The following is a 117,287-nucleotide window of genomic DNA, read 5'->3' as shown; positions in this document are numbered from 1 at the left end:
CCCTGGTTAGGCACCTCCTGAAGTGAGTGTACAAAGTTGGGAATTACAGTTTTAAAACATCTTGGTCGTTTTAAAGTCTCACGTCTTTGTATTTTTACATTGGTGAAATCTGGACGTGTCCATACTCCATCTCTCTCTCTGTCTTTCTCTCACTTGTCTAGCATGGAGCCTGGTGTCAGACACAATAACATATACTGGAGACAACTTAACCTTTGACCCTTTGCACTCTTTGAAATCAGTAGACAATCACAGTAGAGCTGACAGGGCAGGAGTTACTCTCAACTCCCCCACGTCATTCTGAGACCAAACACTGAAGAAAAAAACAACAGCGGGGACAAAACATGAAAGACAGGAGACTGTTTCTCACAGTAACAAATGGCATGGAATTCAGTCAGATGAACCTCACGGATCTCACAAACACGCAAGAAATTTATAAGCACTTCAGCAATACGTTGAATAGGTTTTGCTGATGTCCTTAACAGCTACTGTACATCCGTTTAACAAAGTGATCTCAGCTCATAGTGAGTGTCAAAAATAAATAAATAAATAAATGCAAGGGATGATTGCTATGCTGGAGGCTAAAATATGAAATATAAAAAGTCTATTTTTGCTGTCTTAACATACAATATGTGACCCTGGAAATTCGGATTTATACATCATCTGAAAGCCGAATAAATAAGATGTCCATTGATTAATGTTTTTTTAGGATAAGAAAATGTTTAAAAATCAGAGGGTGCAAAAAAATGTCCCGATGAAGTCCTAAACAGCACATATTACCATTGATAAATACATTTTTTTTATATTTACTCTGGCATTAAAATTGATAATTTTATAATATAATATAATGCAGTATTATTGGCAGCTGTTTTCCAGTAACTTACTGTAAATTTAAATTAATGTTATTTACTGGCAAATGATTAATTGAATTTAATCAAATTTTTAAGGTAACAATCAATTTATTTAAGCTACATTTAAACAAAAAAGATCAGTAAAGTAAAATATTAAACTTTTGTTTAAATGTAGCTTAAATAAATTGATTGCGACCACTTACCTTAAAAAATTGATTAAATTCAATGAATCATTTTTTTCAGTGAAGTTAAATAAGTCTTTATCTTTAAGAATAAAACTAAAAAAACAGCATCATGCAAAGCGTTTCTGGGAACCAAAATCAGAAAAAACAGAAAAAGGTTGATGCGGATTTCTGGTTTCCAGAATGCTTTGCATGAGGCTGTTATTTTATATTTTTATTCTGTAAAGATAAAGACTTGTTAATGTTTTATGTTCATTTAACTTTGAACAAACTGATAAATAACATAAATTTAAATCTCCAGTAAGTTAATGGCAACCAGCTATAGCAAAATTTTGTAACATATAATCAATACAATATAATTGTGGATAGTCCGTCTGTCTTTATGGCCTATACTTTTAAACGGTTTGTACATTTTCCAATAAAGCTTTGTCATGTGTCATGTCATCACTTGTTTTTTAGTTCAAATATCACTTACTGCGTGAATTTCTATTCTGCATTGAATTTTAATTCACTTTCCTACTGTACAATCAAATTCGCATTGCTATTTTGAATCCCGTTTGCCAGCTTAGTTTCACGTCATTCAAAAATTAGGAATTCCTCTGAAAATGTTTAAAGGGGACATATAATGAAAATCTGACTTTTTTCATGTTTAAGTGCTATAATTGAGTCCCACGTGCTTCTATTAGCCTACAAAATGTGTGAAAGATCAACCCAGTAACTTAGTTTTGGTAAACCATTCTCTGCAAGCACGTGAAAAATTAGGTCATTGAAATTTGGCTCCCCTTATGATGTCATAAGGGGATCTTATTATAATAATACCGCCCCTTAATCTGCACACGGCAATGCCATTTAGAGCAGAGAGAGAAATAATCGACAGCACAATTGAGTTTTAATTCAACAAACCACCATTATGGCAATCAGTGTTTGCATTTTATCAGCTCATTTGCATTTTAAAGGACACACCCAAAACGGCACATTTTTGCTCACACCTACAAAGTGGCAATTTTAACATGTTATAATAAATTATCTGTGGTGTATTTTGAGCAAAAACTTCACATATGTACTCTGGGGACACCAAAGATTTATTTTACATCTTAAAAAAAGTCTGTGAAATGTCCCCTTTAAGGCACTCTCAATTCAGTTGGTGGTGAGTAGCACTTTGGTGTTCGCGTGCTGCAGGACCACAAAACAACAGATAAAGTATCTCATGGCAGAGAGATAACAAATGCATTCCTTTCCAAAAGTGTCTCACTTGCTCTCATTGTTCTCTCTCTCTCTCTCTCTCTCTCTTTATGGTCAGGCCACATCTCATACATACGCAGGACCTTGAATGAACAGTGGACAAACTTCAGAAAATGTCTGTGAGGTTTTCTGAGATGTAGTTTAAGAAGCAATGTGTAATGATTTCTGTTTGGTAGTTGGGTCTAAGAGGGAAGCTTTATCGCTTGGACTGAAGTAAGGTTGTTTTTTTTCTTACTGAAGAAAGAAATTTGGACAGAAACTTGAGTTTTTTCTTTTTAAAATCTATGAGTGGCATTTTGGAGCAAACACAAATTTTAAACAGCAAGAATTGATCCCATAGTGCTCTGCAGGCTCCTAATCTACACTTTACATCAGCATCTACAGGTCAATGTGAAGATATCAACCAGGTTTATAGGGTGTATGAACTCATTTTCATCACGCTGAGATCAAGTTGGATTATTTTAACCTACTCTACATAAAACTGCTTGATGTTCACCTACTGACATCTGGAATCTGACCTGGCTGTTGTTTCACCAGGATGCCTGCTTCAATGAACCAAACATTTCTCCTTGCACTGCTGTCCAGGTGCCGCCAAGTCATTCTGAAAGAAATTGAACAGAACCAAGGATCTCAAATCAATTCGACAAACACATCTTCAACCTCCACCACCTCTCTCCCTAGAACAACTAGGCAAACCTACGACAATGCCTACTTCTACATTTTGTTTGTGAAGTTCTTCTATTCTTTCCTGGCTCTTACTCTCTTTAAAGGTTTTATTCAAAATGATAAAACCAAGAAGGATCCGTATGAAGAGTTTATGGTTGGCGAGAACTCCTCTGACTGCAAGTACAACAACGCTTCAATCACATAGAAAATTGACTTTGATGATGAAAACAGCATCTAAGCAAGGGGGACCAGAAAATATCAATACCCCACAAAATTCATATTTGACACATGTAAAGTTACTGTCACGAAACCTATTACAAGCACAATTTAAAATAGTTTGTACTGTAGTGAACTTTTAAATCAAAGTTCCAAAGATGTTCTTTGTAGTGATGCTATTAGAGAACCACTTTTTGTTATCCAAAGATGACAAAATATGTCAGAGGTTCTCAAAACAACCATTTCTTTCCTATTATTGCTGAACCTTTTTCAGCTACAAAGAACCTGCAACAGAAAGGTTGCTCAGATGTTAAAGGTTCTTTATGAAGCCATACAGCTTGACAATAGTCTTTTATTAAACTTTTACTCTTTAAGTATACTTTTCTACCTATTGTGTTATTGTTGGCATGATCAGCAGTGTCTGTCTCGGTGACCCCTGCGCGCACAGTTACCAGCAATTGCAAGGTGAATTTACAAATTAACAAACTCAACCCTGTAATTACATTTGTTTGGACAAAATCAGAATTAGGAAGTAAGTGTATACGATGTGTGTTCACTTTTTTTTGATGTGGAGAGGTTAGATTTAATCAAGCAGAAGACAGAATTCAGGGATGCGGAGCAGGGGACGACCGCGCACGCGATTTGATCCTCGGCGCAAAATGCGCACTGCGAGCGCGCGTCTGATTTCAACCTCGCGGTGACCCCGTGTGATCTTACATCAGGACGCATGCAACCTTAGACTTTATCGGTACTGTGAATTAACGTCAATTGCATCGAAGCAAGAATGGCGGGGGATGCCTTTAATGAGAACATACGCTTTTCATTTCGACGACATTCTGCCGGCCAGCTCATGAAAGCCAGATTTGGGGAGCTCGCTAGCGCAAGGGCTCTAATCTGCAGCGAACGAGTCGCTTTTGCACCCACCTCCCCTCCCTGCCGGTTGCAGTTTAGGGTTTCAGAGGCAAATCAGAGCTCGTCGGTTGAGGGTGGCAGCAAGAAGCGAAGTCAGTTGGAGATGTTGAGAGGAGCGGAGCGCTAAGTATCACCCGAACGACAGAACAGCGCTCCATCGCATTAATGCGCGCCTGTCAGATTTGCGCGCAATGACAGCTGGGATTGAATCTCTGCTTACATCAGGACTGAATTACTTGGAAAATAAACTCGAACTAAGTATGGTTTACAAGAAAATTAAGGGTAAATGAAGTATTTATCTTGTCATTAAATGTATGAGTTATACACTAAGTGGAAGTGCGCACAGAAGCAAAAACTGGACTCAACATTTCTCAAACTCAAAATATTTCAACTTTTCATAATTCATTAGTATAGGTAAGATTTAAAACAGTAAGACGAAATCACTATAAGGCAGCAACATTGATTTACAGTATAGAAGCAATGAATAGTGCGAAGATAATCACATTCAATGTGATAGGATGTCACGGGCTGGAAATTTGACTAGAACCCCAAAACAGTTTCTCTGAGGGCAGCTGCATATCCCGGGTCAAGAGAGGAGCATCCTGACTGGAGGAAGGGTTCGACCCGTCTTAATTTAATCTATCCGCCCGATTCTCTTTGAAGACGCGTTGAAGCCCGCGGGTACAGCTGACCACAGCTTTCCTTTGACCTCCATCACACTTTCTCGCATTCAGAGAAGTGGATAAAAAAGTTAAGCAAACAAGACATGTTTTTAGTCGAAAATGTTCAAATGCCTTAATGGCACTGACTAAAGGGTTGTTTTACATACTGTGGCCATTTTTATTTGACTTCTACAAAACTGAAAGAAATGGATAATTTATCAGAAATGTGTATGTGTAAAATTGCATACACTGTAAAATAAATTCCGTAGAAATTACAATGTTATTGCAGCTTGGTTGCCGGTAAAGTAGCGTAGATTTAAATTTATGTTATTTACTGGCAAGAGTTTGTTCAAAGTTAAATAAATTTTAAATATTAACAAGTCTTTATCTTTACAGAATAAACTATACAATAACAGCCTCATGCAAAGCATTCTGGGAACCAGAAATCATCATCAACCTTTTTCTGTTTTTTTTTTGCTTCAGATTTTGTTTCGCAGAATGTTTTGCTTGATGGTGTTTTTTTAGTTTTACTCTGTTAAGACAAAGACTTGTAAATGTTTAATCTTAATTTAACTTTGAACAAAATGTTTCCAGTAAACAACATAAATTTAAATCTACGGTAAGTTATCGGCAACTCAGCTGCAATTTCTACGGATTTTTTAAGAGTGTTATTTTAACGAATTATTTCTAGATTAATTTTAAATGAAAAATGTATATGCATTAATAATAATTATAAATAGCCTGACAACAAAATATATATCTTTTTTTGGAAACAATAAATGGGAGAAATTATTGGCCGGTGGTTTATGAATTTAACCAAATTTGTTTTGTTTTGTTTTTAAATTAATACGTCTGCTTGTTACATAAGAACAACATAAGAACAAGAGAAAAGCTACAGTGTTAATAAATGTACATGTTCACATTGTTCTTGTGTCGTTTATACAGTTTTATATTTGTATTCATACTAATATTTTCCAGATTGCAAGAGAGCAGGCAGAAACCATTGAATCGATGTTTTAAAGGGTTGATTTGTCAGTGTTAATTGCATTCAATCAATATCAGGTTTGCTCCCTTCATTAATATTGAAAAAATATTGACAAATCACCATTATAGTGATCAGTGTTTGCTTTAAGCCCTTGACTCATGACTTTCACTTTCTTTTCTTTTAGTGCTTGTAATGTGTAAGTAAATACATGTGCATTAGAAAAGAAAGATGTCTTTCAGAGTTAAGTTGAAATTGGTTGCTTTTTAGGATAGAAATTAAGATGATATAAAATTAAGCTTTACATGATGTTGTTGATTCTCTTATGACTATTAGTATTTTTGGTTTTTGGTTAGTGAATACACTGAGACAAGTTAATCATAGAAATACTGACAAACGTAGACATCATCACTCATCTTACAAACCTCAACAATGATGATAATCATTAAACTCATTTAGATAAAACGATCAATTCAAGTGCATGCTCATGGATTAGTTTAGTACTATGGTGATACCCAGCATGCATTGTGGCATGAAGCTTTCTTTTGTTGATGTTCACCATAAATGAGTTTCATAGATTGATTCCGTATTTGAACCTTTTTAATGTAGTTTTAAAATAACAGACGTGACACTGCTTCCATTTTGCAAAGTAATATTCCATTTAGCACTGTAATATTATTATATGTAGGTAAACCTACAATAAACAAATCATCTGATTGCAATAATAGATGTATTTCAAAGCACTGCTTTGTCAGAAACAAGAATCAAGAAACCTTTTAAAGCAAACACTGATCACCACAATGCTGGTTTGTTGAAATTTCAGTATTTTATTACAATTAATAATGCAAATATTGATAATCTGTTTTTTATTTTATTTTCTGCATTACACAAAAGGACAAACAGGTTCATTTTATTGCCTTTTTAGAAATAAGTAATATAAAATCAGTAATATATTAAAGTCATGTTTATCTGTATGTGACAGAATATTGAAAAATGTACGAATGAAAGAAAGTAGCAAACACACACATTCTGTTTGTGCATTAAATATGTCACTAAGCTAAAACTATAAAAGAATGTAGGCTTTGGTTTCTTTAACATTTTTAAACGCATTAATCCAAATAGTGCTACAACTTGTCCAAATGAAATGGTCATTAAAACGAAATCATCTCTTTCCAATGTATTTGTGAATATACACTTTGTTTTAATTACTGCATATTCGTGTAACAAGTTATTTATTTAAGTTATGTTATTTATTCATTACAGAGTTCATCCTCTAGTGCCACCTAGTGAAAAAAAAAAAACATGTGCACATTTGTGAGATACCAAGCAGACACGTGCAAGAGGAACAAACGCAGTCATGTGTCGTGGATTTTTTCAGGAGAATCAGAGACGGTTGAGATGTAAAATTCTCTTCAAAGTATTTTATTAAAGAATTGTGTCAGACAGCTTGAAACACAATACTGGTCAAAGGGTGTATACACCTGCATTGACTACGCCATTGACCAACAAAAACCTGGTCTAAAGTCAATTGCGCAATGTGTTTTATGTTATTTAAAGAGCGTATTAGTAATATGCGCCTATAAACGGGAGGACAACGCGGGTTTGCTTATCACAAAGTACATGAATGCGCAGCAGCACAAAAATGCTTTTAAATATGAAAGATTAAAGGATTGAATGTAAAAGATTATTATTGAGTCTCTTGGACATAAATGAGGACTAATTATGAGACGTTAGACGGCGCAAAGAGCTGCTTCACCTGCTGCCTGGTAAGTAAATAAATGCTTTGCTTTAAGCAAATGCATCTGTTTTTAAATGTTTTTTTAATGCTACCTCGCGGATTTATTGTATATGATGACTCTGTACCTGCGGATATGGTGAGATGAGAAAATTTTTTAAGTAATGCTTAAAAAAAATCTTTGCTAATAAAACGCTGTCCGAAGTACTGAAACGTGCGGAGAGCCGTTTGTAAATTCTTTAGCTCCTGTTTGTTACAAATAAAGTATTTTTACAGTACAAACCTTTTCTTACATACTTGTAAATTAATTTTTGATGATATTGGATAGCCATACATTTAAAGAAATTAAAAGCCTGCTTTTTCACTTCCATGACTAAATGAAAACGGGTTTTAAAGGTTTTAATAAAAAAATAACAATTTCAATACAAGTGAAAAACAACACAATTATTTAACATTAATTTTAAACTGGGGATCTTCTTCCTCCGCTTAGTTTTTCAGTTAAGGTCGTCATTTAAATAGGGATTAGAACTTGCTTTTAAAGGGGATGAGAGCTGTGACTCTCATTGGTTTACTGGACGTTACGCCCAAAATACTCCCATTACAATAGGACCAACCCTTTTCGACCATGCGCTCGGCGCACAAATCATTTTTCCCGTCGTGAAATTAGCAGAAGTGGATTCGGACACGCCCATTTAGACGTTGCGCTGTGCGCTTTAGACAGTGCGCTTAGATCGTTAAAATAAGACCCAATGACTATGACAATGACCCCGTTCTGAGTTTCTCAGTGATTTAAATAGTGCCCCAGTTCTAGTAGCCCTCCCATTCGAACAATCTGTTTGTACTGGGCCTGTATCTTTGCGACCTATAAGTTGCTACACAAAAAGACAGCCATTGCTGGTAAAACACAATGGGCCCTATTTTAACGATCTGAAACGCAAGTCCGAAGCGCAAAGCGCAAGTGACTTTGTGGGCGGATCTTGGGCGCTGTTGCTATTTTCCCGGCGGGAGAAATAAGTCTTGCGCCGGGCGCAAATCAATAAGGGGTTGGTCTGAAGTAGGTTCATTATTCATAGGTGTGGTTTGGGCGTAACGTCAAATAAACCAATCAGAACGCTATCCAACATTCCCTTTAAACGCAAGGGCGCAAGTTCAATGGCGGGTTGCTATTATTATGACGGATTTGACAGGCGCACGCCAGGAGCGGTTCACAGCCGAGGAGACCCACGTTCTTGTAAGAGCAGTCAAAGACAGAGAAGTTGTTTTGTATGGGGATGGGAGAAACCCGCCCAAATCAGCGTCGGTTAAACAGGCGTGAGAGGAATAGCCGCAATTGTCTCATCAGCTGCGCAAAGCACTACAATAATGTCAGGAGACGGGGGATCCCAAGCTTGCCAGCATAAATCGGGCACGCCGGGCACACATGAGGACGTCGCTGCGTCCACCCTCACCGCTGAAAGGGTTTGGGGGCTTTGAAATCGGACACAAGAAACGCAAGCAAGGTTCAACCCCAAAGTACACTTACAAATCAAGTTCACATACATGAAGGTTTCTTATGAAAACATTTTAATTATTATTTAGATAAAATAAACATAATACAGCTACACAACAAACTTATGAAAATATTTTAATCGTTATTTGCATGATAATTGTTTAACGCTGCCACACAAAACAAATAAAAACTATCACCACAATGCTCACCACAATGTTTTCCCTTATCTCATGTATTAATATTTTTTATTGTAACAATTTATGATTTAATGATTTCCCTTATCTAATATTTTTTATTGTAACAATTTATGATTTGCAAAAATAACTGTTGCATCTGTGTAGATTAGATAAGCAATGCGCGTTGTGTACGCTATACATTATGGTCAAGCATGCGCCCTTAAAATAGCATGAACCACGCGCAACGCGCCACTGACTTTAGACTAGTTTTTTTTTGGTTAGTAGCGCAATTGTTTTTTGAAACTGCAAAATAGCATAAGAGATGGTTTGCGCCGGAGCACGCCTCCTTTTTTGCGCTGAACCGCCCAGGGAGCGCAAGTTCATTCCCTAATTTGCCGACGTGCGTCTGTGGAGGGAAAAACCCGCTGTGCGCCAGTGCAAAATACGAAATGATACATGCGTCACTGACAAAGTCAATTGCGCTGGGTGCAAGATAGGGCCCAATGCCTTTGTTTTCTAATGCGTCATAAAGCTATCTTGCTATTTTTACCAAGGTCACACGTCCCCCATCCCGGCCTAGCTGTGGAAAAACACTGTCATTTGCCAACCCAATATCACGCAAACACGTGACCACTCCACGCACGGACCAACGCGAAAATGCCACGTTTTGCCGGGTTTGAACGTGAGCATGTCACGTTTTCTGTTTGTGTCACTTTCACGTTTTGGTTACTCAACTTTTATGTCCAAATCCCTTACCATTGTCGCTTCGGTTTAGGTTTAGATTTACATAAAATGACATCCTTACCTAAACAAACTCTAACCCCAACGTCAGGCGACAATTGGTTAAAGTTTAGAAAATATAAAATAATAAGTCTTGTATCTTTTTTTTTATAAACCAATACTTAAAGTGACAAATACTTAAAGTGACATATAACACAAGCACCAAATGTAACCCTAAACCGAAGCGAAAATGGTTTGAAAATAGGACAAAAAAGTTGAGTAACCAAAACGTGAAAGTGACACAAACAGAAAACATGACATGCTTACGTTCAAACCCAGCAAAACGTGACATTTTCATGTTGGTCCATACGTGAAATAGTCACGTATTTGCGTGATATAGGGTTGCATGTGTGGCAAGGTGATATACAAAAATGGAATTACAAATGAAACTAATTTCCGACTACGCCACCCGGAATACACCGGGAAATTAAACCATAAGGCACGAAGGTTCGTTGTCAAAGATGGGGAGAGAAGGACAACACAAATATAGAAAAATATATAAATTCTTTATTTTATAGAGTAAAAAAAATAATCGTCCCTCAAGAGTCACAATTTAAGCTTCACAACACATACGGAAAAAAAAGACAATAAAATTAAAGTGAGAGTTGCTGGCAGGGATTGTGTAGTTTACACCCCACACTCAATACCGCAAAGTTAGTGAAGCACTGCAAAACAGCAAACCGCAATTTGTGAATTTCAATCCCCAGCCAACCCATCCCACTTCAAACAAAATACAATCAAACCAATTAAACTTATACAAAAAGACAGACATTAATAACTAAAACATAAAACAAAAACAAAAAGCATAATCAAGGCAATTTAATAAACCGACAAACAACCATAAGCGGCAGCTGAAGGTAGTTGGGTCACGTGTACTCCCAGCGACCAGAGAGAAAGGCTGCACTTTAAAAGCAGTGGATAAAACAGTCAATTCAGACCTTCATGATCACAGTCCCGTAGTCAAATGACGTGGTCAAGGCCGTCAGCACCCGGTCAATGCCGTCAGCACCCCACCTCAGTCCTATAGCAGCCTAAAGGAGGGCAATATCATTGTCGCGGATTCGTGACTTCCAACTACCAAATTGAGCAAATGAGACGCAGGCAAGGCAGCAGTGCAGTCATCTCAGATTAACACTCGTCCCATTTAATGTGGTTACGGACACCGTGAAGGCGTAGGCTACATGTCACCAATTCATTCCCGAAGGTTACGAACATCACATACTCGGTGATGAGACACCCGATGGAACGAGCATTATCCATTCATTCATTCATTCATTCATTCATTCATTCATTCATTCATTCATTCATAAAACCCGCGTCCGCCAAGAGGGCGGTACCACTGGATGACGCATCTCGCTCCCCAACCTCTCAGGGCTTTTATACCCTCTGAATCAACATCCAATTGGTCTGGTTTTACCACACGTTAACCAATGACTAGACGTCATCCTGCTACACATGTGCAAGCATCAGAGAGACAACTTAATTCATTTATACGTCAACCATAAAACACATTAAAAGTATACTTTATATAAAACATTTATACTAAACTTAAGATAAAACACTCAAAATTTCTGTACCATACATGAATGAGTGTGTTGCTGCTTTACTGGCTGCGAATGTCACTTAGCTAACTCCTCAATAAAGCATTGAGAACAAACTACAGCAATTTAGGACCAATTGGGAATGGTATTTTTTCTGCACACCTGTCCCACGTACAAAAATGCGTTGCAAATTTTGAAAGTTTATGAACTATTATTGAAATGTATTATTAATGTTTGTTAATGTTATGTAACGGGAGATTTATTATGAATGCAGTACATTACAGAAAACACATTCAACCGGCAAAAACTAATTATTAGTACTGAAGATGATTGTGTCCGTGGCTGGATCTGGGGGGGGGTAATCTTTTACATTGATCATGAATTCCAAGCCACTGGCAGATGGATGTCATAAAATGTGACTTTTCACACTGTTCTCTGCAAAACCTGTAAACACTGATTGCGGAGCATTTTTGTACGCTCATTAAAAGGTGTGCAAAAAATTATAATTCATATGATCATTAAAAATCTTAATGATTACATCTGCATTCCCTACTAAAGATGCGATTTCCGTGTCTTTCCTCCCCCCACCGGTAACGTTTGCAAATGCATGTGAGAAAAGGTAGCTTCTTAGCTGAAAATTGGAAATTATAGCTTTTTAATATTTTCTTTATTTCATTTTTTACTATTTAGTTTTAAGAAGTAAGACTGCGAAACTATATAGAAAAAATATACATTTGTACTTTTTAAAGCAGCCTTTAATCTTTTTGATTTTATGAATGGAAACGATAAATGAAAATATGATTTGTTTATTTCATTTTCCTTTTTTTGATTTGAAAGCAGATATGGGATGGAAGGAAGATAAGCTGATTTAATTAACATTGGCGGTAATTGATATTTTGTCAAGATGTAGCTCAGTTTGTTGTTGGGACAGCGGTGGTGGTTGGTGACTCTGTTGTTGTCATGTGTGGTGGTGTTGTTATTGGGATGGTGGTGGTCGGTGGCTTTGTAGTGGTTGTCTGTTGTGTTTTAATGTTGTAGTAGGTACAACAGTGGTGGTGGTTAGTGAATCTGTTGTTGTTATCAGCTGTGGTGTTGTTGGGACAGCAGTGGTGGTAGGTGACACTATTGAGGTGACACATGACTGTGGCCATGGTGGGTGACTGTGTCGTTGGGGCAGCTGTGGCCATGGTGGGTGACTGTGTTGTTGGGGCAACTGTGGCCATGGTGGGTGACTGTGTCGTTGGGTGAGCTGTGGCCATGATTGGTGACTGTGTTTTTGTGGCAACTATGGTGGTGGTCGGTGACACTGTTGTTGTTGTTGTAGACTTTGCTCTCATTGTCATTGGGGCAGCTGTGGTCGTGGTCCTTGACACTGTTGTTGTTGTAGGCTGTGCAGTGGTTGTAGTTGAGGCAACTGTGGTGGTGGTGGCTGACTGTGTCATTGTTGTAGGGACAGTTGGGTTGTGGTGCATGGCTGTGTTGTTGTCATTGGGTGACTCTGTCATTGAGGTTGCTGTGGCCATAGTGGGTTACTCTGTCATTGGGGCAGCTGTGGCAGTGTCTCTCGTTGGGGCAGCTGTGGCCATGGTGGGTGACTGTGTCATTGTTGTAGGGGCAGCTATGGTGGTGGTGGGTCACTGTGTAGTTGTTGTAGGGGCAGTTGTGGCAGTGGTGTGTGACTGTGTGGTTGTCGTTCGGGAGCTGTGGTGGTGGTGGGTGACCATGTCATTGGGGAAGCTGTGGCCATGGTGGGTGACTGTGTCATTGTTGTTGGGGCAGCTGTGGCTGTGGTCAGTGACTTTGTCATTGGGACAGCTATGGCCATGGTTGGTGACACTGTTGTGCCCTTCTGAAAAATCCAGCTAAGACCAGCATAAGCTGGTGAGCTGGTTTTAGCTGGTCCCCAGCTTGGTTTTAGTTGGTTTTGCTGGTGTAGCAAGCTGGTCTAGCTTTGTTTTGGTCACATTTTAAGCTGGTCTAGCTGGACTTAGCTGGTCATGCTGGAATACCGGCTGGCCCACCAGCATGACCAGCTTTGACAGGCTGGGAGGACCAGCGTAAACCACCTTAAACCAGCTTAAACCAGCTAAAACCAGCTACCAGCTTATGCTGGTTTAAGCTGGATTTTTCAGAAGGGTGGTCTTTGGTGCAGCTGTGGCCATGGCCAGTGACAATTTCATTGTGGCAGCTGTGGCTGTGGTCGGTGACACTGTCATTGGGGCAGCTGTGGTGGTGGTGGGTGACTGTCTCGTTGGGGCAACTGTGGTGGTGGTCGATGACGCTGTTCTTGTTGTTGTTGTTGTAGGCTGTGCTGTCGTTGTCATTGGGGAAGCTGTGGTCGTGGTTGGTGACATTGATGTTGTCGTAGACTGTGTCATTGTTGTAGGGGCAGCTGTGGCGTTTGTGGGTGACTGTGTTGTTGTTGTTGGGCAGCTGTGGCGGTGGTGGGTGACTCTGTTGTTGAGGCAGCTGTGACCATAGTGGGTGACTCTGCCATTAGGGGAAGCTGTGGCCATGGTGGGTGACTCTGTAATTTTGTTGGGGCAGCTATGGCTGTGGTGACTGACTCTCGTTGGGTGAGCTGTGGCCATGGTGGGTGACTGTGTCATTGTCGTTGGGTGAGCTGTGGCCATGGTGGGTGACTGTATTGATGTCGTTGGGGCAGCTGTGGCTGTGGTGGGTGACTATGTCATTGGGGCAGCTGTGGACGTGGTGGGGGAATGTCCCTTGTCGTTGGGGCAGCTGTGGCCGTGGTGGGGGATTCTGTAATTGGGGCAGCTGTGGCTTGATAGTTGGGTGACTCTATCGTTGTTGTAGGCTGTGCTGTTGTTGTTGTTACGGCAACTGGGGTTTTGATGGCTGACTGTGTCATTGTCGTTGGCAGTGGCGGATTTAGCAAATTGGGGGCCCTAGGCGAAGGTATGTTTTACTCCAAAATGAAGATGGAAAGCAGAGCTCACACAAAGTGCAGCACTACACAAACCAATAGAGAATAAGTCAATGGGACAAAAACAGCCACGAACAGTAAATGAGGGAGAAATAATTTAAATCTGATGCTGCCAAAAAACTAGCAATGCATCAAAGCCAATGTTGTTACTAATCTTTCACATACCTAAGACTGTGATAAAAGGTTTTAAAAAATCCAGTCTAAAATCACTTTATATTAAAACTATGTTTTCTTTGATGTTTTCTTCACAAACATAACAAAAGGGTTGTGAATTTTACCACAGTGTATTGTTGAGTTTTTGAAAAATGTTCAAAGCATTTTCCCAAAATATATTCCCATAAGATTTTTCACCAAAAATCATTCCATTTGCTGAAAGTTGTGGCCAAATTAAGACTCAACAGCAACCCATAGTGGACGAAAACATCCCCAACATAATATCAGCAGGGCTCCAGACTAACATTTGAGAGAGGTTGCACTGGCGCCACCAAGTTGTACAGTTGGTGGCGCTGGGCCTCAATTTGGTGTCACTGGGTGGTGTAAAAACTAAAAAATAAACACTAAACCTAAGTCCAAACATGTTTAATTAGTGATGCCGGTAACGCGTTACTTAGTAACGCGTTACTCTAATTTTACCACTTTTTTTAGTAACGAGTAATCTAACGCGTTAATATTTCCAAACCAGTAATCAGATTAAAGTTACTTATCCAAGTCACTGTGCGTTACTATTTTTGAAATTTTCCTTAGTAAAATATATATTTTCTTGTATATTTCTTCTTGCGTCTTGGGAAGTGAAGTCAGGTGTGCGACAAGTCACGTTTTCAGCACGAGGACAATTCAGGTCACGTGTAAGCGACACAAACGTAAACAACGTACAATGGAGAGAGAAGAGAGATGCAGCTACAAAAACACTACGTCAAATAAAAATAAAAAACCATTTGGATTCGCGGCACGGCGCAGACAGTCAAACTAAGAGCAAGTCCCACCCGGTGGTACGAAGCAGTGAGCAGGAGTTCATCCACTACCCAAACAACAAAAGCTGGACTTCTGTGCAAAACCAGTAAGTGTGGGAGAGTTGAAGAACGAAAGTAACAAAGCGATTTTCTCCGAGCCCTGATAACATCTAAATCTCACTATGACAGCATATTAGCACATAACCTCTGAAAGAGTTGACAAATATCGCGTTATTTACTCACCGATTTCCACGTGTAGATCCAGAACTGTGTTTTCAACCATGATAAGTACATTCCAAAAGCGGTCTTTTTTTCTTACAACGCGTTGTGTTTCTCGTTTCATGTGTTACAATACTGATAAATCTACAAGGTATTTAGTATATAACATCCTGAAGACTTCTCAGTTTTTCAAAATAAAAGTAAGTCGAGTTTATAGAGTAAGTAGATCCTGTCGGGTCAAAAGTAACACTTGTTAGTTTTGTCCCGCTGCTAATACTGTGTATAATATGGTAAAAAATTTATATTATTCTAATTTGATTTAATTTTATTTTCATAGTGTTCAAACTATTGAATTTTTTTTTTAGTCTCAGCAATTTAAGTTTGTACTGTTGGTTGCTTTTGAAACATTTGATAAAACTGAAATTTAAAACAAAAATGTAATTTAATTATTTTTTACAAAGATAAATGACAAAATAAGTTTGCAGTTACATATTAAAGAGGTCATAGTCATATATATTTAATAAAAACAACTGTAAAACAAAAATCTATCATGTTTTGTTGTGTTACTTTTGACCCACCTGTGTGTTACTTTCATCCCTGCTGTCAAGGTCAAAAGTAACAATTCACTACTATTGTTTAAAGTGAAATTATACAAAAGTCGTTTTACATTTGTTCAAAATTCCAGCTGGTTTTAATAGACCACACTTGTGAGTTATTGACCACAACAAAAATATATCTCTGTCTAAAACATTAACTTTTAAAATTAAGTTTTTCTGAAAATGGCCCCTGCTCACCCATATTTATGTTAAGTGAAGTCAAGAAAGACTCATATATATATATATTTTATTTTTTTAAAACACAACAGTTTAACTTAAAATGTCAGGAGATACATTGTTGACGTTACTGTTAAAAATGCACTTCCAATAAAGTGAGTGTTTGCAAAACCGGTTGTCATTTTTAATGTTGAGGCAGTGGGGGTGTTGGCAGCTACTGGAATGTAACTAACAAAGTAACTTGTAATCTAACTTAGTTACTTTTAAAATCAAGTAATCTGTAAAGTAACTTAGTTACTTTTTAAAGGAGTAATCAGTAATCAGTAATCAGATTACTTTTTCAAAGTAACTGTGGCATCACTGTGTTTAATACATTAACAAATTAATTACAAATACAAATAATTGTATTCTTTATATACATTATTTTTTTACTTTACCATACTTATTATTTTTAACATATATTTGCCTTAATGTAAACCATTAAACTTACAATCAACTTTTTATTACTTTGTTGTAAAAGCTTTAGGCTACTTTAACACAGACTTGAGTAAAGAAATCACATTCTTGTGCTGTAATCACTAACAAATGCTTTCATGCACTCTGAAGATATCATTTGGCCAGGACTTGTAATCGTATTACGTTTATTCTGACTTCTAGCGTAAATACGCAGTGTACAGGACTATTTTTAGGCTTTCATTGATAAAACTAAATCTCCGCCTCTTTTATTAGTGTCATTTTGCGAGCGTGTGGAGGTTGTGGGGAGATTATTTCATCAACTGCGCTGAAATATCAAAGAAAGCTTTTACATGCACATAAAAAAACACTGTGAAGCATCGTTATATACAGCACAAGCACCAGACTCATAATAGTTCGCCTCATTTTAAGCCCGTCATTTCTCCTGAAAATGAAAGCAGAAGCTCTCGCCCCCCGCTGTCTCCATAGACCACCCCTCAAAACAATCAGGGCAGAAGCGGTCAAAAGTGGACAAAAGACACGGATATATTAGAGAGGTGCTATGCACCTGAGCTGTGATAGAAAGGCGGGGGAGCGCCGAGCGGGCAACAACAGGAAGAGTGACTGAATGTGCCGCAGACGCAATCACCTGCGCATTATATTAATATAATTGTATTTAAATTTCACAGTCCAGCCAAGCGACATTTAATAAAAAATAGTCGCAAAATGTGACTATTTACTCGCAGTCTGGAGCCCTGTAGGGTTACATTAGTTTTTTTCTGTAGTAACATTATTTACTTCACCACAAAATATTTTTTATCAATGTAGGGCTATTACTAGCCGATTGACTTACCAAAGCCCCATTTTCGCGTTTATATTCATCTTTACGTCTCTGTTCGTGTACTTTCCCAGTCCCCGTGTCACTTTGTGTTTATCTTTCGCGCCGCAGCGCGCACCGTTATGGACTAGTCCATTTCATTGTGAAAGAAGGGGGTGTAAGTGTTTAGTGACAGAACATGAACTGGACATTTTAACTACTATTTCAAAGTTTCAACGTATTTCTTATGAATATTAATACAATTTACAATGCTTTTGAAGTGCTCGTGATGATAAGGGTTTTATTTTTTTTATGTAGGCTATTTATTAGGCTGGTTGGGGCCCCCCTAATTTGACCGCTGTCCGCTGGTGGGGGCCCCAGGCGGCCGCCTACCTATGCCTCTATGGTAAGACCGCCTCTGGTCGTTGGGGCAGCTGTTGTTGTGGTAGTGACACTGTTATTGTCGTAGCCTGTACAGTTGTTGTCATTGGGGAAACTGTGGTGGTGATGGGTGACTGTGTTGCTGTAGTTGGGGCAGCTATGGTGGTGGTTGGTGACTCTATCGTTGTCGTAGGCTGTGCTGTTGTTGTCGTTGGGGCAACTGTTGTTTTGGTGAATGACTGTGTCATTGTAGCAACTGTGGTGGTGGTAGGTGACACTGTTGTTGTCGTTGGCTGTGCTGTTGTTGGGGAAGCTTTGGTGGTTGGTGACATTGTCGTTTTCATAGGCTGTGCTGTTGTCATTGGGGCAGCTGTGGCTGTGGTGGGTGACTATGTCATTGGGGCAGCTGTGGATGTGGTGGGTGACTCTATTGTTGTCGTAGGCTGTGCTGTTGTTGTTGTTACGGCAACTGTGGTTTTGATGGCTGACTGTGTGATTGTCATTGGGGCAGCTGTTGTGGTGGTAGGTGACGCTGTCATTGTCGTAGCCTGTACAGTTGTTGTCATTGGGGACACTGTGGTGGTGATGGGTGACTGTGTTGCGGTAGTTGGGGCAGCTATGGTAGTGGTTGTTGACTCTACCATTGTCATAGGCTGTGCTGTTGTTGTCGTTGGTGCAACTGTTGTTTTGGTGAATAAATGTGTCATTGTTGTTGGGGCAACTGTGGTGGTGGTAGGTGACACTGTTGTTGTCGTTGGCTGTGCCGTTGTTGGGGCAGCTTTGGTGGTGGTGGTTGGTGACATTGTTGTAGGCTGTGCTGTTGTCGTTGGGTGAGCTGTGGCCGTGGTGCATGACTGTGTTGTTGTCGTTGGGGCAGCCGTGGCTGTGGTGGGTGACTATGTCATTGGGGCAGCTGTGGACGTGGTGGGTGACTGTCACGTTGTCATTGGGGCAGCTGTGGCCGTGGTGGGTGACTCTATCGTTGTCGTAGGCTGTGCTGTTGTTGTTGTTACGGCAACTGTGGTTTTGATGGCTGACTGTGTGATTGTCATTGGGGCAGCTGTTGTGGTGGTAGGTGACGCTGTCATTGTCGTAGCCTGTACAGTTGTTGTCATTGGGGAAACTGTGGTGGTGATGGGTGACTGTGTTGCTGTAGTTGGGGCAGCTATGGTAGTGGTTGTTGACTCTACCATTGTCATAGGCTGTGCTGTTGTTGTCGTTGGGGCAACTGTTGTTTTGGTGAATGAATGTGTCATTGTTGTTGGGGCAACTGTGGTGGTGGTAGGTGACACTGTTGGTGTCTTTGGCTGTGCCGTTGTTGGGGCAGCTTTGGTGGTGGTGGTTGGGGACATTGTTGTAGGCTGTGCTGTTGTCGTTGGGTGAGATGTGGCCGTGGTGCGTGACTGTGTTGTTGTCGTTGGTGCAGCCGTGGCTGTGGTGGGTGACTATGTCATTGGGGCAGCTGTGGACGTGGTGGGTGACTGTTGCGTTGTCACTGGGGCAGCTGTGGCCATGGTGGGGGACTGTCTTATTGGGGCAGCTGTGGCCATGGTGGATGACCCTGACATTGTCTTTTGGGCAGCTGTGGTCGTTAACTCTGTCGTTGGGTTAGCTGTGCTTGTGGTCGTTGACTCTGTCGTTGGGGCAGCTGTGGTTGTAGTCAGTGACTCTGTCATTGGGGCAACTGTGGTGGTGGTGGGTGACTGTGTCCTTGGGGCAGCTGTGGAGGTGTTGTTCGGTGACACTGTCATTGTCATAGGCTGTGAGGTTTTTGTTGTTGGGGCAGCTGTGGTGGTGCTTGACATTGTTGTTGGAGCAGTTGTGGTAGTGGTTAGTGACATTGTTGTTGTCATTGGGACAGCTGTGGTGGTGGTTGGTGACACATTCGTTGTCGTTGGGGCAACTGTGGTGGTGGTGGGTGACACTGTCATTGTTGTCGGGGCAACTGTTGTGGTGGTTGGTGACAATGTCCTTGTGGTTGGGGCAGCTGTGGTGGTGGTTACTGACACTGCCATTGTTGAAGGTGCAACTGTGGTTGTGGTTTGTGACACTGTTGTTGTTGTTGTTGTTGTTGGGGCCTCTGTGGTTGTGGTTTGTGACACTGTTGTTGTTGTTGGGGCAGCTGTTGTGGTGGTGGGTGACATTGTTGTTGTCGTTGAGGCAGCTGTGGTGGTAGTTGGGGCAGCTGTGGTGGAGATTGGGGCAGCTGTGTTGGTGGTTTGTGACACTGTTGTTGTTGTTGTTGTTGTTGTTGGGGCCACTGTGGTGATGGTGGGTGACACTGTCGTTGTCGTCAGGGAAACTGTGGTGGTGGTGGGTGATACTGTCATTGTCGTTGGTGGAACTGTGGTGGATAACATTGTCGTCGTCGTTGGTGCAGCTGTGGTCGTGGTGGGTGACACTGTCGTTGTCGATGAAGCAGCTGTGGTGCTGGTGGGTGACATTGTTGTTGTCATTGAGGCAGCTGTGGTGGTAGTTGGGGCAGCTGTGGTGGTGGTTGGGGCAACTGTGGTGGTGGTTGGTGACACTGTCGCTGCAACTGTGGTTGTGGTTTGTGACACTGTTGTTGTTGATAGGGCAGCTGTGGTGGTGGTTGGTGACACTGTTGTTGTAGTTGGGGCAACTGTGGTGGTAGTTGGGGCAGCTGTGTTGGTGGTTTGTGACACTGTTGTTGTTGATAGGGCAGCTGTGGTGGTGGTGGGTGACACTGTTGTTGTCGTTGGGGCAACTGTGGTGTAGGTGGGTGACACTGTTGTTGTCGTTGGGGCAACTGTGGTGGTGGTGGGTGACAATGTCGTTGGGGCAGCTGTGGTGGGTGACACTGTTGTTGTCGTCGGGGCATCGGTGGTGGTGGGTGACAATACAGTTGTCGTTGAGACAGCTGTGGTGGTAGTTGGGGCAGCTGTGGTGGTGGTTACTGACACTGCCATTGTTGATGGTGCTACTGTGGTTGTGGTTTGTGACACTGTTGTTGTTGGGGCAACTGTGGTGGTGTAGGGTGACACAGCTGTTGTCGTTGGGGCAACTGTGGTGGTGGTGGGTGACACTGTTTCTGTTGTTGGTGACGCTGTTGTTGTCGTTGGGGCAGCTGTGGTGGTAGTCGGTGACACTGTTGTTGTTGGGGCAGCTGTGGTGGTGGTTTGTGACACTGTTGTTGTTGTTATTGTTGTTGGGGCAACTGTGGTGGTGGTGGGTGACACTGTTGTTGTCGATGGGGCAACTTTGGTGGTGGTTGGTGCCATTGTGGTTGTCGTGGGGGCACTTGGGGTTGTCTTGGGTGACACTGTTGTTGGGGCAACTGTGGTGGTGGTGGTGGGTGACATTGTCGTTTTGGCAGCTGTGGTGGTGGTGGGTGACACTGTCATTGTCGTTGGGGCAACTGTGGTGGTGGTTGGTGACATTGTTGTTGTCGTTGGGTCATTTGTGGTTCTGGTGGGTGACATTGTCATTGTCGGACTTGTGGTGGTGGGTGACACTGTCATTGTCGTGGGGGCAACTATAGTGGATAACATTGTCATTGTGGTTGGGAAAGCTGTGGTGGTGGTGGGTGACAATGTCGTTGTTGTTGGGGCAGCTGTGGTGGGTGACATTGTTGTTGTTGTTGAGGCAGCTGTGGTGGTGGTTTGGGCAGCTGTGGTGGTGGTTGGTGACATTGTCGTTGGTGCAACTGTGGTTGTGGTGGCTGACACTGTCGTTTGGGTAACTGTGGTGGTGGTGGATGACGTTGTTGGGGCAGCTGTATTGGTGGTGGGTGACATTGTCGTTGGGGCAGCTGTGGTGGTGGTGGGTGACAATGTCGTTGTTGTTGGGGCAACTGTGGTGGTGGTGGGTGACAATGTCGTTGTCGTTGGGGCAGATGTGGTGGTGGTGGTGGTTGACATTGTTGTTGTCGTTGAGGCAGCTGTGGTGGTGGTGGGTGACAATGTCGTTGTCGATGGGGCAGCTGTGGTGGTGGGTGACATTGTTGTTGTCATTGAGGCAGCTGTGGTGGTAGTTAAAGTAGCTGTGGTGGTGGTGGGTGACATTGTCGTTGGTGCAACTGCGGTGGTGGTTGGTGACACTGTCGTTGTAGGTTGTTTAACTGTGGTGGTGGTGGAAGACATTGTCGTTGGGACAGCTGTGGTGGTGGGTGACATCGTCGTTGTCGTTGGGGCAGCTGTGGTGGTGGATAATACTGTTGTTGTCGTTGGGGCAATTGTGGTGGTGGTGGGTGACAATGTCGTCGTCATTGGGGCAGCTGTGGTGGTGGTGAATGACACAGTTGTTGTCGTTGGGGCAAGTGTGGTGGTGGTGGGTGACAACGTCATTGTCGTTGGGGCAGCTGTGGTGGTGGTGGGTGACATTGTTGTTGTCGTTGATGCTGCTGTGGTGGTAGTTGGGGCAGCTGTGGTGGTGATTGGGGCAGCTGTGGTGATGATTGGGGCAGCTGTGGTGGTGGTGGGTGACATCGTCGTTGGGGCAGCTGTGGTGGTGGTGGATAATACTGTTGTTGTCGTTGGGGCAATTGTGGTGGTGGTGGGTGACAATGTCGTCGTCATTGGGGCAGCTGTGGTGGTGGTGGTGGGTGACATTGTCATTGTTATTGGGGCAGTTGTGGTGGTGGTGAATGACACAGTTGTTGTCGTTGGGGCAACTGTGGTGGTGGTGGGTGACACTTTTATTGTCGTTGGGGCAGCTGTGGTGGTGGTGGGTGACATTGTTGTTGTCATTGAGGAAGCTGTGGTGGTAGTTGGGGCAGCTGTGGTGGTGGTTGGGGCAACTTTGGTGGTGATTGGGGCAGCTGTAGTGGTGGTTGGGGCAGCTGTGGTTGTCGTTGGGGCAGCTGTGGTGGTGATTGGTGACACAGCCGCTGTTGGTGCAACTGTGGTTGTGGTTGGTGACACTGTCGTTGTCGTTTGGGTAACTGTGGTGGTGGTGGACGACATTGTCGTTGGTGCAACTGTGGTTGTGGTTGGTGACACTGTCGGTGTCGTTGGGGCAACTGTGGTCGTGGTTGGTGACATTGTCGTTGTCGTTGGGGCAGCTGTGGTTGTGGTGGATGACACTGTCATTGTCATTGGGGCAGCTGTGGTGGTGGTTGGAGCAGCTGTGATGGTGGTGGGTGACATTGTCGTTGGTGCAACTGCAGTGGTGGTTGGTGACACTGTCATTGTCGTTTGTTTAACTGTGGTGGTGGTGGATGACATTGTCGTTGGGACAGCTGTGGTGGTAGTTGGAGCAGCTGTGATGGTGGTGGGTGACATTGTCGTTGGTGCAACTGCAGTGGTGGTTGGTGACACTGTCGTTGTCGTTTGTTTAACTGTGGTGGTGGTGGATGACATTGTCGTTGGGACAGCTGTGGTGGTCGGTGACATTGTCGTTGGGGCAGCTGTGGTGGTGGTGGATGACACTGTTGTTGTTGTTGGGGCAACTGTGGTGGTGGTGGGTGACAATGTCGTTGTCATTGGGGCAGCTGTGGTGGTGGTTGGTGACAATGTTGTTGTCATTGGGAAAACTGTGGTTGTGGTTTGTGACACTGTTGTCGTTGAGGCAGCTGTGGTGGTGATTGGGGCAGCTGTGGTGGTGGTGGGTGACATTGTCGTTGGTGCAATGGCGGTGGTGGTTGGTGACACTGTCGTTGTCGTTTGTTTAACTGTGGTGGTGGTGGATGACATTGTCGTTGGTGCAACTGTGGTGGTGGGTGACATTGTCGTTGGGGCAGCTGTGGTGGTGGTGGGTGACATTGTTGTTGTCTTTGAGGCAGCTGTGGTGGTGGGTGACATTGTCGTTGGTGCAATGGCGGTGGTGGTTGGTGACACTGTCGTTGTCGTTTGTTTAACTGTGGTGGTGGTGGGTGACATTGTCGTTGGTGCAACTGTGGTTGTGGGTGACATTGTCGTTGGTGCAACTGTGGTGGTGGGTGACATTGTCGTTGGAGCAGCGGTGGTGGTGATGGGTGACATTGTCGTTGGTGCAAATGCGGTGGTGGTTTGTGACACTGTCTTGGTCGTTTGTTTAACTGTGGTGGTGGTGGATGACATTGTCGTTGGGGCAGCTGTGGTGGTGGATGACACTGTTGTTGTTGTTGGGGCAACTGTGGTGGTGGTGGGTGACAATGTCGTTGTCATTGGGGCAGCTGTGGTGGTGGTGGGGGACATTGTTGTTGTCGTTGAGGCAGCTGTGATGGTGGTTGGTGACACTGTCGTTGTCGTTTGTTTAACTGTGGTGGTGGTGGATGACATTGTCGTTGGGGCAGCTGTGGTGGTGGTGGGTGACATTGTCGTTGTGGCAGCTGTGGTGGTGGTGGGTGACACTGTCATTGTCGTTGGGGCAGATGTGGTGGTGGTGGGTGACATTGTTGTTGTCGTTGAGGCAGCTGTGGTGGATGACATTGTTGTTGTCGTTGATGCAGCTGTGGTGGTAGTTGTGGCAGCTGTGGTGGTGATTGGGGCAGCTGTGGTGGTGATTGGGGCAGCTGTGGTGGTTGTTGGGGCAACTGTGGTGGTGGTTGGTGAGACTGCCGCTGTTGGTGCAACTGTGATTGTGGTTGGTGACACTGTCGTTTGGGAAACTGTGGTGGTGGTGGATGACATTGTCGTTTGGGCAGCTGTTGTGGTGGTGAGTGACTCTGTTGTTGTCGTTGGGGCAGCTGTGGTGGTGGTGGATGACATTGTTGTTGTCGTTGGGGCAACTGTGGTGGTAGTTGGAGCAGCTGTGGTGGTGGTTGGTGACATTGTCGTTGTCGTTTGTTTAACTGTGGTGGTGGTTGATGACATTGTCGTTGGGGCAGATGTGGTGGTGGGTGACATTGTCGTTGTCGTTGGGGCAGCTGTGGTGGTGGTGGATGACACTGTTGTTGTTGTTGGGGCAACTGTGGTGGTGGTGGGTGACAATGTCGTTGTCGTTAAGGCAGCTGTGGTGGTGGTGGGTGACTTTGTCGTTGTCGTTGGGGCAGCTGTGGTGGTGGTAAATAACACTGTTGTTGTCTTTGGGGAAACTGTGGTGGTGGTGGGTGACAATGTCGTTGTCGTTGGGGCAGCTGCAGTGGTGGGTGACATTGTTGTTGTCGTTGAGGCAGCTGTGGTGGTAGTTGGAGCAGCTGTGGTGGTGGATGGTGACATTGTCGTTGTCGTTTGTATAACTGTGGTGGTGGTGGATGACATTGTCGTTGGAGCAACTGAGGTGGTGGTGGGTGACATTGTTGTTGTCGTTGAGGCAGCTGTGGTGGTAGTTGGAGCAACTGAGGTGGTGGTGGGTGACATTGTTGTTGTCGTTGGGGCAACTGTGGTGGTGGTGGATGACAATGTTGTTGTCTTTGGGGCAGCTGTGGTGGTGGTGGGTGACATTGTTGCCGTCGTTGAGGCCACTGTGTTGGTAGTTGGAGCAGCTGTGGTGGTGGTGGGTGAAATTGTCGTTGGTGCAACCTCGGTGGTGGTTGGTGACACTGTCGTTGTCGTTTGTTTTACTGTGGTGGTGGTGGATGACATTGTCGTTGGGGCAGCTGTGGTGGTGGTGGGTGACTTTGTCGTTGTCATTGGGGCAGCTGTGGTGGTGGTAAATGACAGTGTTGTTGTCGTTGTGGCAACTGTGGTGGTGGTGGGTGACAATGTCGTTGTCGTTGGGGCAGCTGTGGTGGTGGTGGTGGGTGACATTGTTGTCGTTGAGGCAGCTATGGTGGTAGTTGGAGAAGCTGTGGTGGTGGTGGGTGACATTGTCGTTGGGGCAGCTGTGGTGGTGGTGGCTGACATTGTGGTTGTCTTTGAGGCAGCTGTGGTGGTGGTGGGTGACATTGTCGTTGGTGCAATGGCGGTGGTGGTTGGTGACACTGTAGTTGTCGTTTGTTTAACTGTGGTGGTGGTGGGTGACATTGTCGTTGGTGCAACTGTGGTGGTGGGTGACATTGTCGTTGGTGCAACTGTGGTGGTGGGTGACATTGTCGTTGGAGCAGCGGTGGTGGTGGTGGGTGACAATGTCGTTGGTGCAAATGCGGTGGTGGTTTGTGACACTGTCTTGGTCGTTTGTTTAACTGTGGTGGTGGTGGATGACATTGTCGTTGGGACAGCTGTGGTGGTCGGTGACACTGTTGTTGGGGCAGCTGTGGTGGTGGTGGGATGCACTGTTGTTTTCGTTGGGGCAACTGTTGTGGTGGTGGTGGATGACATTGTCGTTGGGGCAGCTGTGGTGGTGGTGGGTGACATTGTCGTTGGGGCAGCTGTGGTGGTGGTGGGTGACACTGTTGTTGTCGTTTGGGCAACTGTGGTGGTGGTGGGTGACAATGTCGTTGTCGTTGGGGCAACTGTGGTGGTGGTAGGTGACAATGTCGTTGTCGTTGGGGCAGATGTGGTGGTGGTGGGTGACATTGTTGTTGTCGTTGAGGCAGCTGTGGTGGGTGACATTGTTGTTGTAGTTGATGCAGCTGTGGTGGTAGTTGGGGCAGCTGTGGGGGGGATTGGGGGAGCTGTGGTGGTAGTTGGGGCAGCTGTGGTGGTGATTGGGGCAGCTGTGGTGGTGGTTGGTGACACTGCCGCTGTTGGTGAAACTGTGATTGTGGTTGGTGACACTGTCGTTGGGGCAGCTGTGGTGGTGGTGGGTGACTTTGTCGTTTGGGCAGCTGTTGTGGTAGTGAGTGACTTTGTTGTTGTCGTTGGGGCAGCTGTGGTGGTGGTGGATGACATTGTTGTTGTCGTTTGTTTAACTGTGGTGGTGGTTGATGACATTGTCGTTGGGGCAGCTGTGGTGGTGGGTGACATTGTCGTTGTCGTTGGGGCAGCTGTGGTGGTGGTGGATGACACTGTTGTTGTAGTTGGGGCAACTGTGGTGGTGGTGGGTGACAATGTCGTTGTCGTTAAGGCAGCTGCGGTGGTGGTGGGTGACTTTGTCGTTGTCGTTGGGGCAGCTGTGGTGGTGGTAAATAACACTGTTGCTGTCTTTGGGGAAACTGTGGTGGTGGTGGGTGACAATGTCGTTGTCGTTGGGGCAGCTGCAGTGGTGGGTGACATTGTTGTTGTCGTTGAGGCAGCTGTGGTTGTAGATGGAGCAGCTGTGGTGGTGGATGGTGACATTGTCGTTGTCGTTTGTATAACTGTGGTGGTGGTGGATGACATTGTCGTTGGTGCAGCTGTGGTGGTGGTGGGTGACATTGTTGTTGTCGTTAAGGCAGCTGTGGTGGTAGTTGGAGCAGCTGTGGTGGTGGTGGGTGACACTGTCATTGTCGTTGGTGGAACTGTGGTGGATAACATTGTCGTCGTCGTTGGTGCAGCTGTGGTCGTGGTGGGTGACACTGTCGTTGTCGTTGGGGCAGCTGTGGTGGTGGTGGGTGACATTGTTGTTGTCGTTGAGGCCGCTGTGTTGGTAGTTGGAGCAGCTGTGGTGGTGGTGGGTGAAATTGTCGTTGGTGCAACTTCGGTGGTGGTTGGTGACAATGTCGTTGTCGTTTGTTTACCTGTGGTGGTGGTGGGTGACTTTGTCGTTGGGGCAGCTGTGGTGGTGGTGGTGGGTGACTTTGTCGTTGTCATTGGGGCAGCTGTGGTGGTGGTAAATGACACTGTTGCTGTCGTTGGGGCAACTGTGGTGGTGGTGGGTGACAATGTCGTTGTCGTTGGGGCAGCGGTGGTGGTGGTGGTGGGTGACATTGCTGTCGTTGAGGCAGCTATGGTGGTAGTTGGAGAAGCTGTGGTGGTGGTGGGTGATATTGTTGTTGGGGCAGCTGTGGTGGTGGGTGCCATTGTCGTTGTCGTTGGGGCAGCTGTGGTGGTGGAGGATGACACTGTTGTTGTCGTTGGGGCAACTGTGGTGGTGGTTGGTGACACTGTCGTTGTCGTTTGTTTAACTGCGGTGGTGGATGACATTGTCATTGGGGAAGCTGTGGTGGTGGTGGGTGACTTTGTCGTTGTCATTGTTGCAGCTGTGGTGGTGGTAAATGACAGTGTTGTTGTCGTTGGGGCAACTGTGGTTGTGGATGGTGACACTGTCATTGTCGTTGGGACAATTGTCGTTGTGGCGGGTGACATTGTTGTTGAGGCAGCTGTGGTGGTAGTTGGGGCAGCTGTGGTGATGGTGGGTGACATTGTTGTTGTCGCAGCTGGGGTGGTGGGTGACATTGTCATTGGGGCAGCTGTGGTGGTGGTGGATGACACTGTTGTTGTCTTTGGGGCAACTGTGGTGGTGGTTGGTGACACTGTCGTTGTCGTTTGTTTAACTATGGTGGTGGTGGATGACATTGTCGTTGGGGCAGCTGTGGTGGTGGGTGTCGTTGTCGTTGGGGCAGCTGTTGTGGTGGTGGGTGACAATGTCGTTGTCGTTGGGGCAGCTGTTGTGGTGGTGGGTGACATTGTTGTCGTTGAGGCAGCTGTGGTGGTAGTTGGAGCAGCTGTGGTGGTGGTGGGTGACATTGTCGTTGGGGCAGCTGTGGTGGTGGGTGACATTGTCGTTCGGGCAGCTGTGGTGGTGGTGGATGACACTGTTGTTGTCGTTGGGGCAACTGTGGTGGTGGTGGATGACATTGTCGTTGGGGCAGCTGTGGTGATGGGTGACATTGTCATTGTCGTTGGGGCAGCTGTGGTGCTGGTGGATGACACTGTTGTTGTCGTTGGGGCAGCTGTGGTAGTGGTGGGTGACTTTGTCGTTGTCATTGGGGCAGCTGTGGTGGTGGTAAATGACAGTGTTGTTGTCGTTGGGGCAACTGTGGTGGTGGTGGGTGACAATGTCGTTGTCGTTGGGGCAGCTGTTGTGGTGGTGGGTGACATTGTTGTCGTTGAGGCAGCTGTGGTGGTAGTTGGAGCAGCTGTGGTGGTGGTGGGTGATACTGTCGTTGGGGCAGCTGTGGTGGTGGGTGACATTGTCGTTGTCATTGGGGCAGCTGTGGTGGTGGTGGATGACACTGTTGTTGTTGTTGGGGCAACTGTGGTGGTGGTTGGTGATACTGTCGTTGTTGTTTGTTTAACTGTGGTGGTAGTGGATGACATTGTCGTTGGGGCAGCTGTGGTGGTGGGTGACATTGTCGTTGTCGTTGGTGCAGCTGTGGTGGTGGTGGATGACACTGTTGTTGTCGTTGGAGCAGGTGTGGTGGTGGTGGTGGGTGACATTGTTGTCGTTGAGGCAGCTGTGTTGGTAGTTGGAGCAGCTGTGGTGGTGGTGGATGACACTGTTGTTGTCGTTGGGGCAACTGTGGTGGTGGTTGGTGACACTCTCGTTGTCGTTGGGGCAGCTGTGGTGGTGGTGGGTGACATTGTTGTTGTCGTTGAGGCTGCTGTGGTTGTAGTTGGAGCAGCTGTGGTGGTGGTGGGTGAAATTGTCGTTGGTGCAACCTCGGTGGTGGTGGATGACACTGTTGTTGTCGTTGGGGCAACTGTGGTGGTGGTTGGTGACACTCTCGTTGTCGTTGGGGCAGCTGTGGTGGTGGTGGGTGACATTGTTGTTGTCGTTGAGGCCGCTGTGGTTGTAGTTGGAGCAGCTGTGGTGGTGGTGGGTGAAATTGTCGTTGGTGCAACCTCGGTGGTGGTTGGTGACACTGTCGTTGTCGTTTGTTTTACTGTGGTGGTGGTGGATGACATTGTCGTTGGAGCAGCTGTGGTGGTGGTGGGTGACTTTGTCGTTGTCATTGGGGCAGCTGTGGTGGTGGTAAATGACAGTGTTGTTGGGGCAACTGTGGTGGTGGTGGATGACAATGTCGTTGTCTTTGGGGCAGCTGTGGTGGTGGGTGACATTGTTGTCGTTGAGGCAGCTATGGTGGTAGTTGGAGAAGCTGTGGTGGTGGTGGGTGACATTGTTGTTGGGGCAGCTGTGGTGGTGGGTGACATTGTCGTTGGGGCAGCTGTGGTGGTGGTGGATGACACTGTTGTTGTCGTTGGGGCAACTGTGGTGGTGGTTGGTGACACTGTCGTTGTCGTTGGTTTAAATGCGGCGGTGGATGACCTTGTCGTTGGGGCAGCTGTGGTGGTGGTGGGTGACTTTGTCGTTGTCATTGGGGCAGCTGTGGTGGTGGTAAATGACACTGTTGCTGTCGTTGGGGCAACTGTGGTGGTGGTGGGTGACAATGTTGTTGGGGCAGCTGTGGTGGTGGTGGGTGACAATGTTGTTGTTGTTGGGGCAGCTGTGGTGGTGGTGGGTGACATTGTTTTCGTTGAGGCACCTGTGGTGGTAGTTGGAGCAGCTGTGGTGGTGGTGGGTGACATTGTCGTTGGGGCAGCTGTGGTGGTGGGTGACATTGTCGTTGGGGCAGCTGCGGTGGTGTTGGATGACACTGTTGTTGTCGTTGGGGCAACTGTGGTGGTGGTTGGTGACACTGTTGTTGTCATTTGTTTAACTGTGGTGGTGGTGGATGACATTGTCGTTGGGGCAGGTGTGGGGGTGGGTGAAATTGTCGTTGGGGCAACTATGGTGGTGGTGGGTGACAATGTCGTTGTCGTTGGGGCAGCTGTGGTGGTGGTGGGTGACATTGCTGTCGTTGAGACAGCTGTGGTGGTAGTTGGAGCAGCTGTGGTGGTGGTGGGTGACATTGTCGTTGGGGCAGCTGTGGTGGTGGGTGACATTGTCATTGTCGTTGGGGCAGCTGTGGTGGTGGTGGATGACACTGTTGTTGTCGTTGGGGCAACTGTGGTGGTGGTTGATGACACTGTCGTTGGCGTTTGTTTAACTGTGGTGGTGGTGGATGACATTGTCGTTGGGGCAGCTGTGGTGGTGGGTGACATTGTCGTTGTAGTTGGGGCCGCTGTGGTGGTGGTGGATGACACTGTTGTTGTCGTTGGGGCAGCTGTGGTGGTGGTGGGTGACTTTGTTGTTGTCATTGGGGCAGCTGTGGTGGTGGTAAATGACAGTGTTGTTGTCGTTGGGGCAACTGTGGTGGTGGGTGACATTGTTGTTGGGGCAGCTGTGGTGGTGGGTGACATTGTCGTTGTCGTTGGGGCAGCTGTGGTGGTGGTGGATGACACTGTTTTTGTTGTTGGGGCAACTGTGGTGGTGGTTGGTGATTCTGTCGTTTTTGTTTGTTTAACTGTGGTGGTAGTGGATGACATTGTCGTTGGTGCAGCTGTGGTGGTGGGTGACATTGTCGTTGTCGTTGGTGCAGCTGTGGTGGTGGTGGATGACATTGCTGTCGTTGAGACAGCTGTGGTGGTAGTTGGAGCAGCTGTGGTGGTGGTGGGTGACATTGTCGTTGGGGCAGCTGTGGTGGTGGGTGACATTGTCGTTGTCGTTGGGGCAGCTGTGGTGGTGGTGGATGACACTGTTGTTGTCGTTGGGGCAACTGTGGTGGTGGTTGATGACACTGTCGTTGTCGTTTGTTTAACTGTGGTGGTGGTGGATGACATTGTTGTTGGGGCAGCTGTGGTGGTGGGTGACATTGTCGTTGTCGTTGGGGCAGCTGTGGTGCTGGTGGATGACACTGTTGTTGTCGTTGGGGCAGCTGTGGTGGTGGTGGGTGACTTTGTCGTTGTCATTGGGGCAGCTGTGGTGGTGGTAAATGACAGTGTTGTTGTCGTTGGGGCAACTGTGGTGGTGGTGGGTGACATTGTCGTTGGGGCAGCTGTGGTGGTGGGTGACATTGTCGTTGGGGCAGCTGTGGTGGTGGGTGAAATTGTCGTTGGGGCAACTATGGTGGTGGTGGGTGACAATGTCGTTGGGGCAGCTGTGGTGGTGGTGGGTGACATTGCTGTCGTTGAGACAGCTGTGGTGGTAGTTGGAGCAGCTGTTGTGGTGGTGGGTGACATTGTCGTTGGGGCAGCTGTGGTGGTGGGTGACATTATCATTGTCGTTGGGGCAGCTGTGGTGGTGGTGGATGACACTGTTGTTGTCGTTGGGGCAACTGTGGTGGTGGTTGATGACACTGTCGTTGTCGTTTGTTTAACTGTGGTGGTGGTGGATGACATTGTTCTTGGGGCAGCTGGGGTGGTGGGTGACATTGTCGTTGTCGTTGGGGCAGCTGTGGTGCTGGTGGATGACACTGTTGTTGTCGTTGGGCCAGCTGTGGTGGTGGTGGGTGACTTTGTCGTTGTCATTGGGGCAGCTGTGGTGGTGGTAAATGACAGTGTTGTTGTCGTTGGGGCAACTGTGGTGGTGGTGGGTGACATTGTCGTTGGGGCAGCTGTGGTGGTGGGTGACATTGTCGTTGGGGCAGCTGTGGTGGTGGTGGATGACACTGTTTTTGTTGTTGGGGCAACTGTGGTGGTGGTTGGTGATGCTGTCGTTTTGGGTTGTTTTAGGTTGGTGGTTGTGGATGTCTTTGTGGTTGGTGCAGCTGTGGTGGTGGGTGACATTGTCGTTGTTGCAGCTGTGGTGGTTGTGGATGACACTGTTGTTGTCGTTGGAGCAGCTGTGGTGGTGGGTGACATTGTTGTCGTTGAGGCAGCTGTGGTGGTAGTTGGAGCAGCTGTGGTGGTGGTGGGTGACATTGTTGTTGGGGCAGCTGTGGTGGTGGTGGATGACACTGTTGTTGTGGTTGGGACAGCTGTGGTGGTGGTGGGTGACTTTGTTGTTGTCATTGGGGCAGCTGTGGTGGTGGTAAATGACAGTGTTGTTGTCGTTGGGGCAACTGTGGTGGTGGGTGACATAGTTGTTGTCGTTGGGGCAGATGTGGTGGTGGTGGATGACACTGTTGTTGTCGTTGGGGCAGCTGTGGTGGTTGTGGTGGTGGGTGACATTGTTGTCGTTGAGGCAGCTGTGGTGGTAGTTGGAGCAGCTGTGGTGGTGGTGGGTGACATTGTTGTTGGCACAACTGTGGTGGTGGTGGATGACATTGTTGTTGTCACTGGGGCAGCTGTGGTGGTGGTGGGTGAAACTGTCGTTGTCATTTGTTTAACTGTGGTGGTGGATGACATTGTCGTTGGGGCAGCTGTGGTGGTGGTGGGTGACTTTGTCGTTGTCATTGGGGCAGCTGTGCTGGTGGTAAATGACAGTGTTGTTGTCGTTGGGGCAACTGTGGTGGTGGTGGGTGACAATGTCGTTGTCGTTGGGGCAGCTGTGGTGGTGGTGGGTGACATTGTTTTCGTTGAGGCAGCTGTGGTGGTAGTTGGAGCAGCTGTTGTGGTGGTGGGTGACTTTGTCGTTGGGGCAGCTGTGGTGGTGGGTGACATTGTCGTTGTCGTTGGGGCAGCTGTGGTGGTGGTGGATGACACTGTTGTTGTCGTTGGGGCAACTGTGGTGGTGGTTGGTGACACTGTCGTTGTCGTTTGTTTAACTGTGGTTGTTGAGTTTGTCATTGTCGTTGGGGCATCTGTGGTGGTGGGTGACATTGTCGTTGTCGTTGGTGCAGCTGTGGTGGTGGTGGATGACACTGTTGTTGTCGTTGGGGCAACTGTGGTGGTGGTGGGTGACAATGTGGTTGTCGTTAGGGCAGCTGCGGTGGTGGTGGGTGACTTTGTCGTTGGGGCAGCTGTGGTGGTGGTAAATAACACTGTTGTTGTCTTTGGGGCAACCGTGGTGGTGGTGGGTGACAATGTTGTTGTCGTTGAGGCAGCTGTGGTGGTAGTTGGGGCAGCTGTGGTGGTGGTGGGTGACATTGTCGTTGGGGCAGCTGTGGTGGTGGGTGACATTGTCGTTGTCGTTAGGGCAGCTGTGGTGGTGGTGGATGACACTGTTGTTGTCGTTGGGGCAACTGTGGTGGTGGTTGGTGATACTGTCGTGGTCGTTTGTTTAACTGTGGTGGTAGTGGATTACATTGTCGTTGAGGCAGCTGGGGTGGTGGGTGACATTGTGGTTGGTGGAGCTGTGGTGTTGGTGGATGACACTGGTGTTGTCGTTGGGGCAGCTGTGGCGGTGGTGGGTGACAGTGTCATTGTGGCAGCTGTGGTGGTGTTGGATGACACTGTTGTTGTCGTTGGGGCAACTGTGGTGGTGGTTGGTGACACTGTCGTTGTCATTTGTTTAACTGTGGTGGTGGTTGGTGACACTGTCGTTGTCGTTTGTTTAACAGTGGTGGTCGTTGGGGCAACTTTTATGGTGGTGGGTGACAAAGTTTTTGTCGTTTGGGCAGCTGTGGTTGTGGTGGTGGGTGACATTGTTTTTGTTTATGCAGCTGTTGTGGTATTTGGAGCAGCTGTTGTGGTGGTGGTTGACATTGTCGTTGTGGCAGCTGTGGTGGTGGGTGACATTGTCGTTGGGGCAGCTGTGGTGGTGGTGGAAGACACTGTTGTTGTCGTTGGGGCAGCTGTGGTGGTGGTAAATGACAGTGTTGTTGTCGTTGGGGCAACTGTGGTGGTGGTGGGTGAAAATGTCGTTGTCGTTGGGGCAGCTGTGGTGGTGGTGGATGACACTGTTGTTGTCATTGGGGCAGCTGTTATGGTGGTGGGTGACACTGTCGTTGTCATTGGGGCAACTGTGGTGGTGGTTGCTGACACTGTCGTTGTCGTTGGGGCAGCTATGGTGGTGGTGGGTGACATTGTCATTGTTGTTGGGGCAGCCGTGGTGGATGACACTGTTGTTGTCGTTGGGGGAACTGTGGTGGTGGTGGGTGACAATATCGTTGTCGTTGGGGCAGCCGTGGTTGTGGTGGGTGACATTGTTGTTGTCGTTGAGGCCGCTGTGGTGGTAGTTGGAGCAGCTGTGGTGGTGGTGGGTGAAATTGTCGTTGGTGCAACCTCGGTGGTGGTTGGTGACACTGTCGTTGTCGTTTGTTTAACTGTGGTGGTGGTGGGTGACATTGTCGTTGGGGCAGCTGTGGTGGTGGTGGATGACACTTTCATTGTCGTTGGTGCAGCTGTGGTGGTGGTGGATGACACTGTTGTTGTTGTTGGGGCAGCTGTGGTGGTGGTGGGTGACAGTGTTGTCGTTGAGGCAGCTGTGGTGGTAGTTGGAGCAGCTGTGGTGGTGGTGGGTGACAGTGTGGTTGGGGGAGCGGGGGTGGTGGTGGATGACACTGTTGTTGTCGTTGGGGCAACTGTGGTGGTGGTTGGTGACACTGTCGTTGTCGTTTGTTTAACTGTGGTGGTGGATGACATTGTCCCTGGTGCAGCTGTGGTGGTGGTGGATGACACTGTTGTTGTTGTTGGGGCAGCTGTGGTGGTGGTAAATGACAGTGTTGTTGTCATTGGGGCAACTGTGGTGGTGGTGGGTGACAATGTCGTTGTCGTTGGGGCAGCTGTGGTGGTGGTGGGTGACACTGTTGTCGTTGAGGCAGCTGTGGTGGTAGTTGGAGCAGCTGTGGTGGTGGTGGGTGACACTGTCGTTGGGGCAGCTGTGGTGGTGGGTGACATTGTTGTTGGGGCAGCTGTGGTGGTGGTGGATGACACTGTTGTTGTAGTTCGGGCAACTGTGGTGGTGGTTGGTGACACAGTTGTTGTCATTTGTTTAACTGTGGTGGTGGTGGATGACATTGTCGTTGGGGCAGCTGTGGTGGTGGGTGACATTCTCGTTGTCGTTGGGGCAGCTGTGGTGGTGGTGGATGACACTGTTGTTGTCGTTGAGGCAGCTGTGGTGGTGGTGGGTGACAATGTGGTGTCTTTAGGGCAGCTGCGGTGGTGGTGGGTGACTTTGTCGTTGGGGCAGCTGTGGTGGTGGTAAATAACACTGTTGTTGTTATTGGGGAAACTGTGGTGGTGGTGGGTGACAATGTCGTTGTCGTTGGGGCAGCTGTGGTGGTGGGTGACATTGTTGTTGTCGTTGAGGCAGCTGTGGTGGTAGTTGGAGCAGCTGTGGTGGGGGTTGGTGACATTGTCGTTGTCATTTGTTTAACTGTGGTGGTGGTGGATGACATTGTCGTTGGTGTAGCTGTGGTGGTGGTGGGTGACATTGTCGTTGGGGCAGCTGTGGTGGTGGTGGATGACACTGTTGTTGTCGTTGGGGCAACTGTGGTGGATGACATTTTCGTTGTCGTTTGTTTAACTGTGGTGGTGGTGGATGGCATTGTCGTTGGGGGAGCGGTGGTGGTGGTGGGTGACATTGTCGTTGTCGTTGGGGCATCTGTGGTGGATGACACTGTTGTTGTCGTTGGGGCAACTGTGGTGGTGGTGGGTGACAATGTCGTTGTCGCAGCTGTGGTGGTGGTGGGTGACATTGTTGTTGTCATTGAGGCCGCTGTGGTGGTAGTTGGAGCATCTGTGGTTGTGGTGGGTGAAATTGTCGTTGGTGCAACCTCGGTGGTGGTTGGTGACACTGTCGTTGTCGTTTGTTTAACTGTGGTGGTGGCGGGTGACATTGTCGTTGGGGCAGCTGTGGTGGTGGTGGATGACACTTTCGTTGTCGTTGGTGCAGCTGTGGTGGTGGTGGGTGACATTGTTGATGTCGTTGGGGCAACTGTTTTGGTGGTGGATGACAATATTGTTGTCTTTGGGGCAGCTGTGGTGGTAGTTGGGGCAACTGTGGTGGTGGTCGGTGAAATTGTCATTGTCGTTGTTGCAGCTGTGGTGGTGGTGGGTTGCACTGTCATTGTCGTTGGTGCAAGTGTGGTTGTGGTGGGTGACACTGTCATTGTCGTTTGTTTAAGTGTGCTGGTGGATGACATTGTCGTTGGGGCAACTGTGGTGGTGGTGGGTGACTTTGTCGTTGTCATTGGGGCAGCTGTGGTGGTGGTAAATGACAGTGTTGTTGTCGTTGGGGCAACTGTGGTGGTGGTGTGTGACAATGTCGTTGTCGTTGGGGCAGCTGTGGTGGGGTTGGGTGACATTGTTGTCGTTGAGGCAGCTGTGGTGGTAGTTGGAGCAGCTGTGGTGGTGGTGGGTGACATTGTCGTTGGGGCAGCTGTGGTGGTGGGTGACATTGTCGTTGGGGCAGCTGTGGTGGTGGTGGATGACACTGTTGTTGTCGTTGGGGCAACTGTGGTGGTGGTTGGTGACACTGTCGTTGTCATTTGTTTAACTGTGGTGGTGGTGGAGGACATTGTCGTTGGGGCAGCTGTGGTGGTGGGTGACATTGTCGTTGGGGCAGCTGTGGTGGTGGTGGATGACAATGTTGTTGTCGTTGAGGCAACTGTGGTGGTGGTGGGTGACAATGTCGTTGTCGTTAGGGCAGCTGCGGTGGTGGTGGGTGACTTTGTCGTTGTCGTTGGGGCAGCTGTTGTGGTGGTAAATAACACTGTTGTTGTCTTTGGGGAAACTGTGGTGGTGGTGGGTGACAATGTCGTTGTCGTTGGGGCAGCTGTGGTGGTGGGTGACATTGTTGTTGTCGTTGAGGCAGCTGTGGTGGTAGTTGGAGCAGCTGTGGTGGTGGTTGGTGACATTGTCGTTGTCGTTTGTTTAACTGTGGTGGTGGTGGATGACATTGTCGTTTGTGCAGCTGTGGTTGTGGTGGGTGACATTGTCGTTGGGGCAGCTGTGGTGGTGGTGGATGACAGTGTTGTTGTCGTTGGGGTAACTGTGGTGGTGGTGGTGGGTGACACTGTCATTGTCGTTGGTGCAGCTGTGGTGGTGGTGGGTGACACTGTCGATGTCGTTGGGGCAATTGTGGTTGTGGTGGGTGACATTGTTGTTGAGGCAGCTTTGGTGGTAGTTGGGGTAGCTGTGGTGGTGGTTGGTAACACTGTCGTTTGTTTAACTGTGGTGGTGGTAGATGGCATTGTCGTTGGGGGAGCGGTGGTGGTGGGTGACATTGTCGTTGTCGTTGGGGCATCTGTGGTGGATGACACTGTTGTTGTCGTTGGGGCAACTGTGGTGGTGGTGGGTGACAATGTCGTTGTCTTTGGGGCAGCTGTGGTGGTGGTGGGTGACATTGTTGTTGTCATTGAGGCCGCTGTGGTGGTAGTTGGAGCAGCTGTGGTGGTGGTGGGTGAAATTGTCGTTGGTGCAACCTCGGTGGTGGTTGGTGACACTGTCGTTGTCGTTTGTTTAACTGTGGTGGTGGGTGACATTGTCGTTGGGGCAACTGTGGTGGTGGTGGGTGACAATGTCGTTGTCGCAGCTGTGGTGGTGGTGGGTGACATTGTTGTTGTCATTGAGGCAGCTGTGGTTTTGGCGGGTGACATTGTTGTTGTCGTTGATGCAGCTGTGGTGGTGGTGGATGACATTGTCGTTGGGGCAGCTGTGGTTGTGGTGGGTAACATTGTCGTTGGGCCAGCTGTGGTGGTGGTGGATGACACTGTTGTTGGGGCAATTGTGATAGTGGTTGGTGACACTGTCGTTGTCTTCGGGGCAACTGTGTTGGTAATGGGTAATGTGGTCATTGTCATTTGGGCAATTGTCGTGGGGGTGAGTGACATTGTCGTTGGGGCAGCTTTGGTGGTGGTTGGTGACACTGTCGTTGTCGTTGGGGCAGCTTTTGTGGGTGACACTGTCGCTGTGGCAGCGGTGGTGTTGATGGGTGACACTGTCGTGGTCGTTGGAGCACCTGTGGTGGTGGTTGGTGACACTGTCATTGTCGTTGGTGCAACTGTGGTTGTGGTTGGTGACACTGTCATTGTCGTTGGGGCATCTGTGGTGGTGGCTGGTGACACTGTCGTTGTTGTTGGGGCAACTGTGGTGGTGGTTGGTGACACTGTTGTCATCTGTAGTGGCAGTGTTATTGATGTTGCAATTGTGGTGGTCAACAGTGGTTTTGTGGTTGTCTGTGGTTGTGTTGTTGTTGCAATAGTGTTGGTAGTGGTGGTCAGTGGCTCTAATGTTGTCATTTGTGGTTGTGTTGTTGTTGGGATAGCAGTGTTGGTCATCATCTGTCCTTGTGTTGTTGTTGTTGAGGCGCTGGTGGTTGGTGGCTTTGTTGATGATGTGATTTTCATTAGTTGTACAATGCAGGTATCACAATGCAGATTTTTTATGAATGACTCCAGGGAAAGAATAGACTACATGAGAGATACCATACATATTAGTCAATATTCTCTAATCTGAGTGTTTGTACTGTAGCTCTTTAGACTGTTTGAGAGTTTATGACTTACATTCTGTATAGCATTTATTGTTTCTTCATTAGTGGTTCTGCTCTGGACTCGTATGCGTATACCCACGATCACTCTCTTATATATAAGGGAACCACAATGAAACATGGATGAAACATTAATTGGAATTTTTAAAAATTTCAGTTAAGCTTTGAATTTCTATTTCTTGAACTTTAACATAACAACTTCATGAATGTATATAAAATCTCTTAAAATTGTATCAATATTTGAAGAGTTCAAATCTCCACTAAAAAAATCTCCAGTCTTTTTTCATTGTACTTTCTGAAAAAATGTGAAAGGTTAAAAAATTTGGTCAATATCCTAATATATTTGGTAAACCTCCTTTTACGCCTCTTCATTTGTTATTTGTAATTTGTAATTTTTATTATTATTTTCAATGAAATCAGATCTACATAGCATGTATCTCATAGGGGATATCTCTCATCCCCTTTAAAAGCCCCCTTTAAATACAGTTGAAAGAAAAAGTATGTGAACCCTTTGGGCGTACTTGGATTTCTTCATAAATTGGTCATGAAATGGGTTCTGATCTTCATCTAAGTCACAACAATAGAGAAACACAGTCTGCTTAAACTAATACCACACAAGCATTATACGTTTTCATGTTTTTATTGAACACAACATGTAAACATTCATAGTGCAGGATGGAAAAAGTATGTGAAACCCTAGTCTAATGACTTCTCCAAGAGCTAATTGGAGCTAGGAGTCAGCCAACCTGGAGTCCAATCAATGTGATGAGATTGGATGTGTTGATTAAAGCTGCCCTGTCCAATAAAAAACACACACCAGTTTTGAGTTTGCTGTTCTGAAGAAGCATTGTCTGATGTGAACCATGCCTCACACAAAAGAGCTCTCAGAAGACCTACGATCAAGAATTGTTGACTTACATAAAGCTGGAAAGGGGTACAAAAGTATATCTAAAAGCCTTGATGTCCATGTGTCCACGGTAAGACAGATTGTCTACAAATGGAGAAAGTTCAGCACTTTTGCTACACTCCCTAGACGTGGTCGTCCTGTAAAGATGACTGCAAGAGCACGGCACAGAATGCTCAATGAGGTGAAGAAGAATCCTAGAGTGTCAGCTAAAGACTTACAGAAATCTCTGGCACATGCTAACATTTTTGTTGACCAATCTACAATAAGGAAAACATTAAACAAGAATGGACTGCATGGAAGGACACCACGGAGGAAGCCACTGCTGTCCAAAAAAAACCCCCATTGCAGCACGTTTGAAGTTTGCAAAAGAGCACCTGGATGTTCCACAGCACTAATGGCAAAACATTCTGTGGACAGATGAAACCAAAATTGAGTTGTTTGAAAAGACCACACAAAGCTATGTGTGGAGAACAAAAGGCACAGCACACCAACATCAAAACCTCATCCCATCTGTGAAATATGGTGGAGGGGGCATCATAGTTTGGGGCTGCCTCAGGCCCTGTACGGATTACTGTCATCGATGAAAAAATGAATTCCAAAATTATCAAGACATTTTGCAGGAAAACTTAAGACCACCTGTCCACCAACTGAAGCTTAACAGAGGATGGACGATGCCACAGGACGACGACCCAAAGCATAGAAGTAAATCAACAACAGAATGGCTTCAACAGAAGAAAATACGCCTTCTGGAGTTGCCCAGTCAGAGTCCTGACCTCAACCCGATTGATATGCTGTGGTATGACCTCAGAGAGCGATTCACATCAGACATCCCAAGAATATTGCTGAACTGAAACACTTTTGTAAAGAGGAATGGTCCAAAATTTCTCCTGACCATTGTGCAGGTCTGATGTGCAACTATAGGAAACGTTTGGTTGAGGTTATTGCTGCCAAAGGAGGGTCAACCAGTTATTAAACCCAAAGGTTCACATACTTTTTCCACCCTGCACTATGAATGTTTACATGTTGCGTTCAATAAAAACATGAAAACGTATAATGTTTGTGCCGTAGTAGTTTAAGCAGACTGTGTTTCTCTATTGTTGTGACTTCAGAACATCAGAACACATTTTAAGACCAATTATTGAAGAAATCCAAGTAAGCCCAAAGGGTTCACATACTTTTTCTTTCAACTATAAATATAATATAAATATAGATATATCATAGGCGGACTGGGATAATCATTCGATAACGCACACATTTTCTGTCTTTTTGGTCTCTTGAATGTGTAAACCAACCATGACGTAAAACAAGGTTAACCTGAGGCTTTGACTCTCTGCTCTGTTTGTCAGATCTGAGTGTGAAGATCTCTCACTAAGTTTTATAAATCATTATCGAGATCAAATTATTTTACTGAAGGTTACCAGAACAGCCAAATATTGTAACAGTGTAACAGTATTAAAAGTGACAGACTTTGTTAACATGATAAGAATACACAGGTATATTTATGGATATGCTGTTTTTAGATATACTGTCCAAGATAAAAGCTAATTTTGTTTAAACAAAAGGGAACAAACATAAAAATCAAACTAAAAAAAGGTAGTAGCTTTAATATGATTTCTAAAATCGTATTGATAAAAATGTAGCCCTAAATGTTATTTTATAACTTGTGATAAAAGTTCTGCCTTCTCGTGAATTCTTTAATTCTAATTTAATCCACAATTTACACACATTCATACTTTATCTTATACTGTATGCTATAAACAGTTATTGTTTCTATTTGCTTGACTGACAGTCACTGCAGCAAGTGTTACAATGTTAAATAATCTAAATGTCATTTAAATGTCAATGTCGAAACTGCAAAATGTAGCTTAAGTTAAGTAGTTTTCATCTCTGGATTTGCTAACTGTCTGTATTTTTTATATAAGCATGCGTTTTCTGTAATGCGGCTTTGAAACAATATGCATTCATGTGTTAAGCACTAACTTAGTGAAAAGAGACTCCTGACTTCTTTCATTTAATTGGTTGGTTTTATTCTGCTTAGCTCTGTAATGTAACTGGCTGAAATTCAAGTTTGTCTTAAGAAAAACTCGATTTCTTTCATTTGATTGGTTAAAAATCTTGTTCGGCCATGTAATTCAATTGGTTGGGAGTCGTTTACAATGGCTTCCGTGAACAGAAACTCCCGCCTTATTTCAATTAGATTTGTCAACATTTTGACATTGTAACCACAGTGAAGTAAATAGCCTAAGGGCCGCAGAGCGTGTACCAAGGGCTGATGGTTACTCCAAACATAATATGTCAGATTACAAGTTGTCCATAGATGGCTGCACGGTGGTGCCATCTTCCACGGTTAAGAATTTAGGCGTAATGTTCGACAGCAATCTATCTTTTGATAGTCATATCTCCAACGTCTGCCGCACAGCATTCTTCCATCTTAAAAATATATCAAAAATACGCCACATGCTGTCTGCATCAGATGCAGAAAAGCTTATCCATGCTTTTATGACCTCTATAATAGACTATTGTAACTTGTTACTCGGGGGATGCTATTCAAATCAGGTAAACAAGCTACAGCTGGTTCAAAACACCGCCACAAGAGTGCTTACTCGATCAAAAAAGTATGACCACATTAGTCCAATTCTGGCATCTTTACACTGGCTACCAGTTAAATATCGCATACAATTTAAAATACTACAAATCACCTACAAAGCCTTAAATGGCCTAGCCCCCTCGTATATTAAAGAACTACTATCAGAATACCATCCACCATGTAAACTGCGCTCACAAAATGGTCACTTAATGGTCTGGTCACTTAATTATCCCTAGAATATCAAAAGTCTCAAAAGGTGGTAGATCCTTTTCCTACTTGGCCCCTAAGCTCTGGAATGATTTACCAAATAGTGTTCGAGTATCAGACACAGTCGATCAATTTAAATCTAAACTTAAGACATTCTTCTTTAACAAAGCATTCATCTAAAATGTACAGTAAATGTACTTTTCCCGCAGTAGTTATTTTGTCTACAAAGCACTCACATACCTCATATGGGTAATATACTATTGCCGCAATAGTTAGCCTGTCTGGAACCGAGCTGACTTAAACCACTATAATGTATGACACTTGCATTACATGCGAATGGCCCCTACGCTAATAGAACCATGGGTGTGGTCCTGATCAAGACAATCTCCTGAAATCCAAACTGAATGTCAGAATGGGAAAGAAATGTGATTTAAGCAATTTTGAGCGTGGCATGGTTGTTGGTGCCAGACGGGCCGGTCTAAGTATTTCACAATCTGCTCAGTTACTGGGATTTTCACGCACAACCATTTCTAGGGTTTAAAAAAGAATGGTGTGAATTGGAAAAAACATCCAGTATGCGTCAGTCCTGTGGGCCTTGTTGATGCTAGAGGTCAGATGAGAATGGGCCGACTGATTCAAGCTGATAGAAGAGCAACTTTGACTAAAATTACAACCGAGGTATGCAGCAACCCATTTGTGAAGCCACAACATGCACAACCTCGAGGTGGATGGGCTACAACAGCAGAAGACCCCACTGGGTACCACTCATCTCCACTACAAATAGGAAAAAGAGGCTACAATTTGCACAAGCACACCAAAATTGGACAGTTAAAGACTGGAAAAATGTTGCCTGTTCTGTTAAGTCTTGATTTCTGTTGAGACATTCAGATGGTAGAGTCAGAATTTAGCGTAAACAGAATGAGAACATGGGTACATCATGCCTTGTTACCACTGTGCAGACTGCTGGTGTAATGGTGTGGGGGATGTTTTCTTGGCACACTTTAGGCCCCTTAGTGCCAATTGGGCATCATTTAAATGCCACGGCCTACCTGAGCATTGTTTCTGACCATGTCCATCCCTTTATGACCACCATGTACCCATCCTCTGATGGCTACTTTCAGCAGGATAATGCTTCATATCACAAAGTTCGACAATTGAGTTCACTCTTCAGAAATGGCCCCACAGTCACCAGATCTCAATCCAAATAGAGCATCTTTGGAATGTGGTGGAACGGGAGTTTCATGCCCTGGATGTGCATACCACAAATCTTCGTCAACTGCAAGATGCTATCCTATCAATATGGGCCAACATTTTTAAAGAATGCTTTCAGCACCTTGTTGAATCAATGCCACGTAGAATTAAGGCAGTTCTGAAGGCGGAAGGGGGTCAATATATATAGTAAATTATTCAGTGTATACATATAATCAACTTAATGAATATAACATGGCAAAGATGAATGAACATTTATATATTGATTTAACAGATTTATAGCATTTTGTCATGGATTTATTGCATTTTGTGGAATTAATAATCAGTTTTTATAATAAATCTTTGAAAATCAAATTATGCATTTAATTTTTTATGTTATTATAACCTAAAGATGCTATGTGAAAGTTTGTTACAGAAAATTGTGGTTTTCATCTTGTCACATTCTTGTTTTAGAATTTTTTTACCCAAATTAGTCAAAATGGATTCATTGCATTTTGGAATCAAATATAAATATATAATTGTCAAAATAACAACGACCGGTGACTTCCAAGGGGCGCAAATTCTAAAAATGTGTTCGAAGTTCATGTGTGTTGCTCGTCAGGAACACATATTTTGACATGACAAGCTAAATACATGTTGTGACAAGCTTTGCATCATGTGCCCTTGAAAAAGACGTCACCGGCAACCAATTATTAGCATTATGTTTTTTTGTTGAAATACAACAGAAACTAGACTGAAATTGTCAGGGTTTGAACAGATGAACCCAATAGCGGACGATGAAGGGGTTAACAAAAGACTTTAATATAAAACAAGACAAAAATAAAGCCCACGTGGGGGCAAAATCACACTGAACAAGAAACTTCCACAAATAGACAGAGTACACTAGAACTAAAGACTAAACTGGACTAGATTCAACTAGATTTAAACACTAGACTTGGAACACACAACTTGAACTGACACAGACAGTACAAAATGAATCAGCACAGGACCATGGACACAAAGGGATTTAAATAGCAACAACTAAACAATATAACAAGGGAGGAACAGGTGATGGGAATAAACTAATGATTAAACAATTAACAGGGAGAACAAGGGGGCGGGGTCAGGAGACGAGACACCGAAGGCACATGACTCTAAACACAAGATCATGAGCCTTCACATAAGACATGGTACTGTCAGAACCCAGCCATAATGACAAGACACAATATTAAACAGGATACAATGGCCGGACCCTGACAGAAATGGTCACAATACATAGTAACACAAAAACTCTTTTGTGACACTCCCTTTAGTCACTTAGTGCCATATGCAACCGCCTATCCCGCCTATGCCAAGGGCAGAGTTTCCTGCAACTAGCTAGACAAGGTAAGAGTGTTACAGTGTGTTCTGATTTTCCCATATAAAAAATGGCAAACATGGGATATAAACTAGAAATTAAGTTGTTTTGTACTATTTTAAGGTATGTAAGATTTTGTGTGAGAATTGAGTATAATCATCTTATCGCAGAATCTTAAACAACATCCACTGTGTGATTCAGCACTCATAACCGGAAATACCAGTATAACAAATATTTTTTTTTTCTATTGGCCTATATTATATACTTCTTGTATGAACATTTTTACTATTTTGTAAATGTTCTCCATCCAGACATACTGTAGTTTTGTGAATTTTTATTACCCTGTTTTTTTATTCCTACACAGGTTAATGAGTGGTTAGTGTGTATATGAAGAGTTTGGTTCCAAAACGAGATAACTCAGTTTTTTTTTTTGTCAAAACATGTTTATTATTATGTTATCATGTTTTTATTGTGTTTTGTTGTGCTACTTAGCTGTATTTTTTAGTTATATAGGCTTAAATCAAAACAAACCAACTGCAAACAAGTTATCTTGTTTTGGAACCAAATTTTACATATTGTTGTACATATAATAACACAAGACAATGTATATATTGTGCAAGTAAAACATAACCTAAATATTTTATTACTTTATCTTTCAAAATTTAGATTTTATTTTCATGTAGTTAATTGGAAATAAATATCCATTTATATAGAAAGTTTATAATTGCATGTGTTTCTAAACCTTCCAGATGTTAACGTTGAAGCAATTTTAAAACAATTTAAGCACAAGAAGATGTTAAAGTGAGCTATTTTCTGTGCGCACAGATGCCTACACATACTTAAATGAACCCACTATTAAGCACACACACGAAGACGCAAACACAGAATCACTCTGCGCTTGACAGGACAAATACATGCAAAAATATCTCAAAATACCACGTTCTTGGCAATTATTCTCATAAAACAGTAGGTTATGTCTTAAAGTAAACACAAACAGTTCAGAAAGAAATCAAACGTGTGTCAGTATATGGATCTGTGCTTACTTGGTCTAAAAGTGGCAGTACCTTCAAGAAATCTGCTTATGTTTGTGTCAGTATGTTAATCAAACAACAGAAGAAAAATTAAAATCACTTTTGCAGCTTTAAAAAGATTAATTATATTTCATTTATATAATGAAGAAGACAATGTTATTATTCAATTCAATTTGATTCAATTTCTGTAAATACCAAATTCAGTTATACTGTTTTTTCTATTTCCATATGCATATAATTTCTTGATTTGTTCTTATTTTATTTTCCTTATTTCCATTTTTTTTTGCTGATCTGAAAATTATTTGATCCATGAATCAAAAAGGATTGTAATCAATTAAACCACTACTGTATTGTAAAATTATGTAACTTGAGAGTAGGCATTAAGGTCCACATTTTACCAGGTCCACTAAAAGTTCGCCACTGGAGTAAAGTATTGAAATATTAAATATTTAAATCAGCCAATAGGGCCAGTGACTGTTGCATTGCTGCTTACAACACACATTATTTTTTAAAACGTTTATAATAATTATCTTATCAATGATGCACAAAGAAATTCCTTAAGTTGCATTAAATTAGGTAACTATAACAAAATTCAAGCACCTGTGCATCAGTTATTTGCACCCCTGCCAAAAGTGTTATGGATTTATGTTGTGACATGCAGAACACTGTTTATTATTTGACAAGCATAATTTAGGCAATGACAAAACATAAAAACATGCAGGTTATCCATGGATATGTTTTCCAGCTTACCTGATTGCTGGCTCATGGCTTTCTGTAGCAGGAGCAATAAGAAAAGTGCAGTGTGTAAAGCCCTCATCCTGATCCTTCGTGTGTGTTTGTGTAAATTGAAGTGTGTGCTTTCATACAGCTGTAGTCAATGGTGCACAGGTCACATGGATGCTTATAAATGAGGAAATCAACAATCAATAACATTTAAATTATTTCTGCAGTAAATGATTACTGGCCAATTACGAGAAAACGTAAAATCTAAAAGCATCTTACCAAACCAGTTCTACAACAACCTAATGCATATTATACAACAAGTCACCTTAATGCACTCAAAACCCCAATAAGATGGCTGAACTCATTTGATCGACTCATTTGGGTCTCCTAACTGGGTGGCCACATAAATTGAATTGTTAACCTGTTAGCCAGCACTTCTATTTTTGAGCATTTCCTATAAAACGACAACTCCAAACTAAAACATCTGCAGCTCTTAAACCCTATGGTCTATATTTCACAATTCTGGTCTTGTTTGAAACTAGACACTTGACATATTGTTGCCTAATAGTCATAACAACTCAGAGTAGTAAAGAAACAGAGTAAAACAAGGTAAAATATACATTAAATGACTTCCGTTTTTCTTTAAATAACATTCACTTAGCAAAAAATGTATGAAATGGTCATGTAAGACACCTGGGGACACCATATAGGTGAACTGAATGTCTGACCATGCTGTGATTCAAATTTGAGAATGATACTCCAAAAAATGTTGTTTCTGTGAGCTTTTATTTCAAAAAAGTCCAGGCGTCCTTTCAGAAAAAGTGCACTTGGAAACTCCAAATATACACATGTACAAATGTGGTCGCTCATGAATGCACTCCAGATTCCAGTCCTCCTGTGTCAGCTGAAGTCCTGTTTTACATCACATCACACACAAAGCAAGAGAGGATTTTAGTTTGAGTCAAAAGTTAGAGACATACAACTATTTGTATGAGAAACTATGATGTAACATACATGAACATAATACATATACACAAACACACACACACACATTACATGAATATATTTATTTATAATTACAAATATCTTATGTTTGCCAAATAACTTCTATTTCTCAGCTGGTAATACTCATATTTTCCACCACATATCTTATTTTCTAGTTTTTAGTTTGTATATTCTGTGCATTGGATTCATATAGCTATAAATATGATGCATTTATATAACATGTCATAGAAAAATGAAACCATGTAAAACTCGCATCTTAGTCATCTCCAATGTTACTTTATAATCAAAACAGCTAACAAGAAACAAGAAATGTAACGTAAAATAAATAATGAACAAAAGAATCCAAACTTACTTTATCCAAGCGAGCGCAGCTGAGCTCATAGTCCGGTCCATCTCTCCTCGACGACGCGGTTTTGTTTGTATCCAGTCTTGCATTTTTGCTCCGCGATCATGCTCTTTATCAACTTTACCAAAACACTCTCAACACAAAAAAGTCATCTGCAGTCAACGATCCACAATGGAGATGTTATATCTAACATTTGAAGAGGTTTCTCAACGGCTCCGGAGAGAGCCTAGCCGGCTGCTATGCTACCCAAACAAACAAACGCGCACGGAGGGGGCGTGGGCATTTCTGTCAGTGCGCTTCTTCTTCTTCTGTAATTTTATGGCGGTTGGCAAACCAGCTTATGGGGCACTACCGCCACCTTCTAAACTGGAGTGTGGAGCACCGATATACAAGGAAATGCTTGAGTAAAGAGGGAAAAAAAACCCACTAAATTATCCCATATAACCCTATTTCTTTAATAAATTTAATAATGACTCTATATATCTTCCATTGCTCTAAACTACATTCCAAAAAGCTTTGTAAATTACAAGTTATTACGTCCAATTTTTCCATTTCCTGAAACATTGATATTCTTTCATTTTCATACTGTTGACAAATAAATAATATATGCTCTATTGTCTCTGTTTGACAACAATATCTGCATTTACCAGTTGCGTGCTTTCCTATTTTAAAAGGGAATTATTTAGTCCAGAGTGTCCTATTCGAAGACGTGAAATAATAATATCTTCTTTTCTGCTTTTAAATGCACCTCTTCCATTTCCTACAAGTTGTTGAATACTATTAAGATGTCTGCCCTTGATATCAGTATTCCTGTCACTGACAGAAGACTACGGAGACAGATATATATAAAATGTAACAGAGTTTATTGAATCATAGAATATGCAGCTGTAGAGATGAATGTTGTGACGAGACCGGACGATGACTGTGTGTTTGTGAGTGGTATATAAAGGGAAGGCTTGATGAGAGGTGACAGGTGCAGCTGATTAGTACTCTGGTGATTGTGATCTGTGATGATGAGAGGTGTGTGTGGAAGGACCTGGCAAATCCGTGACAGTACCCCCCCCTGAGGGTCCGCTCCTGAGGACCCTTGAGCTTTAGGACGCCGAGGAGGACGGCCTCTGGGTCTGGGAGCAGGTTTGTCTGGATGTGCTTGATGGTAATCACTGAGGAGTTCTGGGTCAAGAATGTCATCACGAGGAACCAAGGATCTTTCTTCTGGTCCATATCCCTCCCAGTCCACCAGGTATTCAAGCCGCCCACCTCGTCGTCTGGAGTCCAAGAGCTGCCTGACGGTATAGATGGTCTCATCTTCATCAAGAGGGGGGGCTTCTTCACCAGGTCCTGTGGGAGGAACAGAAGTGACAGGTGAGTGAAATGGTTTCAATTGAGAAACATGGAAATCAGGGTGAATTCGGTAGTGTGCTGGGAGACGGAGTTGAAAGGCTACCGGATTGACCTCCTTGATGATGGTAAATGGGCCAATGTACCTGGGACTCAGCTTTTTGCAGGGTAACCTGAGACGGATGTTTTGCGTGGATAACCAAACCTTGTCACCAACTTGAAAGTTCGGTGTAGAGGCCCTTCTGGTATCTGCATGCTATTGATGACGGCGAATGGCGGATTGGAGATGATGATGAGCCGAGTCCCAGACCCTCTCGCTCTCTTGGAACCAGTGCTGCAGTGATGGTACGTCGCAGGGTTCTCCAGTCCAGGGGAACATGGGCGGTTGATAACCGAATACACACTGGAATGGTGTAAGACCCGTAGCATGCTGGTGGAGGGAATTTTGTGCATACTCGGCCCAGGGTAAAAACTGGCTCCAAGAGTTCTGGTGGTTATGGCAGAAGGTTCGGAGGAAGCGACCCACTTCCTGAATCTTGCGTTCCATTTGACCATTCGTTTGGGGGTGATAACCTGAGGAGAGACTCACAGTTACCTCTAACAGCTTGAAGAATTCTTTCCAGACTCGAGATATAAATTGAGGCCCTCTGTCTGAGACGATGTCTTCTGGGAGGCCAAAATATCTGAACACATGCTGGAAAAGGAGTGTGCAAGGGTACATACTTCATTCCTGGAGGGCAACCCGGCGGAACATTGGTGGTTTCGGGAATCTCATCTTCCTGACTCCAATCGATGGGACACACAAAGATTTTTTCAGGAAGAATGGTTTCTGGAGGAGAGAGATCTTCATCCGCTATAAACATCATTGACAATGCATCGGCCTTACAGTTTTTTGTACCTGGACGATAGGAAATGATGAAATGGAAACGAGTGAAGAAAAGAGCCCACCTTGCTTGTCTTGGATTCAATCTTTTTGCCTCGCGAAGATACTGAAGATTTTTGTGATCTGTCAACACTGTGAATGGGTGAGGGCACCTTCAAGCCAATGACGCCACTCTTCTAAAGCCAGCTTGATGGCCAACAGTTCCCGATCACCAATGTCATAATTCTTCTCCGCCGGGCTGAACTTGTGAGAATAGTAAGCACAAGGACGAACGTCAGATGTTTTCCCCTGCTGCTGAGACAGGACGGCTCCGACACCTGTTGAGGATGCATCCACCTCTACAATGAAAGGTTTGTTAGGGTTTGGGTGAACTAGAACAGGTGCTTCACAAAAGGTTTTCTTCAGAAATTGGAAAGCGTTAGCAGTATCTTCATTCCAAGACAGAAACTTTGGTTTACCTTTTAGGGAAGATGTCAGAGGAGTCACAATCTGGCTGAAGTTCTTAATAAACCTCCGGTAAAAGTTTGCAAAGCCCAGAAATCTCTGCAATTCTTTGACTGTCTTGGGTTGAGGCCAGTTTTTAATTGCTGCTACCTTTCCCTCGTCCATACTCACTCCGTTAGATGAGACATCATATCCCAGGAATTGTATCTGTGGTTGATGGAATTCGCATTTCTCTGCTTTGACGAAGAGGGAGTGTTGGCGAAGTCTCTGTAGTACTTCCTTGACATGTTGTACATGAGTTCTGGGGTCACTGGAATAGATCAGAATATCATCAATATAGACAATTACGAACCGATGAAGAATATCTCTAAAAATGGTATGCATGAAGTCTTGAAACACTGAGGGAGCGTTTACTAGACCATATGGCATCACTAAGTATTCCCAGTGACCAGTAGGGGTCACAAAAGCGGTCTTCCATTCGTCACCGGCTCGGATTCTGATCAGATTATAGGCACTTCTGAGATCGAGTTTGGTGAAAATGGTTGCCCCTCGGAGCTGTTCTAGTGCTGTAGGGACGAGAGGAAGAGGGTAGCGAAATTTCCGAGTGATGTTGTTTAGGCCTCGATAGTCAATACAGGGTCGGAGACCGCCGTCCTTCTTGGTGACAAAGAAAAATGGAGAAGCAGCAGGGGTGTTGGACGGTTGTATGTACCCTTGTTCTAAAGCCTCCGTTATGTATTTTTCCATGGCTTCCTGTTCTGGTATTGATAATGAATAGATTTTACCTTTTGGTACTGGTTCACCCGGGAGGAGGTCAATCGCACAGTCCCATGGCCGGTGAGGTGGTAGTTTGGAAGCTCTCTTGGGACAAAAGACATCTCCAAATTCCTTGTATTCTGAAGGAATGGATACAGAAACATTTTCGTTAGGACTTTCAATGGAAGTACTGCATAGCTGGAGTTTTTCACGAGGATGAAGAGGTTTTGGAAGATTTGGGAAACATCTTGGGAAACATTGATTGCTCCAGCGTTTAATTTCTCCTGTATCCCAAGAGAGCTCCGGATGGTGTTCCATCAACCATGGGCGTCCAAGAATCACATCCGCGGTGGAATTCTCCAGGACCAGAAATTTTATCCTTTCCTGATGTAAGAGTCCCACTGTCAGAGTGATTTCTCCAGATCGTTGACGGATATCAGAGCGGTTGAGAGGTTTTCCGGTGATTGACTGCACCTTTAATTTTTGCTCGATGGATTCCTTCTTGATGTGGTACTGTCTACATAACTGGGAAGAGATGAAGTTCCCAGCCGACCCTGAATCAAGTAGTGCAGATACTATAATGGAGACGTTACGATAGGATAATTTCACCTTTGTGGTAAGAGGTGTATAAATATGCTTTTCTGGTTGGACAGTACTCACCAACGCCCGAGGTGGACGGATGGGACAATCAGAGAGGAGATGTCCTTTATTTGCACAGTATAAGCATAACCCTTCTTTAATCCGACGTTGTCTCTCTGACAGTGGGATGCGGGTGGAATCCAACTGCATGGGTTCTGGTCCTGGAGGGGACGGTTCTGGTGAGCGGTAGAGTGCAAATTGAGAAGGATTACAGGCAAGCATACGATTTTCAGTTCTGATCGCTCTTTGAATAAATCGTTCTAGACCAATACTGTCATCAAATGCAGCCAGTTGTAATCGAAGATTAGCTTTTAATCCATTACGATAAGTAGTGATGAGGGCTCGTTCATCCCAACCACTAGCTGCCGCTAGTGTGCGAAAACGTAATGAAAACTCTGCTGCCGAATCGTTACCTTGTTTTATATTGTACAGTTCATCACAAATGGAGTTATCACCTACAGGAAATCCAAAGACTTCACGAAAGTGTTCACTAAAGGCTCGGTAGGATTGGAGAACGGATCCATTTTGTTCTCGGATGGAGACTGCCCAGTGTAACGCTTTTCCGGTAAGTAGAGACATGATGAAAGCGATCTTACTGCTGTCTGTAGGGAAACGGTTAGGTTGCATCTCAAAGATAAGTTCACATTGTAATAGAAATCCTTTGCACTCACTCGCTTCACCAGAATATGGGCTTGGATGGGCCATGGGAACTGTATTTACGGTAGCCTGAGGAGTAACAGTGGTCTGGTGTGTCTGTAGTAGTTCGTTGCGTAATGTATCCACCAGGTTCTGGAAAGCATCCTGTTGAGACATGGTGTTAGTTGGTATGGTCCGGTCTTCTGTCACTGACAGAAGACTACGGAGACAGATATATATAAAATGTAACAGAGTTTATTGAATCATAGAATATGCAGCTGTAGAGATGAATGTTGTGACGAGACCGGACGATGACTGTGTGTTTGTGAGTGGTATATAAAGGGAAGGCTTGATGAGAGGTGACAGGTGCAGCTGATTAGTACTCTGGTGATTGTGATCTGTGATGATGAGAGGTGTGTGTGGAAGGACCTGGCAAATCCGTGACAATTCCATGCTTCCTGCCATTTATTAAGAGTATCTTCTTTCACTTGAGCCTGGACCTCTTTTTTACTAAGAGCCACTTGTATGTCAACTTCCTCATGATTTAGAGCTTGCTTAGCTAGTTTGTCAGCCACTTCATTAGCCTCCACTCCCACGTGAGCAGGGACCCACAGAAACATAATAAGACTTGAATTACTATTCCTCAGTAAGCTTGCAAGAATATCATAAATAATATCTTGCCTAGTTGATTTTAGACCACTTGCAAGGCTTGAAAGTGCTGCATTTGAATCAGAACCTCTCAGTGCGCTTCTGTAGATTTGCGCAGAAGTACACTTTACTGACGTAAGTTGAATCCTTGTAATCGTTTCATGATTGGTTAGTACCCCTGCCCTTCAAACTTTGCTTGCTATGCATTGGCTGGCTTTGTTTTGACGTAATCCAGTCAAAAGCCTATGGTGAGCTGAAGGACATCTGGCTCGGCAAATCGGGTATCCCATGGCATTTTGAGTTGTCAAACCTTTTCTGATTGGACAAAACAGAAAAATAGGGCGGGATATTTATCGGAACAGTCTAACGAAGCAGGAAGAGATATTTGATAGAAAATAAACATGATCGATCATACTTTGCGGATGCGCGGATGTAAACAAAGGAGGATATTGCTGGATTTCTCACTATTTTTCATTGTTTTGGATTAAAACGTGGGATGCTTTTTGAAGAGTGGACCCTTACGTTGCAATGTACGTTGAAGTTTTTGGGAATTGTCAGAAATGATCAGAACCATATGGCAAGATATGTGAGTACCCACAACCATTTTTATATCCATTCCGTCTGCATTTCATTTAACCCTTTCCACACCAGGTTATTGATTGCAAAAATAAGCTCAGAACATGAATTTGGAGTATTTAAACTTTCAAATTATGCAAAGTTTATGATTGTTGATTGAATATTTGATGTTAAACAAAGTACAAAAACACGTAAAAACGCCCCCTAGGGCCCGCCGCCGGGCCGGTGCGTGTACACCAAACTTGGAGTATTTACAATGCACTAAAACAATTAAGTGCACTTGTTGTTCATAAAAACGGAACTTAAATAGTCATGTTTATATAAAAAGTTGTTGTAAGATTAAAAATATAGGAATTTATTACTCTGTTACAACCAGGGCAGGACTTACCGGGGTGGGGGCACCTGGGCTTGAATACATTTTGGGCCCTATACTCTCAGAATAAAAGGTACAAAGCTGTCACTGGGACAGTACCATTTAAATGGGTCCAAATATTTACAATTTAGGTGCAGATATGGATACATTTGTACCCATTATGCACTATTTAGGTACAAAGGTGTACTATTTGAAAGGGTACCACCCCAGTGACAGCTTGTGGAAATTGTGCACATACAGTAAACAACCTAAAATAAAAAAGATATCATAGAGCTATATTAAAAGGCAGTATATCCAGCACCAAGACGACTGACACATAAATTAACGAATGAAATGCAGCAACAAACAATTCAGCACCAACCAAATTAAAATGACTGAACAAATCAAACGAACGCAAGCAAGCACGGGGGCCCCCTATTGGCAGAGGCCCCTGGGCTCAAGCCCATTGGTAAGTCCGGCCATGGTTACAACCCCATTTCCATCATGTACCATCTTGGAACCTGAGAGTTGCCGGTTCTAGTCTTACAGTCGGCGGGTTGCGACTGTGGTGCCCTTGAGCAAGGCCCCTCACCTTAATTGTGTGTGTGTGTTTGTGTGTACCTGGTATTTATCATGTTGTGGGGACCAATTGTCCCCACAAAGTTAGGAATACCAGTATTTTTGTGACCTTGTGGGGACATTTTTAGGTCCCCATGAGGAAACAAGCTTATAAATCAAACAAAATGATGTATCTTGAAAATGTGAAGTAGGAGAAGGGTTTCTGTGATGGTTGGGGTTAGGGACTGGGGTAGGTAAGGGGAATAGAATATACAGTTTGTATGTTATAAAATACATTATGTCTATGGAATGTCCCCACAAAACATGGAAACCAGATTGTGTGTGTGTGTGTGTTTGTGTTCACTACTCACTGTGATGGGTTAACTGCAGAGGTCACATTTCGAAGATGCGTTGCATACCAGACAAAGCTTGTCACTTTCACTTTCACTGATAGTGATCAAAGACTATATGCAGAGCTGTTTATTCAGTGCAATGAGGGTTAAATGTGGCCTTCTGATTGGTCGGTTCATGTTGGGTTTAGTCACATTGTTAAAGAGGATAAAAGACTATGATTGGGGTCTTCTTGCCCTTCTTCTTCTTGTGCTCATCCTCATTTAGCTCTGCTCTTGGACTCGGTTCTCTCTGCTTTTCTTCTTTACCTGAGCTCTGCGGTTCAGGCCGTTAGGCCTAGATTCTAATTCTCAATGGTGTCTCTCTTTCTTCTAAACTTTTCTCTGTTCTCTATACTATCAGGTAATATCTCATACACATTGGAAACATGTGGAAACATTCCTTACATGTACCATTCCATGCATTCATAGTGTAACCATTTCAATTGTAACATTAAGTCAGTGCTGTTATTAAACTTTTTCATTTACAAATCTCAATTTTTCAATTACAAAAACATTTTTGTATGTATATTCCATACGCATTGCCGTCTTTTAATTGTTCGAAATAAAAGATTTCATTCATTCATTCATTCATTCATTCATTCATTTATTCATTCATTCATTCATTCATTCATTCATTCATTCATTCATTCATTCATTCATTTGAAAAGTTGAACAAATATTTTTGGAGATGTAACCAATTGAAAGAAGTGTATTGTACTAATCCAACTATTCACTTTTTACATCATACTTAAAGTGTATGCATACCCTAAAGTTGTTCCACTTTAGCACATACTGTAGAAGTACACTAACAAGGGTACACTTCAAATTGTGTAGACTTATAAAAATACACTTCAAAACCTAAAATATACTCAAATTAGTATTTCCAAAAACATCACTCTGTAAGTTACTACTTATTAGTCTAGCTGCATGTTAAAGGAATAGTCTACTCATTTTCCACATTAAAACATGTTATTACCTTAACTAAGAATTGTTGATACATCCCTCTGTCATCTCTGTGCGTGCACGTAAGCGCTGGAGCGCGCTGCGACGCTTCGATAGCATTTAGCTTAGCCCAATTCATTCAATGGTACCATTCAGAGATAAAGTTAGAAGTGACCAAACACATCAACGTTTTTCCTATTTAAGACGAGTAGTTATACGAGCAAGTTTGGTGGTACAAAATAAAACGTAGCGCTTTTCTAAGCAGATTTAAAAGAGGAACTATATTTTATGGCGTAACAGCACTTTTGGGAGTACTTCGACTCGCCTGAAAAGTCTGCTCCCCTTCTCCCTCTCATAATGGGAGAGTGAGGGTGTTAATGCACTGAGTCGAAGTACTCCCAAAAGTGCTATTACGCCATAAAATATAGTTCCTCTTTTAAATCTGCTTAGAAAAGCGCTACGTTTTATTTTGTTCCACCAAACTTGCTCGTATAACTACTCGTCTTAAATAGGAAAAACGTTGATGTGTTTGGTCACTTCAACTTTATCTCTGAATGGGACCATTGAATGAATGGGGCTAAGCTAAATGCTATCGAAGCGTCGCAGCGCGCTCCAGCGCTTACGTGCACGCACACAGATGATAGAGGGATGTATCAACAATTCTTAGTTAAGGTAATAACATATTTTAATATGGAAAATGAGTAGACTATTCCTTTAAAATATACCAAAAAGTAATTGTTGCGTATTCATTTTTCACCATTGATAATTCACTTTAATTGCTTTTTAGTATAAGCTAAATTGCTATTTAGTATAAGCACACACACACACACACACACACACACACACACACACACACACACACACACACACACACACACACACACACACACACACACACACATATAGCACATAAATTAACCATATTTTATGTACATTATAAGTTGTTAAGAAACTACCTATGATGCATTAAAGTGCCACTTAAATGGTTCAAAACAAACCAAAAAAATGCCATATTGCAAATATGAAATAAAACTGTGATATAATTAATTCATATTTAAGTCTATTTCCAACAGACATTAAAGTGTATTTTAGTTAACATAAAATTCATGTCAGTACATTGAAAAGTATACTTTAACTGTATTTTAAGCACAATAAAAGCAAACATGATAATAAGAATAAAGATGTATTTAAGTGCCACTCAAGTTGTCCATTGCTGCTGTTAAGACATCTGCGGTAGGTGGTGACAAGTCGACTGCGTTGCTGCTGTTGAGGTATCCGTGGTGGGCGGTGACAACGTTTACTGCATTGGTGCTGTTGAGGCATCTGTGGTGGGCGGTGACAGCATCGACTGCGTTGGTGCAGTTGAAGCATCCGTGGTGGGTGGTGACAGTGTCTACTGCATTGGTGCTGTTGAGGCATCCGTGGTGGGCGGTGACAGCGTCTACTGCGTTTGTGCTGTGAGGCATCCATGGTGGGCGGTGACAGCGTTGACTGCGTTGGTGCTGTTGAGGCATCAGTGGTGGGCGATGATGCTGTTGAGGCGTCCGTGGTGGCTGGTGACAGCGTCGACTGTGCTGTTGAGGCACCCGTGGTGGGTGATGACAGCGCTGAATGCGTTGGTGCTGTTGAGGCATCCGTGGTGGGCGGTGACAGCGTCGATTGTGTTGGTGCTGTTGAGGCATCCGTGGTGGGCGGTGACGCTGTTGAGGCGTCCGTGGTGGGCAGTGACGGCGTCGACTGCGTTGGTGCTGTTGAGGCATCCGTGGTGGGCGGTGATTTTGTTGAGGCGTCCGTGGTGGGAGGTGACGATGTCGACTGTGCTAGTGCTGTTGAGGCATCCGTGGTGGGCAGTGACTGCGTTGATGCTGTTGAGGCATCCGTGGTGGGCGGTGATGCTGTTGAGGTGTCCGTGGTGGGCAGTGATGACGTCGACTGCGCAGGTGCTGTTGAGATTTCCGTGGTAGGTGGTGTCGACGTCGACTGTGCTGGTGCTGTTGAGGCGTCCGTGGTGGACGTTGACGACGTCGATTGTGCTGGTGCTGTTGAGGTGTTTGTGGTGGGCAGTGACAACGTCGACTGCATTGGTGCTGTTGAGGCATCCGTGGTGGGCGGTGACACTGTTGAAGCGTTCGTGGTGGGAAGTAACGACGTCGCCTGCGTTGGTGCTGTTGAGGCATCCATGGTGGGCGGTGACAGCGTCGACTGCATTGGTGCTGTTGAGGCATCTGTGGTGAGCGGTGATGCTGTTGAGGCATCCGTGGTGGGCGGTGACAGTGTCGACTGTGCTGGTGCTGTTGAGGCGTCCGTGGGGGGCAGTGACAGCGTCGACTGCATTGGTGCTGTTGAGGCATCTGTGGTGAGCGGTGATGCTGTTGAGGCATCCGTGGTGGGCGGTGACAGTGTCGACTGTGCTGGTGCTGTTGAGGCGTCCGTGGTAGACGTTGACAACGTCGATTGTGCTGGTGCTGTTGAGGTGTTTGTGGTGGGCAGTGACGACGTCGACTGCGTTGGTGCTGTTGAGGCATCCGTGGTGGGCGGTGACAGCGTCGACTGCGTTGGTGCTGTTGAGGCATCCGTGGTGGGCGGTGATGCTGTTGAGGCATCCGTGGTGGGCGGTGACAGCGTCGACTGCGCTGGTGCTGTTGAGGCGTCCGTGGGTGTCGGTGACAGCGTCGACTGTGTTGGTGCTATTGAGGCATCCGTGATGGGCGGTGATGCTGTTGAGGCATCCGTGGTGAGCGGTAACGACGTTGACTGCGCTGGTGCTGTTGAGGCCTCCATGGTGGGCGGTGACAGCGTTGACTGCGTTGGTGCTGTTGAGGCATCCGTGGTGGGCGCTGGTGCTGTTGAGGTGTCCATGGTGGGCGGTGACAACGTCGACTGCGCTGGTGCTGTTGAGGTGTCCGTGGTGGGTGGTGACAACGTCTACTGCATTTGTGTGGTTGAGGCATCCGTGGTGGGCGGTGATGCTGTTGAGGTGTCCGTGGTGGGCGGTAACGACTTTGAATGCACTGGTGCTGTTGAGGTGTCTGTGGTGAGCGGTGACAACATCATCTGCGTTGGTGCTGTTGAGGCATCCGTGGAGGGCATTGACACTGTTGAGGCGTCTGTGGTGGGCGGTGACGGCGTCGACTGCGTTGGTGCTGTTGAGGCGTCTTTGGTGGGTGGTGACAACGTCGACTGCGCTGGTGCTGTTGAGGCATCTGTGGTGGGCGGTGACGACAGTGACTGCACTGGTGCTGTTGAGTCGTCCATGGTGGGCGATGACGCATTGAGGCGTCGGTGGTGAACGTTGACGATGTCGACTACGCTGGTGCTGTTGAGGCCTCCGTGGTAGGCGGTGACAGCGTCAACAGCGTTGGTGTTGTTGAGGCATCCGTGGTAAGCGGTGACAGCAGTGACAGCATCGACTGCGTTGGTGCTGTTGAGGCATCTGTGGTGGGTGGTGACGCTGTTGAGGCATCCATAGTGGGCGTTGACAGCGTCAACAGCGTTGGTGCTGTTGAGGCATCGGTGGTAAGCGGTGACAGCATCGACTGCGTTGGTGCTGTTAAGACATTTGTGGTGGCGGCGACGCTGTTGAGGCATCCATGGTGGGCGGTGATGACGTTGACTGCGCTGATGCTGTTGAGGCGTCCGTGGTGGGCAGTGACACCTTCGACTGCGTTGGTGTGGTTGAGGCATCTGTGGTCGGCAGTGACGTTGTTGAGGCATCCGTGGTGGGTGGTATCGACTTCGAATGTGCTGGTGCTGTTGAGGTGTCTGTGGTGAGCAGTGACGACGTCGACTGTCTTGGTGCTGTTGAGGCATACGTGGTGGGCGGTGACGCTGGTGAGGCGTCCGTGGTGGGCTGTGACGACGTCAACTGCGCTGGTGCTGTTGAGGCGTCCGTTGTGGGCTGTGATGAAGTTGACTGCGCTGGTGCTGTTGAGGCGTTTGTGGTGGGCAGTGACAACGTTGACTGCACTGGTGCTGTTAAGGTGTCTGTGGTGGGCGGTGACGGCGTCGACTGCGTTGGTGCTGTTGAGGCAACCTTGGTGGGCGGTGACAACGTCGACTGCGCTGGTGCTGTTGAGGCATCTGTGGTGGGCTGTGACGACGTTGACTGCGCTGGTGCTGTTGAGGCGTCCATGTTGGGCGGTGATGACGTCAACTGCACTGGTGCTTTTGGTGCGTCCCTGGTGGGTGGTGATGCTGTTGAGGCGTCCGTGGTGGGCAGTTACAATGTCGACTGCGCTGGTGCTGTTGAGGCATCGGTGGTAAGCGGTGACAGCGTCGACTGCGTTGGTGCTGTTGAGGCATCCGTGGTGGGCGGTGACGCTGTTGAGGCGTCCGTGGTGGGCGGTGACAATGTCGACTGCGCTGGTGTTGTTGAGGCGTCCGTGATGGGCGGTGATGACGTTGACTGTGCTAGTGCTGTTGAGGCTTTCGTAGTGGTCAATGTTACTGTTGTTGAGGCGTCCATGGTGGTCAATGTTGCTGTTGTTGAGACATCCATGGTGATCGGTGTATGTGATCACGTGGTGGTTGGTGTCTGTGATGCAGTCGACAGCATTACTTTTGTTGAGGCATCTGTGATGGTCGAAGTTATTGTGGGATCAGTGGTGGTCGGTGTTGCTGTTGTTGAGGTATCCATGGTGGTAGGTATTTGTGATGTTGTCGACTGCATTACTGTTGTTGAGGCGTCTTTGGTGGTCGATGTTGCTGTTGTTGAGGGGTCTGTGGTGATCAGTGTCTGTAATGTTGTTGACTGTGTTACTGTTGTTGAGGCGTCTGTGGTGATCGTGTCTGTGATGTTGTTGACTGCATTACAGTTATTGAGGCATCCGTGGTGATTGGTGTCTGTGAAGTTGTTGACTGCATTACAGTTGTTGAGGCATCCGAGGTGGTCGGTGTCTGTGATGTTGTCGACTGCATTACTTTTGTTGAGGCATCCAGGGTGGTCGATGTTGCTGTTGTTGAGGCGCCCGTGGTGGGTGATGTTGCTGTTGTTGAGGCGTCCGTGGTAGTCGGTGCCTGTGATGTTGTCGACTGCGTTACTGTTGTTGAGGCATCAGTTGTGGTCGGTGTCTGTGATGTTGTGGACTGCGTTACTGTTGTGGACTGTGTTACTGTTGTTGACGTGCCAGTGGTGGTTGGTGTCTGTGATGTCCACTGCATTGCTGTTGTTGAGGTGTCCGTGGTGATCGGTGTCTGTGACACTCTCGCTTGTGTTGCTGTTGTTGAGGTGTCCGTGGTGGTCATTGTTGCTGTTGTTGATGTTGTTGGGGCATCTGTGTTGGTTGGTGTTTGTGACTTTGTCGACTGTGTTAAAGTTGTTGAGATATCAGTGGAGTGTCGGTGTCTGTGACGTTGTCGACTGCATTGCAGTTGTTAAGGCATCAGTGGTGGTCGATGTTGTTGAGGCGTCCGTGGTGGTTGGTGTCTGTGATGTTGTTGACTGCGTTGCTGTTGTTGAGGCATCCGTGGTGGTCGGTGTCTGTGATGTTGTCGACTGCGTTACTATTGTTGAGGCATCTGTGGTGGTCGGTGTCTGTGATGTGGTCGACTGCATTACTTTTGTTGAGGCATCTGTGGTGGTCGATGTTGCTGTTGTTGAGGCATCTGTGGTGGTCGATGTTGCTGTTGTTGAGGGGTCTGTGGTGGTCGGTGCCTGTGATGTTGTCGACTGCATTACTGTTGTTAAGGCATCTGTGGTGGTCGGGGTCTGTGATGTTGTTGACTGCGTTACTGTGGTTGACCTACCAGTGGTGGTTGGTGTCTGTGATGTCCACTGCATTGCTGTTGTTGAGGCAGCAGTGGTGGTCAGTGTCTGTGATGTTGTGGACTGCGTTGCTGTTGTTGAGGCATCCGTGGTGGTTGGTGCCTGTGATGTTGTCGACTGCAATACTGTTGTTGAGGGGTCTGTGGTGGTCGGTGTCTGTGATGTTGTTGACTGCGTTACTGTTGTTAAGGCATCTGTGGTGGTCGATGTTGCTGTTGTTGAGGGGTCTGTGGTGGTCGGTGTCTGTGATGTTGTTGACTGCGTTACTGTTGTTGACGTGCCAGTGGTGGTTGGTGTCTGTGATGTCCACTGCATTGCTGTTGTTGAGGTGTCCATGGTGATCAGTGTCTCTGACACTCTCGCTTGTGTTGCTGTTGTTGAGGTGTCCGTGGTGGTCAGTGTTGCTGTTGTTGAGGCATCTGTGGTGGTCGATGTTGCTGTTGTTGAGGGGTCTGTGGTGGTCGGTGCCTGTGATGTTGTCGACTGCGTTACTGTTGTTGAGGCATCTGTGGTGGTCGGTGTCTGTGATGTGGTCGACTGCATTACTTTTGTTGAGGCATCCAGGGTGGTCGATGTTGCTGTTGTTGAGGCGTCCGTGGTGGGCGATGTTGCTGTTGTTGAGGCGTCCGTGGTAGTCAGTGCCTGTGATGTTGTCGACTGCGTTACTGTTGTTGAGGCATCAGTGGTGGTCAGTGTCTGTGATGTTGTGGACTGCGTTACTGTTTTTGAGGCTTCTGTGGTGGTCAGTGTTGCTGTTGTTGACTTCTCCATGGTGGACGGTGTCTGTAACATTGTCGTTTGCATTGATGTTGTTGGGGCATCTGTGTTGGTCGGTGTCTGTGACATTGTCGACTGCATTGCAGTTGTTAAGGCATCTGTGGTGGTCGATGTTGTTGAGGTGTCTGTGGTGGTTGTTGTCTGTGATGTTGTTGACTGCGTTGCTGTTGTTGAGGCATCCGTGGTGGTCGGTGTCTGTGATGTTGTCGACTGCGTTACTGTTGTTGAGGCATCTGTGGTGGTCGGTGTCTGTGATGTTGTCGACTGCGTTACTGTTGTTGAGGCATCTGTGGTGGTCGGTGTCTGTGATGTGGTCGACTGCATTACTTTTGATGAGGCATCCAGGGTGGTCGATGTTGCTGTTGTTGAGGCGTCCGTGGTGGGCGATGTTGCTGTTGTTGAGGCGTCCGTGGTGGGCGATGTTGCTGTTGTTGAGGCGTCCGTGGTAGTCGGTGCCTGTGATGTTGTCGACTGCGTTACTGTTGTTGAGGCATCAGTGGTGGTCGGTGTCTGTGATGTTGTGGACTGCGTTACTGTTTTTGAGGCTTCCGTGGTGGTCAGTGTTGCTGTTGTTGAGGCCTTCGTGGTGGTCGGGGTCTGTGATGTTGTTGACTGCGTTACTGTTGTTGACGTGCCAGTGGTGGTTGGTGTCTGTGATGTCCACTGCATTGCTGTTGTTGAGGTGTCCGTGGTGATCGGTGTCTCTGACACTCTCGCTTGTGTTGCTGTTGTTGAGGCTTCCGTGGTGGGCGATGTTGCTGTTGTTGAGGCGTCCGTGGTAGTCGGTGCCTGTGATGTTGTCGACTGCGTTACTGTTGTTGAGGCATCAGTGGTGGTCGGTGTCTGTGATGTGGTCGACTGCATTACTTTTGTTGAGGCATCCAGGGTGGTCGATGTTGCTGTTGTTGAGGCGTCCGTGGTGGGTGATGTTGCTGTTGTTGAGGCGTCCGTGGTAGTCAGTGCCTGTGATGTTGTCGACTGCGTTACTGTTGTTGAGGCATCAGTGGTGGTCGGTGTCTGTGATGTTGTGGACTGCGTTACTGTTTTTGAGGCTTCCGTGGTGGTCAGTGTTGCTGTTGTTGAGGCCTTCGTGGTGGTCGGGGTCTGTGATGTTGTTGACTGCGTTACTGTTGTTGACGTGCCAGTGGTGGTTGGTGTCTGTGATGTCCACTGCATTACTGTTGTTGAGGCAGCAGTGGTGGTCAGTGTCTGTGATGTTGTGGACTGCGTTGCTGTTGTTGAGGCATCCGTGGTGGTCGGTGTCTGTGATGTTGTCGACTGCGTTACTGTTGTTGAGGCATCTGTGGTGGTGGGTGTCTGTGATGTTGTCGACTGCGTTACTGTTGTTGAGGCATCAGTGGTGGTCGGTGTCTGTGATGTTGTGGACTGCGTTACTGTTTTTGAGGCTTCCGTGGTGGTCAGTGTTGCTGTTGTTGAGGCCTTCGTGGTGGTCGGGGTCTGTGATGTTGTTGACTGCGTTACTGTTGTTGACGTGCCAGTGGTGGTTGGTGTCTGTGATGTCCACTGCATTGCTGTTGTTGAGGTGTCCATGGTGATCAGTGTCTCTGACACTCTCGCTTGTGTTGCTGTTGTTGAGGTGTCCGTGGTGGTCAGTGTTGCTGTTGTTGAGGCGTCCGTGGTGGGCGATGTTGCTGTTGTTGAGGCGTCCGTGGTAGTCGGTGCCTGTGATGTTGTCGACTGCGTTACTGTTGTTGAGGCATCAGTGGTGGTCGGTGTCTGTGATGTGGTCGACTGCATTACTTTTGTTGAGGCATCCAGGGTGGTCGATGTTGCTGTTGTTGAGGCGTCCGTGGTGGGCGATGTTGCTGTTGTTGAGGCGTCCGTGGTAGTCAGTGCCTGTGATGTTGTCGACTGCGTTACTGTTGTTGAGGCATCAGTGGTGGTCAGTGTCTGTGATGTTGTGGACTGCGTTACTGTTTTTGAGGCTTCTGTGGTGGTCAGTGTTGCTGTTGTTGACTTCTCCATGGTGGTCGGTGTCTGTAACATTGTCGTTTGCATTGATGTTGTTGGGGCATCTGTGTTGGTCGGTGTCTGTGACGTTGTCGACTGCATTGCAGTTGTTAAGGCATCAGTGGTGGTCGATGTTGTTGAGGCATCTGTGGTGGTTGTTGTCTGTGATGTTGTTGACTGCGTTGCTGTTGTTGAGGCATCCGTGGTGGTCGGTGTCTGTGATGTTGTCGACTGCGTTACTGTTGTTGAGGCATCTGTGGTGGTCGGTGTCTGTGATGTTGTCGACTGCGTTACTGTTGTTGAGGCATCTGTGGTGGTCGGTGTCTGTGATGTGGTCGACTGCATTACTTTTGATGAGGCATCCAGGGTGGTCGATGTTGCTGTTGTTGAGGCGTCCGTGGTGGGCGATGTTGCTGTTGTTGAGGCGTCCGTGGTGGGCGATGTTGCTGTTGTTGAGGGGGGATCGGTGCCTGTGATGTTGTCGACTGCGTTACTGTTGTTGAGGCATCTGTGGTGGTCGGTGTCTGTGATGTTGTGGACTGCGTTACTGTTTTTGAGGCTTCTGTGGTGGTCAGTGTTGCTGTTGTTGAGGCCTTCGTGGTAGTCGGGGTCTGTGATGTTGTTGACTGCGTTACTGTGGTTGACCTGCCAGTGGTGGTTGGTGTCTGTGATGTCCACTGCATTGCTGTTGTTGAGGTGTCCGTGGTGATCGGTGTCTGTGACACTCTCGCTTGTGTTGCTGTTGTTGAGGTGTCCGTGGTGGTCAGTGTTGCTGTTGTTGAGGCTTCCGTGGTGGTCGGGGTCTGTGATGTTTTCGACTGCGTTACTGTTGTTGACGTGCCCGTGTTGATCGGTGTCTGTGATGTTGTCGACTGTGTCACTGTTGTTAAGGCATCCCTGGTTATCAGTGTTGCTGTTGTTGAAGCATCCGTGGTGGTCAGTGTTGCTGTTGTTGACTTCTCCATGGTGGTCGGTGTCTGTAACATTGTCGATTGCATTGATGTTGTTGGGGCATCTGTGGTGGTCGGTGTTTGTGACTTTGTCGACTGTGTTACAGTTGTTGAGATATCAGTGGTGGTCGGTGTCTGTGACGTTGTCGACTGCATTGCAGTTGTTAAGGCATCAGTGGTGGTCGATGTTGTTGAGGCGTCTGTGGTGGTTGTTGTCTGTGATGTTGTTGACTGTGTTGCTGTTGTTGAGGCATCCGTGGTGGTCGGTGTCTGTGATGTTGTTGACTGCGTTACTGTTGTTGAGGCATCTTTGGTGGTCAGTGTCTGTGATGTGGTCGACTGCATTACTTTTGTTGAGGCATCCAGGGTGGTCGATGTTGCTGTTGTTGAGGCGTCCGTGGTGGGCGATGTTGCTGTTATTGAGGCGTCCGTGGTAGTCGGTGCCTGTGATGTTGTCGACTGCGTTACTGTTGTTGAGGCATCAGTGGTGGTCGGTGTCTGTGATGTTGTGGACTGCGTTACTGTTTTTGACTCTTCTGTGGTGGTCAGTGTTGCTGTTGTTGAGGCCTTCGTGGTGGTCGGGGTCTTTGATGTTGTTGACTGCGTTACTGTTGTTGACGTGCCAGTGGTGGTCGGTGTCTGTGATGTCCACTGCATTGCTGTTGTTGAGGTATCTGTGGTAATCGGTGTCTGTGACACTTTCGCTTGTGTTGCTGTTGTTGTGGTGTCCGTGGTGGTCAGTGTTGCTGTTGTTGAGGCTTCCGTGGTGGTCGGGGTCTGTGATGTTTTCGACTGCGTTACTGTTGTTGACGTGCCCGTGTTGATCAGTGTCTGTGATGTTGTCGACTGTGTCAATGTTGTTAAGGCATCCCTGGTTATCAGTTTTGCTGTTGTTGAAGCATCCGTGGTGGTCAGTTTTGCTGTTGTTGACTTCTCCATGGTGGTCGGTGTCTGTAACATTGTCGATTGCATTGATGTTGTTGGGGCATCTGTGTTGGTTGGTGCTTGTGACTTTGTCGTCTGTGTTACAGTTGTTGAAATATCCGTGGTGGTCGGTGTCTGTGATGTTGTCGACTGCATTACTGTTGTTAAGGCATCTGTGGTGGTCGATGTTGCTGTTGTTGAGGGATCTGTGGTGATCGGTGTCTGTGATGTTGTTGACTGCATTACTGTTGTTAAGGCATCTGTGGTGGTTGGTGTCTGTGATGTTGTTGACTGCGTTACTGTTGTTAAGGCATCTGTGGTGGTCGATGTTGCTGTTGTTAAGGCATCTGTGGTGGTCGATGTTGCTGTTGTTGAGGGGTCTGTGGTGGTCGGTGTCTGTGATGTTGTTGACTGCGTTACTGTTGTTAAGGCATCTGTGGTGGTCGGTGTCTGTGATGTTGTGGACTGCGTTACTGTTTTTGAGGCTTCCGTGGTGGTCAGTGTTGCTGACTTCTCCATGGTGGTCGGTGTCTGTAACATTGTCGATTGCATTGATGTTGTTGGGGCATCTGTGTTGGTTGGTGTTTGTGACTTTGTCGACTGTGTTGCAGTTGTTGAGATATCAGTGGTGGTCGGTGTCTGTGATGTTGTTGACTGCGTTACTGTTGTTAAGGCATCTGTGGTGGTCGATGTTGCTGTTGTTGAGGGGTCTGTGGTGGTCGGTGTCTGTGATGTTGTTGACTGCGTTACTGTTGTTAAGGCATCTGTGGTGGTCGGTGCCTGTGATGTTGTCGACTGCGTTACTGTTGTTAAGGCATCTGTGGTGGGTGGTGTCTGTGATGTGGTCGACTGCATTACTTTTGTTGAGGCATCCAGGGTGGTCGATGTTGCTGTTGTTGAGGCGTCCGTGGTGGGCGATGTTGCTGTTATTGAGGCGTCCGTGGTATTCGGTGCCTGTGATGTTGTCGACTGCGTTATTGTTGTTGAGGCATCAGTGGTGGTCGGTGTCTGTGATGTTGTGGACTGCGTTAGTGTTTTTGACTCTTCTGTGGTGGTCAGTGTTGCTGTTGTTAAGGCCTTCGTGGTGGTCGGGGTCTGTGATGTTGTTGACTGTGTTACTGTTGTTGACGTGCCAGTGGTGGTTGGTGTCTGTGATGTCCACTGCATTGCTGTTGTTGAGGTGTCCGTGGTGATCGGTGTCTGTGACACTCTCGCTTGTGTTGCTGTTGTTGAGGTGTCCGTGGTGGTCAGTGTTGCTGTTGTTGAGGCTTCCGTGGTGGTCGGGGTCTGTGATGTTTTCGACTGCGTTACTGTTGTTGACGTGCCCGTGTTGATCAGTGTCTGTGATGTTGTCGACTGTGTCAATGTTGTTAAGGCATCCCTGGTTATCAGTGTTGCTGTTGTTGAAGCATCCGTGGTGGTCAGTTTTGCTGTTGTTGACTTCTCCATGGTGGTCGGTGTCTGTAACATTGTCGATTGCATTGATGTTGTTGGGGCATCTGTGTTGGTTGGTGCTTGTGACTTTGTCGTCTGTGTTACAGTTGTTGAAATATCAGTGGTGGTCGGTGTCTGTGACGTTGTCGACTGCATTGCAGTTGTTAAGGCATCAGTGGTGGTCGATGTTGTTGAGGCGTCCGTGGTGGTTGGTGTCTGTGATGTTGTTGACTGCGTTGCTGTTGTTGAGGCATCTGTGGTGTTTGGTGTCTGTGATGTGGTTGACTGCATTACTTTTGTTGAGGCATCCAGGGTGGTCGATGTTACAGTTGTTGAGGCATCTGTGGTGGTCGATGTTGCTGTTGTTGAGGGGTCTGTGGTGGTCGGTGCCTGTGATGTTGTCGACTGCGTTACTGTTGTTAAGGCATTTGTGGTGGTCGGTGTCTGTGATGTTGTGGACTGCGTTACTGTTTTTGAGGCTTCCGTGGTGGTCAGTGTTGCTGACTTCTCCATGGTGGTCGGTGTCTGTAACATTGTCGATTGCATTGATGTTGTTGGGGCATCTGTGTTGGTCGGTGTTTGTGACTTTGTCGACTGTGTTGCAGTTGTTGAGATATCAGTGGTGGTCGGTGTCTGTGATGATGTTGACTGCGTTACTGTTGTTAAGGCATCTGTGGTGGTCGATGTTGCTGTTGTTGAGGGGTCTGTGGTGGTTGGTGTCTGTGATGTTGTTGACTGCGTTACTGTTGTTAAGGCATCTGTGGTGGTCGGTGTCTGTGATGTTGTCGACTGCGTTACTATTGTTGAGGCATCTGTGGTGGTCGGTGTCTGTGATGTGGTCGACTGCATTACTTTTGTTGAGGCATCCAGGGTGGTCGATGTTGCTGTTGTTGAGGCGTCTGTGGTGGGCGATGTTGCTGTTGTTGAGGCGTCCGTGGTAGTCGGTGCCTCTGATGTTGTCGCCTGCATTACTGTTGTTGAGGCATCAGTGGTGGTCGGTGTCTGTGATGTTGTGGACCGCGTTACTTTTTTTGAGGCTTCCGTGGTGGTCAGTGTTGCTGTTGTTGAGGCCTTCGTGGTGGTCGGGGTCTGTGATGTTGTTGACTGCGTTACTGTTGTTGACGTGCCAGTGGTGGTTGGTGTCTGTGATGTCCACTGCATTGCTGTTGTTGAGGTGTCCATGGTGATCGGTGTCTGTGACACTCTCGCTTGTGTTGCTGTTGTTGAGCTTTCCGTGGTGGTCAGTGTTGCTGTTGTTGAGGCTTCCTTGGTGGTCGGGGTCTGTGATGTTTTCGACTGCGTTACTGTTGTTGACGTGCCCGTGTTGATCGGTGTCTGTGATGTTGTAGACTGTGTCAATTTTGTTAAGGCATCCCTGGTTATCAGTGTTGCTGTTGTTGAAGCATCCGTGGTGGTCAGTGTTGCTGTTGTTGACTTCTCCATGGTGGTCGGTGTCTGTAACATTGTCGATTGCATTGATGTTGTTGGGGCATCTGTGTTGGTCGGTGTTTGTGACTTTGTCGACTGCGTTACAGTTGTTGAGATATCAGTGGTGGTCGGTGTCTGTGACGTTGTCGACTGCATTGCAGTTGTTAAGGCATCAGTGGTGGTCGATGTTGTTGAGGCGTCCGTGGTGGTTGGTGTCTTTGATGTTGTGGACTGCTTTACTGTTTTTGAGGCATCTGTGGTGGTCAGTGTTGCTGTTGTTGAGGCCTTCGTGGTGGTCGGGGTCTGTGATGTTGTTGACTGCGTTACTGTTGTTGACGTGCCAGTGGTGGTTGGTGTCTGTGATGTCCACTGCATTGCTGTTGTTGAGGTGTCCGTGGTGAACTGTGTCTGTGATACTCTCGCTTGTGTTGCTGCTGTTGAGGTGTCCGTGGTGGTCAGTGTTGCTGTTGTTGAGGCATCAGTGGTGGTCGGTGTCTGTGATGTTGTCGGCTGCGTTACTGTTGTTGACGTGCCCGTGTTGGTCGGTGTCTGTGACGTTGTCGACTGCGTGGCAGTTGTTAAATCATCAGTGGTAGTCGGTGTCTGTGATGTTGTCAACTGTGTTTCTGTTGTTGAGACATCTCTGGTGGTCGGTGTCTGTGAAGGTGTCAACTGCGTTACTGTTGTTGAGGCATCAGTTGTGGTCGGTGTCTGTGATGTTGTCACCTGCGTTACTGTTGAGGCATTTGTGGTGGTTGGTGTCTGTAACATTGTAGACTGCATTGTTGTTGTTGAGGCATCAGATGTGATCAGTGTTTGTGCCGCTGGTGACTTCGTTAGTGTTGTTGAGACGTCAGTGGTGGTCGCTGTTTGTGATGTTGTCGACTGCGTTGTTATTGGGGTGGTGGTGGTCGATGGATGTGTTTTTGTTGAATGTATTGTTGAGGTGGTGGTTGGTATTTCTGTGGTCAATGTTTTTGTTGTAGTTTTTAGGGCATCAGTGGTGGTTGGTGGATTTGTTATTATCGGTTGTGTTGTAAATGTTGTTCTCAGGGATGTGGTGATTGGTGGCTTTGTTATTGTTGATTTTGGTGTTGTTGGTGGGGTGGTGGTTGTTGTTGGCTTTGTTGGTGATGTAGTGTTAGCAGTAACTTTCATTACTTGTAGACTGCAGTTATCACACTGTAGGCTTCTCAAAAGTGAGTCCAGAATAAACTATGAGAGAAGACAAAGATATTACTCATTGTATTTTCTAATCTGAGTGTGTTGTACTGAATCTCTGTACACTGTTTGGGTTAATGACTTACATTCTGCACAGCACTCGTTGCTACTTCATTACTGGCTCTGCCACGTACACGTATTTGCAGACCCATGATCACTTTTTTATCTGAAAAGTTTACCACGTCAAAATTTTAACAATATTTCATATAATCTGTTTTATTCTATTAATTGTTTTTTTTTTGAAAATGTGGATGTGAAATATGCCGATTATGGTGAAGTTAATGGTGACGAGAATGATGAAAGTGGTGCTGAGGTTAACGATGTGGATGACAAAAAATTTTATGAGACTGGTGAGGATGATGATGCAGGTGTGTATGGTGTTTCTGTTAAGGCTGGTGATTGTTCTGAGATTGGTGTTGTGAGTGTAAGGTGGGTGAAGATAGTTGTGAGGTTGTGAGGATGACTCTGTTAAGGTTGGTGATAATGTTGAGGACGATGAAAAATGTTATTGGTGATGCTGAAAGTGAGGATGATGACAGTAATGACAGAGATGTTGGTAATGGTTTTGGTAATGGAAATCGGTGTGAAGTTGGTGATGATACTGTAGGCACTGCATTCACGGAAACAATATATAGTGAACAAAGGAAAAACAAATGTTTGTTTATGTGTTCCTTTTTGTATGCTGCACTTTTTGTACAAATTACACAACATATAAAAATGTATGTTAAAGATAAACAATGTTTTTAAATTTGTTTTAAAAATATTTAGTCTTACTTAAAGCGCAGGTTTGATTGTAGTCCCTACAACAGTCCTCAGTGGTGACACAGGCCTCATCACAATAACATCCACGATAGCAGCTACGATTGTGTCCAGAACAGCAAAGCACTGTGGGCTCCAAACATGAGGCTGAAAGACAATCAGACCTAAGACATTAAAGAGTACCTACTACATCAGTTTTCAATGTCTTGAGATTGTGAAAAACACGTTTATCAAATATTTTACATTATTGTTGCTCTTCTCTTCCCAGTCTGCCTCAAACACTCTGTTACATCCGGACTTTCCCGGAAACCCTGCCTTCTGAAAAGCTTTGATTGGTCAAACTGGCCCAGTCTGTTGTCACTTACTTCTCAGCTTCTCCAATATAAAAAGGCATCAGTGAAAACTGCAGTGCCTGAACCTCACTACCGGACCGTTTAGCATGTTGAGTGCTGCTGTAAGCTTTCGCAAACAAGTTTTTAAAGCTTTAATGAGGTCTTTGAAGGGATTATTAAGTTATAGGGCTGATATTTACATGATGAAATGCACTGTTAAGGGCTCATTATACTTAAGGGCATATGCCCTAGCTTTGTTATACTTCTGCGCCATTGTTTGCATCAACGTGCAATTACACATGCAGAACACTAGTAGGCAGTATCCACGCTTGTAACCTTAGTAGCAGAGCAACAGCTGAAGAAAGCTACGCCGTAGGCTACTGCATAGAGTTTGCATCTCTGCAAAGGCCATGCAGTACAATCAACGCAGAAGTATAAAGCCCACATTAGTCTTCTCTTCGCACTGTCAAGTTATCTCAAGTGTAGCTGAATCATTAGCCACAGAATTACCATCGCTATCTCATGGCAATTTATACATATATTATGCAGTGTCCAATTTGTATTAATTCTGTATTAAAACTGTGACGTTGGAGTTAGGGGTGGGGTTTTGTTATTGGTGTTACAAATTAGCCAACTCAAATTCTCGTGAGATCAGGCTGGAAACTACCAGCAGTGAATAGAGACTTAAAAAACACTCCCTGACAACTCCCTTTAATGTGGACTTTGTGATTTTTATTGTTGAGGATTGTTTACATGTACAAACACACATACACTAAAGGAAAGATAAAGGGCTCTATCTTACACCCGGCGCAATGCAGCGCAATGCGCGACGCAAGTGTCTTTCGCTAGTTTCCACCCTAATTTTCACGTTTAGCGCCGCGTTGTTTAAATAGCAAATGCATTTGCGCCCCCTTTGCGCCCATGGGCGTTCTGGTCTGAAAAACGAGGTGTGTTCAGGCGCATTGTTGGCGCGTTGCTATTTTGAGGCAACTAAAATAGACTACGCCATTGACCAACAAAAACCTGGTCTAAAGTCTAAAGTCAATGGCGCAATATGTTTTATGTTATTTAAAGAGCGCATTAGTAATATGCGCCTATAAACGGGAGGACAACGCGGGTTTGCTTATCACAAAGTACATAAATGCGCAGCAGCACAAAAATGCTTTTAAATATGAAAGATTAAAGGATTGAATTTAAGAGATTATTATTGAGTCTCTTGGACATATTTATAAATGAGGACTGATTATGAGACGTTAGAAGGCGCAAAGAGCTGCTTTACCTGCAGCCTGGTAAGTAAATAAATGCTTTACTTTAAACAAATGCGTCTGTTTTTAAATGTTTTTTTTAAATGCTACCTAACGGATTTATTGTATATGATGTACCTGTGGATATGGCGAGATGAGAAACATTTGTAAGTAATGCTTAAAAAAACTCTTTGCTAAAAAAAACGCTGTCCAAAGTGCTGAAACGCGAGGAGAGCCGTTTGTAATTTCTTTATCTCCTGTTTGTTACAAATAAAGTATTTTTAGAGTACAAACCTTTTCTTACATACTTGTAAATTATGTTTTGATGATATTGGATAGCCATACATTTAAAGCAATTACAAGCCTGCTTTTTACTTCCATGACTAAAAGAAAACGGGTTTTAAAGGTTTTAATAAAAAAATAACAATTTCAATATAAGTGAAAAACAACACAATTATTTAACATTAATCTTAAACTGGGGATCTTCTACCTCCGCTTAGTTTTTCAGTTTACAAAGTCCGTCATCTAAATAGGGATTAGACATAGCGCCAGCGCAACTTGCTTTTAAAGGGAATGAGAGCTGTGACTCTCATTGGTTTACTGCACGTTACGCCCAAAATACTCCCATTACAATAGGACCTATCCTTTTCGACCATGCGCTCGGCGCAAAAACGATTTTTCCCGTCGTTAAATTAGCAAAAGTGGATTCGGACACGCCCATTTAGACGTTGCGCTGTGCGCTTTAGACAATGCGCTTAGATCGTTAAAATAGGGCCCAAAATCAGCGAAAGCATATAGGCACCCCTGTTTATTGCAGAGATGGATATTTCACACAAAAATGATTGCAGAGATGGATATTTCACACAAAAATGAAGACTGTCATCAGTTATTCACAGTGTTCGAATTATGTCAAAGATTATTGGGTTCCCCTTTCAGAAAATAAGATGTGATCCTGGATCAAGATTTTAATCAAAGAAACCCAAAATTACAATTTTCTAAAAAGCCCAATCCCTAACCCAATCCTAAACCTAACAATCTGTTAATTCCTCCATTTATTTCAGACATAATTTTTTTATTAGTTTATAGTTTATTGCAAAATTGGGACAAATAATGGACAGTATTGCATTGTGCCATGCAGTGTAGCACGAGAATTTTAAATTCATGTAATATTTTAATTTTAATAAAATCCAGGGGAACCCCCTAATTTATATTTTAGGGTCCTTTAATGCTTATAGAAGGTCCAGGACCCCCCCAGCCCCTCAATTTGAACACTGGTAACTCACCCCGGTGCTTCTGTGGAACACAAAAGATTGTAATGAACAACATAAGGGGCAAAGACAAAATTCTAGAACCATTTCTCCTGTTACAGTATGTTCCACAGATGGAAAACATTGACTATCCCTTAAGGATTTATGTACAAACATAACAATGCAAAAGAATTACAAACAAAACAACATTTCACCGAAGTACCCTTTTATGTTTTTCTCCTCTGCTGAAGTATATGCTGTAGATATATGTTGTACTGTAAATACCGCACCCGAATGTTCAGTTTAAAACTTAATCCTGAAAATGTGAAATACTTGCAACACAAAACCAAAAGTCACAAGTCACACGGGTATATTTGTAACAATCGCCACCAATACATTGAATGGGTCAAAATGATAGAAAAACCATTAGGATATTAAGTAAAGATCATGTTCCATGAAGTTATTTTGTAAATCTCCTACCACAAATATATAAAAAATATATTTATCATAGTAATATGTGTTGCTAAGGACTTCATTTGAACATCTTTAAAGGCGATTTTCTTAATATTAGATTCCAGATTTTCAAATAGTTTCCTATCCGAACAAACCATACATCAATGGAAAACTTATTTATTCAGCATTCAGATAATGTATACATCTCAATTAAAGAAAGACCCTTATGACTGGGTCACAACATTAGGAATTTCTTTCATTTTACTGTTTCAAGGTATGCGAGACGTCATTGTGTACTGTATAAATAATAAATATTATTGCTATCACAGGATTTTAAATACCATTCAGTTTATGGGTCGAGCAACAAGATGTTCCAGTCTGATACACATTTATTTTTCCATCATATATTAGATTACAGTATATTAATACGGCTACAATTACTAAAATGAAGAAATACTGTACCAGACTAAGTATGGTAATATCAGTTACTGGCCAGTTAATGTATACAGTATAGTTTTGGTATAAATAATAAAACAGTTTGAGTATATAATGTGCAAATGAAACGATAAAATACATTCTAACTTTACTCTATGATAGTAACATACACTGAAAAAAGCATCATGACGTTAAACAACTTGGTTTTGTAAGTCAATTCAACCTACTATGTTAAGTTAAAGTAACATAAAATATATGTTAATTTGACAAAACAATTATAATTTTTTTACAGTGTATCTATAATTGTAGTGCATTTGAACACACCTTTTACAAATAAGCAGAAATGATTTAACAAAAAGTTGCTTGCTCGCAGTAAAACAATACATCATTAACCAAATGCATTGTCTATGTAAATCAAAAATAATGTATATGTAATCCATTACTTGCAACTGCATTGTAAATAAAGATTCAAAAAAGGAGGTTACCTGATTGCCCTAAAATTTTAAACTAAATCAACCTAAAAATCTTAGTTAATTTGTGAAAAAATATTGGGTTATCTTAAAATTTTTAGTTAATTTAACTTAAACATATAAGGCAACCAACTTTTTTAACATTAAACCAACTTTTTTACTGTGGAAGATATCATTTAATGTTTCCAATTCAACAGTGTAACAGATTTATGCAAAACACTGTTTTGTATGTTATAAGCATAATTTAGGCAAACCATATAATGATTGATACACTTATATGCTGTGTGTATGTTGTCCAGCTTACCTGATTGCTGGCTCGTGACTTTCTGTAGCAGGAACAATAAGAAGAGTGCAGTGTGTAAAGCCATCATCCTGACCCAGTGTGTGTGTTGTGTAGACTGATGTGTTTGAGGTTTATTTTATGCTGCACAGGTCACGTGGATTCCCATCAATGAGGAAATCAAAATTATTAATGGTTTCCTGCAGCAAATAATTTCTGGCCAATTATGAGAAAACTTCTTAGTACCCAGAATCTTAATGCAGTTCTGCTTTTTATCAACAAACCAAATGAACATTTAACAACAAATTTGTTTTAGTGTACTACAGGCTCTTACAGTATTACCTTTGGTAATAAACGCTGTTTTACAGTAAGTGCACTAAAATATATTTGTCAAATCCAGATGTGGAAAGTATCGGATTACATTTACTCGTTACGTTACCTACTTCTACTTTTTTTGAGTATTCGTTTTTGTATTTACAGTTTATGTAATTTTACTTTTCCTTAAGTCTGTTTTGTTTAAAGTATTGTACTTCGTTACAACTTAAATCATATCTGTTACTGAGTAAAAAAAATAAATATAAAAAATCAAGGTGATAAAGGTGTGCACGGATGATTGATTGATGGGCAGAATAACGTACTAAACTCATAAAAAGAACCATGGAAACGGACAAGACAGGTGCCAGCTGATGCAGACCCTCAATTCAATAAGAAACCCCTGGCCATATTTAAGCAACCACTTTCCACTGACAGGAAGCGAGTGTTTCATACTGTATGGAAGGTAGGTTTCACGCTAGTGAGTACAGAATTGCCATCAGGGTTTATTACCGCTCATTTTCACAACGTGCCAATCGTTTTGGACACCATGTGCATTATCTTCAGAATCCCCCACCTCACCCCATTGTAAAATATAAACTTTTACTCTGAGTAAAGTTAAAACTTTTACTTGAGTACATTTTTAGACCAGTAACTTTACTTGTACTCAAGTAAAATATAATTCAAGTAACTGTACTTTTACTCGAGTAGAATATTGTATTACTCTTTCCACCTCTGGTCAAATCAATACAATTTGTTAAGTTAAAGTAACATAAAAATTAAGTTAAACTTTTTTAACTTGATTTCATAAGTTATGTCAACCTAACACAGGTCAAAACTTAGGTTAAATTGTAGGTTAAATTGACAATATATTTAAAATGATAGAACAGACCCTCTGCTTTTAAACAAACAAACAAAGAAATAAACAAACAAATTGAAAAAAATAAAGTTTCATCCTATCTTCATGTGTTCTATTTTTATAACCTCTCAAATATGTGTTTCTTCAAAAATACAGAGATAATTGCATTTTTGTAAATGACTTTTGTTAGAGATCAGTGGCCGGTTGCATGAAACTCCTTAAGTGAGGGTTTCCCTGAGGGAGAAAAAATCCCTGAGGAAAGAGTGTTTCAACAAATGCCTTACCTAAGTGTTTATACTAAGTATTTTACGGTTGTCTCTGCCAAAACACGACAATAGAGAAGCAGTTGCTACAGTTACAAAACCTCACAGCGTAAACAAATCAATGCATGCAGCTCAACAGACGGCAGATTTGTGTACAATGAAATGTTGCAAATAACAGACTGTAAAGTACCGCATGTATAAAACCTCAAAATAATTCAAACTTGAAGCACTTTGGATTGACTGACAATCAAACCGCTATTCTCCTAATAAATGGGCATCACTTTTCTCTAAGGGATTATATCAATCATTAGAATTGCGCATTGGTACTTCCTTTTCTTAAATTACCATAAAATCAGCCATCGCGTGTGACGTTAAGGGACCTGTTATATTCTCTTAAGTTTTTAAGGGAAAATGGGTACTAAGGACTTTGTAGCAAAGCATAGCAGAACTTAAGGTAATACTTTAGCATTTAAGGGTAAATTCAACTTTTCTTGCAACCCATTTTTTATTAAGGATACCCTTAACCTTATATTTAAGGAATTTCTTATCTTAAGGACTTTCTTGCAACCGGGCACAGATTCAGAACGAAGTTCAAAACATTCATGGAGTTTACAATGTTGTAGAATTAGCTGATGTTTCAGTTTTTTATAAATTGGGTAAGAGCATCATCTAGTAGATAATAGATTACAGTAAAAACTCGTCAGGGAAGCGTCATTAGCAGGGATATTTTTTCTCTGAATTGACGAGATAACTCGTCAATGGCGGGGGAAAAGTTAACTTCATACTGCAATTTTTAAAAATAATTTTTAACCATGCATGTTATGACATATGACACATTGTTTTATTTTGTCTAATTCATAAATAATGTCAATGGTTTTCTCTAAACAAAGCACAGCAGATTAAAAAATAGGAAGGCATTTTATTTTACTGGTTATAAATATGTTTATTAAACTGAAGTGCAAAATACAGAAGATCGTGTGTGAATACATATTAAAAATCTGTCTCAGTATAAATGAATGTGACTAACAAGATTATAATGCATTCGAAACCACATAGTGAAACACTGGGGTGTAAATTCAAATATGACTTAAAGGGGACATTTCACAAGACTTTAAGATGTAAAATAAATCTTTGGTGTCCCTAGAGTGCATATGTAAAGTTTTAGCTTAAAATACCACACAGATAATTGATTATAGCATGTTAAAATTACCACTTTGTAGGTGTGAGCAAAAATTTGCTGTTTTTAGGTGTGTCAATTTAAATGCAAATAGCATGAAAAATGCAAACACTGATCACCATAATGGTGTTTAGATTTAAAACCAAATTGTCAATTATTGTGCTGTCAATTTTTCTTTTTCTCTCTCTCTCTCTCTCTCTCTGCACTAAATGCAGTGCCGTGGTTGGATAATGCAGATTAAGGGGCGGTATAATTAGAATAAGATCCCCTTCTGACATCAAAAATGTCAATGACCTATTTTTTACATGTTTGCAGAGAGTAACTCAGTAACTGGGTTGATCTTTTTCACATTTTCTAGGTTGATAGAAGCACCAGGGACCCAATTATAGCAATTAAACATGGAAAAGGTCAGATTTTTATGATATGTCCCCTTTAAATGATTGTACATTTTGTTTTGAGTAAACTTTCATTCACCGTAAACGATTTCATAAAATGACAATTAGCATTGCAAATAAACTAACATTCATTTACGCTTAGCTATAAACGTAGGAATATTAGTTTTTGTTCTTGTTCATTCAGAGGTTTTAGTGGAAAAAAACAGTTTGTTGCAAGACATTGCATGTTAGAAATATATATGTTATGTAATTCCAGATATAAAGTTAAAATTAAACAAACACCATAGACCAGTTTTATCTAGTTAACTACTTAAAGTAGTTTGTTAGTTGTGGTGTAGATGAAGGTCAGTAGTGATGACAGGTGCAGTCAGCTGATGGTCAGTTTTATGTCTGTTTTAGCGCAGGAGCCATTTCTTTAGCACTGCGGACCGCCTGTACATTAAAGAGGTAAACAAACATTTAAGATTATTACATTGTGTTGTGATTTTCTAATAGTAGAATGCCAAAAAATTGTTTCGTTTTACTGTTCCAAGGTATGTGAAATGTCATTGTGTACTGTATAAATAATAAATGTTATTGTTATCATGGGATCTTAACCATCATCCAGTGTGTGGGTCAGAGCTCTCAAACAGGAATATCCAGTCTGATTTTCCATCATATAGCAGAAAAGTTTTGCTACAATGCATTTCAAAATGATTTATATTCACTTTGTATATTTTTGGTGTTTTTTTCCTTAACCTTACTTCTTAACCTTAAATTCACTCACTGGGGTTTGTAAGGCTCATGTAAAACATTTACTGTCAAAGTTGCTGCAGGACAAATACATTTGAATTAAAAATGTTTCTTTTCACACTTTTCCAAATTTTGGGTTGTTTTAAGCCATGGTTGGGTCAAATATGGACAAATCCAAACCTATGAATAAACTTATGTTTATTTATAACCCAATGGTTGGGTTTGTCCATATTTGACCCAACATAAAACAACCCAACATTTTTTACAGTGTAAGTTTATACATTCAGCATTACTAGGGATAGCCAATTATTTTGCTATAAATAAATATCTATGTACGTATATATGTGTATACATGTATACAGGGGTGTATGCATGTGTGTGTGTGTGTGTGTGTGTGTGTAAATTCTATAATGAGCTAAAAATGAATAGCTTTTTTACATATTCATTTTCTAAAATGACTTACAACAGGGGTTTTCAAACTTTATGATGCCAAAGACCTCCAGATACAGTATGATGAGACTTTTATATATTTATACACACCCACACACATGGATCATAAAGTTTAAAAACCCCTGTTGTAAGGCATGCTACAAAATGAATATGTATAGAATTAATCGTAAATGTGCTGTAACTGACAGCAATTATTTATGTGAATACAAATAAGCTGCCAACCTTCGTCTGTCTGTCACTCTCCAGCTTTCTCCAAACTCCTTCACATCCTTTGCCTGCTTCCCGTTCGGCTTCATCTTGTCATTTTTGCTACTGTCATCAAAATTTCCACAGAGACCTCCAATCTTCTTTTTATACACATGAGAAAGAGTGATCTCTGCATAGAGAGAGAGAGAGAGAGAGAGAGAGAGAGAGCAGTAGTTACAATATTGTGTGATTCTTACAATCTTTAGATATAATCACCTTTTGCAGACATTTTCTTGAAACAAACAAAATCGAGAAACCCTGGGCTCAACACCAAGGAGTTTTCTACTGGCATGGTCACCAAAAAGATGCACTAGATTTAAATAGGCCAGGCCTGGTTATTGATTTGATTGTTTTACCCATAAAACATTAATAAATAATGTTGTGGCATAAAAACTGCTAATCCAACTTGGCTACTATAGATTTCGCATACTTTTAAATACAATAAAACTGTGAGCACTAAACTAAGGACAAACAAAGAGTTTCGTTGCAAAACGAGATAAATCTGTTTTTTTTCTTCAGAAATCTCATTTTTTGGTTGTGCATTCCAATTAATTTCAATTCAACTGCAGTTGGTTTGTTTTGATTTAAACCTTCATAACTTAAAAAATACAGCTAAGTAGCACCATTAAACAAAATAATAACATGATAACATAAAAATAAACATGTTTTGACAAAAATGTAAAAAAATGGATTCATCTCGTTTTGCAACGAAACTCTTCAAACATTCAAATAATGTGCAATAGCAAAAAAATATACAACAGAACAAACATACAAAAGAGATTCCGATCTAAAATCACTGTACAGAAATAAAAAAGTTATCAAATCTTTATTACGTTGCAAAAAAGTTTTTTTTTTTTGGCTGTTATTGTTTGAATAGCACTACCCATCCAATGTACTGTTACACATGCATTTTCTTTCTAAACTGTCGCATTCACTAAAGATATAACAGACTATGTTTATTTGTAGTAATATTTGTGTCATTTTGAAATAATTTTATGCAAATAAGACTTAAACTCATGCATATGTTTGCTATCTGAACCACTAAGATGTGGCTTTCCATATTTATGTGGGAACATTTCACAATTTTTTTAAAGATGTAAAATAAATCTTTGGTGTCCCCAAAGTACACATGTGAAGTTTTAGCTAAAAAAAAGGAGAATTTATTATAACATGTTAAAATTGCCACTTTGTAGGTGTGAGCAAAAATGTGCCGTTTTTGGGTGTGTCCTGTAAAATGGAAATGAGCAAACACTGATCACCATAATGGTGGTTTGTTGAAATTGAAACTCTATTGTGCTGTTTATTATTCTCTCTCTCTGGCTTTCTTCTCTCGCTTTTTCTGCTTGGATAGTGTAGGTTAAGGGGCGGTATTATTATAATAAGATCCCCTTCTGACATCACATGGGGATTTTTTCACATGCTTGCAGAGAATGGTTTACCAAAACTTAGTTACTCGGTTGTTCTTTTTCACGTTTTCTAGGTTGGTAGAAGCACTGGGGACCCAATTATAGCACTTAAACATGGAAAAAGTCAGATTTAAATGTCCCCTTTAAATAAGTGCACTATTGGCAGTTTGCCAGACTGTATCACACATTAAGAATGATTTATCTCATAAATAAAAATATAATTAATCATTACCAGCTCTGCCTTTGCCATTAAACTCGACAGTGAGGCCAAAGTCAGTCTTTAGGAAGACTCGAGAAGAACGTTCGTAAATCTTCATTCCTTTAGTAGGTGAGATAGGAGGACGAACACTCAACCCATCTACCGTAAGTGAGAAAGAGAAAAGAGGAAGCAGATGAAGACTAGTTAATCTGGTCAATACTCCACACTGACCACAAGAGGGCGGTGAAGAGTTGCTCTTAAATACAATATTTCCACCTCTCAGCTTCTGTACTTGGACAGCCAGTGATGTACTACGGTCAGATTCAGATGTGCTTTTTTTAATAAATAGAGAAGTGACCAGAGCTCTCTGTTAGCATGCGATAGAGAAAAATTGACAGTGCGATGTCAAGAACATCCTAATTCGGTCACATTATTATGATGATATAATGCAGGCTACCTTAAATCAAAATTTTTGCTACAGTGTTAATGCTGCTTATTTTACAGCTTTAGATGACCTGAAATTAAGTCTTTTGAAGTCATTACACAATAAGACATTCTGCTAAATCTCCTTTTATGTTTGAAAGAAAAACTAAAATCGTATGGACTTGAAACAGGATATGGATGTGTATATAATAGCTTCAATTGGTAATGGCTTCATTTTTGGCATATCCAGTTCTACTGCAGATTTTTTTGCACTGCAACATTTTGTAGCTATTAATCTGCTACTGTGCAGTGTGAAATCCAGTATTAAAGCCAGGTATCGTCTAGCAGTGCCCACTTAATGAGTCTCTACTGCTAGGTGTACACTACAGTATGGGTCTTAATAGGGTGCCCTGACTATAAACGCACGTATGGTGTAATAGATTAATACTGGAATTGGCTATATGGATATGCAAATGTCATAGTTTTAAATAAACTTTGAAAAAATCTTTTCACTTGGAGACCGCCAAAATATCACTATACATGACAAACCAAATATTGAAATCAAAATGCGTTTGATTAATGTTAAAGATAGGTAAACATGGTAAACAAGTCTTCAATCATAGATTGTAAAATGATGTGAAACTGAGAGTTATAAATGCACACAGACAGTAGGTAAGGCTAATTGGTCTTGACACCTGCATCCCGTTAAAAATACAAAAGCATTAACATCTTCTGTTCAGTCCTTTCAATATGAACCAGAGAGAACCAGAATGATGAACAATACAGAAATGAAAGATGATCAAAATAAAGATGATCTGAGAGGTAAGAAGGTGGGAGTGGGGAGTAAAACATTATCACATGATAAACTATAGTAGATACCATAGCATTTAATATTTCGCAATCACAAATCATCAACCCAGAATGCACAAAGCTTTAAAAATGCACTCACCGTAATTTTCAAATCCTTTTTAAAATCCACAGTGCGGTTATAAGCCCTGATTCTGATGACACGTATACGACCATTATTGTTGTTATCTTCCTCACTGCTGCTGTCTTCCTTGCTGCTCTTGTTTTCCTCACTGCTGCTGTCTTCCTTGCTGCTCTTGTTTTCCTCGCTGCTGCTGTCTTCCTTGCTGCTCTTGTTGCTGCTCTTGTCTTCCTCGCTGCTCTTACCCCTGCCCATGCCGCTGCTCATTCCTTCCTCGCTGCTCTCGCCTTTGGTTTTTTTGTTGATGGAGACCACATAAACTTCTGGGACGTTGCTGGGCAGACCAAAGCTTTGGGCCAGGACGTATGACTCCTTGCCCTTAAACTTGTGCTTCATGCTGTCAAAGGTCTTGAACTCGGGTTTGTCATCGATTGTGCACTTGCTGAACTCTGGAAGAAAAAGGCACAACAGTTATCTTATATGGAAAATGTCCCGAATCTTTAAAGCTTTATAATGGTAGCAAATGGTGCTTTTGATTTGAAGCCCAAAAAAACTCCACACATCTTTCATAAAACTAATCCACACCGCTTCAGGGTTAATAAAGGCCTTTTGATGTGATTTTGTAACAAAAACGAAACATGGGATTTTTGAAGATTGTAATGATATTAATGCAAAGATTTGTACCAGTGTCCTGGCAACTGTAATCCCCCTCCTCGTTCATGTGACATATCTCATCTTCATCACATTCATGATCTTCGCATTCTATCTCCCCACCATCATCATCCTCACACTTACACCTCTGTGAGCAATGGCCGTCATACCAGACATCACCAAACTGTAGCAAAAGAGAGCAGGAAAAAATATATTTTAGAGATTGAATAAACTAAAGAATAAACTGTACATTTTGCGTGACCATCACCAAAGTCGTGAATATCGCCATTGCTGTCTACACATCCGCACTCGTGGATAGGCACACATACACCCTGTTTAAGCACAAAGCCGTCGTCACACACACAGCCTGGCACACATGGCTCTTCAGTGTTACAGTTGGGTGGACCATGCAGATGTGAACATGTAGGCTGGCAGGAATGGATGCAGTCAGTGTAATGACTGTTCTTGGGGCAAGGGGAGGTTGTGGGTGGCAATGAGACTGGAGGAGATGTGCTCACATGGTTTATTAAATCTGAAGAAAAAGTACAGCGTTTAACCAGATGTAAAGAACACTTTTGTTGAAGTTGCATGTGAGCAATCACTCTGTTAATTAAGCGGAGAGATTTTTATTGAAGCTCAAATGTAGAAACATACCATTACAGGTTCCTCTGTGTAGAGAGACATCATCAATGGAAACATCTGACAGGGATGTGCTTCCTCTACGTCCCTCAAAGATCACCTGAAAGATTGATCACATTTAAAGATTTTGACACATTTCTTCATACACCACACATAAATGATTTTAGCATAGTAACACATCATGTCCCATAAAACACTATGAACATTTACAGAAAAACTACAAGCCTGCTTTGATTAATTTAAAACATCACTGATGGGAGCATTATTTTGTTAATTTTTATGTAATCCTCAAACCTTCACTGACCTGAAACTTCCCTGTTGGTGTCAGGTCCACCAGTGCACGGTACCACATGTTTCCCTGGTTTTCTCTCTTCTTCCACACCTCTTTGGCCACATTTCCCTGCAGATGGTAGACGCTCAGCCCCATGGTGTTACCGGAACCGTACATGTGGTACCAAAACTGAAGACACTGATTTTGAATGTCAGCGCACTCTGAACTGATGATACGTGCCGTGTCACCATAACTGGCACTATCACCCTCGATGTACATGTAGAAACCACCTAGACATTTACATCAGGACAATCACTTTAGAAATCAACATAACAAATGTATCGATCGTTTTTCAGTAAAGAAATCAGGACCCACTTCCTGTTGTGTGGTCAGAGGAGGGGCCAGTCATCAAAGAGGGGGTGGAGCCTGTGTGTCTTGTCCAATCAAAAGCATCAGTCGGCATCTGACTCCAAGCGCAGATATCACCGTCAAAATCACAGTTCAGGCTACAAACTGTTGAAAGAAAAAACGCAATCACCATTCCAAGTAGTTAACAGCAGTCTGCTTAACCAAGAATAGAAGATCGGATCAATAGCCGTTTGGCCAAGACCCATTTATGTGGCTGAATGTACAGTAAATGGAAGAGAAAATGCATAAAGTGACAAGGTGTAAAAAGGCCTTTTATTGTCTGTTGGAATGTTAAAAAATGTTTATTGTTAAATAATGTCAAAAAAATATAGTAAAAAAGCACGTTCTGAAAATGTAACTTTGCAACAGTGAAAAAGATGTCAAAATATTTAGGGAAATGAAAAGGCCAAGATTTTTTTTGGCATCCCTACTATTTCAAACTACAGCACCTGTTACAATAAAAGTCTGATTTCTATAGACCCAGCTAACAGAAAAAAGTTTTAAAAACACTCAATGAGGTCTTTGATGCTGAATATAACATTGATCACCATAATGGTGACTTTAAATGAAACAAAGCATCAACATCTAAACATAATAAGTGAATTGTGTTTGTTTTCTAAATAAATATTTTGAAAAAACATTCAGAAATAATGTTTTATAACATTTTTAAAATAATAAAAAATTATATAGAACTATGCATTTTTAACGGTGCTTAAAGTGCAGTCTGTGATATATTTATATCTATACATACCTGCACTTCCACCACCTGAGGTGGTAGTTGTTATGGGTGCAGTTGTGATTTCGGTGGGTCTGGTTGTAGTTGGGGTAGGTCTGGTTGTAGTTGGGATGGGTCCGGGTGGCAATGAGACTCCAGGGTTTGGTAAATCTGAAGAAAAAGTACAGCGTTTAACCAGATGTCAAGAACACTTTTGTTAAAGTTGCATGTGAGCAATCACTCTTTTAATTAAGTGGACAGAGTTTTTTTTAAAGCTCAAATGTAGAAACATACCATCACAGGTTCCTTTGTGTAGAGAGACATCATCAATGGAAACATCTGACAGGGATGTGCTTCCTCTACGTCCCTCAAAGATCACCTGAAAGATTGATCACATTTAAAGATTTTGACACATTTCTTCATACACCACACATAAATGATTTTAGCATAGTAACACATCATGTCCCATAAAACACTATGAACATTTACAGAAAAACTACAAGCCTGCTTTGATTAATTTAAAACATCACTGATGGGAGCATTATTTTGTTTATTTTTATGTAATCCTCAAACCTTCACTGACCTGAAACTTCCCTGTTGGTGTCAGGTCCACCAGTGCACGGTACCACATGTTTCCCTGGTTTTCTCTCTTCTTCCACACCTCTTTGGCCACATTTCCCTGCAGATGGTAGACGCTCAGCCCCATGGTGTTACCGGAACCGTACATGTGGTACCAAAACTGAAGACACTGATTTTGAATGTCAGCGCACTCTGAACTGATGATACGTGCCGTGTCACCATAACTGGCACTATCACCCTCGATGTACATGTAGAAACCACCTAGACATTTACATCAGGACAATCACTTTAGAAATCAACATAACAAATGTGTCGATCGTTTTTCAGTAAAGAAATCAGGACCCACTTCCTGTTGTGTGGTCAGAGGAGGGGCCAGTCATCAAAGAGGGGGTGGAGCCTGTGTGTCTTGTCCAATCAAAAGCATCAGTCGGCATCTGACTCCAAGCGCAGATATCACCGTCAAAATCACAGTTCAGGTTACAAACTGTTGAAAGAAAAAAACGCAATCACCATTCCAAGTAGTCAACAACGGTCTGCTTAACCAAGAATAGAAGATCGGATCAATAGCCGTTTGGCCAAGACTCATTTATGTGGCTGAATGTAAATAGAAGAGAAAATGCATAAAGTGACCAGGTGTAAAAAGGCCTTTTATTGTCTGTTGGAATGTTAAAAAATGTTTATTGTTAAATAATGTCAAAAAATATAGTAAAAAAGCACGTTCTGAAAATGTAACTTTGCAACAGTGAAAAAGATGTCAAAATATTTAGGGAAATGAAAAGGCCAAGATTTGTTTCTTGCATCCCTACTATTTCAAACTACAGCACCTGTTACAATAAAAGTCTGATTTCTATAGACCCAGCTAACAGAAAAAAGTTTTAAAAACACTCAATGAGGTCTTTGATGCTGAATATAACATTGATCACCATAATGGTGACTTTAAATGAAACAAAGCATCAACATCTAAACATAATGAGTGAATTGTGTTTGTTTTCTAAAGAAATATTTTTACAAAACATTCAGAAATAATGTTTTATAACATTTTTAAAATAATAAAAAATGATATAGAAATATAAATTTTTAACCGTGCTTAAAGTGCAGTCTGTGATATATTTATATCTATACATACCTGCACTTCCACCACCTGAGGTGGTAGTTGTTATGGGCGCAGTTGTGATTTCGGTGTGTCTGGTTGTAGTTGGGGTAGGTCTGGTTGTAGTTTGGATGGGTTCGGGTGGCAATGGGTCTGTTAAATCTGAAGAAAAAGTACAGCGTTTAACCAGATGTCAAGAACACTTTTGTTAAAGTTGCATGTGAGCAATCACTCTTTTAATTAAGTGGACAGAGTTTTATTAAAGCTCAAATGTAGAAACATACCATCACAGGTTCCTTTGTGTAGAGAGACATCATCAATGGAAACATCTGACAGGGATGTGCTTCCTCTACGTCCCTCAAAGATCACCTAACAGATCAATTACATATATAGAATTTGACACATTTCTTCATATACCACACATAAATGATTTTTAGGACCGTAGCACATCATGTCCCACAAAACACTCTGAACAGGATACATTTAGAGAAGAACTACAAGCCTGCTTTGGTTACTTTAAAACATCACTGATGGGAGCATTATTTTGTTTATTTTTATGTAATCCTCAAACCTTCACTGACCTGAAACTTCCCTGTTGGTGTCAGGTCCACCAGTGCACGGTACCACGTGTTTCCCTGGTTTTCTCTCTTCTTCCACACCTCTTTGGCCACATTTCCCTGCAGATGGTAGACGCTCAGCCCCATGGTGTTACCGGAACCGTACATGTGGTACCAAAACTGAAGACACTGATTTTGAATGTCAGCGCACTCTGAACTGATGATACGTGCCGTGTCACCATAACTGGCACTATCACCCTCGATGTACATGTAGAAACCACCTAGACATTTACATCAGGACAATCACTTTAGAAATCAACATAACAAATGTGTCGATCGTTTTTCAGTAAAGAAATCAGGACCCACTTCCTGTTGTGTGGTCAGAGGAGGGGCCAGTCATCAAAGAGGGGGTGGAGCCTGTGTGTCTTGTCCAATCAAAAGCATCAGTCGGCATCTGACTCCAAGCGCAGATATCACCGTCAAAATCACAGTTCAGGTTACAAACTGTTGAAAGAAAAAAACGCAATCACCATTCCAAGTAGTCAACAACGGTCTGCTTAACCAAGAATAGAAGATCGGATCAATAGCCGTTTGGCCAAGACTCATTTATGTGGCTGAATGTAAATAGAAGAGAAAATGCATAAAGTGACCAGGTGTAAAAAGGCCTTTTATTGTCTGTTGGAATGTTAAAAAATGTTTATTGTTAAATAATGTCAAAAAATATAGTAAAAAAGCACGTTCTGAAAATGTAACTTTGCAACAGTGAAAAAGATGTCAAAATATTTAGGGAAATGAAAAGGCCAAGATTTGTTTCTTGCATCCCTACTATTTCAAACTACAGCACCTGTTACAATAAAAGTCTGATTTCTATAGACCCAGCTAACAGAAAAAAGTTTTAAAAACACTCAATGAGGTCTTTGATGCTGAATATAACATTGATCACCATAATGGTGACTTTAAATGAAACAAAGCATCAACATCTAAACATAATGAGTGAATTGTGTTTGTTTTCTAAAGAAATATTTTTACAAAACATTCAGAAATAATGTTTTATAACATTTTTAAAATAATAAAAAATGATATAGAAATATAAATTTTTAACCGTGCTTAAAGTGCAGTCTGTGATATATTTATATCTATACATACCTGCACTTCCACCACCTGAGGTGGTAGTTGTTATGGGCGCAGTTGTGATTTCGGTGTGTCTGGTTGTAGTTGGGGTAGGTCTGGTTGTAGTTTGGATGGGTTCGGGTGGCAATGGGTCTGTTAAATCTGAAGAAAAAGTACAGCGTTTAACCAGATGTCAAGAACACTTTTGTTAAAGTTGCATGTGAGCAATCACTCTTTTAATTAAGTGGACAGAGTTTTATTAAAGCTCAAATGTAGAAACATACCATCACAGGTTCCTTTGTGTAGAGAGACATCATCAATGGAAACATCTGACAGGGATGTGCTTCCTCTACGTCCCTCAAAGATCACCTGAAAGATTGATCACATTTAAAGATTTTGACACATTTCTTCATACACCACACATAAATGATTTTAGCATAGTAACACATCATGTCCCATAAAACACTATGAACATTTACAGAAAAACTACAAGCCTGCTTTGATTAATTTAAAACATCACTGATGGGAGCATTATTTTGTTTATTTTTATGTAATCCTCAAACCTTCACTGACCTGAAACTTCCCTGATGGTGTCAGTTCCACCAGTGCACGGTACCACATGTTTCCCTGGTTTTCTCTCTTCTTCCACACCTCTTTGGCCACATTTCCCTGCAGATGGTAGACGCTCAGCCCCATGGTGTTACCGGAACCGTACATGTGGTACCAAAACTGAAGACACTGATTTTGAATGTCAGCGCACTCTGAACTGATGATACGTGCCGTGTCACCATAACTGGCACTATCACCCTCGATGTACATGTAGAAACCACCTAGACATTTACATCAGGACAATCACTTTAGAAATCAACATAACAAATGTGTCGATCGTTTTTCAGTAAAGAAATCAGGACCCACTTCCTGTTGTGTGGTCAGAGGAGGGGCCAGTCATCAAAGAGGGGGTGGAGCCTGTGTGTCTTGTCCAATCAAAAGCATCAGTCGGCATCTGACTCCAAGCGCAGATATCACCGTCAAAATCACAGTTCAGGTTACAAACTGTTGAAAGAAAAAAACGCAATCACCATTCCAAGTAGTCAACAACGGTCTGCTTAACCAAGAATAGAAGATCGGATCAATAGCCGTTTGGCCAAGACTCATTTATGTGGCTGAATGTAAATAGAAGAGAAAATGCATAAAGTGACCAGGTGTAAAAAGGCCTTTTATTGTCTGTTGGAATGTTAAAAAATGTTTATTGTTAAATAATGTCAAAAAATATAGTAAAAAAGCACGTTCTGAAAATGTAACTTTGCAACAGTGAAAAAGATGTCAAAATATTTAGGGAAATGAAAAGGCCAAGATTTGTTTCTTGCATCCCTACTATTTCAAACTACAGCACCTGTTACAATAAAAGTCTGATTTCTATAGACCCAGCTAACAGAAAAAAGTTTTAAAAACACTCAATGAGGTCTTTGATGCTGAATATAACATTGATCACCATAATGGTGACTTTAAATGAAACAAAGCATCAACATCTAAACATAATGAGTGAATTGTGTTTGTTTTCTAAAGAAATATTTTTACAAAACATTCAGAAATAATGTTTTATAACATTTTTAAAATAATAAAAAATGATATAGAAATATAAATTTTTAACCGTGCTTAAAGTGCAGTCTGTGATATATTTATATCTATACATACCTGCACTTCCACCACCTGAGGTGGTAGTTGTTATGGGCGCAGTTGTGATTTCGGTGGGTCTGGTTGTAGTTGGGGTAGGTCTGGTTGTAGTTGGGATGGGTCCGGGTGGCAATGGGTCTGTTAAATCTGAAGAAAAAGTACAGCGTTTAACCAGATGTCAAGAACACTTTTGTTAAAGTTGCATGTGAGCAATCACTCTTTTAATTAAGTGGACAGAGTTTTATTAAAGCTCAAATGTAGAAACATACCATCACAGGTTCCTTTGTGTAGAGAGACATCATCAATGGAAACATCTGACAGGGATGTGCTTCCTCTACGTCCCTCAAAGATCACCTGAAAGATTGATCACATTTAAAGATTTTGACACATTTCTTCATATACCACACATAAATGATTTTTAGGACCGTAGCACATCATGTCCCATAAAACACTATGAACATTTACAGAAAAACTACAAGCCTGCTTTGGTTACTTTAAAACATCACTGATGGGAGCATTATTTTGTTTATTTTTATGTAATCCTCAAACCTTCACTGACCTGAAACTTCCCTGTTGGTGTCAGGTCCACCAGTGCACGGTACCACATGTTTCCCTGGTTTTCTCTCTTCTTCCACACCTCTTTGGCCACATTTCCCTGCAGATGGTAGACGCTCAGCCCCATGGTGTTACCGGAACCGTACATGTGGTACCAAAACTGAAGACACTGATTTTGAATGTCAGCGCACTCTGAACTGATGATACGTGCCGTGTCACCATAACTGGCACTATCACCCTCGATGTACATGTAGAAACCACCTAGACATTTACATCAGGACAATCACTTTAGAAATCAACATAACAAATGTGTCGATCGTTTTTCAGTAAAGAAATCAGGACCCACTTCCTGTTGTGTGGTCAGAGGAGGGGCCAGTCATCAAAGAGGGGGTGGAGCCTGTGTGTCTTGTCCAATCAAAAGCATCAGTCGGCATCTGACTCCAAGCGCAGATATCACCGTCAAAATCACAGTTCAGGTTACAAACTGTTGAAAGAAAAAAACGCAATCACCATTCCAAGTAGTCAACAACGGTCTGCTTAACCAAGAATAGAAGATCGGATCAATAGCCGTTTGGCCAAGACTCATTTATGTGGCTGAATGTAAATAGAAGAGAAAATGCATAAAGTGACCAGGTGTAAAAAGGCCTTTTATTGTCTGTTGGAATGTTAAAAAATGTTTATTGTTAAATAATGTCAAAAAATATAGTAAAAAAGCACGTTCTGAAAATGTAACTTTGCAACAGTGAAAAAGATGTCAAAATATTTAGGGAAATGAAAAGGCCAAGATTTTTTTCTTGCATCCCTACTATTTCAAACTACAGCACCTGTTACAATAAAAGTCTGATTTCTATAGACCCAGCTAACAGAAAAAAGTTTTAAAAACACTCAATGAGGTCTTTGATGCTGAATATAACATTGATCACCATAATGGTGACTTTAAATGAAACAAAGCATCAACATCTAAACATAATGAGTGAATTGTGTTTGTTTTCTAAAGAAATATTTTTACAAAACATTCAGAAATAATGTTTTATAACATTTTTAAAATAATAAAAAATGATATAGAAATATAAATTTTTAACCGTGCTTAAAGTGCAGTCTGTGATATATTTATATCTATACATACCTGCACTTCCACCACCTGAGGTGGTAGTTGTTATGGGCGCAGTTGTGATTTCGGTGGGTCTGGTTGTAGTTGGGGTAGGTCTGGTTGTAGTTGGGATGGGTCCGGGTGGCAATGGGTCTGTTAAATCTGAAGAAAAAGTACAGCGTTTAACCAGATGTCAAGAACACTTTTGTTAAAGTTGCATGTGAGCAATCACTCTTTTAATTAAGTGGACAGAGTTTTATTAAAGCTCAAATGTAGAAACATACCATCACAGGTTCCTTTGTGTAGAGAGACATCATCAATGGAAACATCTGACAGGGATGTGCTTCCTCTACGTCCCTCAAAGATCACCTAACAGATCAATTACATATATAGAATTTGACACATTTCTTCATATACCACACATAAATGATTTTTAGGACCGTAGCACATCATGTCCCACAAAACACTCTGAACAGGATACATTTAGAGAAGAACTACAAGCCTGCTTTGGTTACTTTAAAACATCACTGATGGGAGCATTATTTTGTTTATTTTTATGTAATCCTCAAACCTTCACTGACCTGAAACTTCCCTGTTGGTGTCAGGTCCACCAGTGCACGGTACCACATGTTTCCCTGGTTTTCTCTCTTCTTCCACACCTCTTTGGCCACATTTCCCTGCAGATGGTAGACGCTCAGCCCCATGGTGTTACCGGAACCGTACATGTGGTACCAAAACTGAAGACACTGATTTTGAATGTCAGCGCACTCTGAACTGATGATACGTGCCGTGTCACCATAACTGGCACTATCACCCTCGATGTACATGTAGAAACCACCTAGACATTTACATCAGGACAATCACTTTAGAAATCAACATAACAAATGTGTCGATCGTTTTTCAGTAAAGAAATCAGGACCCACTTCCTGTTGTGTGGTCAGAGGAGGGGCCAGTCATCAAAGAGGGGGTGGAGCCTGTGTGTCTTGTCCAATCAAAAGCATCAGTCGGCATCTGACTCCAAGCGCAGATATCACCGTCAAAATCACAGTTCAGGTTACAAACTGTTGAAAGAAAAAAACGCAATCACCATTCCAAGTAGTCAACAACGGTCTGCTTAACCAAGAATAGAAGATCGGATCAATAGCCGTTTGGCCAAGACTCATTTATGTGGCTGAATGTAAATAGAAGAGAAAATGCATAAAGTGACCAGGTGTAAAAAGGCCTTTTATTGTCTGTTGGAATGTTAAAAAATGTTTATTGTTAAATAATGTCAAAAAATATAGTAAAAAAGCACGTTCTGAAAATGTAACTTTGCAACAGTGAAAAAGATGTCAAAATATTTAGGGAAATGAAAAGGCCAAGATTTTTTTCTTGCATCCCTACTATTTCAAACTACAGCACCTGTTACAATAAAAGTCTGATTTCTATAGACCCAGCTAACAGAAAAAAGTTTTAAAAACACTCAATGAGGTCTTTGATGCTGAATATAACATTGATCACCATAATGGTGACTTTAAATGAAACAAAGCATCAACATCTAAACATAATGAGTGAATTGTGTTTGTTTTCTAAAGAAATATTTTTACAAAACATTCAGAAATAATGTTTTATAACATTTTTAAAATAATAAAAAATGATATAGAAATATACATTTTTAACCGTGCTTAAAGTGCAGTCTGTGATATATTTATATCTATACATACCTGCACTTCCACCACCTGAGGTGGTAGTTGTTATGGGCGCAGTTGTGATTTCGGTGGGTCTGGTTGTAGTTGGGGTAGGTCTGGTTGTAGTTGGGATGGGTCCGGGTGGCAATGGGTCTGTTAAATCTGAAGAAAAAGTACAGCGTTTAACCAGATGTCAAGAACACTTTTGTTAAAGTTGCATGTGAGCAATCACTCTTTTAATTAAGTGGACAGAGTTTTATTAAAGCTCAAATGTAGAAACATACCATCACAGGTTCCTTTGTGTAGAGAGACATCATCAATGGAAACATCTGACAGGGATGTGCTTCCTCTACGTCCCTCAAAGATCACCTAACAGATCAATTACATATATAGAGTTTGACACATTTCTTCATATACCACACATAAATGATTTTTAGGACCGTAGCACATCATGTCCCACAAAACACTCTGAACAGGATACATTTAGAGAAGAACTACAAGCCTGCTTTGGTTACTTTAAAACATCACTGATGGGAGCATTATTTTGTTTATTTTTATGTAATCCTCAAACCTTCACTGACCTGAAACTTCCCTGTTGGTGTCAGATCCACCAGTGCACGGTACCACGTGTTTCCCTGGTTTTCTCTCTTCTTCCACACCTCTTTGGCCACATTTCCCTGCAGATGGTAGACGCTCAGCCCCATGGTGTTACCGGAACCGTACATGTGGTACCAAAACTGAAGACACTGATTTTGAATGTCAGCGCACTCTGAACTGATGATACGTGCCGTGTCACCATAACTAGCACTATCACCCTCGATGTACATGTAGAAACCACCTAGACATTTACATCAGGACAATCACTTTAGAAATCAACATAACAAATGTATCGATCGTTTTTCAGTAAAGAAATCAGGACCCACTTCCTGTTGTGTGGTCAGAGGAGGGGCCAGTCATCAAAGAGGGGGTGGAGCCTGTGTGTCTTGTCCAATCAAAAGCATCAGTCGGCATCTGACTCCAAGCGCAGATATCACCGTCAAAATCACAGTTCAGGCTACAAACTGTTGAAAGAAAAAACGCAATCACCATTCCAAGTAGTTAACAGCAGTCTGCTTAACCAAGAATAGAAGGTCGGATTAATAGCCGTTTGGCCAAGACCCATTTATGTGGCTGAATGTACAGTAAATGGAAGAGAAAATGCATAAAGTGACAAGGTGTAAAAAGGCCTTTTATTGTCTGTTGGAATGTTAAAAAATGTTTATTGTTAAATAATGTCAAAAAAAATATATAGTAAAAAAGCACGTTCTGAAAATGTAACTTTGCAACAGTGAAAAAGATGTCAAAATATTTAGGGAAATGAAAAGGCCAAGATTTTTTTCTTGCATTCCTACTATTTCAAACAACAGCACCTGTTACAATAAAAGTCTGATTTCTATAGACCCAGCTAACAGAAAAAAGTTTTAAAAACACTCAATGAGGTCTTTGATGCTGAATATAACACTGATCACCATAATGGTGACTTTAAATGAAACAAAGCATCAACATCTAAACATAATAAGTGAATTGTGTTTGTTTTCTAAATAAATATTTTTTAAAAACATTCAGAAATAATGTTTTATAACATTTTTAAAATAATAAAAAATTATATAGAAATATAAATTTTTAACAGTGCTTAAAGTGCAGTCTGTGATATATTTATATCTATACATACCTGCACTTCCACCACCTGAGGTGGTAGTTGTTATGGGCGCAGTTGTGGTTTCGATGGGTCTGGTTGTAGTTGGGGTAGGTCTGGTTGTAGTTGGGATGGGTCCGGGTGGCAATGAGACTCCAGGGTTTGGTAAATCTGAAGAAAATACAGGGTTTAACCAGATGTCAAGAACACTTTTGTTAAAGTTGCATGTGAGCAATCACTCTGTTAATTAAATGAAACAGAGTTTTTTTAAAGCTCAAATGTAAAAACATACCATTACAGGTTCCTCTGTGTAGAGAGACATCATCAATGGAAACATCTGACAGGGATGTGCTTCCTCTACGTCCCTCAAAGATCACCTGAAAGATTGATCACATTTAAAGATTTTGACACATTTCTTCATACACCACACATAAATGATTTTAGCATAGTAACACATCATGTCCCATAAAACACTATGAACATTTACAGAAAAACTACAAGCCTGCTTTGATTAATTTAAAACATCACTGATGGGAGCATTATTTTGTTTATTTTTATGTAATCCTCAAACCTTCACTGACCTGAAACTTCCCTGTTGGTGTCAGGTCCACCCGTGCACGGTACCACATGTCTCCCTGGTTTTCTCTCTTCTTCCACACCTCTTTGGCCACATTTCCCTGCAGATGGTAGACGCTCAGTCCCATGGTGTTACCGGAACCGTACATGTGGTACCAAAACTGAAGACACTGATTTTGAATGTCAGTGCACTCTGAACTGATGATACGTGCCGTGTCACCATAACTAGCACTATCACCCTCGATGTACATGTAGAAACCACCTAGACATTTACATCAGGACAATCACTTTAGAAATCAACATAACAAATGTATCGATCGTTTTTCAGTAAAGAAATCAGGACCCACTTCCTGTTGTGTGGTCAGAGGAGGGGCCAGTCATCAAAGAGGGGGTGGAGCCTGTGTGTCTTGTCCAATCAAAAGCATCAGTCGGCATCTGACTCCAAGCGCAGATATCACCGTCAAAATCACAGTTCAGGCTACAAACTGTTGAAAGAAAAAACGCAATCACCATTCCAAGTAGTTAACAGCAGTCTGCTTAACCAAGAATAGAAGGTCGGATTAATAGCCGTTTGGCCAAGACCCATTTATGTGGCTGAATGTACAGTAAATGGAAGAGAAAATGCATAAAGTGACAAGGTGTAAAAAGGCCTTTTATTGTCTGTTGGAATGTTAAAAAATGTTTATTGTTAAATAATGTCAAAAAATATAGTAAAAAAGCACGTTCTGAAAATGTAACTTTGCAACAGTGAAAAAGATGTCAAAATATTTAGGGAAATGAAAAGGCCAAGATTTTTTTCTTGCATTCCTACTATTTCAAACAACAGCACCTGTTACAATAAAAGTCTGATTTCTATAGACCCAGCTAACAGAAAAAAGTTTTAAAAACACTCAATGAGGTCTTTGATGCTGAATATAACACTGATCACCATAATGGTGACTTTAAATGAAACAAAGCATCAACATCTAAACATAATAAGTGAATTGTGTTTGTTTTCTAAATAAATATTTTTAAAAACATTCAGAAATAATGTTTTATAACATTTTTAAAATAATAAAAAAATTATATAGAAATATACATTTTTAACAGTGCTTAAAGTGCAGTCTGTGATATATTTATATCTATACATACCTGCACTTCCACCACCTGAGGTGGTAGTTGTTATGGGCGCAGTTGTGGTTTCGATGGGTCTGGTTGTAGTTGGGGTAGGTCTGGTTGTAGTTGGGATGGGTCCGGGTGGCAATGAGACTCCAGGGTTTGGTAAATCTGAAGAAAAAGTACAGCGTTTAACCAGATGTCAAGAACACTTTTGTTAAAGTTGCATGTGAGCAATCACTCTGTTAATTAAATGAAACAGAGTTTTATTAAAGCTCAAATGTAAAAACATACCATCACAGGTTCCTTTGTGTAGAGAGACATCATCAATGGAAACATCTGACAGGGATGTGCTTCCTCTACGTCCCTCAAAGATCACCTGAAAGATTGATCACATTTAAAGATTTTGACACATTTCTTCATACACCACACATAAATGATTTTAGCATAGTAACACATCATGTCCCATAAAACACTATGAACATTTACAGAAAAACTACAAGCCTGCTTTGATTAATTTAAAACATCACTGATGGGAGCATTATTTTGTTTATTTTTATGTAATCCTCAAACCTTCACTGACCTGAAACTTCCCTGTTGGTGTCAGGTCCACCCGTGCACGGTACCACATGTCTCCCTGGTTTTCTCTCTTCTTCCACACCTCTTTGGCCACATTTCCCTGCAGATGGTAGACGCTCAGTCCCATGGTGTTACCGGAACCGTACATGTGGTACCAAAACTGAAGACACTGATTTTGAATGTCAGTGCACTCTGAACTGATGATACGTGCCGTGTCACCATAACTAGCACTATCACCCTCGATGTACATGTAGAAACCACCTAGACATTTACATCAGGACAATCACTTTAGAAATCAACATAACAAATGTATCGATCGTTTTTCAGTAAAGAAATCAGGACCCACTTCCTGTTGTGTGGTCAGAGGAGGGGCCAGTCATCAAAGAGGGGGTGGAGCCTGTGTGTCTTGTCCAATCAAAAGCATCAGTCGGCATCTGACTCCAAGCGCAGATATCACCGTCAAAATCACAGTTCAGGCTACAAACTGTTGAAAGAAAAAACGCAATCACCATTCCAAGTAGTTAACAGCAGTCTGCTTAACCAAGAATAGAAGGTCGGATTAATAGCCGTTTGGCCAAGACTCATTTATGTGGCTGAATGTACAGTAAATGGAAGAGAAAATGCATAAAGTGACAAGGTGTAAAAAGGCCTTTTATTGTCTGTTGGAATGTTAAAAAATGTTTATTGTTAAATAATGTCAAAAAATATAGTAAAAAAGCACGTTCTGAAAATGTAACTTTGCAACAGTGAAAAAGATGTCAAAATATTTAGGGAAATGAAAAGGCCAAGATTTTTTTCTTGCATTCCTACTATTTCAAACAACAGCACCTGTTACAATAAAAGTCTGATTTCTATAGACCCAGCTAACAGAAAAAAGTTTTAAAAACACTCAATGAGGTCTTTGATGCTGAATATAACACTGATCACCATAATGGTGACTTTAAATGAAACAAAGCATCAACATCTAAACATAATAAGTGAATTGTGTTTGTTTTCTAAATAAATATTTTTTAAAAACATTCAGAAATAATGTTTTATAACATTTTTAAAATAATAAAAAATGATATAGAAATATAAATTTTTAACAGTGCTTAAAGTGCAGTCTGTGATATATTTATATCTATACATACCTGCACTTCCACCACCTGAGGTGGTAGTTGTTATGGGCGCAGTTGTGGTTTCGATGGGTCTGGTTGTAGTTGGGGTAGGTCTGGTTGTAGTTGGGATGGGTCCGGGTGGCAATGAGACTCCAGGGTTTGGTAAATCTGAAGAAAATACAGGGTTTAACCAGATGTCAAGAACACTTTTGTTAAAGTTGCATGTGAGCAATCACTCTGTTAATTAAGTGGACAGAGTTTTTTTAAAGCTCAAATGTAAAAACATACCATCACAGGTTCCTTTGTGTAGAGAGACATCATCAATGGAAACATCTGACAGGGATGTGCTTCCTCTACGTCCCTCAAAGATCACCTAAAAGATTGATCACATTTAAAGATTTTGACACATTTCTTCATACACCACACATAAATGATTTTAGCATAGTAACACATCATGTCCCATAAAACACTATGAACATTTACAGAAAAACTACAAGCCTGCTTTGATTAATTTAAAACATCACTGATGGGAGCATTATTTTGTTTATTTTTATGTAATCCTCAAACCTTCACTGACCTGAAACTTCCCTGTTGGTGTCAGGTCCACCCGTGCACGGTACCACATGTCTCCCTGGTTTTCTCTCTTCTTCCACACCTCTTTGGCCACATTTCCCTGCAGATGGTAGACGCTCAGTCCCATGGTGTTACCGGAACCGTACATGTGGTACCAAAACTGAAGACACTGATTTTGAATGTCAGTGCACTCTGAACTGATGATACGTGCCGTGTCACCATAACTAGCACTATCACCCTCGATGTACATGTAGAAACCACCTAGACATTTACATCAGGACAATCACTTTAGAAATCAACATAACAAATGTATCGATCGTTTTTCAGTAAAGAAATCAGGACCCACTTCCTGTTGTGTGGTCAGAGGAGGGGCCAGTCATCAAAGAGGGGGTGGAGCCTGTGTGTCTTGTCCAATCAAAAGCATCAGTCGGCATCTGACTCCAAGCGCAGATATCACCGTCAAAATCACAGTTCAGGTTACAAACTGTTGAAAGAAAAAACGCAATCACCATTCCAAGTAGTTAACAGCAGTCTGCTTAACCAAGAATAGAAGGTCGGATTAATAGCCGTTTGGCCAAGACCCATTTATGTGGCTGAATGTACAGTAAATGGAAGAGAAAATGCATAAAGTGACAAGGTGTAAAAAGGCCTTTTATTGTCTGTTGGAATGTTAAAAAATGTTTATTGTTAAATAATGTCAAAAAATATAGTAAAAAAGCACGTTCTGAAAATGTAACTTTGCAACAGTGAAAAAGATGTCAAAATATTTAGGGAAATGAAAAGGCCAAGATTTTTTTCTTGCATTCCTACTATTTCAAACAACAGCACCTGTTACAATAAAAGTCTGATTTCTATAGACCCAGCTAACAGAAAAAAGTTTTAAAAACACTCAATGAGGTCTTTGATGCTGAATATAACACTGATCACCATAATGGTGACTTTAAATGAAACAAAGCATCAACATCTAAACATAATAAGTGAATTGTGTTTGTTTTCTAAATAAATATTTTTTAAAAACATTCAGAAATAATGTTTTATAACATTTTTAAAATAATAAAAAAATTATATAGAAATATACATTTTTAACAGTGCTTAAAGTGCAGTCTGTGATATATTTATATCTATACATACCTGCACTTCCACCACCTGAGGTGGTAGTTGTTATGGGCGCAGTTGTGGTTTCGATGGGTCTGGTTGTAGTTGGGGTAGGTCTGGTTGTAGTTGGGATGGGTCCGGGTGGCAATGGGTCTGTTAAATCTGAAGAAAAAGTACAGCGTTTAACCAGATGTCAAGAACACTTTTGTTAAAGTTGCATGTGAGCAATCACTCTTTTAATTAAGTGGACAGAGTTTTATTAAAGCTCAAATGTAGAAACATACCATCACAGGTTCCTTTGTGTAGAGAGACATCATCAATGGAAACATCTGACAGGGATGTGCTTCCTCTACGTCCCTCAAAGATCACCTGAAAGATTGATCACATTTAAAGATTTTGACACATTTCTTCATATACCACACATAAATGATTTTTAGGACCGTAGCACATCATGTCCCATAAAACACTATGAACATTTACAGAAAAACTACAAGCCTGCTTTGGTTACTTTAAAACATCACTGATGGGAGCATTATTTTGTTTATTTTTATGTAATCCTCAAACCTTCACTGACCTGAAACTTCCCTGTTGGTGTCAGGTCCACCCGTGCACGGTACCACATGTCTCCCTGGTTTTCTCTCTTCTTCCACACCTCTTTGGCCACATTTCCCTGCAGATGGTAGACGCTCAGTCCCATGGTGTTACCGGAACCGTACATGTGGTACCAAAACTGAAGACACTGATTTTGAATGTCAGTGCACTCTGAACTGATGATACGTGCCGTGTCACCATAACTAGCACTATCACCCTCGATGTACATGTAGAAACCACCTAGACATTTACATCAGGACAATCACTTTAGAAATCAACATAACAAATGTATCGATCGTTTTTCAGTAAAGAAATCAGGACCCACTTCCTGTTGTGTGGTCAGAGGAGGGGCCAGTCATCAAAGAGGGGGTGGAGCCTGTGTGTCTTGTCCAATCAAAAGCATCAGTCGGCATCTGACTCCAAGCGCAGATATCACCGTCAAAATCACAGTTCAGGCTACAAACTGTTGAAAGAAAAAACGCAATCACCATTCCAAGTAGTTAACAGCAGTCTGCTTAACCAAGAATAGAAGGTCGGATTAATAGCCGTTTGGCCAAGACCCATTTATGTGGCTGAATGTACAGTAAATGGAAGAGAAAATGCATAAAGTGACAAGGTGTAAAAAGGCCTTTTATTGTCTGTTGGAATGTTAAAAAATGTTTATTGTTAAATAATGTCAAAAAAATATATAGTAAAAAAGCACGTTCTGAAAATGTAACTTTGCAACAGTGAAAAAGATGTCAAAATATTTAGGGAAATGAAAAGGCCAAGATTTTTTTCTTGCATTCCTACTATTTCAAACAACAGCACCTGTTACAATAAAAGTCTGATTTCTATAGACCCAGCTAACAGAAAAAAGTTTTAAAAACACTCAATGAGGTCTTTGATGCTGAATATAACACTGATCACCATAATGGTGACTTTAAATGAAACAAAGCATCAACATCTAAACATAATAAGTGAATTGTGTTTGTTTTCTAAATAAATATTTTTTAAAAACATTCAGAAATAATGTTTTATAACATTTTTAAAATAATAAAAAATTATATAGAAATATAAATTTTTAACAGTGCTTAAAGTGCAGTCTGTGATATATTTATATCTATACATACCTGCACTTCCACCACCTGAGGTGGTAGTTGTTATGGGCGCAGTTGTGGTTTCGATGGGTCTGGTTGTAGTTGGGGTAGGTCTGGTTGTAGTTGGGATGGGTCCGGGTGGCAATGAGACTCCAGGGTTTGGTAAATCTGAAGAAAATACAGGGTTTAACCAGATGTCAAGAACACTTTTGTTAAAGTTGCATGTGAGCAATCACTCTGTTAATTAAATGAAACAGAGTTTTTTTAAAGCTCAAATGTAAAAACATACCATCACAGGTTCCTTTGTGTAGAGAGACATCATCAATGGAAACATCTGACAGGGATGTGCTTCCTCTACGTCCCTCAAAGATCACCTAAAAGATTGATCACATTTAAAGATTTTGACACATTTCTTCATACACCACACATAAATGATTTTAGCATAGTAACACATCATGTCCCATAAAACACTATGAACATTTACAGAAAAACTACAAGCCTGCTTTGATTAATTTAAAACATCACTGATGGGAGCATTATTTTGTTTATTTTTATGTAATCCTCAAACCTTCACTGACCTGAAACTTCCCTGTTGGTGTCAGGTCCACCCGTGCACGGTACCACATGTCTCCCTGGTTTTCTCTCTTCTTCCACACCTCTTTGGCCACATTTCCCTGCAGATGGTAGACGCTCAGTCCCATGGTGTTACCGGAACCGTACATGTGGTACCAAAACTGAAGACACTGATTTTGAATGTCAGTGCACTCTGAACTGATGATACGTGCCGTGTCACCATAACTAGCACTATCACCCTCGATGTACATGTAGAAACCACCTAGACATTTACATCAGGACAATCACTTTAGAAATCAACATAACAAATGTATCGATCGTTTTTCAGTAAAGAAATCAGGACCCACTTCCTGTTGTGTGGTCAGAGGAGGGGCCAGTCATCAAAGAGGGGGTGGAGCCTGTGTGTCTTGTCCAATCAAAAGCATCAGTCGGCATCTGACTCCAAGCGCAGATATCACCGTCAAAATCACAGTTCAGGCTACAAACTGTTGAAAGAAAAAACGCAATCACCATTCCAAGTAGTTAACAGCAGTCTGCTTAACCAAGAATAGAAGGTCGGATTAATAGCCGTTTGGCCAAGACCCATTTATGTGGCTGAATGTACAGTAAATGGAAGAGAAAATGCATAAAGTGACAAGGTGTAAAAAGGCCTTTTATTGTCTGTTGGAATGTTAAAAAATGTTTATTGTTAAATAATGTCAAAAAATATAGTAAAAAAGCACGTTCTGAAAATGTAACTTTGCAACAGTGAAAAAGATGTCAAAATATTTAGGGAAATGAAAAGGCCAAGATTTTTTTCTTGCATTCCTACTATTTCAAACAACAGCACCTGTTACAATAAAAGTCTGATTTCTATAGACCCAGCTAACAGAAAAAAGTTTTAAAAACACTCAATGAGGTCTTTGATGCTGAATATAACACTGATCACCATAATGGTGACTTTAAATGAAACAAAGCATCAACATCTAAACATAATAAGTGAATTGTGTTTGTTTTCTAAATAAATATTTTTTAAAAACATTCAGAAATAATGTTTTATAACATTTTTAAAATAATAAAAAATGATATAGAAATATACATTTTTAACAGTGCTTAAAGTGCAGTCTGTGATATATTTATATCTATACATACCTGCACTTCCACCACCTGAGGTGGTAGTTGTTATGGGCGCAGTTGTGGTTTCGATGGGTCTGGTTGTAGTTGGGGTAGGTCTGGTTGTAGTTGGGATGGGTCCGGGTGGCAATGAGACTCCAGGGTTTGGTAAATCTGAAGAAAATACAGGGTTTAACCAGATGTCAAGAACACTTTTGTTAAAGTTGCATGTGAGCAATCACTCTGTTAATTAAATGAAACAGAGTTTTTTTAAAGCTCAAATGTAAAAACATACCATCACAGGTTCCTTTGTGTAGAGAGACATCATCAATGGAAACATCTGACAGGGATGTGCTTCCTCTACGTCCCTCAAAGATCACCTAAAAGATTGATCACATTTAAAGATTTTGACACATTTCTTCATACACCACACATAAATGATTTTAGCATAGTAACACATCATGTCCCATAAAACACTATGAACATTTACAGAAAAACTACAAGCCTGCTTTGATTAATTTAAAACATCACTGATGGGAGCATTATTTTGTTTATTTTTATGTAATCCTCAAACCTTCACTGACCTGAAACTTCCCTGTTGGTGTCAGGTCCACCCGTGCACGGTACCACATGTCTCCCTGGTTTTCTCTCTTCTTCCACACCTCTTTGGCCACATTTCCCTGCAGATGGTAGACGCTCAGTCCCATGGTGTTACCGGAACCGTACATGTGGTACCAAAACTGAAGACACTGATTTTGAATGTCAGTGCACTCTGAACTGATGATACGTGCCGTGTCACCATAACTAGCACTATCACCCTCGATGTACATGTAGAAACCACCTAGACATTTACATCAGGACAATCACTTTAGAAATCAACATAACAAATGTATCGATCGTTTTTCAGTAAAGAAATCAGGACCCACTTCCTGTTGTGTGGTCAGAGGAGGGGCCAGTCATCAAAGAGGGGGTGGAGCCTGTGTGTCTTGTCCAATCAAAAGCATCAGTCGGCATCTGACTCCAAGCGCAGATATCACCGTCAAAATCACAGTTCAGGCTACAAACTGTTGAAAGAAAAAACGCAATCACCATTCCAAGTAGTTAACAGCAGTCTGCTTAACCAAGAATAGAAGGTCGGATTAATAGCCGTTTGGCCAAGACCCATTTATGTGGCTGAATGTACAGTAAATGGAAGAGAAAATGCATAAAGTGACAAGGTGTAAAAAGGCCTTTTATTGTCTGTTGGAATGTTAAAAAATGTTTATTGTTAAATAATGTCAAAAAAAAAAATATAGTAAAAAAGCACGTTCTGAAAATGTAACTTTGCAACAGTGAAAAAGATGTCAAAATATTTAGGGAAATGAAAAGGCCAAGATTTTTTTCTTGCATTCCTACTATTTCAAACAACAGCACCTGTTACAATAAAAGTCTGATTTCTATAGACCCAGCTAACAGAAAAAAGTTTTAAAAACACTCAATGAGGTCTTTGATGCTGAATATAACACTGATCACCATAATGGTGACTTTAAATGAAACAAAGCATCAACATCTAAACATAATAAGTGAATTGTGTTTGTTTTCTAAATAAATATTTTTTAAAAACATTCAGAAATAATGTTTTATAACATTTTTAAAATAATAAAAAAATTACATAGAAATATACATTTTTAACAGTGCTTAAAGTGCAGTCTGTGATATATTTATATCTATACATACCTGCACTTCCACCACCTGAGGTGGTAGTTGTTATGGGCGCAGTTGTGGTTTCGATGGGTCTGGTTGTAGTTGGGGTAGGTCTGGTTGTAGTTGGGATGGGTCCGGGTGGCAATGAGACTCCAGGGTTTGGTAAATCTGAAGAAAATACAGGGTTTAACCAGATGTCAAGAACACTTTTGTTAAAGTTGCATGTGAGCAATCACTCTGTTAATTAAATGAAACAGAGTTTTTTTAAAGCTCAAATGTAAAAACATACCATTACAGTTTCCTCTGTGTAGAGAGACATCATCAATGGAAACATCTGACAGGGATGTGCTTCCTCTACGTCCCTCAAAGATCACCTAAAAGATTGATCACATTTAAAGATTTTGACACATTTCTTCATACACCACACATAAATGATTTTAGCATAGTAACACATCATGTCCCATAAAACACTATGAACATTTACAGAAAAACTACAAGCCTGCTTTGATTAATTTAAAACATCACTGATGGGAGCATTATTTTGTTTATTTTTATGTAATCCTCAAACCTTCACTGACCTGAAACTTCCCTGTTGGTGTCAGGTCCACCCGTGCACGGTACCACATGTCTCCCTGGTTTTCTCTCTTCTTCCACACCTCTTTGGCCACATTTCCCTGCAGATGGTAGACGCTCAGTCCCATGGTGTTACCGGAACCGTACATGTGGTACCAAAACTGAAGACACTGATTTTGAATGTCAGTGCACTCTGAACTGATGATACGTGCCGTGTCACCATAACTAGCACTATCACCCTCGATGTACATGTAGAAACCACCTAGACATTTACATCAGGACAATCACTTTAGAAATCAACATAACAAATGTATCGATCGTTTTTCAGTAAAGAAATCAGGACCCACTTCCTGTTGTGTGGTCAGAGGAGGGGCCAGTCATCAAAGAGGGGGTGGAGCCTGTGTGTCTTGTCCAATCAAAAGCATCAGTCGGCATCTGACTCCAAGCGCAGATATCACCGTCAAAATCACAGTTCAGGCTACAAACTGTTGAAAGAAAAAACGCAATCACCATTCCAAGTAGTTAACAGCAGTCTGCTTAACCAAGAATAGAAGGTCGGATTAATAGCCGTTTGGCCAAGACCCATTTATGTGGCTGAATGTACAGTAAATGGAAGAGAAAATGCATAAAGTGACAAGGTGTAAAAAGGCCTTTTATTGTCTGTTGGAATGTTAAAAAATGTTTATTGTTAAATAATGTCAAAAAAAATATATAGTAAAAAAGCACGTTCTGAAAATGTAACTTTGCAACAGTGAAAAAGATGTCAAAATATTTAGGGAAATGAAAAGGCCAAGATTTTTTTCTTGCATTCCTACTATTTCAAACAACAGCACCTGTTACAATAAAAGTCTGATTTCTATAGACCCAGCTAACAGAAAAAAGTTTTAAAAACACTCAATGAGGTCTTTGATGCTGAATATAACACTGATCACCATAATGGTGACTTTAAATGAAACAAAGCATCAACATCTAAACATAATAAGTGAATTGTGTTTGTTTTCTAAATAAATATTTTTTAAAAACATTCAGAAATAATGTTTTATAACATTTTTAAAATAATAAAAAAATTACATAGAAATATACATTTTTAACAGTGCTTAAAGTGCAGTCTGTGATATATTTATATCTATACATACCTGCACTTCCACCACCTGAGGTGGTAGTTGTTATGGGCGCAGTTGTGGTTTCGATGGGTCTGGTTGTAGTTGGGGTAGGTCTGGTTGTAGTTGGGATGGGTCCGGGTGGCAATGAGACTCCAGGGTTTGGTAAATCTGAAGAAAATACAGGGTTTAACCAGATGTCAAGAACACTTTTGTTAAAGTTGCATGTGAGCAATCACTCTGTTAATTAAATGAAACAGAGTTTTTTTAAAGCTCAAATGTAAAAACATACCATTACAGGTTCCTCTGTGTAGAGAGACATCATCAATGGAAACATCTGACAGGGATGTGCTTCCTCTACGTCCCTCAAAGATCACCTAAAAGATTGATCACATTTAAAGATTTTGACACATTTCTTCATACACCACACATAAATGATTTTAGCATAGTAACACATCATGTCCCATAAAACACTATGAACATTTACAGAAAAACTACAAGCCTGCTTTGATTAATTTAAAACATCACTGATGGGAGCATTATTTTGTTTATTTTTATGTAATCCTCAAACCTTCACTGACCTGAAACTTCCCTGTTGGTGTCAGGTCCACCCGTGCACGGTACCACATGTCTCCCTGGTTTTCTCTCTTCTTCCACACCTCTTTGGCCACATTTCCCTGCAGATGGTAGACGCTCAGTCCCATGGTGTTACCGGAACCGTACATGTGGTACCAAAACTGAAGACACTGATTTTGAATGTCAGTGCACTCTGAACTGATGATACGTGCCGTGTCACCATAACTAGCACTATCACCCTCGATGTACATGTAGAAACCACCTAGACATTTACATCAGGACAATCACTTTAGAAATCAACATAACAAATGTATCGATCGTTTTTCAGTAAAGAAATCAGGACCCACTTCCTGTTGTGTGGTCAGAGGAGGGGCCAGTCATCAAAGAGGGGGTGGAGCCTGTGTGTCTTGTCCAATCAAAAGCATCAGTCGGCATCTGACTCCAAGCGCAGATATCACCGTCAAAATCACAGTTCAGGCTACAAACTGTTGAAAGAAAAAACGCAATCACCATTCCAAGTAGTTAACAGCAGTCTGCTTAACCAAGAATAGAAGGTCGGATTAATAGCCGTTTGGCCAAGACCCATTTATGTGGCTGAATGTACAGTAAATGGAAGAGAAAATGCATAAAGTGACAAGGTGTAAAAAGGCCTTTTATTGTCTGTTGGAATGTTAAAAAATGTTTATTGTTAAATAATGTCAAAAAAAATATATAGTAAAAAAGCACGTTCTGAAAATGTAACTTTGCAACAGTGAAAAAGATGTCAAAATATTTAGGGAAATGAAAAGGCCAAGATTTTTTTCTTGCATTCCTACTATTTCAAACAACAGCACCTGTTACAATAAAAGTCTGATTTCTATAGACCCAGCTAACAGAAAAAAGTTTTAAAAACACTCAATGAGGTCTTTGATGCTGAATATAACACTGATCACCATAATGGTGACTTTAAATGAAACAAAGCATCAACATCTAAACATAATAAGTGAATTGTGTTTGTTTTCTAAATAAATATTTTTTAAAAACATTCAGAAATAATGTTTTATAACATTTTTAAAATAATAAAAAAATTACATAGAAATATACATTTTTAACAGTGCTTAAAGTGCAGTCTGTGATATATTTATATCTATACATACCTGCACTTCCACCACCTGAGGTGGTAGTTGTTATGGGCGCAGTTGTGGTTTCGATGGGTCTGGTTGTAGTTGGGGTAGGTCTGGTTGTAGTTGGGATGGGTCCGGGTGGCAATGAGACTCCAGGGTTTGGTAAATCTGAAGAAAATACAGGGTTTAACCAGATGTCAAGAACACTTTTGTTAAAGTTGCATGTGAGCAATCACTCTGTTAATTAAATGAAACAGAGTTTTTTTAAAGCTCAAATGTAAAAACATACCAATACAGTTTCCTCTGTGTAGAGAGACATCATCAATGGAAACATCTGACAGGGATGTGCTTCCTCTACGTCCCTCAAAGATCACCTGAAAGATTGATCACATTTAAAGATTTTGACACATTTCTTCATACACCACACATAAATGATTTTAGCATAGTAACACATCATGTCCCATAAAACACTATGAACATTTACAGAAAAACTACAAGCCTGCTTTGATTAATTTAAAACATCACTGATGGGAGCATTATTTTGTTTATTTTTATGTAATCCTCAAACCTTCACTGACCTGAAACTTCCCTGTTGGTGTCAGGTCCACCCGTGCACGGTACCACATGTCTCCCTGGTTTTCTCTCTTCTTCCACACCTCTTTGGCCACATTTCCCTGCAGATGGTAGACGCTCAGTCCCATGGTGTTACCGGAACCGTACATGTGGTACCAAAACTGAAGACACTGATTTTGAATGTCAGTGCACTCTGAACTGATGATACGTGCCGTGTCACCATAACTAGCACTATCACCCTCGATGTACATGTAGAAACCACCTAGACATTTACATCAGGACAATCACTTTAGAAATCAACATAACAAATGTATCGATCGTTTTTCAGTAAAGAAATCAGGACCCACTTCCTGTTGTGTGGTCAGAGGAGGGGCCAGTCATCAAAGAGGGGGTGGAGCCTGTGTGTCTTGTCCAATCAAAAGCATCAGTCGGCATCTGACTCCAAGCGCAGATATCACCGTCAAAATCACAGTTCAGGCTACAAACTGTTGAAAGAAAAAACGCAATCACCATTCCAAGTAGTTAACAGCAGTCTGCTTAACCAAGAATAGAAGGTCGGATTAATAGCCGTTTGGCCAAGACCCATTTATGTGGCTGAATGTACAGTAAATGGAAGAGAAAATGCATAAAGTGACAAGGTGTAAAAAGGCCTTTTATTGTCTGTTGGAATGTTAAAAAACTGTTTATTGTTAAATAATGTCAAAAAAAAATATATAGTAAAAAAGCACGTTCTGAAAATGTAACTTTGCAACAGTGAAAAAGATGTCAAAATATTTAGGGAAATGAAAAGGCCAAGATTTTTTTCTTGCATTCCTACTATTTCAAACAACAGCACCTGTTACAATAAAAGTCTGATTTCTATAGACCCAGCTAACAGAAAAAAGTTTTAAAAACACTCAATGAGGTCTTTGATGCTGAATATAACACTGATCACCATAATGGTGACTTTAAATGAAACAAAGCATCAACATCTAAACATAATAAGTGAATTGTGTTTGTTTTCTAAATAAATATTTTTTAAAAACATTCAGAAATAATGTTTTATAACATTTTTAAAATAATAAAAAAATTACATAGAAATATACATTTTTAACAGTGCTTAAAGTGCAGTCTGTGATATATTTATATCTATACATACCTGCACTTCCACCACCTGAGGTGGTAGTTGTTATGGGCGCAGTTGTGGTTTCGATGGGTCTGGTTGTAGTTGGGGTAGGTCTGGTTGTAGTTGGGATGGGTCCGGGTGGCAATGAGACTCCAGGGTTTGGTAAATCTGAAGAAAATACAGGGTTTAACCAGATGTCAAGAACACTTTTGTTAAAGTTGCATGTGAGCAATCACTCTGTTAATTAAATGAAACAGAGTTTTTTTAAAGCTCAAATGTAAAAACATACCATTACAGTTTCCTCTGTGTAGAGAGACATCATCAATGGAAACATCTGACAGGGATGTGCTTCCTCTACGTCCCTCAAAGATCACCTAAAAGATTGATCACATTTAAAGATTTTGACACATTTCTTCATACACCACACATAAATGATTTTAGCATAGTAACACATCATGTCCCATAAAACACTATGAACATTTACAGAAAAACTACAAGCCTGCTTTGATTAATTTAAAACATCACTGATGGGAGCATTATTTTGTTTATTTTTATGTAATCCTCAAACCTTCACTGACCTGAAACTTCCCTGTTGGTGTCAGGTCCACCCGTGCACGGTACCACATGTCTCCCTGGTTTTCTCTCTTCTTCCACACCTCTTTGGCCACATTTCCCTGCAGATGGTAGACGCTCAGTCCCATGGTGTTACCGGAACCGTACATGTGGTACCAAAACTGAAGACACTGATTTTGAATGTCAGTGCACTCTGAACTGATGATACGTGCCGTGTCACCATAACTAGCACTATCACCCTCGATGTACATGTAGAAACCACCTAGACATTTACATCAGGACAATCACTTTAGAAATCAACATAACAAATGTATCGATCGTTTTTCAGTAAAGAAATCAGGACCCACTTCCTGTTGTGTGGTCAGAGGAGGGGCCAGTCATCAAAGAGGGGGTGGAGCCTGTGTGTCTTGTCCAATCAAAAGCATCAGTCGGCATCTGACTCCAAGCGCAGATATCACCGTCAAAATCACAGTTCAGGCTACAAACTGTTGAAAGAAAAAACGCAATCACCATTCCAAGTAGTTAACAGCAGTCTGCTTAACCAAGAATAGAAGGTCGGATTAATAGCCGTTTGGCCAAGACCCATTTATGTGGCTGAATGTACAGTAAATGGAAGAGAAAATGCATAAAGTGACAAGGTGTAAAAAGGCCTTTTATTGTCTGTTGGAATGTTAAAAAATGTTTATTGTTAAATAATGTCAAAAAAAAAATATATAGTAAAAAAGCACGTTCTGAAAATGTAACTTTGCAACAGTGAAAAAGATGTCAAAATATTTAGGGAAATGAAAAGGCCAAGATTTTTTTCTTGCATTCCTACTATTTCAAACAACAGCACCTGTTACAATAAAAGTCTGATTTCTATAGACCCAGCTAACAGAAAAAAGTTTTAAAAACACTCAATGAGGTCTTTGATGCTGAATATAACACTGATCACCATAATGGTGACTTTAAATGAAACAAAGCATCAACATCTAAACATAATAAGTGAATTGTGTTTGTTTTCTAAATAAATATTTTTTAAAAACATTCAGAAATAATGTTTTATAACATTTTTAAAATAATAAAAAAATTACATAGAAATATACATTTTTAACAGTGCTTAAAGTGCAGTCTGTGATATATTTATATCTATACATACCTGCACTTCCACCACCTGAGGTGGTAGTTGTTATGGGCGCAGTTGTGGTTTCGATGGGTCTGGTTGTAGTTGGGGTAGGTCTGGTTGTAGTTGGGATGGGTCCGGGTGGCAATGAGACTCCAGGGTTTGGTAAATCTGAAGAAAATACAGGGTTTAACCAGATGTCAAGAACACTTTTGTTAAAGTTGCATGTGAGCAATCACTCTGTTAATTAAATGAAACAGAGTTTTTTTAAAGCTCAAATGTAAAAACATACCATTACAGTTTCCTCTGTGTAGAGAGACATCATCAATGGAAACATCTGACAGGGATGTGCTTCCTCTACGTCCCTCAAAGATCACCTAAAAGATTGATCACATTTAAAGATTTTGACACATTTCTTCATACACCACACATAAATGATTTTAGCATAGTAACACATCATGTCCCATAAAACACTATGAACATTTACAGAAAAACTACAAGCCTGCTTTGATTAATTTAAAACATCACTGATGGGAGCATTATTTTGTTTATTTTTATGTAATCCTCAAACCTTCACTGACCTGAAACTTCCCTGTTGGTGTCAGGTCCACCCGTGCACGGTACCACATGTCTCCCTGGTTTTCTCTCTTCTTCCACACCTCTTTGGCCACATTTCCCTGCAGATGGTAGACGCTCAGTCCCATGGTGTTACCGGAACCGTACATGTGGTACCAAAACTGAAGACACTGATTTTGAATGTCAGTGCACTCTGAACTGATGATACGTGCCGTGTCACCATAACTAGCACTATCACCCTCGATGTACATGTAGAAACCACCTAGACATTTACATCAGGACAATCACTTTAGAAATCAACATAACAAATGTATCGATCGTTTTTCAGTAAAAAAATCAGGACCCACTTCCTGTTGTGTGGTCAGAGGAGGGGCCAGTCATCAAAGAGGGGGTGGAGCCTGTGTGTCTTGTCCAATCAAAAGCATCAGTCGGCATCTGACTCCAAGCGCAGATATCACCGTCAAAATCACAGTTCAGGCTACAAACTGTTGAAAGAAAAAACGCAATCACCATTCCAAGTAGTTAACAGCAGTCTGCTTAACCAAGAATAGAAGGTCGGATTAATAGCCGTTTGGCCAAGACCCATTTATGTGGCTGAATGTACAGTAAATGGAAGAGAAAATGCATAAAGTGACAAGGTGTAAAAAGGCCTTTTATTGTCTGTTGGAATGTTAAAAAATGTTTATTGTTAAATAATGTCAAAAAAATATATATAGTAAAAAAGCACGTTCTGAAAATGTAACTTTGCAACAGTGAAAAAGATGTCAAAATATTTAGGGAAATGAAAAGGCCAAGATTTTTTTCTTGCATTCCTACTATTTCAAACAACAGCACCTGTTACAATAAAAGTCTGATTTCTATAGACCCAGCTAACAGAAAAAAGTTTTAAAAACACTCAATGAGGTCTTTGATGCTGAATATAACACTGATCACCATAATGGTGACTTTAAATGAAACAAAGCATCAACATCTAAACATAATAAGTGAATTGTGTTTGTTTTCTAAATAAATATTTTTTAAAAACATTCAGAAATAATGTTTTATAACATTTTTAAAATAATAAAAAAATTACATAGAAATATACATTTTTAACAGTGCTTAAAGTGCAGTCTGTGATATATTTATATCTATACATACCTGCACTTCCACCACCTGAGGTGGTAGTTGTTATGGGCGCAGTTGTGGTTTCGATGGGTCTGGTTGTAGTTGGGGTAGGTCTGGTTGTAGTTGGGATGGGTCCGGGTGGCAATGAGACTCCAGGGTTTGGTAAATCTGAAGAAAATACAGGGTTTAACCAGATGTCAAGAACACTTTTGTTAAAGTTGCATGTGAGCAATCACTCTGTTAATTAAATGAAACAGAGTTTTTTTAAAGCTCAAATGTAAAAACATACCATTACAGTTTCCTCTGTGTAGAGAGACATCATCAATGGAAACATCTGACAGGGATGTGCTTCCTCTACGTCCCTCAAAGATCACCTGAAAGATTGATCACATTTAAAGATTTTGACACATTTCTTCATACACCACACATAAATGATTTTAGCATAGTAACACATCATGTCCCATAAAACACTATGAACATTTACAGAAAAACTACAAGCCTGCTTTGATTAATTTAAAACATCACTGATGGGAGCATTATTTTGTTTATTTTTATGTAATCCTCAAACCTTCACTGACCTGAAACTTCCCTGTTGGTGTCAGGTCCACCCGTGCACGGTACCACATGTCTCCCTGGTTTTCTCTCTTCTTCCACACCTCTTTGGCCACATTTCCCTGCAGATGGTAGACGCTCAGTCCCATGGTGTTACCGGAACCGTACATGTGGTACCAAAACTGAAGACACTGATTTTGAATGTCAGTGCACTCTGAACTGATGATACGTGCCGTGTCACCATAACTAGCACTATCACCCTCGATGTACATGTAGAAACCACCTAGACATTTACATCAGGACAATCACTTTAGAAATCAACATAACAAATGTATCGATCGTTTTTCAGTAAAGAAATCAGGACCCACTTCCTGTTGTGTGGTCAGAGGAGGGGCCAGTCATCAAAGAGGGGGTGGAGCCTGTGTGTCTTGTCCAATCAAAAGCATCAGTCGGCATCTGACTCCAAGCGCAGATATCACCGTCAAAATCACAGTTCAGGCTACAAACTGTTGAAAGAAAAAACGCAATCACCATTCCAAGTAGTTAACAGCAGTCTGCTTAACCAAGAATAGAAGGTCGGATTAATAGCCGTTTGGCCAAGACCCATTTATGTGGCTGAATGTACAGTAAATGGAAGAGAAAATGCATAAAGTGACAAGGTGTAAAAAGGCCTTTTATTGTCTGTTGGAATGTTAAAAAATGTTTATTGTTAAATAATGTCAAAAAAAATATATAGTAAAAAAGCACGTTCTGAAAATGTAACTTTGCAACAGTGAAAAAGATGTCAAAATATTTAGGGAAATGAAAAGGCCAAGATTTTTTTCTTGCATTCCTACTATTTCAAACAACAGCACCTGTTACAATAAAAGTCTGATTTCTATAGACCCAGCTAACAGAAAAAAGTTTTAAAAACACTCAATGAGGTCTTTGATGCTGAATATAACACTGATCACCATAATGGTGACTTTAAATGAAACAAAGCATCAACATCTAAACATAATAAGTGAATTGTGTTTGTTTTCTAAATAAATATTTTTTAAAAACATTCAGAAATAATGTTTTATAACATTTTTAAAATAATAAAAAAATTACATAGAAATATACATTTTTAACAGTGCTTAAAGTGCAGTCTGTGATATATTTATATCTATACATACCTGCACTTCCACCACCTGAGGTGGTAGTTGTTATGGGCGCAGTTGTGGTTTCGATGGGTCTGGTTGTAGTTGGGGTAGGTCTGGTTGTAGTTGGGATGGGTCCGGGTGGCAATGAGACTCCAGGGTTTGGTAAATCTGAAGAAAATACAGGGTTTAACCAGATGTCAAGAACACTTTTGTTAAAGTTGCATGTGAGCAATCACTCTGTTAATTAAATGAAACAGAGTTTTTTTAAAGCTCAAATGTAAAAACATACCATTACAGTTTCCTCTGTGTAGAGAGACATCATCAATGGAAACATCTGACAGGGATGTGCTTCCTCTACGTCCCTCAAAGATCACCTAAAAGATTGATCACATTTAAAGATTTTGACACATTTCTTCATACACCACACATAAATGATTTTAGCATAGTAACACATCATGTCCCATAAAACACTATGAACATTTACAGAAAAACTACAAGCCTGCTTTGATTAATTTAAAACATCACTGATGGGAGCATTATTTTGTTTATTTTTATGTAATCCTCAAACCTTCACTGACCTGAAACTTCCCTGTTGGTGTCAGGTCCACCCGTGCACGGTACCACATGTCTCCCTGGTTTTCTCTCTTCTTCCACACCTCTTTGGCCACATTTCCCTGCAGATGGTAGACGCTCAGTCCCATGGTGTTACCGGAACCGTACATGTGGTACCAAAACTGAAGACACTGATTTTGAATGTCAGTGCACTCTGAACTGATGATACGTGCCGTGTCACCATAACTAGCACTATCACCCTCGATGTACATGTAGAAACCACCTAGACATTTACATCAGGACAATCACTTTAGAAATCAACATAACAAATGTATCGATCGTTTTTCAGTAAAGAAATCAGGACCCACTTCCTGTTGTGTGGTCAGAGGAGGGGCCAGTCATCAAAGAGGGGGTGGAGCCTGTGTGTCTTGTCCAATCAAAAGCATCAGTCGGCATCTGACTCCAAGCGCAGATATCACCGTCAAAATCACAGTTCAGGCTACAAACTGTTGAAAGAAAAAACGCAATCACCATTCCAAGTAGTTAACAGCAGTCTGCTTAACCAAGAATAGAAGGTCGGATTAATAGCCGTTTGGCCAAGACCCATTTATGTGGCTGAATGTACAGTAAATGGA

At 42.2% G+C, this 117,287-nt stretch overlaps 8 protein-coding genes across 8 annotated transcripts; all 8 read right to left on the bottom strand.

Annotated features, from left to right (window-relative positions):
• Positions 1 to 28,052: 28,052 nt before the first annotated feature.
• LOC141351488 (uncharacterized) lies at positions 28,053 to 33,477 on the bottom strand. Its single transcript, XM_073858411.1, has 4 exons — positions 31,970 to 33,477; positions 30,081 to 31,762; positions 28,150 to 29,693; positions 28,053 to 28,106 (listed from the first exon to the last, which is right to left on the bottom strand). The coding sequence occupies exons 1-4, from the start codon at positions 33,475 to 33,477 to the stop codon at positions 28,053 to 28,055; spliced, it is 4,788 nt and encodes a 1,595-aa protein (XP_073714512.1).
• Positions 33,478 to 61,627: 28,150 nt separating this feature from the next.
• LOC141351487 (uncharacterized) lies at positions 61,628 to 65,105 on the bottom strand. The gene is made up of 2 exons (XM_073858407.1): positions 61,992 to 65,105; positions 61,628 to 61,899 (listed from the first exon to the last, which is right to left on the bottom strand). Exons 1-2 carry the CDS (start codon positions 65,101 to 65,103, stop codon positions 61,628 to 61,630), a joined length of 3,384 nt encoding a protein of 1,127 aa, XP_073714508.1. The 5' UTR covers positions 65,104 to 65,105.
• LOC141351485 (uncharacterized) lies at positions 65,103 to 69,796 on the bottom strand. Its single transcript, XM_073858403.1, has one exon. It carries the CDS (start codon positions 69,648 to 69,650, stop codon positions 65,103 to 65,105), a length of 4,548 nt encoding a protein of 1,515 aa, XP_073714504.1. The 5' UTR covers positions 69,651 to 69,796.
• Positions 69,797 to 69,817: 21 nt separating this feature from the next.
• Positions 69,818 to 76,344, bottom strand: LOC129435314 (uncharacterized). Its single transcript, XM_073858402.1, has 5 exons — positions 75,960 to 76,344; positions 71,490 to 71,621; positions 70,802 to 70,881; positions 70,014 to 70,709; positions 69,818 to 69,928 (listed from the first exon to the last, which is right to left on the bottom strand). The coding sequence occupies exons 1-5, from the start codon at positions 76,024 to 76,026 to the stop codon at positions 69,818 to 69,820; spliced, it is 1,086 nt and encodes a 361-aa protein (XP_073714503.1). The 5' UTR covers positions 76,027 to 76,344.
• Positions 76,345 to 78,286: 1,942 nt separating this feature from the next.
• On the bottom strand, positions 78,287 to 88,689 carry LOC129435313 (MAM and LDL-receptor class A domain-containing protein 1). The gene is made up of 17 exons (XM_073858394.1): positions 88,602 to 88,689; positions 88,260 to 88,516; positions 87,963 to 88,047; positions 87,715 to 87,840; positions 86,935 to 87,096; positions 86,593 to 86,849; positions 86,304 to 86,388; positions 86,046 to 86,180; positions 85,262 to 85,399; positions 84,920 to 85,176; positions 84,631 to 84,715; positions 84,249 to 84,508; positions 84,010 to 84,160; positions 83,343 to 83,774; positions 82,008 to 82,133; positions 80,346 to 80,499; positions 78,287 to 79,373 (listed from the first exon to the last, which is right to left on the bottom strand). The coding sequence occupies exons 1-17, from the start codon at positions 88,687 to 88,689 to the stop codon at positions 79,337 to 79,339; spliced, it is 2,835 nt and encodes a 944-aa protein (XP_073714495.1). The 3' UTR covers positions 78,287 to 79,336.
• Positions 88,690 to 89,891: 1,202 nt separating this feature from the next.
• On the bottom strand, positions 89,892 to 95,158 carry LOC141349132 (MAM and LDL-receptor class A domain-containing protein 1-like). Its single transcript, XM_073858391.1, has 13 exons — positions 94,913 to 95,158; positions 94,616 to 94,700; positions 94,368 to 94,493; positions 93,588 to 93,749; positions 93,246 to 93,502; positions 92,949 to 93,033; positions 92,701 to 92,826; positions 91,921 to 92,082; positions 91,579 to 91,835; positions 91,289 to 91,373; positions 91,041 to 91,166; positions 90,261 to 90,422; positions 89,892 to 90,175 (listed from the first exon to the last, which is right to left on the bottom strand). Exons 1-13 carry the CDS (start codon positions 95,156 to 95,158, stop codon positions 89,892 to 89,894), a joined length of 2,163 nt encoding a protein of 720 aa, XP_073714492.1.
• Positions 95,159 to 95,243: 85 nt separating this feature from the next.
• Positions 95,244 to 96,838, bottom strand: LOC141351480 (MAM domain-containing protein 2-like). Its single transcript, XM_073858388.1, has 4 exons — positions 96,588 to 96,838; positions 96,299 to 96,383; positions 96,043 to 96,177; positions 95,244 to 95,392 (listed from the first exon to the last, which is right to left on the bottom strand). The coding sequence occupies exons 1-4, from the start codon at positions 96,831 to 96,833 to the stop codon at positions 95,244 to 95,246; spliced, it is 615 nt and encodes a 204-aa protein (XP_073714489.1). The 5' UTR covers positions 96,834 to 96,838.
• An 80-nt stretch (positions 96,839 to 96,918) lies between these two features.
• On the bottom strand, positions 96,919 to 98,511 carry LOC141351477 (MAM domain-containing protein 2-like). The gene is made up of 4 exons (XM_073858381.1): positions 98,261 to 98,511; positions 97,972 to 98,056; positions 97,714 to 97,848; positions 96,919 to 97,067 (listed from the first exon to the last, which is right to left on the bottom strand). Exons 1-4 carry the CDS (start codon positions 98,504 to 98,506, stop codon positions 96,919 to 96,921), a joined length of 615 nt encoding a protein of 204 aa, XP_073714482.1. The 5' UTR covers positions 98,507 to 98,511.
• Positions 98,512 to 117,287: the final 18,776 nt, after the last annotated feature.

Source organism: Misgurnus anguillicaudatus, chromosome 2 (assembly GCF_027580225.2).
Source record: "Misgurnus anguillicaudatus chromosome 2, ASM2758022v2, whole genome shotgun sequence".
Classification (NCBI taxonomy): domain Eukaryota; kingdom Metazoa; phylum Chordata; class Actinopteri; order Cypriniformes; family Cobitidae; genus Misgurnus; species Misgurnus anguillicaudatus.
The sequence above is the reverse complement of the archived record's forward strand: the minus strand, read 5'-3'. Positions and strand labels throughout refer to the sequence as shown.

Excerpts from the sequence above, each read along its gene's own strand:
- LOC141351488 (XM_073858411.1), bottom strand. The coding sequence starts at position 33,477 with ATGTCACCCACCACCACAGCTGCCCCAACGACAATGTCACCCACCACC. Across the intron at positions 31,763-31,969 it reads CCAACGACAACAACACTGTC|CACCACCACAGTTGCCCCAA; the intron begins ATTTACCACCAC and ends AGTGTCATCAAC. Across the intron at positions 29,694-30,080 it reads TGCTCCAACTACCACCACAG|CTTCTCCAACTACCACCATA; the intron begins GTGCCTCAACGA and ends CCACCACCACAG.
- LOC141351487 (XM_073858407.1), bottom strand. The coding sequence starts at position 65,103 with ATGCAGTCGACCACATCACAGACACCGACCACCACAGATGCCTCAACA. Across the intron at positions 61,900-61,991 it reads ACAGACACCAACCACCACTG|GCACCGACCACCACAGACCC; the intron begins GTAGGTCAACCA and ends ACAACATCACAG.
- LOC141351485 (XM_073858403.1), bottom strand. The coding sequence starts at position 69,650 with ATGCAGTCGACAACGTCACAGACACCGACCACCACTGATATCTCAACA.
- LOC129435314 (XM_073858402.1), bottom strand. The coding sequence starts at position 76,026 with ATGATGGCTTTACACACTGCACTCTTCTTATTGTTCCTGCTACAGAAA. Across the intron at positions 70,710-70,801 it reads CAACGAGTGCTGTGCAGAAT|TTTATTCTGGACTCACTTTT; the intron begins GTAAGTCATTAA and ends CTTCTCTCATAG. Across the intron at positions 69,929-70,013 it reads ACACGGGCACGTCAACAACA|CAGCAACACAAGCGAGAGTA; the intron begins GTAACGCAGCCG and ends ACACCTCAACAG.
- LOC129435313 (XM_073858394.1), bottom strand. The coding sequence starts at position 88,689 with ATGCCGACTGATGCTTTTGATTGGACAAGACACACAGGCTCCACCCCC. Across the intron at positions 88,517-88,601 it reads CTCTGACCACACAACAGGAA|GTGGTTTCTACATGTACATC; the intron begins GTGGGTCCTGAT and ends GTAAATGTCTAG. Across the intron at positions 87,841-87,962 it reads ACACAAAGGAACCTGTGATG|ATTTAACAGACCCATTGCCA; the intron begins GTATGTTTCTAC and ends CTTTTTCTTCAG.
- LOC141349132 (XM_073858391.1), bottom strand. The coding sequence starts at position 95,158 with ATGTACATCGAGGGTGATAGTGCTAGTTATGGTGACACGGCACGTATC. Across the intron at positions 94,701-94,912 it reads CACCAACAGGGAAGTTTCAG|GTGATCTTTGAGGGACGTAG; the intron begins GTCAGTGAAGGT and ends TTGATCTGTTAG. Across the intron at positions 93,750-94,367 it reads CTCAGGTGGTGGAAGTGCAG|GATTGCGTTTTTTTCTTTCA; the intron begins GTATGTATAGAT and ends ACTTGGAATGGT.
- LOC141351480 (XM_073858388.1), bottom strand. The coding sequence starts at position 96,833 with ATGTACATCGAGGGTGATAGTGCTAGTTATGGTGACACGGCACGTATC. Across the intron at positions 96,384-96,587 it reads CACCAACAGGGAAGTTTCAG|GTGATCTTTGAGGGACGTAG; the intron begins GTCAGTGAAGGT and ends TCAATCTTTCAG. Across the intron at positions 96,178-96,298 it reads ACACAGAGGAACCTGTAATG|ATTTACCAAACCCTGGAGTC; the intron begins GTATGTTTTTAC and ends TATTTTCTTCAG.
- LOC141351477 (XM_073858381.1), bottom strand. The coding sequence starts at position 98,506 with ATGTACATCGAGGGTGATAGTGCTAGTTATGGTGACACGGCACGTATC. Across the intron at positions 98,057-98,260 it reads CACCAACAGGGAAGTTTCAG|GTGATCTTTGAGGGACGTAG; the intron begins GTCAGTGAAGGT and ends TCAATCTTTCAG. Across the intron at positions 97,849-97,971 it reads ACACAAAGGAACCTGTGATG|ATTTACCAAACCCTGGAGTC; the intron begins GTATGTTTTTAC and ends CTTTTTCTTCAG.